The sequence below is a fragment of the Leptodactylus fuscus genome, chromosome 3 (genome assembly GCF_031893055.1).
Source record: "Leptodactylus fuscus isolate aLepFus1 chromosome 3, aLepFus1.hap2, whole genome shotgun sequence".
Classification (NCBI taxonomy): Eukaryota; Metazoa; Chordata; class Amphibia; order Anura; family Leptodactylidae; genus Leptodactylus; species Leptodactylus fuscus.
In genome coordinates this window covers 110,422,341-110,566,519 of record NC_134267.1, presented here as the reverse complement: position 1 = coordinate 110,566,519, position 144,179 = coordinate 110,422,341, and the positions used below count along the sequence as shown (strand labels likewise).

At 43.7% G+C, this 144,179-nt stretch overlaps 1 protein-coding gene across 1 annotated transcript; it reads right to left on the bottom strand.

Annotated features, from left to right (window-relative positions):
- Positions 1 to 31,294: 31,294 nt before the first annotated feature.
- Positions 31,295 to 121,524, bottom strand: PREP (prolyl endopeptidase). The gene is made up of 15 exons (XM_075268145.1): positions 121,349 to 121,524; positions 120,776 to 120,850; positions 119,187 to 119,320; positions 115,894 to 116,024; positions 114,170 to 114,379; positions 112,582 to 112,703; positions 96,551 to 96,656; positions 85,643 to 85,834; positions 72,608 to 72,805; positions 69,873 to 69,976; positions 39,730 to 39,866; positions 38,600 to 38,694; positions 37,131 to 37,262; positions 34,516 to 34,672; positions 31,295 to 32,953 (listed from the first exon to the last, which is right to left on the bottom strand). The coding sequence occupies exons 1-15, from the start codon at positions 121,400 to 121,402 to the stop codon at positions 32,659 to 32,661; spliced, it is 2,142 nt and encodes a 713-aa protein (XP_075124246.1). The 5' UTR covers positions 121,403 to 121,524; the 3' UTR covers positions 31,295 to 32,658.
- Positions 121,525 to 144,179: the final 22,655 nt, after the last annotated feature.

The following is a 144,179-nucleotide window of genomic DNA, read 5'->3' as shown; positions in this document are numbered from 1 at the left end:
AAGAAGGAATATGAATGATAATCTGTTTTCCCTTAGCCCAAACAGCAGCACAACTGGGGTATTCCTGCCCCTAATGAGCTGTTAGGACAGGTGGAATTTTTAATTACCTAACAGCTTTTGACCCCTATAAGAGGCCGGAAGACCTGCTCCTCCCTTGTGTTAGTAACAAGTATGACATAAAAGAACAATTTAAAAAATAGTACACACATCCAAATCTGTACAACAGTACCTCCTAGGGAGGGAGCCTTGTGCTGCTGTTTGGGCTAAGGGAAAACAGATTATCATTCATAATCCTTCTTTCCCCCTACGCCCAACAGCAGCACAACTGGGGATTTAGCAAGTATTGTTTCCCCTAGGGCGGGTTATCCTAGCAGGCTGATGCCAAGACGGAGTGCCCAAATGCTGTAGCATCGGCCGTACGCCAGTCCAGTCTGTAATGTTTGGCAAAAAGTCAATTGCGAGCTCCAAGAAGCTGCTGCACATATCTGCTCCAAGGAGAGGAATCGTGTCTCTGCCCAAGATGTCGCCACGGCCTGGGTGGCATGGGCTCGTAAAAATTCTGGAACAGGAAGCTCTTGGGCCCGTAGGCAACAACTAATGGCCTCTCTGATCCATCTTGACAGGGTTGCCTTGGATGTCTTAGAGCCTCTATTGTGGCCAAACACATTGACTAGAAGATTCTCTGATCTTCGGAATGGTGCTGTACGGTCTAGGTAAATACGTAGTGCTCTTACCAGATCCAGTGTGTGTAGCTTCTCCTCTTGCTCTGAAGCAGGCGAGGGAAAGAAAGCTGGCAAGGCGATTACCTGGTTGGTATTCTGAAGTGTGAGTACCTTTGGCAAGAATCCCGGGACGAACCTCAGCTGGACCCTGTCTGGAAAGAAGCTTATGAAGGGCTCAGAGGCTGCTAGGGCCTGTAGTTCACCAACTCTCTTAGCGGAGGTTATTGCCAGCAGGAAAGTCACTTTAAATGATAGGTACTTCCAGTCCACTTCAGATAATGGTTCGAAGGGGGGCGCACAGAGCCCTTGTAGAACCGCGGCCAGGTCCCACCTTGGGACAGGGGGCCGTACCTGGGGGCGGAGCCTGGCAGCCCCCCTCAGGAACTGTTTGACGAGAGGATCTTGTGATAATCGCGTCTCCAGGAGAGCAGATAGAGCTGACACTTGGACCCTAAGGGTGGCAGGTGCTAGTCCTCTCTCCAGGCCGTTCTGTAAGAACTCTAGGACTGCATCTCTGTCAGGATCGCGCTGGTTGCCTGTACACCAGTTTTGGAATATCCGGGCGATCCTTCGGTAGCTCTGATTGGTTGCCTCTGCTCTTGAGTGGGCTAGGGTACTTAGCACTCCCTGGGACAATCCTCTGTCTGCGCGTATGGCGCGGTTAACCTCCAGGCAGTGAGGTTGAATTTGTCTAGGCCCAGGCAAGGCCGACTGTTCAGTGACACCAGGTTCCTGACTGGTGGAAGCCTCCAGTAGTTCCCCCGACTCATTAGGATGAGGTCGGTGAACCACGCCCTTTTTGGCCAGAATGGCATGATCACTATTGCCGAAGTCTGGTCCTGCCTGAGTTTCGCCAATACCTTTGGGATCATCGGGATGGGAGGGAACACATATGCCAGTTCGAACCTCCATGGTATTGACAGGGCATCCACAGCCAAAGGGTTGTCTTCCCGGTACAGGGAGCAAAACCTTTCTACTTTTGCGTTGTGTTGGGTGGCCATCAGATCCACCTCGGGGAGACCCCACCTCCTGGTCAGGTAGTGGAAGATGTCCTGATCCAAGGACCATTCGCCTGTGGTAGGGCGGCCTCTGCTGAGTTGATCTGCTACGATGTTCAGGCGGCCCTGGATGTGTACCGCGGCCAGCTGGGAGAGGTTCCGTTCTGCCCAAGAGAAGATCCGGTTGGCAACTTGCAGGAGCGAGGGGGACCTGGTTCCTCCCTGCTTGTTGATATAATGGACTGCCGTCAGATTGTCCGACCTTACCTTGACCGCTTTCCTCTGCAGAACCGGTGCAAACGACAGAAGAGCTTGATGAACTGCGGTAAGCTCGCGCTAGTTGGATGAGCGTGTCCTCTCCCGCTGATTCCACGTACCTTGTACCGGGGTCTCCCCCAGATGAGCTCCCCAACCTGTGAGGGAGGCATCTGTAGTCAACAGGGTCCAGGCGGGCTGGACCAAGGACTTCCCATCGCGCAGATGGGTCCACCAGGGCAGTGTTTGCCGGGTGCTGATGGTTAACTGGATAGGCTTCTGTAATCCTGTAGGACTGTGGTTCCAGACTCTCAAGATCTCGTTCTGTAATGGGCGCATATGCCATAGGGCCCAAGGAACTGCTTCTATGGTGGCGGACATCAATCCTAGGACCTTCATAGCCGTCCTGATGGTGACCCTCCGTGTAGTGGCTAAGTGATGAACCGCCCGAGCAATCTTCCTTTTGCGAGAGAAGGGTAGAGAGATCGTCATGCTGAGAGAGTCTAGAATAAGTCCCAGGAACTGAACTTGAGTTGATGGCACCACCACTGACTTCTGCCAGTTTACCAGCCACCCCAGCTTGTCTAGTAGAGCTACAACAGTCTGCACCTGCGTGGTAAGAACCTCCTTTGAATGAGCCTTGAGAAGCCAGTCGTCCAGGTACGGGACTATGAATATGCCTTGAAGGCGCAGGGCGGCAGCGACTGGAGCTATGGGAAGAGGTGGGGGGATTATAAGGAGGCACGCTTACGCCCACGGGGCACGCCCCTACCTCTTCCTCTACCAGACCGCCTCTGGCCCCTGGCTCCTCTTCTGGGGCCTCCACGTCCACGAAAGGAGGAGCCTTGACCCTCCAAGGGCTGAGGCAGATTCTTCCCTTTGGAGTCGGCCAATCCCTCCATGATGCGGTCGAGCTCCTTCCTAAATAGGCGGCCAGGCTCGAAGGGGAGGCCGCACAGGCTGTTTTTGGAGGTTAGATCGGCCCTCCAGGGCTTCAGCCACAAAGGTCGACGAGCGGCTGTGGACAGGGCCATTGACTTGGCGGCTAGCCGGGTCTGGAAATGAGTGGCCTCCGTCAGGTGGTCCACCAACAGGGTGATATCCTTCATTGCCGCCAGAAGGTCGTCCCGGTCCACTCCAGCGTCGATGTCCCTGGAGAGAGAGGAGAGTTCTGCCCGCAAACCTGAGGCTACCTCATTGGCCACAATGCCAAGGGAGGCTTGGGTAGAGGAGGCAGAGTACACTCGCCTCAAAGTACTCTCCACTCTGCGATCCATGGGATCCCTCAGGCTTGAGCCATCTTCAGTAGGGAGGACCGTACACCTAGACAACTTTGCCACAGCCACGTCAACTTTTGGCGGGGGACCCCAAGTTTTCAATTGCCCCTCAGAGATAGGAAATAGGGTCTTGAATCGTCTGGAAGGAGCGAAGAGCTTCTCCGGGCGTCTCCATTCTGCTTTCATCAGACGAAGCATCTCCGATGAGGGTCTGAAGGTACGGTTCTTACGGCTAGAGGACTCCCCGCCGTCCCGGATCCTGAGTGTCTTGAACACCCTTGACATTTTTTCCATAGGAAAAATCTCCTTCTCGTCATCTGAATCCGCCTCAGAGGACTCCACATCTCTGAGGCGCAGGTTTTCCAGGGGTGGGAGAGACATCTCACAGGACTCCAAGCGCGGTCTCTTGGCGAGGTGGGAGACGGACGTCTCCATCCTATTCATAGAATCCTGGAGGAACCCCTTGACCCAGGAAACCATTTCCCGCATAGGAGTGGCCTCAGAGGAGGGTGCTCTGCATCCCGGACAGAATCTGTACTGGGAGTCATCTGGGAGCGGCATCCTACAGGTGGCGCACACAAGATGTTTTCTCTTGGACACCGCCTTTCTCCGAGGTGGATTAACTGAAGATGACGAAGAAGAAAAAGGGAAAAGGGAAACAGCACTAACAAAATTTGTCCCTCCATAACTTGGCCCCCTCCCCTGGCCACCTCCACCAAACCTCAGTAATGCAGAAAGGAACACTTCTTTTCTACAGGCACGAATCACTGCAAGGAGTTACTTCGTGATGCTTGCAACCGGAGCGACAAGCAATGACTGAAAGGTAGGTGAGGAATTTAAAGGCCTACGGGGAGGGGCTTCCCTGGAGGGACCGCCCCCGGCACGAGCAGCCAAAAAACAAGGATATGGAGGGTTCCCCCCCGGCGCCAGAGGAGCTGTAGGCTGCCTAGGGGAGAAACAAACTCCCCTCCAGCCCAGAAAGGGTGCTACTCTACTGCTCGTCCTCTAGGGGAAGGGCCCAGCCGGCGGACCCAGGAACCAGAAGAAAGGTTCCTAGGCCCGAAGTCCCCCCCCCCCCCCCCCTACCAGGGAGCCCCGGCGCGCAGTGGAGAGATGCAAGTGCGCGGCACGAGTACCCACCTGGCGGGGGGAGAGCCGGCCTGAAAGAAAAAGAAAACACGGTCTTCCGCTGCAGGTAACAACAGAAGGGGGGAGAGGGAGAACAGACCCCTATAGGAGGCCAGAACCCCTGCTCCCCCCTGTCCACCTGTCCTGTCCCACAGGACAGAAAAAAACACAAGGGAGGAGCAGGTCTTCCGGCCTCTTATAGGGGTCAAAAGCTTTTAGGTAATTAAAAATTCCACCTGTCCTAACAGCTCATAGGGGCAGGAATACCCCAGTTGTGCTGCTGTTGGGCGTAGGGGGAAATGAAGTTACTGCAGTATTGGCAACAGTTAGTCTTCTATTAGAATTAGCAGTCCGAGTGAAAATTGCAGGATTTAGTACACATAAAGGAAAATAAAAAACAATTCTTTTATGTTTGACATAAAAGCTTGGGTTGAAAAAAATAGTTCGTTTCTGGTGAAACATTTCCTTCAGGTAAGAAATCCTAAACATTTCTTTGTGTTCTACGAGTTGGGGCCATAAATTATTAATAGTAATCTACAGTAGAACCAGTAAAGACACACTAATGAACAGTATAGGAGTTTTTCATGCAGTGTTTGAGGCCAAACCTATAAAGGACAGATGTGATGTGAGAAAATGTGCATATAGTATACTGTGTTATGAGTCTATTTATGGGGTTTTCTTATCATTCTATTTTTGTATTCATTGTGGTAGTTAGAAGATTGGTTCTTTGTTTAATAATTTGTGCTGGATATGAGGGTTTCCTGGGTACATTAAATCTGTATGGTATCTTTCAGCCCCTTCCACAGGATGTAGGTGATCATTTGAACAGGCTGTGAATTCAGTGCAGAAAATCACTATATAGCAAGCCTTTGTCAGTTGCCAGCCCCAGACGTCAGCCCCAACATTTTTCAGTGTGAGCACATGGTAGGCCAAGGCTCGGTAAATTGAACAAAGATAAACATGATGACACAAATACATGTATGTAATAATATATTTTATTTATATAGCGCCAACATATTCCAAAGTACTGTACAATCTGTAGGGTTCAAACAGGGCAAGTGTCAGCACCCAGCAAACCCGGGCAAGTGCCAGGGCACATCCCCCTGAGGAGGCCCACTGGGCTGCCAGGTGCTGAGGGACAGAGAGGCTACGTCCTGCAGTAGATGCTATTGGGCTTAAGGACCTTTGATGACGTCATGTGTGGCCGGAGCTACACTGGATTGTACACAACAGTGTGATGTTACACAGGAAGATGAATCTGCTGGGAACAGTCTGATGGAAGGTAAGAAGGAGAGAAGAGACAGCATTATGTGAGTAAGAGGGGGGACATGGGGGTGCAGGCTGTTTGTGATCAAGAGGGGGGAATGGTATTGCAGGCTGTGAGAGCAAGAGGGAGGAATTGGGGAGCAGGTTGTGTGAGAAAGAGGAGATAATGGAGGTGCAGGCTGTTTGTGAGCAAGAGGGGAATGGGGGTTCAGGCTCTTGGGGGGTTGTGTACTGTGAGCATATAATACTGTGTGAGCGTTACTGGTGAACACATTATACTGTGTGTGGGCCATAGTGGAGTACCTAATACTGTTTGGGGGCCACTGTGGCACATGTATTACTGTTTGGGAGCCACTATGGAGCATGTAATACTGTTTGGGGGCCACTGTGGAGCACGTAATACTGTTTGGGGGCCACTGTGGAGCACGTAATACTATCCCAATATTGATAATTGCAGTTGTGGGTACTAAAGCTGTATCCTTTTCAAGTATCTGAGATATCACTTCAGCGCTCTTAACTGCCACTATCAAGAATTCGCTCTAGGAAGGGGGTAGGAGGCCCTAGACAAAAGTTTGCACCTGGGCCCACAAGACTTTAGTTACGTCAATGGTGGCTGCCCTGGTGTCTGCAGACACCAATATAGTTAAAATTCTTCCTGCAACTTGCCAGTGTTGCAAACCGCAAGCCACATGAGGCTTGTGGTTTACAAGACAATGAGAAGACAGACATCTGGTTCTCAGCACAGGCGCGCAATGGCATCATAGCATCTCACCGCCTGTGCTGATAAACAGACGTCCTGCAATTGGCTGTAAAGGAGGTGGCGGTTCCATTCATCAAGATTCCAGGTAGGTGAATATACCCTATTTTTTGTTTTTAGTTGTGGGTATTTTAATAGTATAAGGGTTTGTTTGGAGGGGGAAATTATAACTATAAGCGAGGGGGCATTATGAAAATAAGGGGGGTCATTTATATTATTAGGGGTTATTAGGGGGCTTTATGAATACAAGGGGGAAGTTATTTATATTAGGAAGTATTATGAACATAAGGGGGTGGTCATTGATATAAGGGGTGCAGTATTTATGTCAGGGGGAATCGGGGGCATACTATGAGGGGTCAATTAATTTAATGAAGGTGGCACTTGGGCTTTATTAAGACTAATGCTATACGTAGCGAGCTGCAAAAAAATAATACTGCAGGAAAAAGCACTTTTCACTTTCTACTTCCATTATACCTACTTCCATTATACCTATATACCGCCGGTGTTTTCGTAGGTATAATTGATATGCTGTGATATCCAAAACCCCAACGGTTTTGGAAATCACACTGTGTCCACTGCACATATTTTTCCACAATGCGTGGATGGGATTTGCTAGAATCCCATTCACTTTGCAGGAATTTTAAAATGTCGGGTTTTCCCATGGTGTTTTCGCCACGTGAGGCCCTATCTCCACTTTGCGGTAAGATAAGATATGCACTTTAATTTCCAAACCAGTCTCTGTTTTGGAAATGGCAGCATATCTACGGTAATGCCGGAAGTTTAAATATAATTGAAGCAGAAAGTCCTCGGTGAAAAAGCTCTGCAAACTTTCTGTGCAAAGGGCTGCAGGAAGAAATGTGATACGTCACGGCTGCAGTTTTTCCTTAAGGAGTTTTCCAGCTCATTTTTATTGATGATCTATCCTCAGAATAAGGGGATATTGTCACTCCTCCACACACCTACATGGTGGTCTCTCCCTAAGGAGTGACAATATCCCCTTAATCTGGTCTAGAAGTCTCTCACCTCTGCCAAGTCAGTTCTCCCTAGACTGTGCTGATGAGATCCAATCAGATCAAAATGGCCGTCCACAGTTGGGATGATACTGACTTGGCAAAATCCCACATCATTGCAATTAAAGGCTTGTTGAAAAGTCGGGCATGATGTTCAAGGGAGCTGCTTCCAATAGAGGTACTGAATGATTTACATTAGAAATTGTGTTAGGCCTGTCTGAAAAGATGTGTCTTTAGTTTGTGCTGGAAGCTGTAGAAATTGGGAGTTAATCTGATTGCCTGGGAAAGAGCATTCCAGAGAAGTGATGCAACTCGGGAAAAGTCTTGTATACGAGCGTGGGAGGTTCTGATAATAGAGGATGTTAGTCTTAGGTCATTGAGTGAATGGAGAGCATGGGTTGGGCGGTAGACAGAGATGAGGGAGGAAATGTAGGGAGGTGCAGCATTATGGAGAGCCTTGTGGGTGAGGGTGATAAGTTTATATTGTATTCTGTAATGAATAGCCAATGTAGCAACTGACAAAGACGGGAGGCGTCGCTGTAGCGTCTAGACTGATAGATGAGCTTGGCTGCTGCATTCAGAGAATAGATTGTAGAGGGGGAGAGTTGATATAATAATTTATGTTATGACCATTTCCACACCAAAAGATGCGTGTGGTACACTAACCAGCTATTTATGTCAACAGTCTGGAGGTTGAACATTAATAAATATCCCAATGTATCTGGGGAAAGGAATATAATTTAAACTTCAGGTTTGGTATGCCAGGACTTGTAAAAGTGTTTGGCATCACTGAGAGTTATGGAACATTCTCAAAATAAGTCAGATCTCTCTGAATTTAACACATGTCATCACCCTGTCCAGTCACTGGTTACAGGAAAGGTGCTGGGTGAAAATGTTCTAAAAAGGGTCATCTCAGGATGCCTAGTTTGTCAGATGTTTTGGAGACACAGCCTAATATGTGATCTGTCCATTTCTTTTGCCACGCTCCCATGACCAAGCTGTAAGAGGTTTATTTTATTCCCTTTTTATTTGATACTGTTTGCACATATGTCTTTTTATTACTTCTTTTCTTGTTAAGAGTTTTGCATATAATAAATCTAAAATTTGAAGTGGATTTTTTGTGTCCTTTAACATTGGCAGTGTTATATATTACTAGAGTGCACCACCAGTGTTAAAGGACATGAAAGGTTCTCTTTATTAAGATTGCCCTTGGCTCTAAATGTCCCCACAAATAGCTGTTATGTTTTTAACCGCTATTTGTGTGTGGTTTGGATATATCGGTATCTCATCTACAATAAAGTGGTGGAGGGTGGCAGCTATTTATGTGGATGTGTTAGGGGGTAGGTCAATTCACTCCTGTGTAGCCTAGTGTAATAATTGAAGGTGTAACTGGAGTCCCCATTTATGGATGCATCCTGGATCATATGTGCTTGTGTAGTGAGTAGGGTGCACAGATTCCTGACAGAGTTGGCTGACATTGAGAGAGATATATTTTGTATGAGAGCAATTTGTAGAAGAACTATTTTTTTTTAAACCAATCCTGTTTTTTTTTGCAAACAAAACATGAATGCATGTCCTTTACACAAGCAATGCGCCTTGTCTATATACAGTATGTACCCTGACCTGGTATTGCGGCTCAGACCTAGCTTTACTATCATGGCCCTTCATTCGGCTGATAGGTCTAAGTCTCAGAATTTGAACCCCTAAAACATATGTGGTATATCCTAATGAAAGACCAACGCAGTTTTATTCCTTGAAAACAATTTTTGAATTTGAAGCCATTATTATCATTTGCAAAGTTTAAAGGGGCTCTACCATTGGGAAAAATAATTTTTAACTAAGCACATACTTGCATAGCCTTTAGAAAGGCTATTCCACACCTACCTCTTGTATGTAAATCCCCTCAGTAAGGTAAGAAACAGTAAGGTAAGAAACATAAAAAACACTGTTACTTACCTCTCCACGATCTGGGCAGGTTTTGGCCTAGTCATCTGACGTCTCATGACCCCGGCCTGCATCCCGGGTCATGTGACGTCTGACGTTATTGAAGGCCGACAGCGTAGGAGACGGGAGATAAGTGAGTAACAGAGTTTTTTAAAATATTTTTCTCACCCTGGGTCTCCGATTATTATACTCTGGGGTCTGAAAAGACCCCAGATTATAATAATTGTTTATGGGTGTCCACAGTGGGACATAATACTGTGTGGAGGGGCCACTATGGGGGATAATACTGTGTGGAGGGGCCACTATGGGGGATAATACTGTGTGGAGGGGCCATTATGAGGCATAATACTGTATGCAGGGGCCACTATGGGGGATAATACTATGTGCAGGGGCCACTATGGGGGATAATGCTGTGTGGAAGGGCCACTATGGGGGATAATACTGCATGCAGGGGCCAGTATGGGGGATAATACTGTGTGGAGGGGCCACTAAGGGACATAATACTGTGTGCAGGGACCACTATGGGGTATAATACTGTGTGCAGGGGCCACTGAGGGACATAATACTGTGTGCAGGGGCCACTATAGGGTATAATACTGTGTGCAGGGGCCACTATGGAGCATAATAGTGTGCACAGGAATGCGTAGGAGGGGGTCAGTCGAGGTATTCGGCGTCGGTCGGGCGCCATGTCAAAAGTTCGCCACGGGGCCCCGCCATTCCTAGTTATGCCACTGCTACACTGAAATATACTAGCAAATAATTTTTTTGCAATTATTATACACTAGCTGGTACCCGCGACTTCGTCTGCGGTGATTGTAGAAGTGGGTATATACAGGCGTGGGTAAGGTTTTCGTAGTGTGTATAAGTTTCTCTGCTCCCAGAGTCATATGAGGTCTTAATTTTTCCTGGGACAAATTTTTCTTCATGATGCCGCCATTATTTATTCTATATAATGTACTGGGAAGCAGGGAAAAAATTCAGAATGGGGTGGATTTGAAGTAAAAATGCAGTTCTGCGACTTTCTTACGGGCTTTGGTTTTACGGCGTTCACTGTGCAACCAAAATGACATGTCCCCTGTATTCTGTGTTTCATTACGATGCTGGGGATACCAAATTTCTATGGTTTTATTTACATTTTGACCCCTGAAAAAAGGCAAAACTGTGTTAAAATTTTTTTTTTTTTTGAAAAGTCGCCATATTCCGACAGCCGTAACTTTTTTATACGTGCACGTACGGGGATGTTTAGGGCGTCTTTTTTTGCGGGACCGTGTGTACTTTGTAGTTCTACCATTTTCGGGAAATGTTATTGCTTTGATCACTTTTTATTCAAATCAGAATCAAAACAGTGAAAAAACGGCAGTTTGGCACTTTTGACCATTTTTCCCGCTACGGCGTTTACCGAACAGGAAAAATATTTGTATAGCTTTGTGGAGCGGGCGATTTCGGACGCGGGGATACCTATTATGTATGTGTTTTACAGTTTTTAACTACTTTTATATGTGTTCTAGGGAAAGAGGGGTGATTTGAATTTTTAATCCTTTTTATTTGTTTTTATATTTTTTTACTTTTTTTTAAACTTTTTTTTTGCATTTATTAGACCGCCTAGGGGTATTGACATGGGTGGGCGGTGTCGCGGATTGTCAGAGCGGTGGGGGTCGGCATACATGGCTGCTCCGGAGCGTTATAGAGCGCCTCCTGGAGTATCGTTAAGGTGAGGGGCAAAGTGGTAAAGTATATGAATATGTGATTGTGTGGGGTTAGGGGCGAAGCTGTAGAGGGCAATATGAATTTTGTGGCTTGCTATGGTCCAAAGTGTGTGAGATTGCAGAGATGGTGGTGTGAATTTGGGTTTTGTGGGGGTCCTGGCACAAACGTATGTGCGCTATTGTGACGAAAAGTAGCCTATTGCGCAATCGGGTGTATTAACTATGTTTGTGGACACTTTCAGCCAAATCGGTCGAGCGGGTTTTGCGTGATTGAGGAACAAACATCCAAACACACAAACATCCAAACTCACAAACTTTCACATTTATAATATTAATAGGATAATAAATCCTGTTTTCTAAGTCATGCAGCCTTTTGCGGTGAAGAATGTGGCAGCTGGATAACGTCATGACAGATCAGTTCACTTGAAGTACACAAACATAAAACTCAGAAATGGAGTCCTTCCATTGTGTAATATTATATCACGTGTAATTGTGTTATTAGGGAAAGCAATTTAATCACACCAAGCTTATTCGCAATTACACTTTTGAACTGTTACCTATTACCTTTTATAAGAAACATGTGCTGCACATTGTCTTTGTTCACTTGCTGTTCCTACATTGTGTACATGTGATATAGCCATAATTAAAGATTGAAATTTGCAATTCTCAAATTAAAGTGTTCACACTTAGGGCAAAGACATGCTGTGGCGCCAGCTACACTTTGGCCTGACCCACTGTTGTTCTCATTTGATGTGATTTTTAACCTGCAGCATGGTTTGGGGGGTTACTGTGCTGCCAATAACCACTGTGAGAAGGTGATAGGCAGAGTGCTGGAGTCCAGATATATCAGCCCCAGGTTTCTGACATGTGTGGTCCAGGGCGGATCTGGAGTAGGCCTCAACACAGATGTAGATCCTTGGCTCATTACTGGGCCAGAAAAGGTTGCAGTTCATGGCAGTTCCATCAGGTAGAAGGAGGTGTATGGTTCTGTCCTGCAACCCTGAGTCTCGTGAGACTACACTCACCGGCCACTTTATTAGGTACACCATGCTAGTAACGGGTTGGACCCCCTTTTGCCTTCAGAACTGCCTCAATTCTTCGTGGCATAGATTCAACAAGGTGCTGGAAGCATTCCTCAGAGATTTTGGTCCATATTGACATGATGGCATCACACAGTTGCCGCAGATTTGTCGGCTGCACATCCATGATGCGAATCTCCCGTTCCACCACATCCCAAAGATGCTGTATTGGATTGAGATCTGGTGACTGTGGAGGCCATTGGAGTACAGTGAACTCATTGTCATGTTCAAGAAACCAGTCTGAGATGATTCCAGCTTTATGACATGGCGCATTATCCTGCTGAAAGTAGCCATCAGATGTTGGGTACATTTTGGTCATAAAGGGATGGACATGGTCAGCAACAATACTCAGGTAGGCTTTGGCGTTGCAACGATGCTCAATTGGTACCAAGGGGCCCAAAGAGTGCCAAGAAAATATTCCCCACACCATGACACCACCACCACCAGCCTGAACCGTTGATACAAGGCAGGATGGATCCATGCTTTCATGTTGTTGACGCCAAATTCTGACCCTACCATCCGAATGTCGCAGCAGAAATCGAGACTCATCAGACCAGGCAACGTTTTTCCAATCTTCAATTGTCCAATTTCGATGAGCTTGTGCAAATTGTAGCCTCAGTTTCCTGTTCTTAGCTGAAAGGAGTGGCACCCGGTGTGGTCTTCTGCTGCTGTAGCCCATCTGCCTCAAAGTTCGACGTACTGTGCGTTCAGAGATGCTCTTCTGGCTACCTTGGTTGTAACGGGTGGCTATTTGAGTCACTGTTGCCTTTCTATCAGCTCGAACCAGTCTGGCCAGTCTCCTCTGACCTCTGGCATCAACAACGCATTTCCGCCCACAGAACTGCCGCTCACTGGATGTTTTTTCTTTTTCGGACCATTCTCTGTAAACCCTAGAGATGGTTGTGCGTGAAAATCCCAGTAGATCAGCAGTTTCTGAAATACTCAGACCAGCCCTTCTGGCACCAACAACCATGCCACGTTCAAAGGCACTCAAATCACCTTTCTTCCCCATACTGATGCTCGGTTTGAACTGCAGGAGATTGTCTTGACCATGTCTACATGCCTAAATGCACTGAGTTGCCGCCATGTGATTGGCTGATTAGAAATTAAGTGTTAACGAGCAGTTGGACAGGTGTACCTAATAAAGTGGCCGGTGAGTGTATATTGCTCGTTTTGTTCGAGTGGCTGTAAGTAAGCCACACATATAGTTAGGTTATCTGTTCTGTTAGCTAGTGGCTCATATGAGCAGGTTTTTATTTTGTTTTTGCCTGAAGTTAAAGGGATTCTACCATTAAAAATCTTTTTTTTCTACTTAAGATGTCGGAATAGCCTTTAGAAAGGCTATTCGTCTCTTACCTTTAGAAGTGGTCTCTGGCCCACCGTTCGGTAGAAATACCGATATGCAAATGAGTTCTCTTGCAGCACTGGGGGCGTCCCCAATGCTGCCAGAGAACTCTCTCCAGTGACGCCTCCATCTTCAACAGCAACCTCCTCTTCTGTTGTCTTCTTCCGGCTGGGGTCACACTCCGCTCTTGCGCGCATGCACAGAACGCACCTGTAGTTCTCCATATTATAATACTGTCAGGGTGGTATCTGATTAGTTCAAGTTTTTCTCGGCCACAGGAGAGTGACCCCAAACATACTGTTAGTGACAGTGTAAAGAGGAATAAGAAGTCCTGGGTGCGATAATATAAGAACCCAGATTTCAAAATCATTGAGTAACTTAAATTGCATGAAGAGACAGAAGGATTTGACAGTCATATAAGAAAAAAAAAAGATCTACTTCCCATTTCATCCTCCTCAAATTCCGCCACGTAAAGATACCGTTAATCCATGGATTAATTTGGGCCAATACACTTTCAATGCTAAGTGTTGCATTAGGTAACCCAAAGATCTATAGATGTCCATTAGAGATGAGCGAACACTAAAATGTTCGAGGTTCGAAATTCGATTCGAACAGCCGCTCAATGTTCGTGTGTTCGAACGGGTTTCGAACCCCATTATAGTCTATGGGGAACAGATACTCGTTAAGGGGGAAACCCAAATCCGTGTCTGGAGGGTCACCAAGTCCACTATGACACCCCAGGAAATGATGCCAACACCTCTGGAATGACACTGGGACAGCAGGGGAAGCATGTCTGGGGGCATCTAACACACCAAAGACCCTCTATTACCCCAACATCACAGCCTAACAACTACACACTTTACACACTCAATACCACCTCTCTGACAGTAGGAAAACACCTTGAAACATGTGTATTTGGCACTTGCAGTGAGGAGAGCTTGTCACCAGCAGTGAATTTGGCCCTTGTAGTAAGTTGAGGTTGGCACCAACATTTGTTTTGAAAATCAGGGTGGATTGAGCCTCTAACCAGCAGAGTTTGGGCAAATTCATGGTGGAGGGAGCCTCTAAAAACCCCAGTTTGGACCAATTCATGGTGGAGGGAGACTCTAAAAACCCCAGTTTGGACCAATTCATGGTGGAGGGAGCCTCTAACCAGCCCAGTTTGGGCAAATTCATGGTGGAGGGAGCCTCTAACCAGCCCAGTTTGGACCAATTAATGGTGGAGGGAGCCTCTAACCAGCCCAGTTTGGACCAATTAATGGTGGAGGGAGCCTCTAACCACCCCAGTTTGGACCAATTCATGGTGGAGGGAGCCTCTAACCAGCCCAGTTTGGACCAATTCATGGTGGAGGGAGCCTCTAAAAAACCCAGTTTGGACCAATTCATGGTGGAGGGAGCCTCTAAACAGCCCAGTTTGGGCAAATTCATGGTGGAGGGAGCCTCTAACCACCCCAGTTTGGACCAATTCATGGTGGAGGGAGCCTCTAAAAAACCCAGTTTGGACCAATTCATGGTGGAGGGAGCCTCTAAACAGCCCAGTTTGGGCAAATTCATGGTGGAGGGAGCCTCTAACCACCCCAGTTTGGACCAATTCATGGTGGAGGGAGCCTCTAAACAGCCAAGTTTGGACCAATTCATGGTGAAGGGAGCCTCTAAAAACCCGTTTGGACCAATTCATGGTGGAGGGAGCCTCTAACCAGCCCAGTTTGGGCAAATTCATGGTGGAGGGAGCCTCTAAACAGCCCAGTTTGGGCAAATTCATGGTGGAGGGAGCCTCTAACCAGCCCAGTTTGGACCAATTCATGGTGGAGGGAGCCTCTAACCAGCCCAGTTTGGGCAAATTCATGGTGGAGGGAGCCTCTAAACAGCCCAGTTTGGGCAAATTCATGGTGGAGGGAGCCTCTAACCAGCCCAGTTTGGACCAATTCATGGTGGAGGGAGCCTCTAACCAGCCCAGTTTGGACCAATTCATGGTGGAGGGAGCCTCTAAAAAACCCAGTTTGGACCAATTCATGGTGGAGGGAGCCTCTAAACAGCCCAGTTTGGGCAAATTCATGGTGGAGGGAGCCTCTAACCACCCCAGTTTGGACCAATTCATGGTGGAGGGAGCCTCTAAACAGCCAAGTTTGGACCAATTCATGGTGAAGGGAGCCTCTAAAAACCCGTTTGGACCAATTCATGGTGGAGGGAGCCTCTAACCAGCCCAGTTTGGGCAAATTCATGGTGGAGGGAGCCTCTAAACAGCCCAGTTTGGGCAAATTCATGGTGGAGGGAGCCTCTAACCAGCCCAGTTTGGACCAATTCATGGTGGAGGGAGCCTCTAACCAGCCCAGTTTGGGCAAATTCATGGTGGAGGGAGCCTCTAAACAGCCCAGTTTGGGCAAATTCATGGTGGAGGGAGCCTCTAACCAGCCCAGTTTGGACCAATTAATGGTGGAGGGAGCCTCTAAACAGCCAAGTTTTGGGAAATTCATGGTGGAGGGAGCCTCTAACCAGCCCAGTTTGGACCAATTAATGGTGGAGGGAGCCTCTAACCACCCCAGTTTGGACCAATTCATGGTGGAGGGAGCCTCTAAACAGCCAAGTTTGGACCAATTCATGGTGGAGGGAGCCTCTAAAAACCCCAGTTTGGACCAATTCATGGTGGAGGGAGCCTCTAACCAGCCCAGTTTGGGCAAATTCATGGTGGAGGGAGCCTCTAAACAGCCCAGTTTGGGCAAATTCATGGTGGAGGGAGCCTCTAACCAGCCCAGTTTGGACCAATTAATGGTGGAGGGAGCCTCTAAACAGCCAAGTTTTGGGAAATTCATGGTGGAGGGAGCCTCTAACCAGCCCAGTTTGGACCAATTCATGGTGGAGGGAGCCTCTAACCAGCCCAGTTTGGACCAATTCATGGTGGAGGGAGCCTCTAAACAGCCCAGTTTGGGCAAATTCATGGTGGAGGGAGCCTCTAACCAGCCCAGTTTGGACCAATTAATGGTGGAGGGAGCCTCTAAACAGCCAAGTTTTGGGAAATTCATGGTGGAGGGAGCCTCTAACCAGCCCAGTTTGGACCAATTCATGGTGGAGGGAGCCTCTAACCAGCCCAGTTTGGACCAATTCATGGTGGAGGGAGCCTCTAAACAGCCCAGTTTGGGCAAATTCATGGTGGAGGGAGCCTCTAAAAAACCCAGTTTGGACCAATTCATGGTGGAGGGAGCCTCTAATTAGCCCAGTTTGGACCAATTAATTGTGGAGGGAGCCTCTAACCAGCCCAGTTTGGACCAATTAATGGTGGAGGGAGCCTCTAATCACCCCAGTTTGGGCAAATTCATGGTGGAGGGAGCCTCTAACCAGCCCAGTTTGGACCAATTAATGGTGGAGGGAGCCTCTAACCAGCCCAGTTTGGACCAATTAATGGTGGAGGGAGCCTCTAACCACCCCAGTTTGGACCAATTCATGGTGGAGGGAGCCTCTAACCAGCCCAGTTTGGACCAATTCATGGTGGAGGGAGCCTCTAAAAAACCCAGTTTGGACCAATTCATGGTGGAGGGAGCCTCTAATTAGCCCAGTTTGGACCAATTAATTGTGGAGGGAGCCTCTAACCAGCCCAGTTTGGACCAATTAATGGTGGAGGGAGCCTCTAAACAGCCAAGTTTTGGGAAATTCATGGTGGAGGGAGCCTCTAACCAGCCCAGTTTGGACCAATTCATGGTGGAGGGAGCCTCTAACCAGCCCAGTTTGGACCAATTCATGGTGGAGGGAGCCTCTAACCAGCCCAGTTTGGACCAATTCATGGTGGAGGGAGCCTCTAAACAGCCCAGTTTGGGCAAATTCATGGTGGAGGGAGCCTCTAAAAAACCCAGTTTGGACCAATTCATGGTGGAGGGAGCCTCTAATTAGCCCAGTTTGGACCAATTAATTGTGGAGGGAGCCTCTAACCAGCCCAGTTTGGACCAATTAATGGTGGAGGGAGCCTCTAACCACCCCAGTTTGGGCAAATTCATGGTGGAGGGAGCCTCTAACCACCCCAGTTTGGGCAAATTCATGGTGGAGGGAGCCTCTAACCAGCCCAGTTTGGACCAATTCATGGTGGAGGGAGCCTCTAAAAAACCCAGTTTGGACCAATTCATGGTGGAGGGAGCCTCTAAACAGCCCAGTTTGGGCAAATTCATGGTGGAGGGAGCCTCTAACCACCCCAGTTTGGACCAATTCATGGTGGAGGGAGCCTCTAAACAGCCAAGTTTGGACCAATTCATGGTGAAGGGAGCCTCTAAAAACCCGTTTGGACCAATTCATGGTGGAGGGAGCCTCTAACCAGCCCAGTTTGGGCAAATTCATGGTGGAGGGAGCCTCTAAACAGCCCAGTTTGGGCAAATTCATGGTGGAGGGAGCCTCTAACCAGCCCAGTTTGGACCAATTCATGGTGGAGGGAGCCTCTAACCAGCCCAGTTTGGGCAAATTCATGGTGGAGGGAGCCTCTAAACAGCCCAGTTTGGGCAAATTCATGGTGGAGGGAGCCTCTAACCAGCCCAGTTTGGACCAATTAATGGTGGAGGGAGCCTCTAAACAGCCAAGTTTTGGGAAATTCATGGTGGAGGGAGCCTCTAACCAGCCCAGTTTGGACCAATTAATGGTGGAGGGAGCCTCTAACCACCCCAGTTTGGACCAATTCATGGTGGAGGGAGCCTCTAAACAGCCAAGTTTGGACCAATTCATGGTGGAGGGAGCCTCTAAAAACCCCAGTTTGGACCAATTCATGGTGGAGGGAGCCTCTAACCAGCCCAGTTTGGGCAAATTCATGGTGGAGGGAGCCTCTAAAAAACCCAGTTTGGACCAATTCATGGTGGAGGGAGCCTCTAATTAGCCCAGTTTGGACCAATTAATTGTGGAGGGAGCCTCTAACCAGCCCAGTTTGGACCAATTAATGGTGGAGGGAGCCTCTAACCACCCCAGTTTGGACCAATTCATGGTGGAGGGAGCCTCTAACCAGCCCAGTTTGGGCAAATTCATGGTGGAGGGAGCCTCTAAACAGCCCAGTTTGGGCAAATTCATGGTGGAGGGAGCCTCTAACCAGCCCAGTTTGGACCAATTAATGGTGGAGGGAGCCTCTAAACAGCCAAGTTTTGGGAAATTCATGGTGGAGGGAGCCTCTAACCAGCCCAGTTTGGACCAATTAATGGTGGAGGGAGCCTCTAACCACCCCAGTTTGGACCAATTCATGGTGGAGGGAGCCTCTAAACAGCCAAGTTTGGACCAATTCATGGTGGAGGGAGCCTCTAAGAACCCCAGTTTGGACCAAGTCATGGTGGAGGGAGCCTCTAACCAGCCCAGTTTGGGCAAATTCATGGTGGAGGGAGCCTCTAAACAGCCCAGTTTGGGCAAATTCATGGTGGAGGGAGCCTCTAACCAGCCCAGTTTGGACCAATTAATGGTGGAGGGAGCCTCTAAACAGCCAAGTTTTGGGAAATTCATGGTGGAGGGAGCCTCTAACCAGCCCAGTTTGGACCAATTCATGGTGGAGGGAGCCTCTAACCAGCCCAGTTTGGACCAATTCATGGTGGAGGGAGCCTCTAAACAGCCCAGTTTGGGCAAATTCATGGTGGAGGGAGCCTCTAACCAGCCCAGTTTGGACCAATTAATGGTGGAGGGAGCCTCTAAACAGCCAAGTTTTGGGAAATTCATGGTGGAGGGAGCCTCTAACCAGCCCAGTTTGGACCAATTCATGGTGGAGGGAGCCTCTAACCAGCCCAGTTTGGACCAATTCATGGTGGAGGGAGCCTCTAAACAGCCCAGTTTGGGCAAATTCATGGTGGAGGGAGCCTCTAACCACCCCAGTTTGGACCAATTCATGGTGGAGGGAGCCTCTAAACAGCCAAGTTTGGACCAATTCATGGTGGAGGGAGCCTCTAAGAACCCCAGTTTGGACCAATTCATGGTGGAGGGAGCCTCTAACCAGCCCAGTTTGGGCAAATTCATGGTGGAGGGAGCCTCTAAACAGCCCAGTTTGGGCAAATTCATGGTGGAGGGAGCCTCTAACCAGCCCAGTTTGGACCAATTAATGGTGGAGGGAGCCTCTAAACAGCCAAGTTTTGGGAAATTCATGGTGGAGGGAGCCTCTAACCAGCCCAGTTTGGACCAATTCATGGTGGAGGGAGCCTCTAACCAGCCCAGTTTGGACCAATTCATGGTGGAGGGAGCCTCTAAACAGCCCAGTTTGGGCAAATTCATGGTGGAGGGAGCCTCTAACCAGCCCAGTTTGGACCAATTAATGGTGGAGGGAGCCTCTAAACAGCCAAGTTTTGGGAAATTCATGGTGGAGGGAGCCTCTAACCAGCCCAGTTTGGACCAATTCATGGTGGAGGGAGCCTCTAACCAGCCCAGTTTGGACCAATTCATGGTGGAGGGAGCCTCTAAACAGCCCAGTTTGGGCAAATTCATGGTGGAGGGAGCCTCTAACCACCCCAGTTTGGACCAATTCATGGTGGAGGGAGCCTCTAAACAGCCAAGTTTGGACCAATTCATGGTGAAGGGAGCCTCTAAAAACCCGTTTGGACCAATTCATGGTGGAGGGAGCCTCTAACCAGCCCAGTTTGGGCAAATTCATGGTGGAGGGAGCCTCTAAACAGCCCAGTTTGGGCAAATTCATGGTGGAGGGAGCCTCTAAACAGCCAAGTTTGGACCAATTCATGGTGAAGGGAGCCTCTAAAAACCCGTTTGGACCAATTCATGGTGGAGGGAGCCTCTAACCAGCCCAGTTTGGGCAAATTCATGGTGGAAGGAGCCTCTAACCAGCAGAGTTGTGGGAAAGCAGGGTGGAGGGAGCCTCTAACCAGCAGAGTTGGTGGAAATCAGGGTGGAGGGAGCCTCTAACCAGCAGAGTTGGGGGAAATCATGTTGGAGGGAGCCTAGTATTAGCAGAATTGTGCAACGCTTATGGTGGATGAGTATGAGGATGCGGAGGAATTGGAGAGGTTGAGTACAGACATGGAGTTTCATGTTGGGGTGCTTTACACAGGTGGGCACAAAAATGAAGGCTCTATCCAGTGGTGGTTCATTTTTATCAAAGTGAGCCGGTCGGCACTCTCAGCTGACAGACGGGTGCGCTTGTCAGTGATGATGCCACCGGCTGCACTGAACACCCTCTCAGATAGGACGCTGGCGGCAGGACAGGACAGCACCTCCAAGGCATATAGGGCAAGTTCAAGCCACAGGTCCAACTTCGACACCCAATACGTGTAGGGCGCAGAGGGGTCGGAGAGGACAGGGCTGTGGTCGGAAAGGTATTCCCGCAACATGCGCCTATACTTCTCACGCCTGGTGACACTAGGACCCTCCGTGGCGGCACTTTGGCGAGGGGGTGCCATCAAGGTGTCCCAGACCTTAGACAGTGTGCCCCTCGTTTGTGTGGACCGGTGAGAACTTGGTTGCCTACTGGAGGAACTGCCCTCCCTGCCGCCAACGTCACATGCTGGAAACATCTCCATCATATTCTGCACCAATTGCCTGTGGCAAGCATTGATGCGATTGGCCCTCCCCTCTACCGGAATAAAAGACGAGATGTTGTTTTTATACCGGGGGTCAAGGATAGCAAAGATCCAGTACTGGTTGTCCTCCATGATTTTGACAATACGCTTGTCGGTTGTAAAGCACCCCAACATGAACTCAGCCATGTCTGCCACAGTGTTAGTTGGCATGACTCCTCTGGCCCCACCGGAAAGTTCAATCTCCATTTCCTCCTCATCCTCCATGTCTACCCATCCGCGCTGCAACAATGGGACGATTCGAAGTTGCCCGGAAGCCTCCTGTATCACCATCACATCATCGGACAACTCTTCTTCCTCCTCCTCCTCCTCCTCCTCCTCCATTAAACGCAGTGAAGCGGACAGATGTGTGGACCTACTCTCCAGCTGTGACGGATCGGATGCTATCCCTAACTCCTCTGTGTGATCTGAGTTATCCCTGATGTCAATCAGGGATTCTCTCAGAACACACAAGAGCGGGATTGTAAGGCTCACCATCGCATCCTCAGAGCTCACCCTCCTTGTGGACTCCTCAAAGACCCGTAGGATGTCACAAAGGTCTCTCATCCATGGCCACTCATGGATGTGAAACTGAGGCAGCTGACTTTGTGGCACCCTAGGGTTTTGTAGCTGGTATTCCATCAAAGGTCTCTGCTGCTCAACCACTCTATTCAACATCTGAAACGTTGAGTTCCAGCGTGTGGGGACGTCGCACAAAAGCCGGTGTTGTGGCACATGCAGGCGTTGCTGGAGAGATTTTAAGCTAGCAGCGGCTACTGTCGACTTGCGAAAGTGGGCGCACATGCGCCGCACTTTCACCAGTAGCTCTGGAACATTGGGGTAGCTCTTTAGGAAACGTTGCACCACTAGGTTGAAGACGTGGGCCAGGCATGGAACATGTTGGAGTCCGGCAAGCTCCAGAGCTGCTACCAGGTTCCGGCCGTTATCACAAACGACCATGCCTGGGCCCAGGTGCAGCGGCTCAAACCATATTGCCGTCTCATCGAGGAGGGCATCCCTCACCTCGGAGGCAGTGTGCTGTCTGTCCCCCAAGCTGATCAGCTTCAGCACAGCCTGCTGACGTCTACCAACGCCAGTGCTGCAACGTTTCCAACTCGTAGCTGGGGTCAATCTAACAGCGGAGGAGGAGGCGGTGGCGGAGGAGGAGGCGGTGGCGGAGGAGGAGGCGGTAGAGGAGGAGGAGGAGGGGGGTGTTCTTCTCGTGTCCCTGCCAGGAATGTTAGGCGGGGAGACGAGGTACACCGGGCCAGTTTGGGAAGCAGTCCCAGCCTCAACTACATTCACCCAGTGTGCCGTCAGTGAAATGTAGCGTCCCTGTCCGCATGCACTTGTCCACGCGTCGGTGGTCAAGTGGACCTTTGTGCAAAGCGCGGAACTAAGGGCCCGCCTGATGTTGAGTGACACGTGCTGGTGCAAGGCGGGGACGGCACACCGGGAGAAGTAGTGACGGCTAGGGACGGCATAGCGAGGTGCCGCAGTTGCCATCAGGTCCAGGAAGGCGGGAGTTTCAACAAGCCGGAACGCCAACATCTCCTGGGCCAGCAGTTTAGCGATGTTGGCGTTCAAGGCTTGCGCGTGTGGGTGGTTAGCAGTGTATTTCTGCCGCCGCTCCAATGTCTGAGAGATGGTGGGTTGTTGTAAAGAAACGCCTGATGGTGCCTTTGATGGTGCAGGAGAAGGAGATAAGACAGGACCAGGGGAGGATGAGGTAGAAGTCAACAAAGTGGCGGAGGCAGATGAAGTGGTGTCCTGGCTCGTCCTCTGGAGTGCATCGCCAGCACAGTCAGCAGTGGCAGTGGCAGAGGCAGAGGCAGAGGCAGAGGCAGTGGCAGTGGCGTGAACGGCAGGTGGCCTTTGTCCTGCCGTTGCTGCCTGCCACTGATTCCAGTGCTTGGATTCCAAATGACGGCGCATTGAAGTGGTGGACAGGTTGCTCTTCTCAGAGCCCCTAATCAATTTCGAGAGGCAAATTGTGCAGACAACACTATATCTGTCCTCGGCGCATTCCTTGAAAAAACTCCACACCTTCGAGAAACGTGCCCTCGAGGTGGGAGTTTTTCGGGGCTGGGTACGAACTGGAACATCTTGGGAGATTCCGGGTGTGGCCTGGCTTCGCCTAAGCTGCTGACCTCTGCCTCTGCCTCTAGCTACCCTTTTTGGAGCTGCACCTGCCTCAACATCCACACTACTTTCCCCGCTTGACATCCCCCCTGTCCAGGTCGGGTCAGTGTCCTCATCATCCACCACTTCCTCTTCCAACTCCTGTCTCATCTCCTCCTCCCGCACAATGCGACGGTCAACTGGATGCCCTGACGGCAACTGCGTCACATCATCGTCGATGAGGGTGGGTTGCTGGTCATCCACCACCAAATCGAACGGAGATGGAGGAGACTCTAGTGTTTGAGCATCTGGACACAGATGCTCCTCTGTTAGGTTCGTGGAATCGTGACGTGGAGAGGCAGGTTGAGGGACAATGAAAGGAGCGGAGAACAGCTCTGGGGAGCAGGGACAGTTTGGGTTATTGTTCTGTAAAGCTTCGGAATTTTGGGAGGAAGGAAGACAAGACTGTTGGGTAATAGGAGGAGAGGAGGCAGAGTCTGACTGGCTGCTGGACAATGTGCTGTAAGCGTTCTCTGACAGCCATTGCAAGACCTGTTCCTGGTTCTCGGGCCTACTAAGGTTTGTACCCTGCAGTTTAGTTAATGTGGCAAGCAACCCTGGCACTGTGGAGTGGCGCAATGCTTGCTGCCCCACAGGAGTAGGCACGGGACGCCCTGTGGCTTCACTGCTACCTTGCTCCCCAGAACCATTCCCCCGACCTCGCCCACGGCCTCGTCCACGTCCCTTTCCGGGAGCCTTGCGCATTTTGAATTCCTAGTTAGAAATTGGCACTGTATACCAGTAGTAAAAATTGTGGGTGCACGTAACCCCAATATATTCTTTGAATTCCCAGTCAGACAATGGCACTGTATACCAGTAGTAAAAATTGTGGGTGCACGTAACCCCAATATATTCTTTGAATTCCCAGTCAGAAACTGGCACTATATGGCAGTAGCAAGAAATGAGGGTATTTGTATTCCCAATATACTCTTTGAATTCCCAGTCAGACAATGGCACTGTATACCAGTAGTAAAAATTGTGGGTGCACGTAACCCCAATATATTCTTTGAATTCCCAGTCAGAAACTGGCACTATATGGCAGTAGCAAGAAATGAGGGTATTTGTATTCCCAATATATTCTTTGAATTCCCAGTCAGACAATGGCACTGTATACCAGTAGTAAAAATTGTGGGTGCACGTAACCCCAATATATTCTTTGAATTCCCAGTCAGAAACTGGCACTATATGGCAGTAGCAAGAAATGAGGGTATTTGTATTCCCAATATACTCTTTGAATTCCCAGTCAGACAATGGCACTGTATACCAGTAGTAAAAATTGTGGGTGCACGTAACCCCAATATATTCTTTGAATTACCAGTCAGAAACTGGCACTATATGGCAGTAGCAAGAAATGAGGGTATTTGTATTCCCAATATACTCTTTGAATTCCCAGTCAGACAATGGCACTGTATACCAGTAGTAAAAATTGTGGGTGCACGTAACCCCAATATATTCTTTGAATTACCAGTCAGAAACTGGCACTATATGGCAGTAGCAAGAAATGAGGGTATTTGTATTCCCAATATATTCTTTGAATTCCCAGTCAGACAATGGCACTGTATACCAGTAGTAAAAATTGTGGGTGCACGTAACCCCAATATATTCTTTGAATTCCCAGTCAGAAACTGGCACTATATGGCAGTAGCAAGAAATGAGGGTATTTGTATTCCCAATATACTCTTTGAATTCCCAGTCAGACAATGGCACTGTATACCAGTAGTAAAAATTGTGGGTGCACGTAACCCCAATATATTCTTTGAATTACCAGTCAGAAACTGGCACTATATGGCAGTAGCAAGAAATGAGGGTATTTGTATTCCCAATATACTCTTTGAATTCCCAGTCAGACAATGGCACTGTATACCAGTAGTAAAAATTGTGGGTGCACGTAACCCCAATATATTCTTTGAATTACCAGTCAGAAACTGGCACTATATGGCAGTAGCAAGAAATGAGGGTATTTATAACCCCAATATATTCTTTGAATTCCCAGTCAGACAATGGCACTGTATACCAGTAGTAAAAATTGTGGGTGCACGTAACCCCAATATATTCTTTGAATTCCCAGTCAGAAACTGGCACTATATGGCAGTAGCAAGAAATGAGGGTATTTGTATTCCCAATATATTCTTTGAATTCCCAGTCAGACAATGGCACTGTATACCAGTAGTAAAAATTGTGGGTGCACGTAACCCCAATATATTCTTTGAATTACCAGTCAGAAACTGGCACTATATGGCAGTAGCAAGAAATGAGGGTATTTATAACCCCAATATATTCTTTGAATTCCCAGTCAGACAATGGCACTGTATACCAGTAGTAAAAATTGTGGGTGCACGTAACCCCAATATATTCTTTGAATTCCCAGTCAGACACTGGCACTATATGGCAGTAGCAAGAAATGAGGGTATTTGTATTCCCAATATATTCTTTGAATTCCCAGTCAGACAATGGCACTGTATACCAGTAGTAAAAATTGTGGGTGCACGTAACCCCAATATATTCTTTGAATTCCCAGTCAGAAACTGGCACTATATGGCAGTAGCAAGAAATGAGGGTATTTGTATTCCCAATATACTCTTTGAATTCCCAGTCAGACAATGGCACTGTATACCAGTAGTAAAAATTGTGGGTGCACGTAACCCCAATATATTCTTTGAATTCCCAGTCAGACACTGGCACTATATGGCAGTAGCAAGAAATGAGGGTATTTGTATTCCCAATATATTCTTTGAATTCCCAGTCAGACAATGGCACTGTATACCAGTAGTAAAAATTGTGGGTGCACGTAACCCCAATATATTCTTTGAATTACCAGTCAGAAACTGGCACTATATGGCAGTAGCAAGAAATGAGGGTATTTATAACCCCAATATATTCTTTGAATTCCCAGTCAGACAATGGCACTGTATACCAGTAGTAAAAATTGTGGGTGCACGTAACCCCAATATATTCTTTGAATTCCCAGTCAGAAACTGGCACTATATGGCAGTAGCAAGAAATGAGGGTATTTGTATTCCCAATATATTCTTTGAATTCCCAGTCAGACAATGGCACTGTATACCAGTAGTAAAAATTGTGGGTGCACGTAACCCCAATATATTCTTTGAATTCCCAGTCAGAAACTGGCACTATATGGCAGTAGCAAGAAATGAGGGTATTTGTATTCCCAATATACTCTTTGAATTCCCAGTCAGACAATGGCACTGTATACCAGTAGTAAAAATTGTGGGTGCACGTAACCCCAATATATTCTTTGAATTACCAGTCAGAAACTGGCACTATATGGCAGTAGCAAGAAATGAGGGTATTTGTATTCCCAATATACTCTTTGAATTCCCAGTCAGACAATGGCACTGTATACCAGTAGTAAAAATTGTGGGTGCACGTAACCCCAATATATTCTTTGAATTACCAGTCAGAAACTGGCACTATATGGCAGTAGCAAGAAATGAGGGTATTTATAACCCCAATATATTCTTTGAATTCCCAGTCAGACAATGGCACTGTATACCAGTAGTAAAAATTGTGGGTGCACGTAACCCCAATATATTCTTTGAATTCCCAGTCAGAAACTGGCACTATATGGCAGTAGCAAGAAATGAGGGTATTTGTATTCCCAATATACTCTTTGAATTCCCAGTCAGACAATGGCACTGTATACCAGTAGTAAAAATTGTGGGTGCACGTAACCCCAATATATTCTTTGAATTACCAGTCAGAAACTGGCACTATATGGCAGTAGCAAGAAATGAGGGTATTTATAACCCCAATATATTCTTTGAATTCCCAGTCAGACAATGGCACTGTATACCAGTAGTAAAAATTGTGGGTGCACGTAACCCCAATATATTCTTTGAATTCCCAGTCAGAAACTGGCACTATATGGCAGTAGCAAGAAATGAGGGTATTTGTATTCCCAATATACTCTTTGAATTCCCAGTCAGACAATGGCACTGTATACCAGTAGTAAAAATTGTGGGTGCACGTAACCCCAATATATTCTTTGAATTCCCAGTCAGACACTGGCACTATATGGCAGTAGCAAGAAATGAGGGTATTTGTATTCCCAATATATTCTTTGAATTCCCAGTCAGACAATGGCACTGTATACCAGTAGTAAAAATTGTGGGTGCACGTAACCCCAATATATTCTTTGAATTACCAGTCAGAAACTGGCACTATATGGCAGTAGCAAGAAATGAGGGTATTTGTATTCCCAATATATTCTTTGAATTCCCAGTCAGACAATGGCACTGTATACCAGTAGTAAAAATTGTGGGTGTATATAGCCCCAATTCTATTGCTAGGGGACTTGCAGGGTATTTCTGGGGTGAAGGTGGGGGGGCACACCGTTGGAACGGGTATCGGGGTATATATCGGGTATACGGGAATACACTGACAGTGTATTCCATTCAGGATCCTGGGAAAGCTGGGTTGCGGCGATTGAGCCCGTCAGTGCCACGTTACACTGACAAGCTTCTCCCTGGAATTTAGCTCTTACAAGAGCTGTTGGTTGTCTTCTCCTTCCTATCCTAGCCTGTCCCTGCCTACCCAGAATCTAAGCCCTAGCTAGCTGGACGGAAACCTCCGTCCTCGGTGAATTGCAAGCTCAGAATGACGCGAAGCTGGGCGGCGCTGTTCTTTTAAATTAGAGGTCACATGTTTTCGGCAGCCAATGGGTTTTGCCTACTTTTTTCAACGTCACCGGTGTCGTAGTTCCTGTCCCACCTACCCTGCGCTGTTATTGGAGCAAAAAAGGCGCCAGGGAAGGTGGGAGGGGAATCGAGTAATGGCGCACTTTACCACGCGGTGTTCGATTCGATTCGAACATGCCGAACAGCCTAATATCCGATCGAACATGAGTTCGATAGAACACTGTTCGCTCATCTCTAATGTCCATCTCTTTCTATCTATCTGCACGCACACCATATATACGCAATATCATACACTTTGAACATGCTGGAATTTATTACCATTTTTGGAGGATGAATGTAACACTGCAGGAAGTAGTAAAACTTCACCCGCACAGTATAGAGTATATATAATGTGAGTGACTACATTAGTGAGTTGGGAAACAAACCACAGAACACTTTTCTCATAAATATTGTAAAAGCAAAGTAAGGTATCATTGAGTGTTCTAGATTGAAGCTGCTGCCATCACACTATAAGAAGATGAGAAGTTGCATGTTTATAAAGTCAGTGGTATGAAAATATACTGATGGTTTCTTCACCATGTTCAGAATGTAAGATGTGATCCAGATGAATTATAGGGAAGCAAAAAGACCCTTGAAAATTATAACCCAGGTAAATGGGTCAGAAATGTACATAATAGACAAATACTATTGCAGTTTATTATTTTAAAAAATAAAATATTTTTTTTTCTTTATCCATATAGAAAGCACATGCCAGTTAATGACATTCATATACCATGATGGAGAACAGCGCCCTCCAGACATTAACAGGGAAGATTCACAGAAATCTGTGTGCATAATGCTGCTAATCTGCTTCAGCTACGTCTTCAGTAATACAGTACAGCTGGTAATGAAAGGGAAGGTGTCATAAAAAAAAATGACAAACATATTTCTAAGAAATTCAGTTTTTGTTTTTTTTTATTTCATTTTCAATATCTATAACCAAAAATAACCTAAAATCCTGCAGTTTTCACTCTGGCCACTGGGCCTAATGATAGGATGATAATTGCTTTTCTGAAGGCTTTTTTTGCAGCAGTCACCTCATTACAAACACAGGCAAGATTACAATGATGGTTATCCTATTAATATTATAAAGGTGAATGTTTGTGAGTTTGTGTGTTTGTATATTTGTTCCTCAATCAGCCAAACGGCTGAATGGATTTTGGGGAAATTTCACACACACCTACATATTTCCCACGAAAGTGCAATAGGCTACTTTAAATATGGGTCACTCACCCCAAATCGCCACCGTCACCCTCCAAACACCCCTCCGGGATCGGCTGTAGAAGCTGGCATTCTGCCAGCGCTGCTCTGTCCACGCTCCTCCTATTGGTGCATGGCAGGCTGTGGGCGGGCTATAGAGCCAGGACTGCGGCACCATAGGTTGGGGGCTCAATGTGGGCGTGCCGATTCACCAGGGACACAGTGAGGAAGATAGCGGCCGCCCACAGGGTCCTGGAGCCGCAGTTATACCACGCTGCCTACACACATTGCGGAGGAGGCTGCTGCACCCCACACTACACATACAGATCAGAGCAGCGGGGGGAGGGGGTGTCCCAGGGGGGAGGAGGTGTCCCCAGGTTGGTGTCCACAGGTCCCCAGCTTCAGTCCCCCCCCCTACATCGGCCCCCGTGTAGTAGCTCTCACCTTTGTCTCTCTCTCCTCTGCTCCTGTGTCTGCTGGCTGCCTGCACACACTTCTCGTGCTGCTGTCTGTGTCCTGTATGAAGCACAGCGAGCTCCGGCGTCAGGTTGCTATGACACAGTCAGCTTCACCTCTGTCGGCTCTGACACTATAAAGCCGACTGCGCATGCGCGGCCATAGTCCCGAGCCCACAATTGCGCGCATGCGCAGTCGGCTCTACTAGTGTCTCAGTGGCAGAGCCAACTGCGCAGGCGTTAGAAGAAAGACGAAGAAAGAAGGGGAGGATCCAGCAGAAGACAGAGGCGGCGCAGGATCCTGTTCTCAGGCAGCGGTGGGGATGCCCTCATCGCATTTTCAGCGCTGGGGCCCGCCCCCATCGCTGCCAGAGAACTAATTTACATACCGGTAAAATCCGGTATTACTAAGGAACGGCGCGGCGGAGAGCCCATCTAAAGGTAAGAGACGAATAGCCTTTCTAAAGGCTATTCCGACATGTTAGCCACAGAAAAAAGATTTTTAATGGTAGAATCCCTTTAAACATAGTTATGCCTATAAACAGCACCTGAAAGTTTGAGTATATAGGAGAACTATCTACATGACTACTTAATTCCAGAATCTTACCATCCATTATATGTGAAAGCTCTCCGCCGTGAATGTATACCAGAATTATTCTCATCAAATTGTTTTGGGTTTTATTTGGTAATTTGGAGCAGATAGCAAATGCAACAGGGATAAAACTAAGAATTATACTAGAACCCTTCTGCCCACTCCATTTAAATTGAAAAGGGTCCTATAAAATAGGAACAGGGAGATGCAAATATTTTTCAATAATAAACACCTAAAAAAAAATAATAGTGATTTACCATTGAATTGCATGATAAAGTAGTCCTTCATTTTACTAATGAATATAATTAAAATAACTAGTAATGACATAGTACATGGAGATAAGTCGGTATTAGCAGCTTTCACTGCATTTTGGCACATCACATCATGTGTGGAAAGAGATGTGAGAAGAGTGTTCTAAAAATACTGTAAAGAAAAATTGTGTGCGTATGTATATGTTTACGTATCTCTAAATGTATATCTATATATGCATGTACAGAACAAACTATATGTTTATATCAAAGGTCCAAATGTCACAAAATGTGCAATAATATAATTACAGCGGTGCTTGAAAGTTTGTGAACCATTCAGAATTTTCTATATTTCTGCATAAATATAACCTAAAATTACATTTCATTTCATGCAAGAATGTATCTGTTATTCCTGACAGATATTTATACATACTTTGACAACAGGGTGTTGCTATTCCCTTTGCCGAAAGAACAGTGTCTCTCCATAGTCTGAAATCATTAGCAGTGACTGGATAGTGCCAGAAAGTGGAGGGGCGCACTTCTGACTGCGAACACCCAGTTATCAATGTATATATTATTTTCTATGAGACAGCATTATGCTAAGTTGTAATAAAAGATGCTTTGGATTTTAACAGGAAAAGAAGAATTTACTAAAACGGACATGTCATAAGAGCCACCAGCTCCTCTTCAGAGAGGTTGTAAAAGATGAAATTGGGAAGATTAGGAAATGGTACCACCTTGCCCACAGACAGTCTCTGGGGTAGCTCAACCCTATTGACTAGTAGTTTTTTTTTTCATTAAGTGGAATTCTATATAATAATTTCAAAATATTAGCAAACACCTTGACCCACAGAATTAGCATTGAACCCATACTACTATATAACCACTACAAATAAAGCTCATACCTTACAATAGTGAATAGAGTGGATTTACAGGGTATTTAACCTATAATGTAACATAAAGCATAAACCGTGGGGACATATTATGTATATAGATACAAGAGAACAACAAAGTGGAGGTAAATATTTATTTGATTTGTACCAAACATTTACAACTTCTCATATGCCGTGGATGAAGTATTCTTAAAGAGTGACCATCGTTTCCATTATTTTCATAACCCAATAGACAAGCAAAAATGTCAGATAAATGCCTCTATCTTCACTTATCAGACTTCTGCCATGTTCCCCAGAACTCAACCTCCCACCCTCAATTCACTCCTCAAATCCATCTTCAATGAATACAGGTCAGGAACTTACTAAAAGATCAGGTTATAGAGACCACCCACAGAAGTCTATTGAAAGGGGAGGAGGAGTAGTGAGCAGGTACAGAAAGCCAAAGTTGAAGAGACAGTTTTAGTTATTGACTTACCATGTTTCTCCGAAAATAAGACGGGGTCTTATATTACTTTTTCTCTAAAAAAGGGGTCAAGGCTTATTTTTGGTTTAGGTCTTATTTTTTAGGCACTGGTGCAAATCAGATTTTTTTCTGGACGAATCTTGTAAAATGGTTAAGGTTAATTTACCTTCACAATTGATGGTGCAGAGTCAGTGAGTCTTAAAGTTACTGGCACTCTCAATACTTTCTGTGGTGGTGGCACCATGTTCGCTCCATCTCTTCTTCTTCACATTAAGGGAAAGGTATTGTAATGGTTTGGCTAGGTCTGCGAGAGTGAGCAGCAGTGGCACCTGATGTTTGGTCACTTAGGTAGACAAATCCACAGCACAGTAACTGGTGGAAGGCGGGACTCAGGAAACAGGACTCGGGAGTGAGTGAGTGGATTTTGCCCTGCTGTGGCAGGAGGTAGCAGGGTACTTGTCCAAGATGGTTGTGAGTGACGGTATGTCTATTCTTTGTCTTCTACTCTTAGTGACATAACCTTGGACTGGAGGCTCTGACTTTAACTAGGGCTTATTTTTGGAATAGGGTTTATATTTGAAGCCTACTCCAAAAACCCTGCAAAATCAAGCTACGGCTTATTTTTTGGAGTAGGGCTTATTTTTGGAGAAACAGGGTGTCTCAGATTCAAGTTAACCTGCTCAGTACTAGTGTGCAATGTCACGTCAGTCACTCTTTAAGGTACTTGAAGGGCGGAACCTTCAAAACATATCACATGAAAAGATACACGTTTCATAGTCTGATCAAGAAAAGGCCATCTCAATTTCTCATACAGTATAACTCAAGTAACAGGGATACATGTAAATTGATGAAAGGAAATTAATCTCAAAAAGGAATACACTGAAGTTTGTCAAGTGACAGAAAAGCCCTTGTGTTAAAAATTAAATCCATTCAGTTTTCCTTATTCAACCCAACTGAGATTTAGGCATTGTGCAATGAAAGCAAACATATCAGAGACTTCCTCAATCACTTTAGCTGTAGGCTTCCCTGCCCCGTGGCCAGCTTTGGTATCCACATGGATAAGGAGAGGGTTGGTTTGCTTTGTACTTTGGCCGACAATATATTGCAGAGTAGCGATAAATTTCAAAGAGTGTAAAGGAACAACTCTGTCGTCATGGTCAGCCGTGAGCAGCAACATTGCTGGATATTGTTTCCCATCTCCTTCTGGAACCTTAATGTTATGAAGTGGTGAGTATCTGTAATGAGAGCACACATGATGAGAATTATGCTACTACATACTAAAATACAAGGTGTGTGCTAGCCGGCCTACATAATACTGGTTTCATCATCACATATGCCTGCCTAAATATATGGCCATTTAACCCCTCCCCAACATCTGCATTAATAGTACAGGAGATATGGGATATTTAACCCTTCCCCGACATCTGCCACATTATAACTGGAGGCAGCAATCTATTAGTAGGACAGGCTCATCATTACATTAGTTCTATTACAGGCTGCGCGCCTTCCACTGAGCTGTGTACCAAAGAGGAGAAATGTATGCTATCACATCACTGGCGTAAATAATGATATGTCTGGTAGCGCTGATGGCTCCACACTCTGCCTTCCATTGCCACACTCACTTTTGGGGATATGGTAAAGGCAACACAGAAGTACAAAAAAAGTTGCAATTTTTTTGTGCAGAACGATGATTTGCACAAACAATTGAGACTTTTTACACCATAAAACTGGCATACCAAGCATAATAAGTCTGCCTCATTGTTCACTTCACCTAATAAGATAATGCATATAATATTAATAAATGGCATTTATGGAACAGTAAAAACCTGTATAACACTGCTACTCAAGATTAACCTTCATGTTCATCTCACATCAACACTTGGGTAATCTCCAAGCTTTGCAAAATGTTCTGTGGAGTCACAAACTCTTTGGACTAATGGACCCTGCGTCTGCAGTTTATGAAAACAAGGCGAGGACATCTTACCAAAAGTCAACCATGGCAGCGACAGGATGTGGATTTTACTCTTACTGTTGCAACAAAAAACTGAAAAACTATATATCTTCTATCAATAAAGAGATGAGAATGTCTGGCCATCTGTAAGCTACATTTGAATACTCCAGATTGAAGATGCTACAAAATACACAAACATGGCTAGTTACGATGGGACCCAAGCCATGTTGTGCCACTCATCCTAGGATATCTGGAGCCAAGAGGTAAGGGAAGGGTGACATCTGTAGTTCAGAAACTTATGTCTTGCTAGGCTTTTTATTTCTCTTGTTACATTATATAACATGGACTATACAAAACACTTACCATAGCTTTCTACTCTGAATCATGAAGGAATGTGAAATAACCAATCTAGTCTACCACAAAAGAATTTATGAGCCTAATAACTTACAATTGAGCTGCTCTCACACAAACTATCCATTTTGCAGGCTACAAAAGGGATGCTATCTATCTTTTTTTATTTTCAGCATTCCCAAGCAACGAATCTGTTAAAAACAGATGAAACATGGAAAGTACAAGGATAACATCTGCGTTTAGTTGTTTTCACAGACCTGCAGGGCTGAAATGAGTAGAGAAAAAGCGAAAAAAAGAAAAAAAAAAATAGTGCATGCCATGTTTTTTTTTTCTCTGTGTCTCACGGTCAGTGAACCCCCCACAAAAAACTGGTACGTGAATTACTCCACTCAATGTGGGTCTATGTGCTGTTTTTTTCAAGTACTGGGACAGTAAAATTGTTAGTGTGAAAGGGCCCTTATTTATGTCAAATACAATGGAATATGTGACCCTTACTTGTATAGCCAGTCAAAGTGTTCTTTATTGTCGGAGCAGCCATAGTCTGTTGTCCAGGCATGACCAATAGTGAACTTGTGGAACTTCAACATGTCCATTACCCCAACCTGCGCAATGGCACATCCGAAGAGCTCCGGTCTCTGGTTAGCACACGCAGCTGTAAAATAATATTATCACCCATTTTATACATTCAGGCGCCTCATAAATCATGCATTAAGACAAATGCTTCAGGTTAGCACTTTCCATCAGATAATCCATAACTCATTATCCGTATGCAACTTTCAGATACATTTGTGAAAAATTGTTAAGTGCAAATGAATTGGGATCATTTCAAACTCACCTTAAACTTCCCCATCAGATCTACTGGGCAAATTTTATAATAGATGGCAAAAACACTTTAATTTCAGTTGCAGTCTAAGAAAGTTAACTACTATCCATAGGACTGATGGGCATCCAACCGCTCAGATCTCCCATAAGGAGAACAGGATCTTTTGTTTGATCTCTAGAGTTGTCCCCTGTCCTATGAATAGCGGATAACTTTCTCAGATGGGAAAGGTTCAATTGGAAGGAGAAATGGGACCCACTGAATCCAAACAATGGCAGGAGCAAGATAAATTTGGGCTAGCCTCTCTAGAGCTGGTTAGGAACCAAATTTTATTTGCTGGTCTTGTGTAACTAATTGTATAAATGGCTTGATAACTATAACATGTATAATCTATTCCTTATAAGCTTTCTTATTGACACTTCGCCATATGTCTAGTATATAGATTAAAAACATGAAAATAAAACATTATCTGTTTAGAACCCCCCCCCCCCCAAAAAAAAAAAAAAACATACATTCTGCCCATTTTAGGTACTGAAGCAGATTACAGAGGTGAGACTTGCATTTGTGAGAAACTTACAGCGTATCCTAATGGCAGACTATATACCCACAATGTAAGCAATTGTAATATCCCTTTAATGCCCACTTTACTGTTGCAAAGTTTAGCCCCTTCTGTGTCATGGGTATGGATTTAGGAGATTTTGTGACTAGTGAAACAAATGAGCTCAAAATCATTACTAGGGATGTAATGTTGGGATCATTTTACACTGTATTAACACCACAGATTTTATGGTGATAGCTTTAATAGTCCTTTATATTCTTATTAAAAGAAAAACAAGAAGAATGAATCTGTGCTTATGAGAAAAACTTCCACAGATCGCCAACATGTACGGCTTTCTTTTAAGGAGTAGAAGAAAAACCAGGTATTCGCAGAGCTTATTTGCTTTTGTGTATTAGGAATGTGAGTATCCAGGCCATATTTGACATGAAATGAAAAGGCCAATCTATACCCTTGTATATTACTGATAAAGGACAGAACAATGGAAAGGAAACCTAGAGGGAGTACAAGGATCCTTGAGCTTGTCTCCTAAAGATAGAAAAATCTGTGCGTTGAATGTCAGATCTGGAAACATGTGTAGGTCAGCTGCTATGATGGCAAGTAATTCTGTCCTACAGAAAAATATAGGTCTTTTCTCTACAGAATTAGCCCATTTTTAAGTATGAACTATCTGCAATACATACATGGGTATATATATGTATATACACACACAGTATTTCTGTATATCATATCTATCTATCTATCTATCTATCTATCTATCTATCTATCTATCTATCTATCTATCTATCTATATCCTATCTATCTATCGCATCATTGTGAATTGTTTTATTCAGAATAAACATCATAGTACATTATTACTGCAAGGGTTTGTTCATACTACGAAAATTGGAGAAGAATTTGAGGCGGACATCTTCCTCATATGCCTCTTCATTTTCCTTTCCCTGTGGCAGATAAACAGGCCGGATCAGTGGGAAGTCTCGAGCCCTGAACTATTCAGCAAGATCAAGAAGGAGATTTTTTCTGTGTCCAGCAGAGACAGAATACAATATATATATATATATATATATATATATATATATATATATATATATAACACACAGTATTTCTGTATATCCTATCTATCTATCTCTCTCTACACACACACAGATATAGAATATGTAACGTTCATCGGATAGCTTGCTGCAGACTTATATCTTTACCCACAAACCATTGCTACTTTTTAATGTTATGACTCAAAGTTAAGTAAAAGTAATGGTGTTTTCTAGGACTAGGGTCCTGATCACCTATCCTTACGATAGACCATCAGTATTAGATTGGTATATCCTGACATACAACTACTTTGTCAATCAGCTGTTTAATGACCTTGCAGCACTTGGGTGAGCTCCTCTACTCCTTCTCAGGTCATTGATGTCATGTCCTTTAGTCACAGGGCCATGTAGCACCTCAGTCCAATTCAAATGAGCACAGCCAATATAATGTACATATCATATGCGTTATCTAATGTAATGTATTACTGACAACAAATATCAACCACAGACTTCAAAGGATCATCTGATATGATCTGCTTATTTGGATTTTGAAATGACAACAAAGTATCAAATGAAACCCAAGGTAACAGTACTACCAACAATCATGCAGACTTCACATTACATGAAGAGAGATTTATAGATAATGTAGATATGGTATAAAATAACAATAATAAGGGGAAGGCAAAGAGAACATATAACTACATACCAACTAAAAGGCCACCATTTGATCCTCCGTTGATGGTGATTTTCTCTGGAGAAGAGTACCCTTTCTTCACTAAATATTCAGCTGCACATTGGAAGTCATCAAAGCAATTTTGCTTCTTACCCATGATACCAGCTTTAAAAGGAAAAAATGTTGTAAGTGGAGAAACACTTTAATTACATACTTATGTCAAAGGTCTAAGATCATCCTGTACTTCATTTAGAAATGTTAGGGATGGGCAATGCACTGTAAACTTTACAAGTCAGACACATCATTCTAGAAATAAAGTCAAGAAGCTTTTTTTGAGGCTAGTCAAGAAGAATGTCAATAAAGATCAATGGAGAAAAATAAATAAATGCAGTTGTCCAATGAATTAAGAACTGAAAGGTTAATCCATGCAAATCGGTTGTTTCTCTGATGCTCCAGAAAACAAATATAATATACACCAGTGAATTCATGTTAAATAAGAAAGCACAATCAAAATGGAGGAGAATATGCATGAATAAATGTGGAAAAGGTTAATTGTACCATCTGGGTGAAAATAAGGAGATCTGAGAGTCATACAGTATATGGCACAAATAAAAAAAACAATCTTTAAAAAAAAAACCAATATCAACATTTCTTGTTCTAAACAGCTCACTGAATTCCAGCATGGTATTGAAATAGGATTTCATCCCTTTTAGCTACTCCAGTAGTATTACTAAAAAAATGGGAACAACTCAGACATAAAATGGAAGACGACGTAACACTACACAGTGGGGTCCACAAGTACTGAGTTGACAAGTCGGCAAGACTCTGCTGATTCCATAACTATAGAGTTAAAAATCTCCTCTCTCATTACAATCAGCACAAAAACTGTGCCAGGAGATTCGTAGTATGGGTTTCCATGGCTGAACAGCTGCCTGCCACCAATGGACTCTAAAGCAGTGGAAATGTTCTCTATGGAGTGAAGAATAACACTAGTGGGCAGCATGAAGGATGAGTCTGGGCCCGGCAAATGACAAAAGAATGTTACTTGCATGAATGTATTGTGTCAACTGTAAAATGTGAAGGAGGAGGCATAATGCTATGGATGGTTTTACAAGGGTTGGTCTAGGTTCCTTAGGTCCAGTGATCTTAATGTTTCAGTATACCAAGACATTTTGGACAATTGCATGTTAGTCAGATTCTGTTCAAACATGATTGTTCACTAGGGTACAAGACAAGGTCCATAAAAAGTCATCTTTTCATACAGGTTTTATACAATAATTCGTATATATTGGCTAACTAGCGGTTGAACTACATGAAACACACAGAAAACAATATATACTAAAATTGGAGAGCAACTGAAAAAATCTATTTTTATTGCAGTTTGGCTGTTACAGGATTCCTCACCAGGAAAATCTTCTTTGTGAAATCTGTCTCCTCCAATAGGCTATATGGAAAGAGATTAATCCAATTAAGCAAGTGACAGACAACAAAGTAATACTAACCTTTATGCCAGGTTTCGCCATACTCTCCTCCACCTCTGATATTTGCAATAGCTAGAATGCCACCTAAATGCCTTACGAAGATCAACCTGGAAACACTGCAAGTAGACGGACAAAAATAATACATATGTATGCAAATTAAGAACTTGTCTTTTTCCTAAATTAGTCCTGCTGGCTTCATGCAGGGCAGGAGCGTAGCGATGTCGCAGGCACCTGTGCCGGCGTCTAACCCGGCAAAGGGGCCGCCAATACAGACCCAGCATCCGCTGTAATAGAAAGGCGGATGCCGGGTCTGTATTGGCATTGTGAAGGCTGGGGAACTGACTGGTCTCACCATCTATGAGCGCGCACGCAGGGCCAGCGGCATAGAAGCGACGTCATCTCGCCGCTGGCTTTGCATATGTAACCCCGCCCACCAATGACGCAACAAAGCAGGAAGAAAGAAGATTTTATAGCAGCGAAGACTGGTGAGTATGCGACGTGGGAATACCCCTTTAATGAAGAGGAAATTAACAAATGCTAACAAACTGCTCAATAGATAATAGGCATTTCCCTGGATTTGTTTATGCAAATAACTATGTAACTATATATTGCATTAAGGGTACATGACTTAGTATGTGCTACTCAATGATCCAATAGAGATCAGGATAGTAGTCTCAACAGTGTAGCTAGACAACCCAAATATATTCTTTAAACCTGAAAACTGGCCATACACATTAGATTCCGGCCCACTGTCAGGCGACTTGCCAATCAATAATGGGATCAACATTAACGATCAGGTGGAAGTTTCGTTTACAAAACAATAGGCAGTGAGTTTTCACAAATTGGTACATGAATTGCCAAATGCAGCTGATGATATCAAACATTGATATTTTCAGCTGGCAGAAAAATAGGCAGTATGACCAATCAGCTATTGATAAACTAAAGCCTGCTGTTGGTATGGCATTGAAATACTGTACCCATCTACCTGCCAGAACTGGCCATTTTAGTCGGCACAAATCTAATGTGCATAGCCAGCTAGTGTCTTCTTGGTTCACTTTAAAGTGAAGTGGAATAAAGCATACATTAGCATCTGGGCACCACACCAATTTTTTCTGTATTCTCAGCATTCACACATCAATGCAAACTCTTACCTGTAACTTGGGGAGATCGATATGTTGAAACCACCATAGCCATAAAGAAAGGCAGGGTGACAACCATCCAATGCAATACCCCTTTTATGGACAATAAACATTGGTATGAGAGTCCCATCTTTGCTAGTGTAAAATTCCTGTGATAAAAATTAAAGAATAAAATTGAATTGTATAAATGTAAAAATGTACTTGTGTAACATTACAAAAATTCACATTGCTATATACAGTGGGGCAAAAAAGTATTTAGTCAGTCACCAATAGTGCAAGTTCCACCACTTAAAAAGATGAGAGGCGTCTGTAATTTACATCATAGGTAGACCTCAACTATGAGAGACAAAATGAGAAAACAAATCCAGAAAATCACATTGTCTGATTTTGTAAGAATTTATTTGCAAATTATGGTGGAAAATAAGTATTTGGTCAGTAACAAAATTTCATCTCAATACTTTGTTATATATCCTTTGTTGGCAATGACAGAGGTCAAACGTTTTCTGTAAGTCTTCACAAGGTTGGCACACACTGTTGTTGGTATGTTGGCCCATTCCTCCATGCAGATCTCCTCTAGAGCAGTGACGTTTTGGGGCTGTCGCTTGGCAACACGGACTTTCAACTCCCTCCAAAGGTTTTCTATAGGGTTGAGATCTAGAGACTGGCTAGGCCACTCCAGGATCTTGAAATGCTTCTTACAAAGCCACTCCTTCGTTGCCCTGGCGGTGTGCTTTGGATCATTGTCATGTTGAAAGACCCAGCCACGTTTCATCTTCAATGCCCTTGCTGATGGAAGGAGGTTTGCACTCAAAATCTCACGATACATGGCCCCATTCATTCTTTCATGTACCCGGATCAGTCGTCCTGGCCCCTTTGCAGAGAAACAGCCCCAAAGCATGATGTTTCCACCCCCATGCTTTACAGTAGGTATGGTGTTTGATGGATGCAACTCAGTATTCTTTTTCCTCCAAACACGAAACGTTGTTTCTACCAAACAGTTCCAGTTTGGTTTCATCAGACCATAGGACATTCTCCCAATACTCTTCTGGATCATCCAAATGCTCTCTAGCAAACTTCAGATGGGCCTGGACATGTACTGGCTTAAGCAGTAGGACACGTCTGGCACTGCAGGATCTGAGTCCCTGGCGGCGTAGTGTGTTACTGATGGTAGGCTTTGTTACATTGGTCCCAGCTCTCTGCAGTTCATTCACTAGGTCCCCCCGCGTGGTTCTGGGATTTTTGCTCACCATTCTTGTGATCATTTTGACCCCACGGGGTGAGATTTTGCGTGGAGCCCCAGATCGAGGGAGATTATCAGTGGTCTTGTATGTCTTCCATTTTCTAATTATTGCTCCCACAGTTGATTTCTTCAATCCAAGCTGGTTGCCTATTGCAGATTCTGTCTTCCCAGCCTGGTGCAGGGCTACAATTTTTTTTCTGGTGTCCTTTGACAGCTCTTTGGTCTTCACCATAGTGGAGTTTGGAGTCTGACTGTTTGAGGGTGTGCACAGGTGTCTTTTTATACTGATAAGTTTAAACAGGTGCCATTACTACAGGTAATGAGTGGAGGAAAGAGGACTCTTAAAGAAGAAGTTACAGGTCTGTGAGAGCCAGAAATCTTGATTGTTTGTAGGTGACCAAATACTTATTTTCCACCATAATTTGCAAATAAATTCTTACAAAATCAGACAATGTGATTTTCTGGATTTGTTTTCTCATTTTGTCTCTCATAGTTGAGGTCTACCTATGATGTAAATTACAGACGCCTCTCATCTTTTTAAGTGGTGGAACTTGCACTATTGGTGACTGACTAAATACTTTTTTGCCCCACTGTATAAGATCTATATTCATAATGGAAGCATATCTAGTCAAATTAGTGGTTTGAGCATCTCAATGAAATAGTCACTGAATAGAATGATAGATTTGAACATGCTCAGTAAAACTGATCTATTAAATCAGACTCAGGCCAAAGGGTTATTTCTCATCTTATAAAAGTGATGGAATATCGCTAGGATATGCCACCATTTAGGATTGGTGGCAGGTGAATGGGCTGAAGGGCTGGTTTAGTGCTGCATCTCCTTCACTGGGGAGCATTTATTACGACTGGCATTTTATAACCAGATGCCGACCGTTCATGGACTACAATACAAAATCTACAGATGTGGAAAAAAAAAAAAAAAAAAAAAAGTAAAAGGGTATCAAAACACTGTGGGCTGATGTATCATAGCTACAAGAGTTGCAATTTTTTGTGCACCCCAGGGAATGAAAATGTTACAACTCTGTGCCACACTCACTACTTCTGTAAGAAGGGGATCAAGTCAGAAAAACTTGTGATTTACAGAATTCAATTATAGCCCGAGCACACGGTCACAGAGGGGGCAGATTATGGCGCAGAATCCACATCATAATCCGTCCCCTCACAATGGTGGTCTATGGAGACTGCTAGTGTATTTTTTCCGCTAGCGGAAAAAAGAAGCAAGCTGCCCTTTCTTCAGGTGGAATCCACGGCTGATTCAGTGCGACGTCTGCCTCGTGACAGCACGCTCCAGACTAGGCCCATTCATTTGGGCCTACGCCGGACCAGAGTGCCGCGACTGTTGGAAGTTGCGGCAGGCGGATTTTGGCCATATTCTGACGCGGCTTCCCACGTCAGAATATGGCCAAAATTCGCCCGTACGCCTCCCCGTGTGAACTAAGCTTTATGGTGCACCAGACGCACCAGCACATCTCTAGCCAGTGTAAAAAAGGGTTAAAGACAAGAGTACAAAGTGCCGGCTTTAGTAAATCGGTCTGTTTTTCCCAAATAGCAGGAGCACATTTAGTGTCTATGTTGCCTACCAATTTACCAATGTATAATACTTTTTTGTCACCAGTCTACTACCTTATTAATACTGCAGCAGTGAACCTATATCTGAATATAGCTGAACATTGCAGATAACAAAGGTCACTAAAGGGTTACTATTTCTTTACTATTCTACACAACCAGAAAAAGCTCAATAAGTTCCATATTTGGAAGGACTGTCTTGGGAAAGTAATGACTAAATTATTACAGATACACATTCCCAATTGTCTGAGTATAACTGAAATCCCCTAGAAAAAACCTTTAGTGCTCTTCATCACAGCAATCCATTTAGACACTGGATGTTTCCTCAGCCGACTTTGGCTACCCTAAATACCATATAAGCTTTCCTGAGATCCAGCCACAAGATAAGCTCCAGTGATTATTGTACTGTACAAAGATTCAGAAGCAGATCAATTACTGCTTAGCAATGAGATATGATGCTTTTAAGAAGACTTCAATGCACATATCTCTTGACAACAAATTCAATCGTGTCTAGTCCAGGTACACTTGGGCAAGCAGTTTGTTAAATTGATAATAAGCAATAATGGGAAATGTTTCTATTTCAATACAACACTGTGAAAAAGCAAATCCTGAACTTAAAGGGGTTGTCCAGGATAAAAGCTAATTCCTACACTACTCTAACCACCCTCGTCACTACCATGCCCCCCCCCCCCCCATTATACTTACCTCTCTTTGTTCCAGACTTCCTCCTGTGCGACAGCTCCTCCCTCTTTTCTGCCTGCCGGCGTGCAATGGTCCCAGCGCTGCTCTGTGCTCTGCAACCGAAAAGCCACCTCTACTGCGCAGGCTTGCGAGCAGCTCCCATACTTGCGCAGCAGAGGTGGATTATTGGCTGCAGAGCACAGAGCAGCGCTGGGACTATTGCACCTGCAGAATCAGAAAAGAGGGAGGGGAGGGCCGGCCCCACAGGAGGAAGTCTGGAAGCAAGAGGGGTAAGTATAATGGGGTGAAGGGGTGGGATGAGTTAGCTGGGAAAGGCTAGTAGTAGGTGGGATAGCTAGAGAGACAGGGAGGGAGATAAGTGAGGTGAGTGGGAGCTAGCGTGGAAGTTACATAGCAGGAAGCTGCACCACATAAACAAATGAAGAAGATAACAGGAGCTCCTAGAGACACCCAAAAATCCCTCAAAACACTGCTAAAGGTATTTGGGTGAATTTATTAACCCATTAATAACACTAACAGACCATTTTGAGGGAAAAAAAACTTTTTTTTTTTTTTACCAGAAAACCCATTGAGGGGCACATTCGGAACTGATAATTTTAAAGTACTGGAAAACAGAATAAAAAGAGGCATATGAAAGGGCTACAGTCTGTTTGACAGATGGTACTAGAAAGTCCCTCAAAAATAAGTAGTTCAACTGCCTATCCACCCCTCTATGTAAAACAGGTCCCCCTTAAAGCAATCCTATCACTCAGACATGATTTTTTTCTAAGTACCACATCGGAATAGCCTGAAGAAAGGCTATTCGTCTCCTACCTTTCGTCGTCTTCTCCACGCCGTCGTTCGCCTACAATCCCGGTTCTTGTTGGTATGCTAATGAGCTCTCTTGCAGCACTGGGGGCGGGACCCATTGCTCAGACAGCACTGGGGGCGTCCCCAATGCTGCGAGAGAACTCTCTCCAGCAACGTCAACTTCAGCCTCCTCTTCCAGCGGTGGCTTGTAACTTCTAAGGCCTCGGGCAGAGCAGACTGCGCATGCCCACAGGCCACGAGAAAATGGCCGCTTCCAATACTGTGCGATCGGCAGCACGGAGAAGACGACGAAAGGTAGGAGTCGAATAGCCTCTCTTAAGGCTATTCCGATGTGGTACTTAGAAAAAAATCATGTCTGAGTGATAGGATCCCTTTAAATTTAATTGTACTGTTGCATACAGGCTATATCATGAAAGCAATCAAATACAATAGGGTCTATATATTTGTTATATATATATATATATATATATATATATATATATATATATATATTTATTTATTTAAAAAATGTAATAAATCTCAGCAGGAAGTGACGTGCTGTAATGTAAGATGAGGTGTCTACTTCTGAAGGGTGTAGGCTGTCTTGATCTAGAACAATCATCATGTCAGAGCTAAGAATATAACAAAAAACTGTACATATTTCAGAATCTATGCACATGTTCAGTTCCCTGAAGAAATTACTGAACCACAATGCAAGAAACAAAAAACGGTAAGTGCTGCCAAACAATGTGAACAAGAAATGCTGGTGCATGTTGATGTGGCTGCAGAACAAATGCGAACACAATAAGATACAACAACACTCAGCTAGCACCAAAAGCGTTACTGCAAATACCTACTGTAAAAGTACAGGAAAGTTCTTGGTTTTTACATTTTGATCAAACTGTATTTCAGCCCTTCTGCCAACGACAAGGAGAACTCTATTAGGTATTTCCCTCTACATACATTGACTTGCCTGTTTTCGGTCCCTAGCCCCCCATAAATTAAGGTCAAGTGTATTTCAGCCATATTATGCCTAGCATACACCCCTGTCTGTACTTTATATACAGCAGGTATTTGCAGTAATGCTCTTGGGTAGAGTTCTGTTTCAACTTTTTGTGTTCGCATTACTGAATAACCATAGAGGCACTAGGTGTTCAGGCTACGTTCTTGATAGGCAACAGTACTTATACTTAATTATCAACATTATTATACATTATGTATAAAATTATATTTGTAGCTCAAAGAGAGTCTGTTATACCAATATACTCTAGTTCAGTCCTCAACCATAATTACAGAATATTCTTCTAGTGAAATTGTTATTAGGTGACTGATGTCACATTGTCAACTGGAAGGATGGTTGTCTTGCTTGAAACTTATGTCAGATGGAAGGGCTTTCTTTGAAACGTTCACAGAAGGATCATTCATCCTTTTCCCGCTGTCACTGGATAGGTGTGGTCAATTTGAATGGCCACCTATATAGGCTATAATGTGTATAACTGTGTCTGCAAATCAAATGGTAACAGATGATTGTACATTCAATGATTGTTCTACAATCGACCTTTCAACTCTTGACATTAGCTTCAAAAACTGAACAAAATGCTGCACCGAAATGGAACATGTGAAAGCAATTTCTACCATCATCACCAAACTTCTGAAATGTCAGGAAGCTATTCTGGATAGAGATGAGCGAACACTAAAATGTTCGAGGTTCGAAATTCGATTCGAACAGCCGCTCAATGTTCGTGTGTTCGAACGGGTTTCGAACCCCATTATAGTCTATGGGGAACAGATACTCGTTAAGGGGGAAACCCAAATCCGTGTCTGGAGGGTCACCAAGTCCACTATGACACCCCAGGAAATGATGCCAACACCTCTGGAATGACACTGGGACAGCAGGGGAAGCATGTCTGGGGGCATCTAACACACCAAAGACCCTCTATTACCCCAACATCACAGCCTAACAACTACACACTTTACACACTCAATACCACCTCTCTGACAGTAGGAAAACACCTTGAAACATGTGTATTTGGCACTTGCAGTGAGGAGAGCTTGTCACCAGCAGTGAATTTGGCCCTTGTAGTAAGTTGAGGTTGGCACCAACATTTGTTTTGAAAATCAGGGTGGATTGAGCCTCTAACCAGCAGAGTTTGGGCAAATTCATGGTGGAGGGAGCCTCTAAACACCCCAGTTTGGGCAAATTCATGGTGGAGGGAGCCTCTAAAAACCCCAGTTTGGACCAATTCATGGTGGAGGGAGCCTCTAACCAGCCCAGTGTGGGCAAATTCATGGTGGAGGGAGCCTCTAAAAAACCCAGTTTGGACCAATTCATGGTGGAGGGAGCCTCTAACCAGCCCAGTTTGGGCAAATTCATGGTGGAGGGAGCCTCTAAAAAACCCAGTTTGGACCAATTCATGGTGGAGGGAGCCTCTAACCAGCCCAGTTTGGGCAAATTCATGGTGGAGGGAGCCTCTAAAAAACCCAGTTTGGACCAATTCATGGTGGAGGGAGCCTCTAACCAGCCCAGTTTGGGCAAATTCATGGTGGAGGGAGCCTCTAAACAGCCCAGTTTGGGCAAATTCATGGTGGAGGGAGCCTCTAAACAGCCCAGTTTGGGCAAATTCATGGTGGAGGGAGCCTCTAACCAGCCCAGTTTGGACCAATTAATGGTGGAGGGAGCCTCTAACCAGCCCAGTTTGGGCAAATTCATGGTGGAGGGAGCCTCTAAACAGCCCAGTTTGGACCAATTCATGGTGGAGGGAGCCTCTAAAAACCCCAGTTTGGACCAATTCATGGTGGAGGGAGCCTCTAACCAGCCCAGTTTGGGCAAATTCATGGTGGAGGGAGCCTCTAACCAGCCCAGTTTGGACCAATTAATGGTGGAGGGAGCCTCTAACCAGCCCAGTTTGGGCAAATTCATGGTGGAGGGAGCCTCTAAACAGCCCAGTTTGGACCAATTCATGGTGGAGGGAGCCTCTAAAAACCCCAGTTTGGACCAATTCATGGTGGAGGGAGCCTCTAACCAGCCCAGTTTGGGCAAATTCATGGTGGAGGGAGCCTCTAAACAGCCCAGTTTGGACCAATTCATGGTGGAGGGAGCCTCTAAAAAACCCAGTTTGGACCAATTCATGGTGGAGGGAGCCTCTAAACAGCCCAGTTTGGGCAAATTCATGGTGGAGGGAGCCTCTAACCAGCCCAGTTTGGACCAATTCATGGTGGAGGGAGCCTCTAAACAGCCAAGTTTTGGGAAATTCATGGTGGAGGGAGCCTCTAACCAGCCCAGTTTGGACCAATTCATGGTGGAGGGAGCCTCTAAACAGCCCAGTTTGGGCAAATTCATGGTGGAGGGAGCCTCTAAAAAACCCAGTTTGGACCAATTCATGGTGGAGGGAGCCTCTAACCAGCCCAGTTTGGACCAATTAATGGTGGAGGGAGCCTCTAAACAGCCAAGTTTGGACCAATTCATGGTGGAGGGAGCCTCTAAAAACCCCAGTTTGGACCAATTCATGGTGGAGGGAGCCTCTAACCAGCCCAGTTTGGGCAAATTCATGGTGGAGGGAGCCTCTAACCAGCCCAGTTTGGACCAATTAATGGTGGAGGGAGCCTCTAAACAGCCAAGTTTGGACCAATTCATGGTGGAGGGAGCCTCTAAAAACCCCAGTTTGGACCAATTCATGGTGGAGGGAGCCTCTAACCAGCCCAGTTTGGGCAAATTCATGGTGGAGGGAGCCTCTAAACAGCCCAGTTTGGGCACATTCATGGTGGAGGGAGCCTCTAACCAGCCCAGTTTGGACCAATTAATGGTGGAGGGAGCCGCTAAACAGCCCAGTTTGGACCAATTCATGGTGGAGGGAGCCTCTAAAAACCCCAGTTTGGACCAATTCATGGTGGAGGGAGCCTCTAAAAAACCCAGTTTGGACCGATTCATGGTGGAGGGAGCCTCTAACCAGCCCAGTTTGGACCAATTAATGGTGGAGGGAGCCTCTAAACAGCCAAGTTTGGACCAATTCATGGTGGAGGGAGCCTCTAAAAACCCCAGTTTGGACCAATTCATGGTGGAGGGAGCCTCTAACCAGCCCAGTTTGGGCAAATTCATGGTGGAGGGAGCCTCTAAACAGCCCAGTTTGGACCAATTCATGGTGGAGGGAGCCTCTAACCAGCCCAGTTTGGGCAAATTCATGGTGGAGGGAGCCTCTAACCAGCCCAGTTTGGACCAATTAATGGTGGAGGGAGCCTCTAAACAGCCCAGTTTGGGCAAATTCATGGTGGAGGGAGCCTCTAACCAGCCCAGTTTGGACCAATTCATGGTGGAGGGAGCCTCTAACCAGCCCAGTTTGGGCAAATTCATGGTGGAGGGAGCCTCTAAACAGCCCAGTTTGGACCAATTCATGGTGGAGGGAGCCTCTAAAAAACCCAGTTTGGACCAATTCATGGTGGAGGGAGCCTCTAAACAGCCCAGTTTGGGCAAATTCATGGTGGAGGGAGCCTCTAACCAGCCCAGTTTGGACCAATTCATGGTGGAGGGAGCCTCTAAACAGCCAAGTTTTGGGAAATTCATGGTGGAGGGAGCCTCTAACCAGCCCAGTTTGGACCAATTCATGGTGGAGGGAGCCTCTAAACAGCCCAGTTTGGGCAAATTCATGGTGGAGGGAGCCTCTAAAAAACCCAGTTTGGACCAATTCATGGTGGAGGGAGCCTCTAACCAGCCCAGTTTGGACCAATTAATGGTGGAGGGAGCCTCTAAACAGCCAAATTTGGACCAATTCATGGTGGAGGGAGCCTCTAAAAACCCCAGTTTGGACCAATTCATGGTGGAGGGAGCCTCTAACCAGCCCAGTTTGGGCAAATTCATGGTAAAGGGAGACTAACCAGCCCAGTTTGGACCAATTAATGGTGGAGGGAGCCTCTAAACAGCCAAGTTTGGACCAATTCATGGTGGAGGGAGCCTCTAAAAACCCCAGTTTGGACCAATTCATGGTGGAGGGAGCCTCTAACCAGCCCAGTTTGGACCAATTCATGGTGGAGGGAGCCTCTAAACAGCCCAGTTTGGGCAAATTCATGGTGGAGGGAGCCTCTAACCAGCCCAGTTTGGACCAATTCATGGTGGAGGGAGCCTCTAAACAGCCAAGTTTTGGGAAATTCATGGTGGAGGGAGCCTCTAACCAGCCCAGTTTGGACCAATTCATGGTGGAGGGAGCCTCTAAACAGCCCAGTTTGGGCAAATTCATGGTGGAGGGAGCCTCTAAAAAACCCAGTTTGGACCAATTCATGGTGGAGGGAGCCTCTAACCAGCCCAGTTTGGACCAATTAATGGTGGAGGGAGCCTCTAAACAGCCAAGTTTGGACCAATTCATGGTGGAGGGAGCCTCTAAAAACCCCAGTTTGGACCAATTCATGGTGGAGGGAGCCTCTAACCAGCCCAGTTTGGGCAAATTCATGGTGGAGGGAGCCTCTAACCAGCCCAGTTTGGACCAATTAATGGTGGAGGGAGCCTCTAAAAACCCCAGTTTGGACCAATTCATGGTGGAGGGAGCCTCCAACCAGCCCAGTTTGGGCAAATTCATGGTGGAGGGAGCCTCTAAACAGCCCAGTTTGGGCACATTCATGGTGGAGGGAGCCTCTAACCAGCCCAGTTTGGACCAATTAATGGTGGAGGGAGCCGCTAAACAGCCCAGTTTGGACCAATTCATGGTGGAGGGAGCCTCTAAAAACCCCAGTTTGGACCAATTCATGGTGGAGGGAGCCTCTAAAAAACCCAGTTTGGACCGATTCATGGAGGAGGGAGCCTCTAACCAGCCCAGTTTGGACCAATTAATGGTGGAGGGAGCCTCTAAACAGCCAAGTTTGGACCAATTCATGGTGGAGGGAGCCTCTAAAAACCCCAGTTTGGACCAATTCATGGTGGAGGGAGCCTCTAACCAGCCCAGTTTGGGCAAATTCATGGTGGAGGGAGCCTCTAAACAGCCCAGTTTGGACCAATTCATGGTGGAGGGAGCCTCTAACCAGCCCACTTTGGGCAAATTCATGGTGGAGGGAGCCTCTAAAAAACCCAGTTTGGGCACATTCATGGTGGAGGGAGCCTCTAACCAGCCCAGTTTGGACCAATTAATGGTGGAGGGAGCCGCTAAACAGCCCAGTTTGGACCAATTCATGGTGGAGGGAGCCTCTAAAAACCCCTGTTTGGACCAATTCATGGTGGAGGGAGCCTCTAAAAAACCCAGTTTGGACCAATTCATGGTGGAGGGAGCCTCTAACCAGCCCAGTTTGGACCAATTAATGGTGGAGGGAGCCTCTAAACAGCCAAGTTTGGACCAATTCATGGTGGAGGGAGCCTCTAAAAACCCCAGTTTGGACCAATTCATGGTGGAGGGAGCCTCTAACCAGCCCAGTTTGGGCAAATTCATGGTGGAGGGAGCCTCTAAACAGCCCAGTTTGGGCAAATTCATGGTGGAGGGAGCCTCTAACCAGCCCAGTTTGGACCAATTAATGGTGGAGGGAGCCGCTAACCAGCCCAGTTTGGACCAATTAATGGTGGAGGGAGCCTCTAAACAGCCAAGTTTGGACCAATTAATGGTGGAGGGAGCCGCTAAACAGCCCAGTTTGGACCAATTCATGGTGGAGGGAGCCTCTAAAAACCCCAGTTTGGACCAATTCATGGTGGAGGGAGCCTCTAAAAAACCCAGTTTGGACCAATTCATGGTGGAGGGAGCCTCTAACCAGCCCAGTTTGGACCAATTAATGGTGGAGGGAGCCTCTAAACAGCCAAGTTTGGACCAATTAATGGTGGAGGGAGCCGCTAAACAGCCCAGTTTGGACCAATTCATGGTGGAGGGAGCCTCTAACCAGCCCAGTTTGGACCAATTAATGGTGGAGGGAGCCTCTAAACAGCCAAGTTTGGACCAATTAATGGTGGAGGGAGCCGCTAAACAGCCCAGTTTGGACCAATTCATGGTGGAGGGAGCCTCTAAAAACCCCAGTTTGGACCAATTCATGGTGGAGGGAGCCTCTAACCAGCCCAGTTTGGGCAAATTCATGGTGGAGGGAGCCTCTAACCAGCAGAGTTGGTGGAAATCAGGGTGGAGGGAGCCTCTAACCAGCAGAGTTGGGGGAAATCAGGGTGGAGGGAGCCTAGTATTAGCAGAATTGTGCAACGCTTATGGTGGATGAGTATGAGGATGCGGAGGAATTGGAGAGGTTGAGTACAGACATGGAGTTTCATGTTGGGGTGCTTTACACAGGTGGGCACAAAAATGACGGCTCTACCCAGTGGTGGTTCATTTTTATCAAAGTGAGCCGGTCGGCACTCTCAGCTGACAGACGGGTGCGCTTGTCAGTGATGATGCCACCGGCTGCACTGAACACCCTCTCAGATAGGACGCTGGCGGCAGGACAGGACAGCACCTCCAAGGCATATAGGGCAAGTTCAAGCCACAGGTCCAACTTCGACACCCAATACGTGTAGGGCGCAGAGGGGTCGGAGAGGACAGGGCTGTGGTCGGAAAGGTATTCCCGCAACATGCGCCTATACTTCTCACGCCTGGTGACACTAGGACCCTCCGTGGCGGCACTTTGGCGAGGGGGTGCCATCAAGGTGTCCCAGACCTTAGACAGTGTGCCCCTCGTTTGTGTGGACCGGTGAGAACTTGGTTGCCTACTGGAGGAACTGCCCTCCCTGCCGCCAACGTCACATGCTGGAAACATCTCCATCATATTCTGCACCAATTGCCTGTGGCAAGCATTGATGCGATTGGCCCTCCCCTCTACCGGAATAAAAGACGAGATGTTGTTTTTATACCGGGGGTCAAGGATAGCAAAGATCCAGTACTGGTTGTCCTCCATGATTTTGACAATACGCTTGTCGGTTGTAAAGCACCCCAACATGAACTCAGCCATGTCTGCCACAGTGTTAGTTGGCATGACTCCTCTGGCCCCACCGGAAAGTTCAATCTCCATTTCCTCCTCATCCTCCATGTCTACCCATCCGCGCTGCAACAATGGGACGATTCGAAGTTGCCCGGAAGCCTCCTGTATCACCATCACATCATCGGACAACTCTTCTTCCTCCTCCTCCTCCTCCTCCTCCTCCTCCTCCATTAAACGCAGTGAAGCGGACAGATGTGTGGACCTACTCTCCAGCTGTGATGGATCGGATGCTATCCCTAACTCCTCTGTGTGATCTGAGTTATCCCTGATGTCAATCAGGGATTCTCTCAGAACACACAAGAGCGGGATTGTAAGGCTCACCATCGCATCCTCAGAGCTCACCCTCCTTGTGGACTCCTCAAAGACCCGTAGGATGTCACAAAGGTCTCTCATCCATGGCCACTCATGGATGTGAAACTGAGGCAGCTGACTTTGTGGCACCCTAGGGTTTTGTAGCTGGTATTCCATCAAAGGTCTCTGCTGCTCAACCACTCTATTCAACATCTGAAACGTTGAGTTCCAGCGTGTGGGGACGTCGCACAAAAGCCGGTGTTGTGGCACATGCAGGCGTTGCTGGAGAGATTTTAAGCTAGCAGCGGCTACTGTCGACTTGCGAAAGTGGGCGCACATGCGCCGCACTTTCACCAGTAGCTCTGGAACATTGGGGTAGCTCTTTAGGAAACGTTGCACCACTAGGTTGAAGACGTGGGCCAGGCATGGAACATGTTGGAGTCCGGCAAGCTCCAGAGCTGCTACCAGGTTCCGGCCGTTATCACAAACGACCATGCCTGGGCCCAGGTGCAGCGGCTCAAACCATATTGCCGTCTCATCGAGGAGGGCATCCCTCACCTCGGAGGCAGTGTGCTGTCTGTCCCCCAAGCTGATCAGCTTCAGCACAGCCTGCTGACGTCTACCAACGCCAGTGCTGCAACGTTTCCAACTCGTAGCTGGGGTCAATCTAACAGCGGAGGAGGAGGCGGTGGCGGAGGAGGAGGCGGTGGCGGAGGAGGAGGCGGTAGAGGAGGAGGAGGAGGGGGGTGTTCTTCTCGTGTCCCTGCCAGGAATGTTAGGCGGGGAGACGAGGTACACCGGGCCAGTTTGGGAAGCAGTCCCAGCCTCAACTACATTCACCCAGTGTGCCGTCAGTGAAATGTAGCGTCCCTGTCCGCATGCACTTGTCCACGCGTCGGTGGTCAAGTGGACCTTTGTGCAAAGCGCGGAACTAAGGGCCCGCCTGATGTTGAGTGACACGTGCTGGTGCAAGGCGGGGACGGCACACCGGGAGAAGTAGTGACGGCTAGGGACGGCATAGCGAGGTGCCGCAGTTGCCATCAGGTCCAGGAAGGCGGGAGTTTCAACAAGCCGGAACGCCAACATCTCCTGGGCCAGCAGTTTAGCGATGTTGGCGTTCAAGGCTTGCGCGTGTGGGTGGTTAGCAGTGTATTTCTGCCGCCGCTCCAATGTCTGAGAGATGGTGGGTTGTTGTAAAGAAACGCCTGATGGTGCCTTTGATGGTGCAGGAGAAGGAGATAAGACAGGACCAGGGGAGGATGAGGTAGAAGTCAACAAAGTGGCGGAGGCAGATGAAGTGGTGTCCTGGCTCGTCCTCTGGAGTGCATCGCCAGCACAGTCAGCAGTGGCAGTGGCAGAGGCAGAGGCAGTGGCAGTGGCAGTGGCGTGAACGGCAGGCGGCCTTTGTCCTGCCGTTGCTGCCTGCCACTGATTCCAGTGCTTGGATTCCAAATGACGGCGCATTGAAGTGGTGGACAGGTTGCTCTTCTCAGAGCCCCTAATCAATTTCGAGAGGCAAATTGTGCAGACAACACTATATCTGTCCTCGGCGCATTCCTTGAAAAAACTCCACACCTTCGAGAAACGTGCCCTCGAGGTGGGAGTTTTTCGGGGCTGGGTACGAACTGGAACATCTTGGGAGATTCCGGGTGTGGCCTGGCTTCGCCTAAGCTGCTGACCTCTGCCTCTGCCTCTAGCTACCCTTTTTGGTGCTGCACCTGCCTCAACATCCACACTACTTTCCCCGCTTGACATCCCCCCTGTCCAGGTCGGGTCAGTGTCCTCATCATCCACCACTTCCTCTTCCAACTCCTGTCTCATCTCCTCCTCCCGCACAATGCGCCGGTCAACTGGATGCCCTGACGGCAACTGCGTCACATCATCGTCGATGAGGGTGGGTTGCTGGTCATCCACCACCAAATCGAACGGAGATGGAGGAGACTCTAGTGTTTGAGCATCTGGACACAGATGCTCCTCTGTTAGGTTCGTGGAATCGTGACGTGGAGAGGCAGGTTGAGGGACAATGAAAGGAGCGGAGAACAGCTCTGGGGAGCAGGGACAGTTTGGGTTATTGTTCTGTAAAGCTTCGGAATTTTGGGAGGAAGGAAGACAAGACTGTTGGGTAATAGGAGGAGAGGAGGCAGAGTCTGACTGGCTGCTGGACAATGTGCTGTAAGCGTTCTCTGACAGCCATTGCAAGACCTGTTCCTGGTTCTCGGGCCTACTAAGGTTTGTACCCTGCAGTTTAGTTAATGTGGCAAGCAACCCTGGCACTGTGGAGTGGCGCAATGCTTGCTGCCCCACAGGAGTAGGCACGGGACGCCCTGTGGCTTCACTGCTACCTTGCTCCCCAGAACCATTCCCCCGACCTCGCCCACGGCCTCGTCCACGTCCCTTTCCGGGAGCCTTGCGCATTTTGAATTCCTAGTTAGAAATTGGCACTGTATACCAGTAGTAAAAATTGTGGGTGCACGTAACCCCAATATATTCTTTGAATTCCCAGTCAGACACTGGCACTATATGGCAGTAGCAAGAAATGAGGGTATTTGTATTCCCAATATATTCTTTGAATTCCCAGTCAGACAATGGCACTGTATACCAGTAGTAAAAATTGTGGGTGCACGTAACCCCAATATATTCTTTGAATTCCCAGTCAGAAACTGGCACTATATGGCAGTAGCAAGAAATGAGGGTATTTGTATTCCCAATATATTCTTTGAATTCCCAGTCAGACAATGGCACTGTATACCAGTAGTAAAAATTGTGGGTGCACGTAACCACAATATATTCTTTGAATTACCAGTCAGAAACTGGCACTATATGGCAGTAGCAAGAAATGAGGGTATTTGTATTCCCAATATATTCTTTGAATTCCCAGTCAGACAATGGCACTGTATACCAGTAGTAAAAATTGTGGGTGCACGTAACCACAATATATTCTTTGAATTACCAGTCAGAAACTGGCACTATATGGCAGTAGCAAGAAATGAGGGTATTTGTATTCCCAATATATTCTTTGAATTCCCAGTCAGACAATGGCACTGTATACCAGTAGTAAAAATTGTGGGTGCACGTAACCACAATATATTCTTTGAATTACCAGTCAGAAACTGGCACTATATGGCAGTAGCAAGAAATGAGGGTATTTGTATTCCCAATATATTCTTTGAATTCCCAGTCAGACAATGGCACTGTATACCAGTAGTAAAAATTGTGGGTGCACGTAACCACAATATATTCTTTGAATTACCAGTCAGAAACTGGCACTATATGGCAGTAGCAAGAAATGAGGGTATTTGTATTCCCAATATATTCTTTGAATTCCCAGTCAGACAATGGCACTGTATACCAGTAGTAAAAATTGTGGGTGCACGTAATCCCAATATATTCTTTGAATTCCCAGTCAGACACTGGCACTATATGGCAGTAGCAAGAAATGAGGGTATTTGTATTCCCAATATATTCTTTGAATTCCCAGTCAGACAATGGCACTGTATACCAGTAGTAAAAATTGTGGGTGCACGTAACCCCAATATATTCTTTGAATTACCAGTCAGAAACTGGCACTATATGGCAGTAGCAAGAAATGAGGGTATTTATAACCCCAATATATTCTTTGAATTCCCAGTCAGACAATGGCACTGTATACCAGTAGTAAAAATTGTGGGTGCACGTAACCCCAATATATTCTTTGAATTACCAGTCAGAAACTGGCACTATATGGCAGTAGCAAGAAATGAGGGTATTTGTATTCCCAATATATTCTTTGAATTCCCAGTCAGACAATGGCACTGTATACCAGTAGTAAAAATTGTGGGTGCACGTAACCCCAATATATTCTTTGAATTACCAGTCAGAAACTGGCACTATATGGCAGTAGCAAGAAATGAGGGTATTTATAACCTCAATATATTCTTTGAATTCCCAGTCAGACAATGGCACTGTATACCAGTAGTAAAAATTGTGGGTGTATATAGCCCCAATTCTATTGCTAGGGGACTTGCAGGGTATTTCTGGGGTGAAGGTGGGGGGGCACACCGTTGGAACGGGTATCGGGGTATATATCGGGTATACGGGAATACACTGACAGTGTATTCCATTCAGGATCCTGGGAAAGCTGGGTTGCGGCGATTGAGCCCGTCAGTGCCACGTTACACTGACAAGCTTCTCCCTGGAATTTAGCTCTTATAAGAGCTGTTGGTTGTCTTCTCCTTCCTATCCTAGCCTGTCCCTGCCTACCCAGAATCTAAGCCCTAGCTAGCTGGACGGAAACCTCCGTCCTCGGTGAATTGCAAGCTCAGAATGACGCGAACCTGGGCGGCGCTGTTCTTTTAAATTAGAGGTCACATGTTTTCGGCAGCCAATGGGTTTTGCCTACTTTTCTCAACGTCACCGGTGTCGTAGTTCCTGTCCCACCTACCCTGCGCTGTTATTGGAGCAAAAAAGGCGCCAGGGAAGGTGGGAGGGGAATCGAGTAATGGCGCACTTTACCACGCGGTGTTCGATTCGATTCGAACATGCCGAACAGCCTAATATCCGATCGAACATGAGTTCGATAGAACACTGTTCGCTCATCTCTAATTCTGGATTGAATAGATCCAGAATGGAGATACATTTAATGTAACCTTATCTGGCTATAAATTAATTTTCCTAGCACACTCATTAATTGATTTCAAGATAATATCAAACAAATAGACCTGCGTCCCCCTGTTTGAAGCATAAAAACTAACAGCACAAAAAAAAACATATCTAGACTATAAAAATTCTTCATATCACAACATCTTAGAACAAACTCAATTATGGACAGCACAAAAGAACAGATAATAAAAGACAATAATGTGGCATATCATTTTTATCTGATATTTAACAAGGCCAATATCATCTTGAAGGAGTTCCTGTAAAATACACACACTGTGAATGCCTTGGTGTAAAAAAAAATCCTGCAAGTCACAAGGAGCTAATTATACTGAAAGAAAACCTCAAGAGAGTCTAAAAAAAACTACATGCCCGCGTTCTGCTCTTGTTCAAGATCACTTGCTACACACTGAGGAAAACCTGTACTTGCTTTGTCCTTGCACGTAACAGAAGTCCTAAGCAAAGCGAAGAGAGAATATGTTATCAAAAAGCACGTACACTTATTTCAACGTTATACTGTCAGCTACGCAACACATCTTCTCAAGCCTCTAGAATGAAGTAGCAATATATTCTTTTCCTTTTTCCATAATATACAAGTTGAGGCTTGGTTGTCCATCACGTGGCTCATACATTAAAAATGCCTTTTACAATATATCCGTCTTCATTATCCCAGATGCTGGTATCAGTGAGAAACAGAAATCTTATCGGGAAAGAAAAGTATAGGACATATCTGTTGTACACTTATTTATTGGAGCATATTACTGGCAATGGATTAAAGAGGACCTTTCACCACTTTTGGCACAGACAGTTCTATATACTGCCGGAAAGCTGACAGTGCGCTGAATTCAGCGCACTGTCGGCTTTCCTGATCTGTGCCCGGTGTAAAGAGCTTACGGTGCCGGTACCGTAGTGCTCTATGGTCAGAAGGGCGTTTCTGACAGTCAGTCAGAGACGTCCTTCTGCCCAGCGGCGCCTATCGCGCTGTGCTGTGGAGTAGGGAGGAACTCCCCCTCCCTCTGCTCACACAGCTCGTCCATAGACGAGCATTATCAGGGAGGGAGGGGGGCGTTCCTCCCCGCTCCACAGCACAGCGCGATAGGCGCCGCTGGGCAGAAGGACGTCTCTGACTGACTGTCAGAAACGCCCTTCTGACCATAGAGCACTACGGTACCGGCACCGTAAGCTCTTTACACCGGGCACAGATCGGGAAAGCCGACAGTGCGCTAAATTCAGCGCACTGTCAGCTTTCCGGCAGTATGTAGAACTGCCTGTGCCCAAAAGTGGTGAAAGGTCCTCTTTAAACAACATATCTTTCAGAGGATTTGTAACAGTTTTATTGATTCTCAAGCCTCGGTCAGGGCCGCTTTAACCATAGGGCAAATGGTGCACCCAAACTGGGCCCTAAGGCAGCAGGGGCTCCTCTCAGTCATCCCAGATCCAGACCATTTCAGGTGCTGCTATCCCAGGTAATGAAAGCCTGTTTGTTAAGGGATATTTCCTATATCATTTATATCTATCTGTAGTGACATGGATTGTGATCCCCATGTGTGTCTGTCCACAGACACATATGGAAAGGAGAGGTAATCAACAATATAGAGCAAAGGCCGGAAAAAAATGGGAAACTCCCCAAATACCCTTTCCATCTAATCTGCATATGGATGAAATTGAGACTTTCTTAATAACTGAGCTTCAATGCTGAATAACAGGCATATTTAGAAAGTCCATACGAGCACTACAAGGTAGTGGAATTACTTTCATTATACTTTACTTGCTGATAGGCTCCTTTTACATCTTCATATTTTGGTTTCATAAAATCTATGTTCATTCTCCCTGACTTTTCCATTAGGAATTTCCTTCTTACTATTCTCCCCATGTTTGCATGGGTTTCCTCCCACATGCCAAAAACATGCTGATAAATAAATAGGCTTCCTGTAAAACAGTTGACCCTTGTGAGTTATGGGGGATGAGCACCTGTATGGCAGCCCCTAAATCCCCTACACCACAATACTCAATGCAGTCCCTTGGAGAGAAAAGAGCATTATAAATGTTTGTGACTGTCATACATTATAAAACTGCCCAGTGTTATATGAATGGAGGAAAGGACTGAAGACTCCTGTACAGGGCTGCACCTCTAATGAGGTGAGGGCCTCAGACGACACTCTGGAGGGCAAGAGATTGCCCCTCTGAAAACAACCTGAGTGGCCCTCTCCTGCACTTTATAAATACTAGGTTTCTCCAGAATGATGGGCTCACATTATAATAAAACCTTAGCAAAGAGAAGGTAATTTTACATTCACAAGGGCTGTAGGCTCCAGCCATTGTTACTATATATTTCTGTACAAAATATGGCTCAAAAGACTTATGTACACTGCAAGCCGATGGCTGGTCAGATAATGGAGGGGGTGTACATCTCACCCAGACTACTAAAGGTGGGTGAGATGAGAAAACTCCAGTAAGAATGTTTCTCAGCAGATAACTATTGTCTGCTGAGGGTTATTTCCAAGTTCTGGTTACTGGGCTGGATTTTTAGGAATGGCAGGTAGGTTGGTAGTGGGACCTGTCATTCCACCCCCCTCCAGTCCACACTTTGGGGATGTTCCGGCAACGACTCAGCTGCAGAGTCTCCTCATCAAGAGAGTTTAAGAAGCCAGCTCCAGCAGCAGACTTTGGGACAGAGCTTGGCTAGAGAGCCAGAAGGAAGGTCAGACTATTGGAGCTGTCTTGGTTGATGCAACCTACTGTTGAGTTTGCTATTATAGGAGAGGTAACCTATTCTATGTTTAGTTAGAGCAGGGGTCTCAAACTCAACTCAGCATGTGGGCCGCAGAGCAAGATCCCAGCCAGTCGGCGGGCCGCACCGCGGCAAATTTAGCTCCACCCACTTTATGTTGACTCCGCCCATTCATTTTTCATGTGCCCCCACACTGTATTATCCTCCTACAGTCACCCGTAAACTATATGTCCCCCCTCCACCTTTCCCCCAGTTACATATACACCCTTCATCTGCCCCCAGATTCATGTCCCCCCATCTCTGCCCCCAGATTCATGTCCCTCCATTTCTGCCCCCAGTTTCATGTCCCCCCCATCTCTGCCCCCAGATTCATGTCCCTCCATTTCTGCCCCAGTGTCATGCCGTTCTCCCCCCTCCCTTCGTCTGCCCCCAGTGTCATGAGCCCCTTCATTCCACCTCAATGTTTAAAGAGGACCTTCCACCATTTTGCCCACAGGCAGTTCTATATACTGCCGGAAAGCTGACAGTGCGCTGGGTTCAGCACACTGTCGGCTTTCCCGATGTGGGCCCAGTGTGAAGAGCTTACGGTCCGATACCGTAGCTCTTCTATGGTCAGAAGAGCGTCTCTGACACTCAGTCAGAGACGTCCTTCTTCACAGCACAGCCAATCGCGCTGTGCTGTGAGAGCCGGGAGGAACGCCCCCTCCCTCCCTGATAATGCTCGTCTATGGACGAGTACTGCGAGCAGAGGGAGGGGGCGTTCCTCCCGGCTCTCACAGCACAGCGCGATAGGCGCTTCTGGGCAGAAGGACATCTCTGGCTAACTGTCAGAAACGCCCTTCTGACCATAGAAGAGCTACGGTACCGGACCGTAAGCTCTTCACACCGGGCACAGATCGGGAAAGCCGACATTGTGCTGAACTCAGCGCACTGACAGCTTTCCGGCAGTATATAGAACTGCCTGTGGGCAAAATGGTGAAACGTCCGGATTCAACTTGGATCCGGCGTCCCTAGGCTTGTGCGGGCCGCACAAAATTGTTCGGGGGGCCGCATGCTGCCCGCGGGCCGCGAGTTTGAGACCCCTGAGTTAGAGCTTAGCCGGGCAGGTATTTATTTTTGTATTGTTTCCTTTTGTTGCTGCACTACCTTTTTGAGTGGAAATAAATAGAGATGAGCGAGTAGTATTCGATCGAATACTGGTATCTGTCGAATACCACGCAGGAAAAATCCATTGAATTCAATGCAAAAACTTCCTCATGCTCCTCGTCCTGCTACTTCCGGAACTTGGAGGATCCAAGGTATCGAACTTTGGTTTCCATGGAAACTGGAACAACATTCCCGTTTTTTCCCCATAGACTATAATAGGATTCGATATTCGAACAAATACTACTCGCTCATCTCTAGAAATAAACTCTACCTTTGTCTTGGACTAAAGAATCTGGACTTTTGTGTCTATGCCACCCCACCTAGCAACCCCAGACCTTGACAACATGTACGTGGAAACAAAATGAACTATGAACATGAATAGAGGCTGCAATGAGATCAGCTCTAGTGAAAGCAAGCTTTGTAGTATATCATTGAGGTCAACATTATTATTGTAACTCTTGAATGTTTAGTATAAAAAGGGCAACATATCTTCAGAAATAAACAGAAGTGGACCAGTGTCCCATTACATAACTTTAACCTTAACCAATAGTTCTCCTCATATGGAGCAGCTTTCTCTAGTGTCTGTACCCCCAGAACATCTTCCATTGTGAGCGTGCCGTAGATCTTGTTGTCTTTATTATGCACTCATTGTCATGAGGTTTGCATATCCGGAATCTTACAAAGCTAGCTATGTTTTTCATCTGACTGCTGTTGAAGGAGAGTAGCTCCCCTCCCTACTGCTCCACTAAGTGTATTCCATCCTTCTACACACATATTTAAGTTTGCTATCTATAAAGATAATGCTAGGATGCATTCTCGAAGAACTATAGGACTGATTTTTATTCACTGGAGCTAAGCAGAATGAAAGACCGAAAGCAGAGAGCTAGAAAACTGAAAAATTGATATCTAAAGTTTAATGGAATATTGTATAACACTTCACTATACTATAACATTTGCCTTTCAATATTTGTCTGAAAATGGACAACCCGTTTAACCATGAAAGCCACCTTAAAGTAATGTGCCCATAAGATAGTGTGATTGAATGTGAGAAAGTTTCTCTTCTATTCACCTGCGCTGATCACAAAGGGCGATTTGCTTCCAATAACTGGCATCCATTATTCTGCATAAAGAATGCAAGTAGTTGACCAGGGTGGGGTCACGCGATAGTCAACAGATCGCCAATACTTTTAAACATGGCTATTATCAAGAATGAGCATTCCTACCAGCTCTTGTTGTCCATACCAGCCCTGAATACCAGGGATGTTTAATAGAGCCCTTAGTCTGACTCTGCCCTTTAGTTCAGACTGAACAGTAGGTGCCATTAATCATGTCCTGACATTGTTTTTAATTTAGTATTTTTTTTTCCTGCCAAGTTTGTATTTTGTTATTTTGTGTCTGGTACTTTTCTGTATCAAACATACGAGTTTATACGGAATACATGCAAGCATTTTGACAAAACACCTTTTTAGCAGATTATTTAAATGGTGTATTTAATACCTACAAGCAGTACTTTTCTCTCCAGATTTTCTATTCGGAAACCACACGGTCCTCATTATAGTCTATGGGATCCGCTGGATTGTAAAGGTAACCACTTTTCTATGCAGATTAAGTTTGCGTTTGGGGTGTTAAATAAATATAATATATATATATATATATATATATATATATATATATATATATATATTTTAAAATGAACATTAATAAATTAATAAACATAGAAGAAACTGCTTTGAGCAGCAAAATAACAGTGAAGGTGAATCTGCACTTTAGATATAATTAAAAAATTACAAGGAAATACAAAGGATGCTGCAAATTAATTGACTGCAATAAATAACAGCTGGTTATTGCTTAAATACAATGCCTCCAAACACTAGTCCCAGCGGATCTGACAAGCAGATTGCTGAATACTGCACAATGCTTAGCTCTCGGTAATTAGACTACAGTGGGAGACCCGGCAAATGATCTGCAGAAGTTGTTTATGTTTCTTTACTGTTCTACTTCACTGGTTACATTAGCTTTACATAGACAGTCACCCAATGATAATACACTATAGTGTGGGCAACAGATGCATGAAACAAAAAGACAAAATGGAGAAACAATAGAGATATGCAATAAATGGATATCAGATATGGCAACTGAAGAAATTTCATACTATCTACCTTTGGTTATAAATGGAGTTACACAATGGTATTCAAATGGAATCACTGAGGACAAAAAGATGTGTCTTGTCCCACTGCTAGCCGTAGCATGAAAGAATTTGTTGCCTCAAGGAATATATGTGGTACACAACAAACCCAGTATATGCTAGGTTTACACTTGCATTCGGGTTTTGTTCATGGGGTCTGCTTGGGGATCCCACAAATGGAAACCTAATCCGCTTAAAAAGTGGTTACCCACAGAAACCCATGGATCCCATAGACTATTATAAGGTCTGACAGGTTTCTACCCCACGGCTTTAAGGGCCTGACGGGTATAGGCATAATGTTGGACGGAATGCCTGAACGGGCAACCTGTGCAGGTGTGAATTCAGCCTTTATAGAAACACTAAACAGAGAAAATTGAAAACAATTACTAACAATTGCGTTCTTAGGGCTAGTTCACACGGGAGCAAGGAGGCGGGGGCCTCAAAATCCGCCTCCATACAATGGTGGCCTATGAAGACCACTAGCGAGCTGCCCTTTCTTCAGGCGGGTTCCGCGGCCCGCCAAGCCGGGGCTTCCGCCTGGCAGAAGCAACCTCCGCAGTTAGCCCATTAATTTGAGCCGACTCCGGAAGGGGAAGTCGCGACCGTGACAGTCGTTGCAGGCTGGTTTTGACCCGAAAGTGACACAGCTCCCTGCGTCACTCTCGGTGCCAAAATCCGCCCCACTGTCCCCCGTGTGAACGAGCCCTTACAGAGGATCTGTACTATCCTTTGACTTCTTCAGTTCTATGTGGTTGTATATGGCAATATACTTGTGCCACTCCATTGAATCCACAAGATTATTCTTTCTCATGCTTTTTCTGTTCCAAATTTCATTAGTTTTGGTCACAGATACAAGTGTACTGTCAGGTACATGGTCCTGACAACAAGTTCTCTATACAGGCTTATTTTTGTCTTTCAGTCTCATATTTTCTTCCTTTTGTCTCCCACTTTATACTAACATACATCCAGTAGGTTTTAGGAGTGTACGTTTACAGAGGGACGGTACATAACTTTGTCAAGTACATCAGTAAAAAAACACCAAAATATTTGTCATGAAGATTTCTTAGAAGAAACTTCTGCTATGAAACAAAGTCTTCTCTCACTTTATAAGGGAAGTTTTTTCAGTCAACATGAGTATACGCTCCATTGTCTGTCTGATGATCCTCAACACTTAATTCCTCTAACAACAAAGCACAAACACCCCAAAATATTTATACTTGCTGTGTAAAAGGAAAACGGAGCATTGATGGAAGCCCCGGAGAATGCCAGATACAGAAACGTCAACAGCTATTTTAGGATGACAAATCCACAAAGTGGATTTTAATGCTTATAAAACTCCTACAGAATATTTCAGCTTTAGCTTAGAGGATGGCTATTTCTTACTGAACATTTGCTTTTAGGAAGAAGGTTTGTTTAGGATGGAAACATTTCCTAAAACAGAGAGATCCAAAACATAACCCGGAGATAGACTGATCTACAGTATCAGTATATAATGAAAGGACACCAGGTTACTGGCTGGAGAACTAGTGGTCTGGCAAGTAAGGTGTGAGAGCGGATACCTGGTAACAGATCATACTAGCATACTGGCAACATTACAATGCTCAGCCCATGAAAGCAATTGCATATGGACAGAGCATAACTAAAATGAATTCAAGAGTGGCTATACTGACGCAAATCGTAATAAATAAATAAAAAAACAGAACAAAAAAAAACCTGATTCCCTCAGCTGCAGCCTAAAATTAGTAGGAAATACTGTAGCATATGCAAACACCACCACTGAAATTTTGAGTTATACTGTGTTTGTTTAGTATATGCACCACATAAATCAGATTATTTTTCCATTAAGGTTCCTGTAAATGTATAGTATACAATTTAGCAAAAATAGTACTTGCACAGAGGGTTTCTCAGGCTGAATCTTTCACTCTTTATTGACCTTACAGGAAACATTAAAGTGCATGCCATTGAGCTCAATGCTTGTTTATTTTCATCTATTTGGCTGCCTTGCCATACAGCCTGTCCTGCTGCTAGGTGCTACAGAAAATGTGAAGGTTTGGGGCCACACGGTGGCTCAGTGGTTAGCACTGCAGCCTTGCAGCGCTGGAGTCCTGGTGTTCAAAATCCCGCCAAGGGCATAAAACTATCTGCAAGGAGTTTGTATGTTCTCCCCGTGTTGAATGGATTTCCATCCCATATTCCAAAAAAGACATGATGATAGGGAAAAATGTACATTGTGAGCTCTATGTGGGGCTCACAATCTACATAAAAAAAAAAAAAAGAAAAAAAGAAAATGTGAAGGTTCAAACTGCCCCCAACAGATTTTACACTCCTGATTATGCTATCAAAATAGCAGAAACGCGTAGGGTGAACTGTAAGACAGTTACTGTCATGAGTGAAGGCTACAGTGAAGGACCGGAAACGTATAGTGCCCCCTGCTGGTGTTTACAGCTTCTTAGAGAATAAGCGGAGCTTTACTCCTTCTGTCTGATCATGGCTGTCATTATACCACAGCCATCCATGAAGGAGTCAGGCTGTGGTAAAGTATTAGTAGCAGTCGTTCTTTAGACTAAAAACTCCACAACTCTATGTTGGTACTAACGGTTTAGATAACAAACACAATGTAGATGAAAGCCACATAACCTGTACAGTTTTTAGGAGTTTGCTCTGGTGATAATTTTGACCACATTTCTTAAAGGGATTCTACCATTAAAAAAACCATTTTTTCTAGGTAACATGTCGGAATAGCCTTTAGAAAGGCTATTCGTCTCCTACCTTTGGAAGTGATCTCCGCCACACCATTCGTTCTAAACACCGGTTTGTACCGGTATGCTAATTAGTTCTCTCGCAGCGATGGGGGCGTCCCCCAGCGCAGGAGATGTGATGGGGGCATCCCCATTGCTGCTCGAAAACCGACTGCAGCGCCGCCTCTATGTTCTTCTGTATCCTCCCTTTCCTTCTTCAACTTGATGTCGGACGCCTGCGCAGTACGCTCTGTTCGGCGAACTTTGCCGAACGTACTTCGCATGCCGGTGGCCATAGTGCCAACACCACAATTTCGCGCATGCGTAGTACGTTCCTCGAAGTCTTCGCCGAACAGAGCGTACTGCGCAGGCGTCCGACATCAAGCCAAAGAAGGAAGGGGAGGATACCGAAGAACATAGAGGCGGCGTTGCAGTCGGTTTCCGAGCAGCAATGGGGACACCCCATCGCATCTCCTGCGCTGGGGGACGCCCCCATCGCTGCGATAGAACTAATTAGCATACCGGTACAAACCGGTATTTCGAACGAACGGCGGAGAGCACTTCCAAAGGTAGGAGATGAATAGCCTTTCTAAAGGCTATTCCGACGTGTTACCTAGAAAAAAATAGTTTTTTAATGGTAGAATCCCTTTAAATCTGCCGCGTCACTTTATGCAGTAATAACTTTGGAATGCTTAAAATTATCCATGTGATACTGTGATTATCTTTGTTACATGCTATACTTTAGGTAAGTGGTAAATTTTAGTTCATATGTTTTGGATTTATTTATAAGAAATAAATCCCAAATTTCAGGTAAATATGACAAATTTCAAAACCCGCACCATTTAAAATATTAGTTAACCCCCTAGTGTTAACATGACTCTTAAGACTACTTGCCGGCAGTAAACTACTTTGGAGTGTGTTTTTTTTTACCACTTATTTGTCTTTATGACAGACAGCTGCTTTTTTCCCTCCCTGTGAGAATGATGTGACAGAGGAGGAGAAAGAATGTTACAAGAAGTGTGAAACTTTCTTACTGCAACAAACTTTTATGTGAACACAGAGACTGGCTTATCATGGCGATCACATGAATTGGCACCAATCCACTCCTGTTGCCTTCCCTCAGTACTAAGGGCACTAGTTTCAGTCTGTACTGAAAGATACAGGGTAACAACATCGATATGTACACTATTAGGAGTACACGTAATGGGCTGCAAGCACAAGGACCAGCTCTGTAGCCCATTAATGTAAGTGGGGTTAAATATTGATATGTCTACAATGTACAAACATGAAAACACTGCATGTATTTATCACATCAAATGCAGGGTTTTCTCTCAGTTTCAGGAGAATAAACTGGTAAAATTGACAAAGGCAGACTCAGAACCTGAGAGTGGTTGAGATGTTCATATTAAGAGAAAGTTAATTCTCTTAGAATAATAAAACTTTTCAACTGTACATGTGAAGGGCTTATCTGAGCTGCAACATGACAACAATTGCAAGAATTTCCATTTTAACTGGCTTCCCGAGACCAAGCAAGAAAACACTGTCCGCATGTTTGCGTTTAAACAAAGCCGCTCGTACATTTTCATCTTTTCAGGAAACACATTCAGCTTTAGACTGGGCCTAAATTCACTAGCCCCACATTGTACTGTTCAAAGTAACCATTTTTATTCAGAATGGTAAAATGAATGGATGAATAGCTGCATTCACACATAAGCAGTATTCACCTTCTGGAGCTGGCGATAAACTTACCGGTGGTGTCAATTATATGCAATGTTTACTCTAAAGAAATGCCATTTTTATATTATGAACATAGAATATGAAAGGGAGATTAAAATGACATAGTTCCCAAAGTAAATAAATATATGGGGCTAGTTAGATTCAACACACTTGGGCGGATTTACTTATGCTGGCTGACATTTAGACAGCATAAACAGGGATAAGCAGTCAGAAAATACACAAAATCTATCAGTGTGGTGCACACAGCTTACCTGCCATGTCTTTTTACTGAATAATTGTAATTCCCATAATATTCTAGAAAATGTTTTCATTAAAGGGGCTCTATCAGCAAAATGCTGATAGAGCCCCACATATGCGTGAATAGCCTTTAAAAAGGCTGAATGCCCGCCCAGCGTGCACGATCCGTAAGTAGATAACAATCTTTTTTAGGTTATTATTTTAAAATGGGGGGGGGGGGGTAGTTTAATATAACATTTACGGTGCCTGAATAGCCTTGTTAAAGGCTATTCACGCATATGTGGGGCTCTATCAGCATGATTTTGCTGATAGAGCCCCTTTAAACACTGTGTTGTGCTGTTCCTGTGTTAGAATCCTCCACCGGTGGGTAGGGACACGTCCCTAACTTTGTAACACCGACCTATCAATCTATTTCTAAATACCGTCTGTAACTTTGCCCTATTGTGAAAATCAAGACATATCTCAAATATTTTAAAAGGTTTTTTTTTTTGTTTTCTCATTACATTAAAGGACATTAAAAGGAGTTTTCCAGCTTCAAATGGATTTCTCACACTGATAACCTATGCAAAGCGCTGCAACCCTGTTTACTGTATTGCGGTGGTGCCATGAGTAAGAGGCTGCCACCTCAAAAACGTGTGGGCCAAACTATCCATGCTGTCGATCATCATGTGAACTATGTTGTGAGTTGTTTTTTTTTGTCTCCAATGGAGTCTTGTGAATTTATGGACTTTAATATTTAATTCAACTTTTTATTAAAAGTTAAGTTTTATTATCAAATATTCATTTCTGGTGCTGGATTTACCTTCTTTGTGCATTTTGTTACCTGCCTGGGCCGGGAGGCTTTAGTTCTGTGCACCGAATGATTTCCCTTGGATCCATTTTCATGCTCCTGGGCTGTGGACTGTTTGTTTTTGTTTGAATTAGCTACTTTAAGGAGCTATATCAAGGAATGCTCCAGGGCTCTTTCTTTTAGATCCAAAGGTGCAGTTAATCATTAGAACATGAAATTATTACGGTACTGCATTCTGTACTTGATGCAAATAAGGTAAAGTAATTTTATTAGCATATAGCACCACAGAAATCTAGTGAAGAATATGTATGAACAAGATATTCAGTCATAGACGTTTTGATGTAATCCACCATCATCAGCAAATATCATAATGGACGGAAGAAGCTGGAGGCTCCTGCTGTGGCATCCATAGGCCATCAGCTTCTTATGATATTTACTGAAGAAGGTGGATTACACCGAAACGTCCCTGACTGAATATCTTGTTCTTACATATTCTTCACTGGATTACTGTGGTACTATATGTTAATAAAACTACTATACTCAATTTGCATCAAATACGGAGTGCTGTGATCATCTACTTGAGGGAGCAGCCTGCACGCTGAACCCAACCTGTACGCTGCGTCAGCTTGGAGGTTTCAAAAACGGATGATTTGTATGGGGTCCTGTCAATAGGTCATCAGTATAATGAATCCATTTGGATCCTTAAAAATCCTTTTAACCTCTGTTGCCAAAAACTCCTTATAAGGCTAGGTCGAAGGAAAAATAAAAAGTTATGGCTCTTAGAATATGGGGAGGAAAAATATACTATTAAAATTCTGATAACAGAAGTATAACATTATGGGTTATAGTCTTGGAATTTTATTGCTGAGGAAATTTGCGCTGTCTTTTCTGTATTATAATTTACTTATTGTTACAAAGACAATATTCATCTGAAGCCACATATATTCAACAAACATAACCAGCGCTCAAGAAAGGAAGGATTGATCTATATACACATAAAATATACAGTATATTAACATGATTCACGGAGAGAAAGCACTTGCAGAACTATTTCTGACTTTCATCTTACTGCAGACTCTTGCTAGCATGGGTTACAAGGCACAGCGGAAGTCATTCTCTTCTGACATTAATTCATTGATCTATTAACTCTCAGACGACTTCTAAGCTGACAGGTGTCGTTATATAACCATCATCACATTGTGTTCCTCGGGAATGACAGGACTTGAGAGAGTGGCGTGTCCAAGTAAAATGAAGTAGCGGTGCAGGTTATGCAGTCAGCTGTCTGCCTACTCCAAGACAGATTATGCCCTTCTTACCATGCCACACATTAATCATAGCTGAGCTGCTGAAGCTTCAATCCTCAGAAAATAAGAGAGTAGACATAATATTGGGTGCAAATATACAAAGCTTGTTTCTCTTTTAATCACCTGCACTGTCTGGTAGTCCGCCGGATTAAAGCCTTTGACAGTCACTTCCCGGAAAACCTTTGGTTCCTGTGTGCTTTTGGTCAGGTCATAGTGATAAATAATGCCTAAAACAAGAGTTCCGGAATGTCAACTGAGCACACATAGATCATGAGAGGAACAATACATCTGAAAGCACTATGGACCGTAATGAATGACAAAAGCTATGCACTGCTACAAAACAGCCTAAGGTACATTTATGCAGTGAATAATTTATAAGCACTTACTCCGAAGAAAATGAAGCCCTTTATAAAGATTGTTCAATTATTCCTTATAAAGAGTTCAAGCTGCAGACAGTAATTGAACAATGTAAATAATCAATGGAAACCATATAAAAACGAGACTTCCAATAATGACATTTTTCATAATACAAGGCTTAACAATCTGTTACCAATCACACAAGAGAGAGACAATGACTGAACTCCCATAAATACAGCTGATCTGGGTATTAATAATAGAGCGTGAGTAAAGCACAATCTTACATATTCAGAATTTAGTATAGGAATATCTGACTTTCATTTTCTGCTTGTTTCACTGTGTAATCTACTTTTGAAGTTGTTGAAACCAATCTTTAGCTAAAGAAATTATCATAACATTGTGCAGTTACGTATCGCTGAGCTCTAACAGCCGTGGCTGTGGAGCCTGGATCAATTTTGTGTAGAATTGGGAAAAAAGCTACCCATTCCAGCTTCAAAATAAACACTATATAATTATTGACAATGTATAATTTAAATGGGCTTTTTCAGGCAAAAACTCTTTAATAAAAAAAAAAAAAAAAAGAAAAAGAGAAGGTATTTTAGTGCGATTAATGGGTTAATAATTGCACCAGAATACCTTTAGCAGCAGTGTTTTCAATGATTTCTGGATTTCTCTGGGAGCTCCTGGCTCCTAGCCTACACTTCCCATGATCTTCCTCTCTGTTTCCCTAGTTAACCCATCTATCTATCTATCTATCTATCTATCTATCTATCTATCTATCTATCTATCTATTCCAAGTATGCAATGGAATAAATACTCACCCATTTCATTCACATTCTTGGAGTGTTTTCAATTTTTTTGCATTACTTACCTACCTAGCTAACTCACACAGCCCCAATCAACCCCCCCTCCCAATCATACTTACCTGTCTTCTGTATCCTAGAGATCAGTTTCTTCGGTCTTGCTGACATTTTCTTCTGCAGACTTCTTGCACATGCATAGTATGCACTGTTCACTTCTGCCAGCGACTGTACAATAAAACTCTTTTGCGCAGGCAGAAGCAGAGGTAGTGATGCTTCATGCCAGAAGACCAAAGATAGGCACGTATGATGGGGAAAGTGGAGCAGGGGAGGGGACCGCCCCAGGTATATGGGAAAATATTGTTTTTTTTTTAAATAAAGTCAATTAGCATTTAGCCAGAGTGAGGGGGTTTAGTTTAGGGATTCATTTTCTATTTATCCTGTACAACCCCTTTATATACATACTTTATATTTACTTTCATGGGAATTCAATCACTAGATTTATCGTTTATGATAGATAGATAGATTTATTATTTATGATACGTGTATCACATTGAAAGGAATAGGGAAAAAAGCAGCCCATTCATTTCAATGGGGAGCGCACGTATGCCGCCTCTCATAGAAATGAATGGGATCTGCTTTGTACGCACTCAGTCTGAACGTGTTTTACGTTCAGAAAGAGCTTAGCGTATACTCAGTGTGAATGCACATTTAGAGGAGTTTTACTGCTTGTGCCATCTTAAGCATGGTATATCACTGGCACAGGATATGCCATACATGCCGAATAGGTACATTGTTCTCTGTATCTTCATTCTCCAATAGGGAATGTTTCCAGAGGTAAAAAGTAATTTATGGTACATTGTTCATGTTTGAGAATGGCATAGTTGCACTAGTATAGTTACATATTTTGCTGCTGTGCACAACCTCAACTCTAATTATTGGTATGGTGACTGCCATACTTCATAACTGTAATATCCTGTGCTGTCTTGAATAATCTGATGAGTGAAAGATGGTTGTAAAGTTCCTTGAACTTCAGCTTATTGGCTTGAATATATCAGATTTAAAGAGTGCCTGTCAGCTTTCTGTGGGCTGCATAAAGCAGTTACTGAAAAGCTTTCAGTAGTGTATCAGTTATTATGCAGAAAAAGGGGGAGGATTACCATACATTGTATGCCTGGCTTAGGGTCAGTTCGCACAGTTTTTTGGCAAGGATTTTGACGCTGAATCTCAAAATCTGCCTCCAAAAAAGACTCCCAATATAGTTCTATGTATTCCACTGGCGGAATTTTTCAGGACCAAAATCCACGCCAAAAAACTCTGTGCACTGACCCTTATAAGGCATTAAAAAGTCACAAACTAAATTTTTTCCTTTTTAATAAATTTGCAAAAAATTCTAACATTGTTTTCACATTTTACTCACCAGGTATTGGGTTCAGATTGATGGGAAAAACAAACTTTTAAAACTTTAGTACAAAGCCTCAACATAAAAAAATGTAAAAAAAAAAAAAAAAAAAAAAAAAAAGTGAAAGGTGAAAGAATGAAGACCATGACAGGTGCCACAAAATAATCAATGTTATTCAATGAACCCTTTAATATTATGGCCGATCAGTGTACACATAACCAAGCCAGTAAAATTAGGAAATATAGCAAAGCAATCAAATAGTTCCACATATAATGTTAAAATAGAGATCAGCTACTTACCAGGTGACAAAAATGAAGTGAACTGGTAGAAGATTTCTGAATTTTTCTTCTGCCCGCTGTAGCCTACAATACTGCCAACATCCAGTGGGAAAGTTTTAAGGTGGTTGCCCGAGGCAAGGTCGTGTAGTTGTAACACATTCTTTACATCATGGAGGTAGCACAGAACCAAGAATTTGGAATGGACACAGGCGACCCATTCTAAAGAAAGAAAATAGGCAAAAAGACAAACAAAAAAACATTGTTTTAATGAGTCAGAAAACTGGACCATTTCATTATTTAATAAAGATAAAAATATCAATTTCATTATTTAATAAAGATAAAGAGCATGGTAATTACATGCTTATATTTAAGGCACAAAATTAACTAAAAGATTAAAACGGTCTTTCCGCTTAAAAAAATACTGATAGTTGCTTTAGAGCTGAAATTAGAAATATTCACACACATCTTTTAAAGGCAGTCTACCACCTGCCTTAGCATATGCAACAGCCTCCACCATGTTACAGAACACATTACAGTGATAAACGACAAAACTTTTTATTTATGTAACTTTTGGAAAAAGACAAGTATAAAATCTTATACAAATGAGGCGCACAGAGGGTGGGCCTTCAGCTCCAGGAGCGCTCCTCTAGCCATTCAGACCTCTACTAACTCCTGCCTGCGTCATTCTGTACTGTGAGAGTTGATCGTTCCACTATGACATCAACTATCCTACTTTAGCAGCAGGAGCAGTGCACCCAGGGCTGAAGACCGCCCCCCAGTGCACCAACTGCCTTATCTGAATAAGACTTCACACTTGTTTTTACCCAAATATATTCTCTCTCTCCTCTCTCTATATTTAGATATATAGATATTTAGATATAATCACTATAATGATAAATGTATATGCATGGAGGAGGTGGTAAACTTTTAATACTGTACTGCTAAAATGCCAACACAGTGATCACACCCACCAGTCTCTCTGTTAACAGTCTTAGACCGCATCAGATACAGTACAGACCAAAAGTTTGGACACACCTTCTCATTCAAAGAGTTTTCTGTATTTTCATGACTATGAGAATTGTAGATTCACACTGAAGGCATCAAAAATATGAAATAACACATGTGGAATTATATACTTATAATAATAATAATTATATGGAATTATATACACAAAAAAGTGTGAAACAACTGAAAACATGTCTTATATTCTAGGTTCTTCAAAGTAGCCACCTTTTGCTTTGATTACTGCATAAGCGGTGCCTGAATAGACTTTTTAAAGGCTATTCACGCATATGTGGGGCTCATACAGCAAAATTTTGCTGATAGAGACCCTTTAAGCGATACAAGATACTGTAGGAAAGACAAAAAAAATTGTATTTCAATATTAATCAGAAAAAACAGAAGACTTATAAGTTCTTATTTTAACCCCTCAAACTGGATTTCAGGGCTCGTTCACATCTGCGCCCGGCACTCTGTTATGCAGATTTCCGTTTCCTGCATAAAACAGAGCAGGATACGGAAACCTGCAGGATATGGAAACCTGCAGGATTCTTTCTCACCCATTCATTCACGGTCGGACCCGGTCTGTGGTTTCCGTCTTCTTGCATGCAGAAGACGGAAATCACAGAACGGAGTGTCGAACGCAGGTGTGAACCTAGCGTTAGTGATATTTCATACCCTTAGCGCTTGGGTCATGTTTTAGAGCTATATAGTTACATGCACAAACACATGCCCCATTACAGATTAGGGTTTTATTATGCCTACTACAACGCTCACTGTCTGGAATGGTAGATATTTATTAGCTGCTCCTCTGAAGTCTTCAATATTAAAGATGGCACCTATGATTCAGAGTGACATGGTCTAAACTCTGTTCAGTTGATCCACAGCTGAAATAAACTACCCTGACAACTCAAATTTGATTTTACCAGTATATATATATATATATATATATATATAAATATACCGTATATATATACAGTCCTATGAAAAAGTTTGGGCACCCCTATTAATCTTAATCATTTTTAGTTCTAAATATTTTGGTATTTGCAACAGTCATTTCAGTTTGATATATCTAATAACTGATGGACACAGTAATATTTCAGGATTGAAATGAGGTTTATTGTACTAACAGAAAATGCGCAATATGCGTTAAACCAAAATTTGACCGGTGCAAAAGTATGGGCACCTCAACAGAAAAGTGACATTAATATTTAGTACATCCTCCTTTTGCAAAGATAACAGCCTCTAGTCGCTTCCTGTAGCTTTTAATCAGTTCCTGGATCCTGGATAAAGGTATTTTGGACAAACAATTCAAGTTCAGTTAAGTTATATGGTCGCCGAGCATGGACAGCCCGCTTCAAATCATCCCACAGATGTTCAATGATATTCAGGTCTGGGGACTGGGATGGCCATTCCAGAACATTGTAATTGTTCCTCTGCATGAATGCCTGAGGATTTGGAGCGGTGTTTTGGATCATTGTCTTGCTGAAATATCCATCCCCGGCGTAACTTCAACTTCGTCACTGATTCTTGAACATTATTCTCAAGAATCTGCTGATACTGAGTGGAATCCATGCGACCCTCAACTTTAACAAGATTCCCGATGCCGGCATTGGCCACACAGCCCCAAAGCATGATGGAACCTCCACCAAATTTTACAGTGGGTAGCAAGTGTTTTTCTTGGAATGCTGTTTCTTTTTGGACGCCATGCATAACGCCTTTTTTTATAACCAAACAACTCAATTTTTGTTTCCAAAATGAAGCTGCCTTGTCCAAATGTGCTTTTTCATACCTCAGGCAACTCTATTTGTGGCGTACGTGCAGAAACGGCTTCTTTCTCATCACTCTCCCATACAGCTTCTATTTGTGCAAAGTGCGCTGTATAGTTGACCGATGCACAGTGACACCATCTGCAGCAAGATGATGCTGCAGCTCTTTGGAGGTGGTCTGTGGATTGTCCTTGACTGTTCTCACCATTCTTCTTCTCTGCCTTTCTGATATTTTTCTTGGCCTGCCACTTCTGGGCTTAACAAGAACTGTCCCTGTGGTCTTCCATTTCCTTACTATGTTCCTCACAGTGGAAACTGACAGGTTAAATCTCTGAGACAGCTTTTTGTATCCTTCCGCTGAACAACTATGTTGAACAATCTTTGTTTTCAGATCATTTGAGAGTTGTTTTGAGTAGCCCATGATGCCACTCTTCAGAGGAGATTCAAATAGTAGAACAACTTGCAATTGGCCACCTTAAATACCTTTTCTCATGATTGGATACACCTGGCTATGAAGTTCAAAGCTCACTGAGGTTACAAAACCAATTTTGTGCTTCAGTAAGTCAGTAAAAAGTAGTTAGGAGTATTCAAATCAATAAAATGATAAGGGCGCCCATACTTTTGCACCGGTCAAATTTTGGTTTAATGCATATTGCGCATTTTCTGTTAGTACAATAAACCTCATTTCAATCCTGAAATATTACTGTGTCCATCAGTTATTAGATATATCAAACTGAAATGGCTGTTGCAAACACCAAAATATTTAGAACTAAAAATGATTAAGATTAATAGGGGTGCCCAAACTTTTTCATAGGACTGTATGTAAAAAAAACCTCAAAAGGAACTTAAAGAGGTTGTCCAGGATAATTTGAAATCCCTACACTAATCTAAACACCCTCCTACTTTCTAAAAAAAAACCTATTAGTAATATGTAAAAAATAAAATTTATATTTACCCATATCCCTGGGGTAGTCAAGCGACCACCCCAGGGACATTTTTTTGATTATCCAGCGAGGATCCTTTTCCCCATTTCTGGAAACGGATTGTCAGTACTACTCCATTATACTTAACATCCATGGCTTCTTCCGGCGAGAGGGCTTCTTCCTCTGTACTGACATGGTGCGCATTCTTCTCCTCTTCTCCTAGCAGTGTACGCGCACTGCAGGGCGGTAAATCACCTCTACTGCACATCCACGCATGTACAGTAAAGGTGGTTCATCGCTGGAGAAGAAGAGCTCGAAGAGAAACAGTATGGGAGGAGGTGCCGTCTCACAGGAAGAAGTGTAGAGAGTAAGTATGAAATATGGGTTGGGGGTTGGGCTGAGTAGGTAGGGAAGGGTGGGATAGCTAGAGACACAGGGAGGGGGTGTATACTTCCAATCGGTGCCTCCATTGCCAAGATATAAGCTTTTCCTGATATGCTAATGAGTAGTTTGGTGCAACAAGGTCCATCGCCATTACTCTCGTTGCACCAAATTATTTATTAGCATATTATATGGCACTGTAGTAATATTAAAATAAGCAACAATAAACATGAAATTCAGAGGTGACATATACCAAGTTGCTTTATGAAAATTAAAAACACATTTTATTCAAATGCTCTTCAGAGTTGTGTATTCTTTATTTGGTAGCCAGGTTGCCGCCAAGAAGTTGATGACAGCTTGTCTAGCTGTTGTATCTATGTTTACAGATGGTGCGCACAATGGGCCATCTGTACAGCGCACAGGAGAGCCGATTCCTCCATAGGAGGTGACCTGTTCAGCCTCTCTCTTCTCCAGCTTAACTGATTCAACAAGGTTGCAAATATTTCTTTCAACTAAATTCTCAGGGTGAATTTATTTGCACATGGTGGGACTTTGGTAAAACGGATGTTTTAATGTCAGTGCTGAAGTGATACGTTGCAAATTTATTAAGAGGCAGGTCTCTTAACGGATTTTGGTGCATCTTTCAACGGTTAATGTATGAAATTATGTGAATTTGCAATATCTATTCTATTTTTTGGTGTCAATTAGTGAATAGTTAAAAAAGTCATTTTTGACAATAAAATGGTTTTATTAACTTCCCCCATAATCTTTTTTGGGAAAACAAATTGTGTTTTGTTTTTCTTTTATTTCTTTGTACGTCAATCTAGATCCCCTTGCACTGGAGTAATTTGCACTTTATTCGTTAAAGGGGTTTTCTGGGGGGATTAGATTGACTTACTTGATCTGGTAGATGTTGGCCCCCCAGGCCATATGATCAGAATCACCCCTATGGTCTCTACACCCCCCAATTTCACAGGTAATCATTAGCTAAGAGATCAAGTAAGGAAGGGGTGTAGCGACCCAGGGGAAGTGGAGCACAGTCTCTGATCATGTGACGTGTCCAAATTGCTGCCTCACATTCCTCATCACTTTCCTGTCCTCCAACTCCCTGCGGGAGAAAGTTGAAGCAGACCTTCAGCCTCCCGTCGCTCATCAGTCCCAGATGAATGGCGCGGATTGTCTTGCACCATGGGTTCTGCAGCTGATTAACCACAGAATTGGTGTCAAGATTAAGCACCACACTTAATTTTTTCATCATCTGGCTCCGATCTCTGCCCCCCATTAAATCAGTGACAAATTTCGTCATGTTATTCCTTAACACTTCCTAACAATGGAAATGGGAGCCATTGAGACATGCTGGGGCCCAGAACAAGAAACATGCAGAGGACCATTATTTAACAAGATACAAGGCAGGGGCCTAAGAATGACGGGAACTATACTGAGGACCACAATTTAAATGGACCAAGAATCAAAGGTGGAGCAGCTAGGAACGAGAGCAAAGTCATGCTTAGATCCAAAAATTATGGGGCCATCTTGAACTAGGTAATGTCTAGATCACCAGGGGATTTAAAATATTAAATATATTTGTGTGTTGGAGTGACTTGTGATTAGTACTGATGAGGTAGTGACCTCCGCCAGAATACGGGTCACTTCCAGTGGTCAGTCACCTGCTCCAAATCAATCATGCATGTGCGCGCTTGCTAAGAGAGACTCTGACACAAGGTGGTTCAGTTTAAATCTCAGGCCATGCTGGACGCTCTGGCTGCTCACACAGTACTGAGGTTTATTGAGGAAGTTACAGTTTTTATACAGGAATGCAAGAAAGATAAGATAACGGCAGGCTGTAAGCATATACGTCTTGTATCCGAATACACTGGCGATCAGTCATTGGCTCTCAAATTTCAACATCTCTTAGCTTTCGATTTCCCGAGAAATGATACTGTCTTTCTTGTAAACCACATGACGATCGTGTGCGTCAGCATCTGGGTGCGGTACTGGATACAGGCGCCATCTTAATGTGTAAACGTTGCACAAAGAAAAATATAATTTCTTAAGCAGTATAAAGCATGTATAAAATTAAGAATGGACATGGTCTACCTTCACAGTACCATAATTTTTTAGGCCTAGTCTCAGCTTGATTTTGTGAAATAAATTAACATGGTACCGAGCATAAAATACATGATTTTAGGTTCTGTCATTATTAGAGATGAGTGAGTAGTATTCGATCGAGTAGGTATACGATCGAATACTACGGTATTCGAAATACTTGTACTTGATTGAGTACCACTCGCTATTCGAATGAAAAAGTTTGATGCAGAACCAGCATTGATTGGCCGAATGCTATACAGTCGGCCAATCAGCGCTGGTTCTTCTCCTACCTTTAGAAGTCTTCTTCGTGCAGCTTCCCCGCGGCATCTTCCGGCTCTGAATTCACTCTGCCAGGCATCGGGCCTGAGCAGAGCCGACTTTGCATGTCCGCTTGTAGTGCGGGCATACGCAGTCGGCTCTGCCCAGACCCGATGCCTGACAGAGTGAATTCAGAGTCGAAAGATGCCGCGGGGACGCTGCACGGAGAAGACTTCTCGGAGGATCCAGCCCGATCCTCACTCATGGACTTGGTAAGTATAATTTGATTGAATGTTGCCTACCCCTGAAACAAGCATTTTTCCCCCATAGAGTATAATAGGGTTCGATATTCGATTCGAGTACTCGAATATTGAGGGGCTACTCGAAACGAATATCGAATCTCGAACATTTTACTGTTCGCTCATCTCTAGTCATTATTATTTGAACACTCCTCCTATAAAAGACCATTGTTCTCTGCAAACCTGGGCCATAGATGCATAGAGGCTTTACTGTATTTCAAGAAAATCACTGACAAGGTGTCATTGCACAATGTATTCATTAAGTTGAATTGAAAGCTGGAGCTCACACAGTACAACGCATATTGGTGCAAAAGAGAAGTTCAGATATTGTTTCATAAAGGGCAATCTCCTTGTCAGGTATAATCAAATCTATGTATCTAGGCTGGGATTTATGAAAGAGCAAGAATGAAAAGTTTATAATCGCATCTGTGCAAGCAGAATGAATACAACACAAAAGGCCAAATGTGTGGAGCAGTCATTAATATAAGGCACAATTCTTATCTGTCATCATTGTCCTTTCTCTGAAATTTTACTTTGACTTGAATGCAGCAAGATTTTTATTTCGATGAATATGGAGCTGATAAGGAGACTGTACAGTAAAAATAGGCCATTCATGTAAAATGAAAGATCTTAAAATATACAGGTCCTGTAGTCGCCCTCTCACGACCATCATTGACAACAACCTTGATATGGTAGGTGATAATTGCCATGGAACCAGCACCAGAGACCACCAATCCCCGCAGGATACAATACAGTATTCTTCACGGTGACCATTCAGATGCATGATCATCCATGAAAAATACATGGGTAGTTAAAGTCTACCAGTCCGAGACCCTCATGGAGAGCGATGGGAAAAACTGCAAACTAGTTTTGCAAATATAGCATGTAATTTGTATAGCCGTAATTTGTGACTTTCCTAACACATTAAACATGGCATAAAATCTCTCTTAAATGCTCCCCTTTGTGTGTTTTTAAAAACATATCTGTGCCAACACAGATGCCAAATTTTTTCCAGGTTGTTGTATTTGGTAATTAGGCACCTAACAAAAATTTCTTTGCAAACCAACCCATAAGTGAAGCCAAATGGACTGGCACTGGAGAGGCTGAGAACCACATATAGATGTGTTTGATGGTTAAAAGGGTTGTCCCATCACAAGGATCCTATCTATACAGCTTGTTAATGTGGATTTAAGACTTTTCCTAAATACACTGCTTCAGCAAAACTGCTCTGTTTGTCCACTATCTTAATTTATTCACTTCATTGTTGACACTTCGTTTCTATGGCCCTTGGGATTATCTGCTCAAATGTCAAGTGATGTAGCTGCCTGCTCTCAGGGGGGAGGGAGGAGGTCTAAATCCTAGTGTGGTCCCTCTGCTCACTAGGATTTAGCCGACTCTATATAGAACAAGCTAAATCCAAGTGTTATAGGACCTTTGATGACATCACAGGCCCTTCAGTCGTCCCATAGGATTACACTATGTGGTGGGCGGAGCTACACGCTAATTTGGGGGCAGAGCAAAACTGGAGGTAGTCGGACAGTATGGCTTTGCATATGAAACCCCGCCCACCAATTGACGTTGAAAACCAGGAAGAGAGAAGTCTTTGCAGCAGCGAAGACTGGTGAGAAGGGACATGGGAATACCCCTTTAAACAGCTTCATGACTTGCTGGAAAACAGCTGTTACACGAGATCAGGGACTCCCATCCAGTCTCCCATGCTGGTACTTGCCAGCCCTGAAGCACACTCAGACTAGAATAGCCGTTGAAGGAAAACAGCTATTGCACCAACAAAACCACATGGCCCTATAGTTAGAATGATAATGGCTAGACAGTTCTCTGGATGAAACAGTTATTTTCCAGCTATCATGAAGTCATCAGTGCTATGCAATGTGCCAAACGCATCCAAGTGCAACAGCCTGTCCGTGTGGCCTGTAACCTCCACCAGTTGTATGTTTAATATATACCAAAGGGTCTTTTAAAAACTTTTTCAGATACTTTACAATTAAAACATAGCTGCTAAAACACATTAGGGATTCTGGAGGCACATCTACATACACACAGATATTAAACATCTTAAAACTTTACATTACCATGGTGTTTCCTCTGAACTCAATTTCTGAAGAACACTAAATTTAGCCCAAGTCTCCGCTGAATTAATTAACCCCAACTGTTTCTGATTGCTGTGGAAAGGCTGATTCACCATAGTAAGAATACAAATGATTAGTCCCTTGATTAACCTTGAAACGAAGCTGGTAATGAGGTGAAATTGTTGTATCCTGAGGTAAACAGCAGAAAATTAGAAAAAAAGATCATTTTTACATTTCTGCCCAATGTCCATGCAAAGTGTCACACTATTCTCCATGGTAATTAAAATGTCTATTTATAGAGCAGATCACCACCAGAGTTCCCTGTGGACCACTTTTATGCTGTTCTAGGGGTAGTTAGTGACAGTGAATACAATCTTTTTGTCTGAAAGAGCAATCTTGCTACAAAGAAAATTAACTTTTAATTAATTCATTATTAGACACCTAGGACGTGGATACTCAGAGCAAAGCACTCGTTTTTAGTGGTGCCCTGTAACAAAGCTTGACTCAAGTGCGGCTACCATAGACAAAAACTTGCAGTCAGACACGGCCAGAACTCAGGTTGCTTGTGGATTTAATATTGAATTTTTCTCGCCTGCAAAGTTTGATGCAAAAATATAAAGAAAACATGTATATTCACTATGCCAATGATGGAACCTACAGCAGCATATAACCGGTTAGCGGTAGAACTCATTAACCAATAAACCAGAACCATGTAGGCATACTAAAGACAGATGTACCTATACCATGACTGTAGTCACAGATCACCGTCCAAAGACACTGGACACAAAATTAATGGGAAAAGTGAGTGAACTACACTCTTCACCACGCAGTAAGCCAAATTCCAACTGAGAAGAGGCATAGCAAAGCAAGAAATCAGGTCATGTGCTTGAATTTGGGCTGATCAAAGACATGCCTAGTTATTGCGAACATGCTGTACATGAGTTTTATATACGAGTAAGATGCTTCATAGAGAAAAGATGATATATATATATGTACAAAATAGGGCTTTAAAACAGATTCAGTTATGTCCACTTGGTATATGTATTGTATAAGGATCCCAACAGACTGAAGATAAAAACACCCACTGTTTTATTTAGCAACATGTTTCTGACCAACAGGTATTGTCCTAGTGCTATACCTTTCACAAAGACTGACTCTCGCTTAGGGGGCGTTCACACTACCGTCGGTGTCCGACAGGTAGTGTCCGCTCAAAATCTGTCACGGACATTAGGAGCGGACACTAGCTGTGTCCGTGACACCTGTCATTTATTTAAATGGCGATCAGGTGCGTTCTTTTGCACTCCGTGCCCTTCCTTCACTGTCCACATGTAAAGATGTCTGACTTCTCAAGCGGACAGAAGAACCCTACATGTCGGGTTTTTCTGTCCGCTTGAGAAGTCTGACATCTTTACATGCGGACAGGGAAGGAAGGGCACGGAGTGCAAAAGAACGCACCTGATGCCCATTTAAATAAATGACAGGTGTCACGGACACAGCTAGTGTCCGCTCCTAATGTCCGTGAGAGATTTTGAGCAGACACTAGGAGCGGACACTACCTGTCGGACACCGACGGTAGTGTGAACGCTCCCTTAGGTTTTAGACAGGGCAATGCGTCTACGTCTTCATTCTCAGTGACAACCCTTCATTTTTTATTTTTGATTCTTTTAAAAATATTTTAGTAATTTGTAGAAAAATAGTTTTGAAGAGACACTTGAGGAACTGACATTTAGGAGAAAATTGGTAGCTATTTGGACCAACACTAAACACAATTTGCAAGGGAAGAGTCAAAAAGAACATCGTAAATAATAAAAATAAAGAAAAAGACAATGAAAAATTTGTTGGAAACCTTGTCATCTTGTGAAATGCATATTCATGAGACACATAGTACATCAGTATGCTTCCTGCATGAGTCTCATGCATAAATCTAAAAAGTTGGCTTATCATTACGCATCTGAATTCAGAAAGCAATTAGTAAGATTATTCTTTGCAAATTGTAACATCTACTGGACCGCCTGAATTATACATGCAGAAAAAAAAAATACCTTTCCACATTCATTTATATATTGTACCTGAAGTATAGTATACAGTCTGTAACACCACAAGTAAAATACATACTAAATACACTGTATTTATGTATAAAAAACATTCACTTTATAGGTTTATGCTTGCAACATTGCAAAGGATAAGTCATCAATATCAGATAGATCAGGGTCTGACACCCAAACCCCCGAACTGATCAGCTGATGCTGCCACCAAAAGCAGCCCAACTCTTATTCAAGTGAATGGGAGCAGGGCTATAGTACCAGGTGCCACCACCAGACTGTACAGACTGGATGCTCCGTACAGTCTAAGAAGCTCTGTACACTGTAGCAGTGGGGCTGGAACTGGTGCCCTGTAACATAAAGCTTGACTCACGTGCAGCTACCATAGACAAAAACTTGCAGTCAGACATGGCCACAACTCAGGTGTGAAACTGCTAATTTGCTTACGGATTTAATATTGAATTTTTCTCGAATAGGAGCAGGGTTGCTTCCAGCCGTATATTTAGTTTATGGCTTCTGTCGGTTGCATTAGAAGCATATAGGTTATCAGTATCAAAAATCTTCAGAACCTGGACAACCCCTTTTATTTTTTTCTAAGGTTTTCTTCCATAAACCCTTCCCTTCATGCCGATTTTTCACCTTTTGCAATTCACTGTTCATTATAATTATAATATATATATATTTTTATTACTAGGAGGAGGACCCGGCTTCGCACGGGTATATTACATTTCATGTTTGTGTAGTGGCCCCATAAGAATTGTCCAATTTTGCACTGGTGTATTTTGTATGTTGTTTGTATGTCCATAAGCGTCGTGTGATTATGTGTATCTCATTTTGGATATCAGTGAAAAACCTGTGATCAGTTGTTATGGATACCTGGAGTAAAGCTGTATCTAATCCTTCCCTGTGTAGTACTGTGTTTAGACGCAAGTATCTAATCCTTGTTGGTGTGGTACTGTGTGCAGATGTGTGTATCTAATCCTCCCCCGTGTGGTATTGTGTGAAGAAGCGCGTATCTAATCCTCTGGCGAGTGAAACTGTGTGTAGACGTGCGTATCTAATCTTACGGCATGTGGTACTGTGTGTAGACGTGCGTATCTAATCCTCTGGCGTGTGGTACTGTGTGCTGAGATGCGTATGTAATTCTCTGGCGTGTGGTATTGTGTGCAGAGGCATGTATCTAATCCTGCCCCATGTGGTACTGTGTGCAGACGCAGGTATGTAATCCTCACCTATGTGGTATTGTGTGCAGTGGCGCGTATCTAATCTTCCCCCATGTGGTATTGTGTGCAGTGACATGTATCTAATCCTCTGGTGTGTAGAACTGTGTGCAGATGCACGTATCTAATCCTCCCCTGTGTGGTACTGTGTGCTGAGACGCGTATCTAATTCTCTGGAGTGTGGTACTGTGTGCAGAGGCATGTATCTAATCCTCCAAAGTGTGGTACCGTGTGCAGACACACGTATCTAATTCTCCACTGTGTGGTATTGTGTGAAGAGGCGCGTATCTAATCCTACAGCATGTGGTACTGTGTGCAGACACATGTATCTAATCCTATGGCGTGTACAACTGTGTGCAGACACACGTATCTAATCCTCTGGCATGTGGAACTGTAAGCAGATGCGCATATCTAATCCTACGGCATGTGGTGTGTGGAACTGTGTGCAGAAGTGCGTATTTAATCCTCTGGTGTGTGGGACTGTGTGCAGACACGTGTATCTAATCCTCTGGCGTGTGATACTGTGTGCTGATCTGTGTATCTAATCCTCTGATGTATGTATCTCAGTTTGGATATCGGTGTTGTATTGTGCATGTGGAGTGACCGTGTGTATTGCAGTTGGAATATGAGTGAAAGGTTTGCAGGATTGTATTGGCTAAAGGGAAGGGGGGGCAACCAACATGCTCTCATGAGCTTGCAGCACAGAGATGACTGGTCCCTGAACCAAAAGTTACAAAAAATTGACACGCGTGGCGGCTTTGGGGTCAGGGATTAAGGTGGACAGTGTTTTGGGGTGGGGGTGGGGCGTAGGGCACGCAAGACAAAAGAGGGGTTTGGGGGTCAGCAGGGGTTGCATTGTCCACCAACAACGACCTGAGGACGGAGTCGCGGGTAAATGCTAGTACATTGATAAGACTCTTCCTACAGGCAATGCCATGTATATAGTGTCGCCACAACGTGACACAGCCACGCTGATATACATACACTTACCCAGAACATCCTTTTCATGCTCTGCCACAAGTTCTTTCCAGTTGGATTCAGCAGGATCACTGAAGTCTATGTTGATCAGCTTATAGTTTGGGGCATTGCGGTTAGTTTTAAATGTGAAGACAGTCCCTTCATTTGTGATGTATTCATATTCTGCGTCAAAATTATCTATTAGCTTTACCCATGGAAGAATTCCTGTAAGAAAAAGAATTATGATAGTTATTCCGGATCTGCAGAAGAGAAATGGAGAAACAAATATACTAAATATATATAGCAAGTGTACAATTTGTTATTTAGTTCGCATATTAAGGGCCCCTTCACAAGGCGTAAGCGCCGCTCCTTTAGACCCGTACACGCGAGCGCTTCAAAACACATCCCATACACTTCAATGGAAGCGTGCGTAAAGCCGGCTTTACGCGTGCTCCCATTGAAGTGAATGGGATGTGTTTTGAAGCGCTTGCGTGTACGGGTCTAAAGGAGTGGCGCACTTACGCCGTGTGAAGGGCCCTAACAAAGCAAACTTCCATGTTTTTCATCTCTGAAAATCTAAGAAGTTCACCCTCTAATTTGATATACAAAGCTGCGATATTGTGTAAAAAACAGCACTGACTGCATGTAAATGCACAATAGCCCACCAGGCTAGGAACCGTCCACTGTATGATATAGATATTAAATTTGGTCAGTCCAAAAAATGAAATACAACACTGTATGTCAGTTACAAGGAAATCTGATAGCAAGTAATGGAAACAGAATCTATTAATACACTGCAGGTTTACCATGAAATTACCATTTCAATCAATTCAAATACCGGAAGATGGAAATTATGATCAAATTGAGAAATATCTGGACAGAGATCAAAAGTTTCTTTTTTCCTGCCAATTAAGTGGTCACGGTTGGCATTTTAGATCCAATTAAAGCTGTACAAATTTGCTTTCATAAGAAAGTAAATGTTGGATGCACTTTCTGGCGACTGCACCGTTTCATTTTGAAAACAGACAAGAAAACAAGTCATGAGCCTAAAGATACTATGCATTTACATATATTGCCCTGATAAGAGACAGGGCACCTGACTGCACACCTTTACCTTCCCTTAAAAAAAATAAAAAACATGATGGATGAAAGATTCCATTAGGGAGAATGCAGATAGACACCCAACAGAGGGCGCTCCATCTGCATCTGTCATTTAATGTCCATTGCTCTTATTTCATGATGGATGAGAGCAACGGACATTAAATAACAGTAGTAATAAAGAGACCATTTTAGGCTACGTGCTCACTGACACCTCGTGACTGAGAAGCCAACTTAAAAGTGACTACCACTTCATACTGTCAAGTTTACAAAGATGTCTTCTATGATAGTACCTTAAAAAAACAAAATGACCCAACAAAATTGCTGCCTTATTACCTTCTCAAATTATTAATAAAAACATTTTTGCATACTAATGAAAACCTGCTTGTCTCAGATCTGCTTTTAGAATTCATACTTAAGATAAGAAAAGAAGGAGTATTATTGGATCATATAGAAATAAAAGCAAAAAAGTGATGGTGAGTGACAGAAAAATTGTTAAATTTGAGCGCATGATGCCACAATGCCACGTCTTTAAAGAGGTCATTTGATGTTGACAGAACATTCTTACTGTTCCTGACACTCGGTTGGGAAAATGTCAAATCATTTCAGCAGTGCTCTGACACATAAGTCTTGTTGACCTCCAGGTGCCCATTTCAATGGCTCATAAAAAAGCAAACTGAAAACACTGAATTCATACAGGAAAGATAAAACCATTCTACAATTCCAGCACGGGTGATATTTTATTGATATAATCTGGAGGCCTTGTATTAAAATATAAAATATTGTGTCATAAGCTCTATTTTCAAGGCATTCAACATGCGCCTATCATTTAAACCCTTGAAAACACAAAAATCTTCTCTTTTCCATGTTTGTTTTTTCTTCCATGTCTTCCAAAAGCCATAAACATTTTTCCCAGTCAGATCCACAAGTAGGCTTGTTTTTCTGCATAACAAGGTATTTACCTAATGCTACCAATGAAATTTTCCATACAATGTATTGTGAAACAGTGAAAAAAAAATGTGATTGGTGACAAATCATGGCGGTTAGTGGTGTGTGTCTGCTGTATAACAGACAATATGACATATATTGTCTGTACTAATCTTGCCACAGTGCACACCTGTTGTATAGGTACGGTAGATTTTGCCATGGTGTTGAAATTTTTTTAAAAAAATGCCTACACAACAAATTAGTGTAATTTTTCCTTTTGAAAATGTCCGTTTATCTTTCTTTCATCCTGCTTGTTCAGAGTGTATAATCCTTCTAATGCGATTTTGGTGCTTGGAGTCATTCAGATGTCTCCCACAATGTAATGTCTGGTTCGGAGTCTTAAGTTGCTACTACTTGGGGGCTGACTTACTTGCAAGGCAAATACCGTAGTCAGGAGCAAGCCATTGGTTGATACACAAGATGAGCGTCAGTATTGGAGGAGAAGGCAAATACCATAGACAGGAGGAAGCCAGTGGTCAATGCACAAGATGAGCGTCAGTGTTTACAGCAGAGTCTAGCTATATTACAGGGCAAGGCAGGAACTGCAAGGCTGGGTTTAAATAGGAAGTTCAATCAGAGAACAGGATGGAGCAAACCAGAGAGGCAGGAACTGAAACTAGAGGCACCGGGGACCAGGCTTCAGATCAGCACAGGAGATGTCCAGCAAGCTGAATAGCTCAGCTGGAAGAGCTGCAATCTGGGACACTGAAGACTCTGGGATCAAGTCCTGACACACAAACTGCCCTGCCACATATTCATGCATACTTGCCTACAGTTCAGAATCTGCCTCAAAAAGGGGGTGTTCAAAAATATGCATTTTTCTACTCACCATAAAATTATTTTCTCATTGTATACATTAGGGGACACAGAACCATGGGTATAGACCTATCCATTCAGAGGCTGACCCTAGGAATAATACCCTCCCAGACACTATGCTAACTAGTTTGTACCGCAGCAGTAGGAGAGAGACACAAAGAAACAAAAAAACAAAACAAAAAAACAAAACAAAACAAAAACAGAGCCAAAAGCACCAACATGCCCTGAACCCAAAAAAACGAAACAAAACAGCCCAGGAAGGAACAACTAAAAACAAGGATGGGATCTGTTCCCCAATGAATACAACAAGAAGAGGATTATACAGCGAGTTTTCTCACTTATTTCACGGGGGTGGGGACAGCATCATGGGATGTCCTAGCAGTCCCAGAGGGTGGAAATTACACAGTCATGTAGAGCTTTGCAGCCATAGGTGGCATCAGCAGAGGTAGAACCTGGTGAAAGTGTGGAGAGAGGCTCAGGTGGCAGCTTTGCAGACCTGGGCAGCGGAGTTCTGATGCCAAACAGCCCAGGAGGCCCAACAGCACTCACGGAATGATCAGTCACATGGAGAGGCAGCAGCCTATACTTAAGCCATTAGGCCTCCCTGATAGCAGACCAAATCCATCTAGGGATGGAAGCAGCCAGGTCCTTGCGAGGGCCTTCAGGAAGAACAAAGCGTCCGAACGACGGAAGTAATCAGTGAGAGACAAATAGACCTGAATTGCCCCGGACCACATCCAGGCAGTTAAGAGAGTGTTCACACGGGTGCTTGGAATCCAGGAAGAAAGACGGTAAGACAATGTCCTCATTGATGTAGAAATAAATAAAAACACCTTAGGCAAAAAAGAAGGTGGTGGACAAAGGGCAACCTTGTCCTTGTAGAGAACAAAAAAAAAGGAGGCTTTTGGGACAGAGCAGCCAGTTCAGAGACCCTGTGGAAGTAATGGCCACTAGGGAGGCAACCTTCAAGGACATAAGGCTAAGAGAGATCTCACGCAAAGGCTCGAAAGGGGGAGCCTGTAGTAACTCAAGGACAAAATTATGGTCCCACGGTTCCAAGGGAGGATGACAGGGAAAAGCACAGTGTGCCACTCCCTGCAGGAAGGTGTTCACCTGAGGCCAGACGGCCAGGGTCTTCTGAAAAAGAATAGAAAGAGCAGAAACCTGCCTCTTAAGAGAAAAAAAAGACTAAGTCTTTGGAGAAAAGCCAGGATCCTGGGAAGAGAAAAAGAGAGTGAACAGAAGCCATGACTCACACCACCGTACACAGGCCTTGCACCTGCATTGATAGATCTCTGCCGACTGGGATTTCCAGGCTTGAGCATGGTCTAAATAACAGGCTCTGAAAAAACACAATGCCTCAGAAACTCGGTTTTAACAGACGGCATTAAATGTGGCTGAGGAGGAACAGCGGTCCTTGAGACATAAGGCCGATTTGCATGGGAAGAGACCAAAGAACGTCCACCAGCAGGAACATGAGAGCCACATACCAGGTCCAGTAAAGTCAATCTGGAGCTACCAGGATGGTTGGAACCACTTTGGTCTTGAGAACCCAAGATAGAAGAGGAATAGGAAGGAATAAGTACAGAAGGCAGACGTCAAACCAGAGAATCACAAGAGTGGCAGTGATGATGGCTCAAGTGTCCTGGCACCTGGACACACAGCAGAGGAGTTTGTGGTCCAGGTGGGAGGCAAAGAGGTCGACTTCGGTTGTGCCCCACCAGGAGCACAACTAGAGAAAAATCTTCTGATGAAGCGACCACTCGCCCGGGTTGAGCTTTTCTCAGTTGTCCAAGCTTTGAATGTGGACTGCCGACAGAGTGGGAACATGAAACTCTACCCAACGAAGAGAGTGGGAGGCTTCTTCTAAGACCGCACAGTTCCTGGTGCCCCCTGATAGTTGAAGTAAGCGACCGCATTAGAGTGGCTGGTCTGGACTCTGACCAGATGCCTTTGGAGAAGTGAGATCTAATAAGACATGGCCCTCAGTTCCAGTAGGTTGATCTGGAGGAAGGTTTCAGCTTTAGACCACAGGCCATAATAATAATAAACCTTCGGGGGGCATTTTAGAATTATTTTATTTTTGCTTTTTCTACTGATTTTCCCTGTAACTGGGGCTGACACAAGAACCGCAGTTACAGGACGAATACAGCTTCCACAATGCAAACCTAATCTGGGTCCGCTGGGACCCAGTAGCTCAGACAGTTTCCAGACCCTGGTAGGTCACATGACTACTGGGCCATAAGGATATGCTGTTTATACAGCGATCGGGAAGGCAGGAACAGTAAAAAAAACCCTCCCTGCCTTCTCTATGGGAGGCCCGGCTGTTGTGACAGCTGGCTCCGTTTCTGGATGATGTTGTGCAGCTGCTTAACATTGCAAGAATGTACAGATATGTTGTTGCAGGGTTAAGAGTTGACCAGCCAGATGTATAGAGCCAATGGGTGGCGTGAAAGTGGTTAAAGAAGCAGAACACAAAACTGACAGAAAAACAAACACTGTATATTTATATGTATGCATATATGCAGGTAAATTCCAGGCTGAAAATACTAATGATCTATCTAAAGGTCACCAATATCAAATTGGTAAGGGTCTAGTACCCAGCACCCAACAATCAACTGTTCTTAGCATCTGGTACACGGAAAATGGAGCAGGAAGCAGATGTGTAGTCACCAGATACGGCAGATCAGCCCCCGTTGACTTGACTGAGAGGTTAGCTGCAGCTACTCATTTCAGTTACCATATACTGTAGATAACAATGCTGTGTGCTTATTGCTCTATTCTCTGTATTGAGAATAGCTGATTGGTGGGGGTGCGAGGTCTGATATTAATGTTAATTTTAGCCCAGAAAATCCCTTTAAAGATCGAAGTAATTATAATCTAAAAATGAGGAGTGCTACAGACTTCTGATCCCTCACATTTGTTTAGAGTGATTTCGGTGTGACTGCTTTTTAGGTTGCAATTCATTTGGAGGGTCTGCTTTCTCTACATTTTTCATTTTGAAAAAGGCAATAAACAATAAGAAAAGATAACTTCTCAACACATAAGCAGTGTATATGTAAAACATGTCATAATGCTGTAAAGGTAAAAATAATATAACCATTTGGAAAGCAACCACGTAACAATCAATGTATGGGATTAACATTATTGGTATATTAAAGCAATGTAAAGGTCAAAATTACAATAGCATTAGCAAACTGTATGTGAAGTCTAATGTCTTTCTTCTCTCTTTTTCTGCCCTGCTGACAAAGCAGAATCAAATACCAGCCAATAATAGTGTTCCAGTAGCTGAAAGAGGCCATTAAAAATGAAGTTATCCAGCAACTGCTGCTACTAATAAATCCGTATTATAGCCAAGAAGAAAATGAAAACTAGAACTCCATATCGATAAAGAAAAGACCATAAAGCGTAAACTGGAGCTAACCCTGCATTTCAGATCAAGAAAACACAACTTAATTCAAGTTGTCCAAGTGCAGAACACTGGTGGAATGTCAGATAAGAACATAGATTACATTGCCGTAGTGTGGCAATGACATAAAACTGGTAACAGATTCTAAAATAGAAATGTGACACACTAAAATGACTCTACATTCAGTTTGTGTACTCTCCCTGTGCTTTTCTGGGTCTTCTACCAAATACATACTAGTCTTTATGTATAACTAAAACGTATTCTGCAGAGCTCAAATTTTTCAGAACTGGTCAGAGAAAAGTGCACTAGTTTTCATACAAGAGACCTAGAACTTTGGTTTGATTGAACTGATAACAAATATTTAGGATAATGAACAAAAGAGAAAGAAGTGGTATTTGCCAAAACCATTATAGTGAGAAAATCTCTACCGCACGTCCGAGCGCCATTTTGGTGTAGCTCGCTATAGAACAGCATACTGAGCAGTATACAGAGTTCTATAGCGAGCTACAACAAAACGGTGCTTGGGCATGAACGGAGCGGAAATGCGCATGCCCGAGAATTCAAATGCAGCAGCGTGATCTGGGAGAGGACAGATGCAGAACAAGCAATGGAGGGGTGTGAATAAAAGTATGATGAGGGGGGTGCTCGCAGGCTCTGGGGAACGTCCAGGGTGCTCAGTGGGCTAATTTACATAAAGTAATTAACCAGGATTACAAAGGAACGGCGGGGAGAATCGAAAAAAAAGAAAGTAGTAGAATAGCCTTTTTAAAGGCTACCCAGGAATGTCTTTATCTCAAAACCACTGACACCATTTATAGAATCCCTTTAAAAATATCTGAAGTACAAAATAGATCTTTTCTTTGCAAAGAACATGGACACCAATGTTTTTGTCTACAAACGGTATGTCTACTTTTTGGATTTCAGATGTCAATGGTTTGGGTCAGACACTTCTTCCTATATGGGGATAGAAGCGTAACAAGAAGCTCCTGGGCCCTAATGCAAAAACTGTACCACGCGCTCAATTATAATGTATCGTTTATAGGACTGGCGTCCTCAGACTGATATAGAACACCTTAAGAGCTCCCTAAGCCTATGTTCTGTAGGAGACTCTGTCGCAGATTCCGTCTAAAATCAGCAGAGAGAAGTCCTGAAGGAAGGACCCTATTATCTACGGGATCTGCGGGAAACTGCCTTTTTAGTGGATGGGCTCTCCGTCTTTTGAGTCCCCATGTGAACTGAACAATGGAGAGACGTGCGCTTGTGTCAACTGTAAGCCGATGGCTGGTCAGGAAATGGAGGGGGTATACATCTCACGCAGACTACTAAGGTGGGTGAGATGAGAAAACTCCAGAAAGAACGTTTCTCAGCAGATAACTATTGTCTGCTGAGGGTTATTTCAGAGTTCCGGTTACTGGGCTGGATTTTTAGGAATGGCAGGTAGTGGGACCTGTCATTCCATCCCCCTCCAGTCCACACTTTGGGGATGTTCCGGCAGCAACTCAGGGCTCGTTCACATCTGCGCCCAGTCTCCATTCATGCAGGTTTCCGTTTCCTGCACAAAACTGAGCAGGAGACGGAAACCTGCAGGACTCTTTCATACCCATTCATTTGAATGGGTTTGAAAGATGTCTGGCCGTGAGCGCCGGTGAGCGTTTTATGCTCTCCACCATAAAACCGTTTTTTTTAAATCGGAAACAGAGTCGGACATGCAGTACTCTGTGTCTGGTTTAAAAAAAAAAACGATTTCACGGCGGAGAGAATAAAACGCTCACTGGCGCACACGGCCGGACCCGGTCTGACAGCTTACTGTCTTCTGCATGCAGAAGGCGGAAAGCTCAGGACGGACTCCGGGCGCTAGTGTGAACCTAGCGTCAGCTGGAGAGAATCTGCTTATCAAGGGAGCTCCAGCAGCAAACTTTGGGACAGAGCTTGGCTGGAGAGCCAACTGAGAGGTCATATTTTTGGAGCTGTGTCCTGAATGATTCTACTGGCTTTTGGATTTCTGTTATTCTAGGTGAGGTAACCTATTCTATGTATAGTTAGAGCCTAGCCGGGCAGGTATTTAAATTGTATTATTTTCTTTTGTTGCTGCACTACCTTTTTGAGTGAAAATAAACTCTACCTTTGTTTTGGACTAAAGAAACTGGACTTTTGTGTCTATACCAGCCCACCTAGCAACCCCAGACCTTGACAAAACCTAGAGTAAGGCTCCTGGGATTGAGTGCAACTGCAACCTCTGCATCCCCACAAAACACACTCATGATGGGGACCCCTCTTGGAGCCCTGCACCTCTACATGTCTATTCTAAGCTGACCAACATTGGTTACTACCATAAAATATGAAGAGTGCATTAAAATGCTTATGTTATACTGTATATTGCACAGAACATCTAAGTAAAAAAAATTTATTTTAATTTGCTACAAAAAAAAATAATACATGTGCTACTTGCATAAATATATGTGTGTATTAAACTACAAATGACGCAGCAAGATCTGCATAAACATTACCATTTAACTCTGCAAATCCACATTATGTTCTACATTTTTTTATATATAATATTAATGAATGTTACTTTGTAATGGATTCTGAGTAAATAATTCATTGCATTTTCTCATGGTTTCAGTTGGTTTTCAGTGGGTAAAACAAACTAACTGCAACCCAAAAATCTCTTCCCAACAGGCACCAGGAAGTGAAAAATTCATAATGTAAAGTATCAGAAGGGCTGGGATCCAATTTTCTCATTTAATGGATTTCAATTACCATATTGGCATGAAATGAGAGCACCAAAGGAAAGTATTTAATGGTAAATGCAAATCATCTAAACAAGTACATGTTCTGTAAGTGTTGTACTCACCTGCAAAATGCCAATTAAATTCAGACACAAGATATCTTAGAAACTGCGTATGTCATATTCTAGAAAAGTGTATGTTTAAAGGGGCTCTACCATTGGGAAAAGTCATTTATAGCTAAGCACATACTTGCATAGCTTTTAGAAAGTCTATTCCACACATATCTTTTGTATTTTAATCCCTTCAGTAGTTTTTGAATGAGACAGTTTTTATTCAAATTAGCCTCCAGCATGCACCCCGGAAGTTCTCAGCGAGCACTCCAGGGTGCATGCTGGAGGCTAGTAGTATTCGATCGAGTACAAATATTTTGAATACTGTAGTATTTTGATCGAATACCTACTCGATCGAATACTACTCGCTCATCTCTAATCTCAATATCCTGCTTCTATCTCTTCTCCCATTGAACACAATTGGAGGTAAATTAAGGATGGAATTTGGAGCTGACTTTGAGGCAGAATCACCCTGTCCAGGCTGTCTAATCACACAGACCAATGGTAACAGAATAGGGGAGGAACAATCTCTACTGCAGTTCTTTCTCCTCCATTCTGCTGTATGGATTATCGCCAGCACTGCCCCGATCACACAGGACTAAATACAGCCAATAATCTTCATGTTTTATCCTGAATAAATGATGCAATCAGCAGAACAGAACAATTTAACACATCAGATTCACAGATGAAAAAAAATGAATACAAAAAAAAGCAGATGAAAACAGATGCAATTTTTGCATCAGTATATTTTATGGATACTTTAACAGATGGCTATCAGTTTTTCATCTGTTTTTTTTTTTTCATTAGTAAAAATAGATAAATTGTTTTAAACATTTATTTTTACTTTTATTTTTAAAGCCCCTAGGAGACACCCATATAATATACTTCTATGGAGGCCTGTGAAAGAAGCACATTATCTCTTCAGATTCCTCTTTCACATTTGACTGAGGCACCTGAAGTACCTACCATTAGAGAAGACTCTGATCGTGGGCACTGTCACCAGGTCTTCCCGTGAAAGGTTACAAACTGGAAATAAGGGTTGCTAAATGCATGCTCAATGAATGCTCAACTTAGTAAGGTATGAGTTTATCCATATTTTATGCACAATAAGTGTCTATTCTCTTTAACCATACAGCTGGTGATCTTGTACATTCATATTCCGGTTCTTCAGAATCAGGGAAAAATGTTGCGGTTTTGTGAAATCCGCCTAAAAAATCTGTGCCAGATTCTGTAGTGTGAACATATCCTAACACTGCACTGGTGAGACTGCTCTGTGCTTATGGAGGCGGATGAACAAAGCAATATATAAACATATAGCAAGTATATAAAGACACGACATGAAACTCTCTATATATTTTCTGTGTGGTCACCAATAGACCCTTGTGTTCTTATTTGTTCTCATTATCATAAATTATGGGACTGATTCACTAAGAATCTGCAAAACCTTTTGGCATAAAAAAAGTTGCATAAAAGTCATAAACTTTCACTCGCAACTCGGATATTTCCAAGTGGCATTTCTATGGAACCCTTGACACTTTTTTTTTTTTTTTTTTTTAAAGAAGGATAGGGGGGCTGTAGTCCAAGCCACATTCATGATCAATTATGCAACATAAGCGGTCATACATGTCTTTTTGACCAGTCTTGATGAATCCATCCCTATTTGTTCAAAGGTAAAACATAGAAACATGAAATGTTTGCACGCTTACGTCATTTGTTCTTGCAATTAATAAATAAAATGAAACAAAAAAAAACACAAAACCTCTCAATATATTTCCAAAAGAACCGTACTCACCAGTAATACCATTTGGCAGCTTGTGCAAATCATAATACCACAGACGGTTGACTGGATCACAGCCTTCTCGGATAGATAGTATTACATAACGGCCATCATCTGAAACCTATAGGAATTGAATACTGAGCATTATAAAAAGACTCTACCAGTTTTATTGTTAAAATTATTCATGACAATGTGAAGAAAATCAAAGAATGTATTTCTTCTGTTTTACAGTGTTCACCAGGGAACCTCACAGCTGCCAATCTGATATGCACCTATATGTATGATGCTTTGGCAGACTGCATTCTCACCAGTGACATTTATCATAGATTGAAGAGGTCATGTTGCCTTATGCTGAAGAGGAAATGCCCTTGAAATTGGCATTTCAACAAGACAATGACCCTAAACATATTGATAAACGAGCAAACTCTTGGTTCCAGTCCAACAAAATTGAGGTGATGGAGTGGCCAGTCCAATCCCGGAACTTTATCTAATAGAACACTTGTGTGTGTGGGGGGGGGGACATAAAAAAACCAACTGGTTATACAACTAAGTATTAGATTAGTGATTCACGGAAAATGCTAAATCCTTAAAAAAAAAAACAAAAAAAACCAAACCCACATATTTTGCGTTTTTAAAGACAAATGCATACACTTATTTTTTTGGAAGAGCCCAATGTTCATTTTTTGTTATTTTCTGTAAAGTAGTTAAAAATTCTATACATTTCTCTTCATGTTTTGATTTAGAAAACAGTGCACAATGTTCCCAATGGATGGAAATAAAAACTATTATAACGATTTTGTGCTTAACTCATGCTTTTGAACACACGGCTATTATTTTGAACACTCCTGTACTTAAAGTACTTCCTTAAGAGGCTCCTTCAAAAGGAACTGTATCACCTATATGTTCTTTTCCTAATTGAAAACAATCAACATCACCTTCTTTTTTTCTCTAATCTGTTTTTCCTTTCTGATTGTAGATTTATTTATTTATTTTTTGTTCTGTACAAGAGAATGCGTTTGGTTCTCTTGACTTTGAATCTGTCTCAAGCTTAAGAAAAACATCAGAGGACAAGATGTTCCTTTTGTAAGTCTTATATTTGAATAAAGACACAGGAGCTTTTTTCTCAATTTTCAGACTGGTGACCTATCTTTTGGAAAGGTCATGTCTATGATCAGTGGGGGTTCACCAAACAGCAACCCTGACAATCAGCTGCAGCCATGGTGATCCTGTGAGTGCAACTTCCATATGACAGACCTGTGATGTCGTGTTCATGTTTCACAAGGACAGCTCAGTTCTATTCAAGCGAATAGTAATAGTAGGTAGAGCCACTGTACGATGCTTTGCCTGCTTTTGACTCTCGATCCCATTCATTTGAAGAAAAAAAAAATGCAATCAGACCATATGACACAAACACATCACAAGCCTGTGAAGTGGAAGTGGTCTCTGCATATAGCTCGTCGGTGGGAGTGCCACATGTCAGGATAGACCATCAATATCAGACTGGTGAATGGGTCTAAGGATAAGTCATCAACAGAAAATATCCTGAGCCCCAGGTGACATCGACAATGATCAGTATAAGAGAGCAATAAAATCAGATGAAAACCAGTGAAATATATAACTTTTTTTTAAACTTGATCCTATCCTTCCGACTTCTAGGCCTCGGGCAAAGCCGACTGCGCATGCCTGCTGGCCACAAGAAAATGGCTGCTTACAATACTGTGTAGTCGTCTTTGTCCTAGGCCTAGAAGTCGGAAGCCAGCGCCGGAGGAAGACGTGTGAAGAAGACGTTTCTGAAGAAGATAGAGGCGGCGCTGGAGAGTTCTCTCGCAGCATTGGTGATGCCCCAAGTGCTGCGAGATAACTCATTTGCATACCAACGAAAACCGGGATTTATACCGAACAGCGGCGCAGAGAAGACATCTAAAGGTAGGAGAAGAATTCCGATGTGTTAATGAGAAAAAAATGAGTTTTCGTAATAGGATCCCTTTAAGACTTTTTTTTCTGTTCAGGATTATGTGGGCTGACATCTTACCTGAGCTTCTTCTTTTCCGTGTTAAAAACATCTAGTGATATGTTTTACAATCAAAAGCAGCAGTAGCCTGAACCCAACTCATTGAGGTCTCTGGGAGACTTTTCTAGACATGCTCAGTGCATGGAGGAGAAGCAGATAAGCTGTGATATCATCTATTTTCAGACAAAGATGCAATGATTGGGTATAGAGGTTTCTTAAGGAGTGTAATCTTCTACTGTGATCCTGTCTGTATGAGAACTCATCTTGAGATAAGTATAAAGGTGTTTTAAAGTTTTTTTTTTTAAATGCCGGCACTGATAGATTTAAAATGGCAATTTGAGACACTAATCCCTGGTCTAATAGGACCTGTGGGTGGTTTAGTGACTCAATTAACCAGAATGATTCAGTATCAATAAAACACACATATTCCACCCATCTGAAAATGGCCTTGTTATCACATTCCTTAGGTTTATCCATTTACATTTATGAATTAGGGTTACAGCTTTTAAAGAGGAATGGAAAATAATATACCTATATCATCCCCAATTTACATGCAAAAACGAGTTGGTGCATTCCTGCAGTTTTGGCGTTTCGTGAGCACATGCACCTTTTGCAGTGCGGCATTTATGAATTCCTCACATCCAAGGCAACACTCAGATCTGCACACTCTTCCATTGTATTGTTTCATTATAAGACTTTCAAAGATCACAAAATATCCGACTGAGTAAAGTAGGGTCCACTGGCCTTCCCTTCTGGTATCCATCTGCATGTCTGACTTTTTCATCCTCAATTATATGAACGGATTCAGCAACAAAAACTAAGAGTCTCCAATTCAGATGTGAACTTATATAGCCTTATATTTTTTGAAAAGAACATTTTGTTTGCATATGAGATCTGTTTAATTACCGTAGATTTTTTAGTTTTGTAATTTCTACTTATAACCATTGTTTGACTGTTTGTTGTACGTATTAATAATTAAACAGACACTTTTGTTTCAACAAACTTTGCATAAATAATTAGGTGATTGTAACAAATCCTATCAGAGAGAAGCCTCTTCCTGCTCTTATCACACCGTTTCTCCTCCCTCTCCTAAACCGACTTTACTATGAAATCCCCTACTGAGTAAGAGAAGAGACCACAATCCGCTACGGTCAGTACTTTACTATAATGGAGCAGATACTCCTCTCCATTCTGTGTATAGTCTATGGCAGACAATATAGCAGTTAGTCTCCAACCACAAGTGAAAATTAGAGATGGAGCATACAGGGGGGAGAATAGAAGTCATATAGTTTCCAGAAATACTGTTATTCCTCACTCAGCTCTTGAGTACGGAAAATTAGTGGTAAGCTTAGGTATGCTTTAAGAATTTATAGCTAATGATATGATAAGGAACTCTTATCCCCGGAAACAGGATAGCTCATTTTGCTATGTGGTTTCTTCAGTCCCTTTTCACTTCTATGGAAGATAAAGAATATGGGTAGAACAGCTTGCTCAGCTCTTTCCATAACTCTTGGCCATTGCATCCTGAGTGGATGGAGCTGGGGAACCAACTTTTGTGGGTCATGGAATTTGTAATATTTGGCATCATTTAAATCAGCTGCAATAATAAATACTGACAAATTCAGCAGCTAATACTGAAGACAAATGTGCAGTAATAGTGTAACAAGCAGCACACTCACTGTCTATGGTGAAGGCTGCATAATATTAAAGCAGCTCTATCATTGGCAAGTCATTGTTAACTAATCACATCCTTGCATAGTCTTCAGAAAATTTATTTCACACCTACCTTTGTATGTAAATTGCCTCAGTAGTGGGGCAACACGGTGGCTCAGTGGTTAGCACTGCAGCCTTGCAGCGCTGGAGTCCTGGGTTCGAATCCCGCAAGGAACAACATCTGCAAGGAGTGTGTATGTTCTCCCCGTGTTTGTGTGGATTTCCTCCTATTCTACAAAGACATACTGATAGGGAAAAAAAAAGTACATTGTGATCCCTATATGGGGCTCACAATCTACATTTAAAAATAAAAATAAATGATATGCCTCAGTAGTATTTGAATAAGTTTGTTTATATTTTTTTTATTCATATGCTAATTAGCTTCTCCCAATACACAGGAAGTTGACTGTCAGCTCTCCTCTCCCTAATGTGTACTATGTGTGCAGTAGCAGCCTGTGCTGTATACACTCACCGGCCACTTTATTAGGTACACCTGTCCAACTGCTCGTTAACACTTAATTTCTAATCAGCCAATCACATGGCGGCAACTCAGTGCATTTAGGCATGTAGACATGGTCAAGACAATCTCCTGCAGTTCAAACCGAGCATCAGTATGGGGAAGAAAGGTGATTTGAGTGCCTTTGAACGTGGCATGGTTGTTGGTGCCAGAAGGGCTGGTCTGAGTATTTCAGAAACTGCTGATCTACTGGGATTTTCACGCACAACCATCTCTAGGGTTTACAGAGAATGGTCCGAAAAAGAAAAAACATCCAGTGAGCGGCAGTTCTGTGGGCGGAAATGCGTTGTTGATGCCAGAGGTCAGAGGAGAATGGCCAGACTGGTTCGAGCTGATAGAAAGGCAACAGTGACTCAAATAGCCACCCGTTACAACCAAGGTAGCCAGAAGAGCATCTCTGAACGCACAGTACGTCGAACTTTGAGGCAGATGGGCTACAGCAGCAGAAGACCACACCGGGTGCCACTCCTTTCAGCTAAGAACAGGAAACTGAGGCTACAATTTGCACAAGCTCATCGAAATTGGACAATTGAAGATTGGAAAAACGTTGCCTGGTCTGATGAGTCTCGATTTCTGCTGCGACATTCGGATGGTAGGGTCAGAATTTGGCGTCAACAACATGAAAGCATGGATCCATCCTGCCTTGTATCAACGGTTCAGGCTGGTGGTGGTGGTGTCATGGTGTGGGGAATATTTTCTTGGCACTCTTTGGGCCCCTTGGTACCAATTGAGCATCGTTGCAACGCCAAAGCCTACCTGAGTATTGTTGCTGACCATGTCCATCCCTTTATGACCACAATGTACCCAACATCTGATGGCTACTTTCAGCAGGATAATGCGCCATGTCATAAAGCTGGAATCATCTCAGACTGGTTTCTTGAACATGACAATGAGTTCACTGTACTCCAATGGCCTCCACAGTCACCAGATCTCAATCCAATAGAGCATCTTTGGGATGTGGTGGAACGGGAGATTCGCATCATGGATGTGCAGCCGACAAATCTGCGGCAACTGTGTGATGCCATCATGTCAATATGGACCAAAATCTCTGAGGAATGCTTCCAGCACCTTGTTGAATCTATGCCACGAAGAATTGAGGCAGTTCTGAAGGCAAAAGGGGGTCCAACCCGTTACTAGCATGGTGTACCTAATAAAGTGGCCGGTGAGTGTATACAGAAGACAGCGCACGAGACTAGACAAGAGACTTCCGGGGTGCATGGAGAAGCTGTGAAGGTAGACCATGTCTATTCTTATTTTTATACATGCGTTATACTGCTTAAGAAATTATATTTTTCTTTGTGCAACGTTTATACATTAAGATGGCGCCTGTATCCAGTACCGCACCCAGATGCTGACGCACATGATCGTCATGTGGTTTACAAGAAAGACAGTATCATTTTCTGGGAACTCGAAAGCTAAAAGATGTTGAAGTTTAAGAGCCAATGACTGATCGCCAGTGTATTCGGATACAAGACGTATATGCTTACAGCCTGCCTTTTTCTTATCTTTCTTGCATTCCTGTATAAAAACTGTAACTTCCTCAATAAACCTCAGTTCTGTGTGAACAGGCATCACGCTCGTTGCATGGACTGGGATTAACCCTGACATATGTGTCAGAATTCATTCTAGTCAGCGCGCACATGCATGATTGATTTGGAGCAGGTGACTGACCACTGTAAGTGACCCGTACTTTGGCGGGGGTTCTCCCTCAACAAGTGGTGCCGAAACCCGGGACTACGGCCATAGGACCACCGCGGATGACCGACCCGCGCCGGACCCTGGACGTCGGACGGCGTCTCACCGACCCGAGGCCTGATCACCCTCATTAGAGTCACGGTAAGTGTATGCATATTCATATGAATATGTGTCATTTGCTTGTGACTGTCGGTGTGTCGTTGTCTGGCTGACAGGTGATCCAGTTGGATCAATTGTCCAGTCCGAGTGATACGGATGGGTGGGTCCTAGGGCCGTAGTCTGAACTTGTTTTTCATCACGGTATATATATATCACCGAGTGTTCAGTCACCTGTGGTGCTGCAGATTCCAGGAAGTGAATTTCTTGCCCTCCTTGATATAGAGTAGTATATGTGATCTTTTTGGACGGTCGCAACTAGTGGTCCCTGGCACTAAGCCTTGCTGTGGTGTGATTTGACTGTTGATCCACTGCATGAGGCCGTCAGGGAGGAGGACGGGTGTGGTGGTGGGTGTGATTTGACTGTTGATCCACTGCATGAGGCCGTCAGGGAGAAGGACGGGTGCTGTTGGATTGTTTTAGGCTTTTGATATTGCCCAGTGACTGCAACCTGTGGTCAGGGACCTGACAACAAGAGTCAGAAACCGGTAAAGGTGACTTTGTTGGTGGTGAGGTTGTGGGGTCACATATCCGTCAGTGCACAGGCGGATAAGCAATATCGGGACTTTGACAATGTTGCGGCTGTTCAAGAAGAAACATGTCTTGCCTAATGGGGCACAGACTGCCGTTGATTTAGTTCGAATCAGGGAAGGCAAGAAATATGTGAAGGAAGCTTTGAGAATGTATAAACTGGCTGAGGTGCCTCCTACGGGCCGATTGCAACCTAGTATGTGGAGAAAAATGTTAGAAGAGTCACGGGGAGTGTTAGAAGATAAAGGTTTGCTGGAAGCCGCCCAAGCTCATTACAGGGTCGCAAGGACTCTAGAACGTGAGGGATATGCAGAACTGTTTCTTCATTTGGTTATCTGAAACTTGATGATAAAAAGAATATGCCGAGTATAATTGCTTGTGCGCCACTGCCCTAAAATGGCGCCGAGAGTAGTGGAGATGGGTGGATCTGTGACGTCTGTAGGCAGCTGAATCCTGATTTGCAAGATGTCTGTGTAGCCTGTGGATCTCCCCGCCCATGCCCCTGTTGTCTCATCTTCCGGACCAACGCCCAGGGATGGCGGAAGTGAGGTTATGGCTGTTCCCACTGGCAGCCATGTTAGTACACCCAGACCAACATCTCCGGCCCCCACCGTCCCTCAGATCACGCCCCCTTTATCCGGTGATTCCAGTGATAGCCACATCCAGTTCCTATCACAAACCCTCAAGCCCGGAAGAGGTCAAACCCCCGGGAGCCCCCTTTCCGAGTGTCCGAGTGTCTATGCCCAGTTCAGCTATAAAAGACCTCACTGTATACCACTATTATGATGTTTAGAGGATTATACGTTCAAAACTTTGGTTGGGATCTAGTAAAGAAAAGGAAAATTGGGAAGGTCTGGTAAATTTCTCTTAACTTCAAGTATAGTTTAAGAGATTCTGAACACTTGTGGTAATTACTAGAGTGAGGTTTGCTATGAAAATAAAAAATTGCGCAAAGATATTAGTGTGTAACTTTGGTGTCAGTATACTAACTGCTGTTTGAGTTTTATTCCTATTTTATTTCTGTAGAGGGCAATCAAAGCATTTCAATTGACTGCCAAGAGCTTCAAGGTCGTTTTATCTCATAGACTGCCAGATGCTGGAGGACGCGCAGAGAAGACGAAACTTGGCTTTGTGCCAGCACCACAGTCCACAGTCTATGTATTATATCCAAAGAAGTGATTTAGTACAAAAGGGTTAACCTGAGTAACGTATAATGACAATGTGTATATAGGGATATTCAAGCATATGATGTAATGGTTATGTTTTGAATTATTGTTTGTCTGTTATTGTCTTTTAAACTGTTGTATCCACAAAAGAGCAAAAAGGTGATAGTGAAAAGTTTTGAATCTTCACAGCGTGGGTATGGGAGGTCACGGATGGGGAGACGGCCACTCACCCTCTGTCGCCTCGCCAACCTACAAGTTGGGGTTTTACCCCAAGTTAAAATCTTTGTGCAAAGGTTCACGGCACACAGAGCTTGGATTACTGGTATCATCTATGTATTACAGAGAATATTCTGATTTTTACTTGTTTGTTTATATTTCTATGTGTTTATGTTTTATTTATGGGAATGGGAAATAATGAGATGAAACTTCTTCTTTGTGTCTTATCCCATAGTTATGTGTTGAAACCTATGTTGGAACTTTATATCCCGTTATGTTATGCTAATTATTCTAACGTGTCTTCTTCTTGTCTAAAAATTTACCATAAGAGACCAGAATCCTTTTCCTGAGCTGACTCAGATCACGGTTATGAGGGAAGGTAACTCATCTGGTCTGTGCCGTATTTTCATCTTTGTATATTGTTCTTTATAATTTGTATCATACAGAAGTGTGCACAATATCACACTAGCTTCCGTTCTCTTCTTATGTAGTCACTGATCCGACATAGAATTGTCTTAGTAAAGCATTTGGTGTTGCCTTCTTTAAAGCCGTACCCGACCCCTTAAGATAGTTGGAAAAACATATAGTGCTATAAGAGGGGTACGGTAGAAGGTTTTCCTTGTTAGGACTGTGTTGTTAGCAACATTTTGATTTTAAAAGTAAAATTTTAGGAAAATTCTGATAATCTGGAATTTTGAGACGTCCATCCGATAATCCGGAATATAGTGTGAAATTGTGTTAAACATGTATTTTGGTCAATGAGCGGTCACAATGTGTTAGATTATGTGAATCATGAAATGCATAATTGGAAGATGTTGATGTAATGAAGAGGTGCCAGAAAGTGGTATGAAACAGGAGGTTTAAGTATGTTGCCTAAGTTTAGGATGTCAAAGAGATGGAACTTGGAATGTTGAAACATAAAGTGATGTGATAATATGCACATAATAGGATGGGTATCAGATTTTAGGGTGAAGCAAGTGATAGTTTGCTCCAGCAAGTGAAAGGATTGTGCAAGAAAGTGAACATAGATTGAGATAAGCTGATTGAAACCAGGATTGTCCCCATTGTAGGAAAACCGTTATTAAAACGTAGAAACTTAGTAAGATGTCCGAATTTGAAAACGTGTATGTGTATGTTGATTGATAAAAAACGTAGAACAGATTATCTTTGTCATGATGTTTGGTTTTAAGAAAAAGAAAAAGAGTGAGAAAAATTCCTGTGTCTATACTAAGAGAATTAGAAGTCACTCCCATATCTGCTGTGTAATGTCCTTTGTGTATGATTTTGTTGTGTGACCAGGAGATTGATTTGATCCCTCAGGTAATGTCTCTGCTTTCTCTGCTGATATATATATATGTTCTGAATATGTACCTAACCTTATTGTATTGATATTATGAGATTGTACAAATGTGTTTCTGTTTCTTTAAGAGAGATTGCTGAGGTCTGTAGTCTTACACAAGACACAGCTATGAGATACAGGGGGGGGGGGGGGGGGATATTCAGCCGCAGCTATGAGTGGGATAGGCAGCTATGTAAGCTGCAGCATGATAAGATAATACTGGCTCTTCTTGTATTGTCTAGCTTTGACCTTGCGCACACATATACTGTATCTCTCTCACAGAACATGAAGTACTTTGGAAAAAAAAAAAAAAGAGGTCCAGTCCACGTACGATTGTGTTAAAGTTCATTTCTCTGACAAGTCACATTTGCTTGCTGCATTAGAAGGTTTTTGTTTTTGTTTTGTTTTTTTTTGTTTTGTTTTTTTCCAGGGGGGAAAGACAGCACAGCCATTGTTGTTTGTTCTCCAGCAAGCCCCATCCTATTTGTTACCGTTGGCAGCTGCACCTATTCTTTCATTAGGGGTGACCATCTTTAGTATCCCAGTCCCTAGCCTCTTTCAGCTCTCACCCCACCTGTCTGTTAGGTCTTCGTGTTTAGAGAGCCAGAAGTTGTCGGGGCCAAGTTTAGCTTGGGAACAGCTGACCAACACCCGCAGGCAGGGCCTAGTCAGCCAGTAGCGCCAGGGAGAGTTTTCCTACCCCATTCTCATAGAGGTGCATGCAGCATATGGTTGTTTGGGCATTGAGACAACCGAACCGTGATGTTATCAGTATCTTCAAAGGGGGAGGGGGTGAAGAAGCCTAGGAAGAAGCCTAGGAAGAAGCCTAAGATAACTTAAGAAAATTTTGCTGATATGAATCTATTGATAACTTTTTGATTGAGCTCTATTATAGATGGTCTTATATTTGGGAAAGATGGTGGATCCTGCATCAGATATGCCACAGTCACCGTATATGAGGTAAACCAAGTGTAAGGAGACCTATTATGGGACTCCACGGGTCTCAGCTGAACTTGAAGCCATCGCTTGAACATGGTACAATGTCTGAGGGTAGGTGGTTGAGATAGTAGAATTATGGTCCGATCTGGAGGGCAAGAACTTTTGTGTGATGGAGACCCTGCGGCTGCTCATAGGTTGGTATAGTCAGAAGTCATGGCACACACCAAGGCTGATACGAAAGAAAGTAGAGGTAGCATGTGGACAGACACTGCCACTAGCCCAGCTGCATAGGCCTAGGGGACATGTTTTACTGGTAAGACCCAAACCTTTTAGCTCTCTTTTCAGGTTTTATGACACTGATCTGATGCACCGAAGATGGTCCAGGAGGAAAGGAGACTTGGAAAGAGGATGTACAAGTCCTGGTGTCTGGTGGTAAGAGAGTATGTACTGAGAACATTGTTCCCACTTATGGCATAAGCAGCTTCTTACTAAGTGCACTGTTTAGGAGTAGCCATGTGTGACCTGGTGAGCGGAGGATGGGCAGCTGCAGGATTTAGCATCACTATAGTCAGATATATATGTGAGCCCGCATGGCATGTGCTAGGCCAAAGAGCCAGGCCTGAAGCCCTTGTACCTGTTCCAGAGATTGCAGGTTGAGTATATACAGTGAGACGGTATGAGTACGTGCTTGGGTGTAGTTGTCTCCCTTCAGGATGGCTTGGGGCATATCTGGTGAGGAAAAACCATCACAAACAGTCCGTGTACAAAGTCCACTAGTTCTGGGGCAGACGTGTCTACGCGTGTCATTGGTTACCTGAATCTATTGTCCATTTGAAAAGAGGAAAATTGATATTTAGCCCTGTTTTTGGATTGTATTTTTTATAAACGTTCCAGATGTAATATGTTGTGCTGACTGACTATGTGACGAATCATCCAAGACATATGATTAATGTATATTCTCGAGTTTTTCCCTTTTTCCCTCCAGATCCTAAGTCAGTGGAAGGAACTTATAAACTAAAACCCAAAGATTGGATGTGATAAAGAGATATATTAGATTCGATGGTCACTTCCGGTTCCTCTTGATAACCAGTACAGCTGTGAGATTATAAGGAAAACCTTAAACCTTTGCCCACTTGATGATGTTCTTAAAAATAAATGGGACAATAAACTGTTAGAGGATATGGGCCTTGAGAAGAGAAAATTTGAAGACTGTTGGATCCATCTGAACTTATATTCCTGTTATGTTTCTATAGTTATTATATTCATATTGTTTATAGGTCTGACAATAGTCAATGTATATGCTTTTTATAAGATCTGAAGGGTATTTCCTTACAGTCCGGTAGTGAGAGATAGGGACAGACATCCCACCCTGCATTCCCTTTGTCTGGAGCTGTTTCAAGGGGGGACTATTAAGGTCATGTGTATATACATGCTGGTAACTATACCTGTTTTACTGCCAATGAAACATCTGGAGTCAAACTAGGCATATTTGGCTCTGACTCCTGCATGAAAAACTCTACCACACCCTCCTCCTCTCTCCAAAACCGACTAGCTATAGAGATGATCACAGCAGAAAGAGGTGGAGTCTGCTCCATGATTGGTGAAGAATGTTGTACTCACATTCCAGATAACACTGTGTAGAAATTTCAGGGAAAGAAAAATATAATTTAGGGGGGAATGTGAAGGTAGACCATGTCTATTCTTATTTTTATACATGCGTTATACTGCTTAAGAAATTATATTTTTCTTTGTGCAACGTTTATACATCAAGATGGCGCCTGTATCCAGTACCGCACCCAGATGCTGACGCACATGATCGTCATGTGGTTTACAAGAAAGACAGTATCATTTTCTGGGAACTCGAAAGCTAAAAGATGTTGAAGTTTAAGAGCCAATGACTGATCGCCAGTGTATTCGGATACAAGACGTATATGCTTACAGCCTGCCTTTTTCTTATCTTTCTTGCATTCCTGTATAAAAACTGTAACTTCCTCAATAAACCTCAGTTCTGTGTGAACAGGCATCACGCTCGTTGCATGGACTGGGATTAACCCTGACATATGTGTCAGAATTCATTCTAGTCAGCGCGCACATGCATGATTGATTTGGAGCAGTTGACTGACCACTGTAAGTGACCCTTACTTTGGCGGGGGTTCTCCCTCAACAAAGCTAATTAGCATATGAATAAAAACGGACTTATTCAAAATCTACTGAGGAAAATTACATACAAAAGGTATGTGTGGAATAGCCTTTCTAAAGAATATGCAAGGATATGATTAGTTACAAATTAGTTTTTCCAATGTTAAAGTCTGACATCAACTGAAAAGTTCTGGAAAACCCCTTTAAATATTTCAATGTACTTAAGTACATTGCACAAACAAACAAGTGCTCAATTCAAAACTTAAATGGATCGATCAGCATTTTTAAAAAATGGACAGAACGTAGGAAATATCATAAACTAATAATAATCACATTTATTAAAGAGGACCTTTCACCACTTTTGGGCACATGCAGTGTTATATACTGCCAGAAAGCCGACAGTGCGCTGAATTCAGCGCACTGTCGGCTTTCCCGATCTGTGCCCGCTGTAAAGAGCTTACGGTGCCGGTACCGTAGTGCTCTATGGTCAGAAGGGCGTTTCTGACCATTAGCCAGAGACGTCCTTCTGCCTCGCGGCGCCTATCCCGCTGTGCTGTGGAGCGGGGAGGAACGCCCCCTCCCTCTGCTCACACAGCTCGTCCATAGACGAGTATTATCAGGAGAGGGAGGGGGGCGTTCCTCCCCGCTCCACAGTACAGCGCGGATCCTAGAAACTGGAGCCCTTGTAGTCTGATACCAAGTGCCATTTCAGGCAGGGCCACTTTACAATTTGCAGCACCTTGCAGATCATACATAACCCACAATGAGGCATTCTACTATTGCTTTCTTGACAGCTTCATAAAGTTAAAACAAAGTCCCATGTGTCAGTGGATATTATTCCTCCAACTTGTAAATGTATTGATGAGATATATGCAGAAAACCTGCCAACAAAAGTTTTTCAGCTAAAAAAAACCCCAAAACAACAAGAAAAACCAAAGAGAATGATATATACAGAAGTCATTAAGCTGAAGCTCAGGCAAACCTACAGAACCTGGGGCTGGTGCAGGAAGCAAGCAACAAATACTGAATATCATAGAAACACAGAAGCATTTTTATTAGGATTTCACAAGCCTTGCCTGAACATGAATGATAATTCCAATTTCCCGAGAGAGAGAGAGAGGTCTTTTTATCTATCTGATGCCAGATAGGTAGCAAACATCTGAAGATTTCATAAGCTGCGATGAACACCATATACATCTCAAACTGGAAAAGTGGAGTAGATGGGAGGATTATTCTATTTTACCTGCTATAATTTGTTCCAATGTCTCTGGACTTCTAATCAGAATAAAGAAATACTAGGGATATACTAGGTCAAACTGATGTAGATAATCCCCATAGACATAAAATGCTAAAAATGTATAAAAGGCCAATTAAACATACACCGTATGCCAACATAAATGCCTTAGCCATTGGGGATGTTGTACAGTTGTGAAAATTGGGACAGAAACCAGACATTACTTTACTAAATCACTTAATAGGATTTTTAACCACTTATCCATTAATGAGGATAGCCAGTATTGATGGCCTAACAGAGGACTCCACTTTTCACGAGCAGTACAAATTGTAACAGCAAGTTCATACAGAGAGCGATGAGCGTGGCTTGCAGTATGTAAACTTTACTGATAGCTGTAGTCATCCGCAGCGGTCCCGGGTGGCAGACCTAAGGATAGGCTATCAATACTACAAACCAGATAACCCCTTTAAACAAATATCATGCAGGCAGCAAAGAATTGTACAATACTTTGCATGTTTAAAACTGGTACAATGGCACAGCTATTGGTTCTGTGTGAGCAAGGTGGAATGCAGTTTGCCAGTTCAAACTGGCACAACTTCTACGCATATGGGTACACTTGTGACTGGAAAAGGGTTACGGTGTTAACCAACTTTCACCTATAACAGCTGGTAACAACACATACCTCTTGGCCTGTTCAATGGATATTTATCATTATCTCTTGGACAGGCCATCAGTATTAGATCAGTGGGACTCTTACTACTGGCACCCCCGCTGATCAACTCATTATATACCAGACACATCATTATACATTACATAGTTGTGCTTGGTATGACAAGTCAGTACAATTCACTTGAAAGTTGCCAGCACTGGTCAGTAAATCAAAAATTAAACACACTGAAATTATAGGCATAGGATAAATGTATAGGCATTGTGAATGTTGCATATCTTTGCAGCCCAATGTACAGAAAATATAGATTAAGAAGTAAACAGATTAAGGGGCCATTCACATCACGTTTTCTACATCAAATTTAATGGATGCAAAAAATGGATTATAAAAACAGACACAAAAAAAAGACGGAAAGAGATGGCCATAGACATGAATGTAATAAAAAAAATTAAAAAAAAAGATACAAATTAGATGCCGTCATCTTTTTTTTTTTTTTTGAAGAACACAAAAACGTAGTATACCAAACTTAGGAGTCAGTCTAACAAAACAGATAGCAAGGGATCCTTTTTTTTTTTTCTTTCTTTTTTAACATTGATCTCTATGGAAGACCACCTGTTTGCATCCATTTTTGCAATATTTAATTAGTTTTTTTTTTTTTTTTTACTTTACATCCGTTAAACTGAAGTAAAAAATGTTATCTGAATGATTCCTAAATTGAAGAGAAAATAAATCAGTATACACAAACCACCAAATTAAATTTTCAAGCTCCCTCTGCTGGACACCCAAACATATTGCAATCTGTTCTAGACGTGAAAAGATAGAAACCCAAGTATAGCAAAAGTATACACCCAAATATATGGAGGAAAGGATGACAGAAATATTAAAACTATCGCAGAGAGAACAATTGGATCCCAGCTCTGTTTCACTGGACAAAAATTAAACTACACCACTTTCCTTCAAATAGTTTTTTAGTAGATAACTTAAATGCAAAAACTATTGATAGAACAAAAAGAAAAAAAGAAAATCAACCTTTATTTGTAGTCATTTGTGCATTACAGAAGAGTGGCTATGCACGAACCACCTCTTCATTTTGGTCTAAGGCCCGGTTCACATCTGCTTTTGGGCAATTCTTTTCCTGCAAGCAGCACTTTTCTATCTGCATTTTTGTGCAGAAACCACACAGACCCCATTATAGTCTATGGGGTCCATGGGTTTCCTAAGGTAGCCATTTTTTATGTGGATTAAGTTTCCATTCTGGGGCCCCAAGCGGACCCCCAAACTGAAACCTATGCACAGATGTAAACCGGGCCTAAAAACTCTTTGTTCCATTGCAATAAACCAGGTGACAGTAGCACACAATGTGCAAGTAAACGCTATCTTTAGGCATGTGGGGAAGCTGACAACAGCTAGTAGTCAAGTGGCAGCTTCCTAGTGGCAGCTTCCTATACAGTCTGCTGCCTGTAGCCTGCATGCAGATGAGAGATAATATCTATAAGGGTATGTTCACACAGAGCAAATCAGCTCCAAATTCCACCTGAAATCAGCCTCCATTTATTTTCAAAAGGAGACAGCAGCTGATTTTTTTCAGCTAACGGAAAAAATAAGAATTACAGTCGACCTTCAGATGGATTCCGCGTGTGCTCTCCCATTGAAATGAATGGTAGGTGGTCAGAACGAAATTTGCAAATTCTGATTTGGAAAAACGAAAAAGAACACTTCTTACCTCAGCACCACCCATCCATTTAGGTTCATCCAAAAATTCAGCACATAATATATCCTTTGTTTGGTCAGTTCCAATGACATGATAAAAAAGTTTCTGATGAAGATTTGTGGATGTTTCTGTACCTGTATATAAAAAAATATACATATTAAACAAAAAAACGTTCACACTCTTTTTGGACAACTTAGGCATCTAAGTAATTTGCAATTCGCCATCCATGTGTCATCATTATATCTTCAGCTTCAGTTTTGTAGGTCTGCAAAAACAGTCAGCATTGTGTCAGTGTGTCATCCATATTTGCGAATCCGCAAAAAAACCCATGGGTAGGTAGGTAACTGTTCCACAGATAGAGATGTTTTGTTTTCTGTGTTGATTAGGTTTCTATGAGCTAGTCTGTCCCATAAACACTGAGCAGAATAGGACATGCTCTAAGTTTTGTGGCATGGACTTGTAGCCCACACACGGACCAGGGAAAACATACTAGTGTGCATGGCCTCATTGAAATGAATGGGTCAGTGTGCTATCCAGGAAAAAACAGGATAGAACACTGAAATAGCAAATGGTCGTATATATGAGGCCTTAATGAAAATAAAAATCTGGTTGTTGAGGAAAGTAAAGTTTTGGAGGAACAATAGGGCACTATACTTCTTTACTATTTTCCCATGCTTACTATGCAAAAGGAATAAGAGTCTTGCTGATACATGTTGCCCACATCCAAAGGAATAGCCCCTCTAAAGTGAAGCATTTTTAAAGTCGATTTACTTCTTATCAAGGAAAGAATATGTTGAAGCAACTTAAAAAACAAGCAAAAGGGAAATTTATCAAAACTAGTGTTCTCTAGGACAGTCTTATTTCACTGAGTGCTGGAGATCGGATGCCCTTAAGTAATTAAGATGGACATACCTTTTATTAATTAGGCGCATCTCTTCCCCTCTGTGTGCCAAAAACTCAAATATCTGATAGTTGAGATGCTTCAAAGTTCTATACTTTAAGCAAGTGTTTCTCAACCTTTTCAAGCAAAGTACCCCCAAGTGAGAAAACCCCAAAGTAGTGATCACTTATAAATGTTGACAAAATAAGGCTCCAACAACAATTATGTAATGGTCCCTTCAGTGCCTTTTGCTGCGGTCTCTACCCCGAGGGATAGTGATGCGTAACCCCCAGGAGTATACACACCGCAGGTTGAGGACCACAAGTTTAAGCCATATTCAGACACGGTCTATTTGTTGTTCAAAATTTGCAGCAAAGTATTGTACAATACATGAGAATGAGGTTTTCAAAATAGCAATGACACATAGCAGAACCATCTACCGTGAATGTTAGGGCATATAGGAATTTCCTAATCTGCCATTGTGATCAGTCTGAACTCACAAATCAACAAAATTCTGATCTATGTAACAAGAGGTCAGTAGTAGGAGGCGGTTCTGATCTCAATGGTCAAGGTGTTGTGTGTGAGGCCATCAACTATACAGAAATTCCAGAATTTACAGAAGCAAACCATTCAAGCAAGGTAAGGAGCAAGCACCAGCAGCTTCAGGATGGATAATGATGATACTGTGCAATAGCAAGAAAGCTAATGAAAACAACTCACCATCACTTTTGCCTTCTTGTTGAGGATAAGAATTGTAGAAAATACCAACACCATCGTGGGTCCAAGACATGCAGCTGAATTTCACCCTCTCCAGAACATCTGGGAGCTGTTCCTGGTTGCTGACTTTCATGAACTTGATTGTAACCCAGTCAGAGCCGCTGTTACTTAACCCATAGGCAAAATATTCGCCATCTTCAGTGAATGCATAACCTGGGCAAAGGTAATGTTTAATTATTCCTTCAGCGAAGAAAGGAATTCTAAGACAAAACTACTGCAGACTGATATAAAATTCAGCTGTGCTAAGGACAATATATACCTGCCCTGAAAAGTGATAATACAGAATGCTTTTACATCAATTTGCTATGACTGAAATGAGACATTTCTTGAAATAAACCTAATTAAGTTTTTTTCCTAGTCTCATAAAAACGATTTTTAAAGCATGCCTCCAGTTACAAACAAATTTCATAAATGAATAGTAAAGATGAAAAGAAGAAACTTTATAATATACAGTATCTTATTACTTTTCAGGCGGTTACTTTCTCTATGAAGAGGAGGAGAGGTAGAAAAGATACTCAAATAATTGCTGCTGTTACGCTCTGCTGTTCCTTGATTTTTTGACACTGCTAAATTGCAGATAATAAGCTGTTAATACAGAGAATGAGGCAAAATATGAATTAACCAGAAGCATAATTCTGTTCAGTCCCTCTCTGCTTCATAGAGTTGTATGTGTGAGGCTGAATATGGAGACAAATTATGATTTATATGATATTAGTTCTGTTTTCTGATAACTATGATTTTATAATGAGTTTACCACCACCAAAATATCTTCTCAACCATTTGAATATGGCTGTAGGAGCTGACAGTGCCAAAGTAAGCACACAGTTTTGTGTTGAAGTGAAATCTTGCTGCTGAGAAAGTCAACTTTAAACCACAAGCAAATGAGCTGTTTGATGCACCTAGGTCATGGCTGTACCCATTTTTTGCCTGTTGTTGAAGCATGTTGTGGGACATCAATATTCATGTTAGTGGGAGGTGTTCTGTGGTGACACCAAGTTAGTTATGGCTGACAGGCACTCCAGTGCCCTCAACAGCTTAAGCAGATTTTGTCAGCAGAAAGATAAAAAAGTATGATCACTATGTCACTAACAACCCCTACAACTGCATATAGGTGTAGAATATATTTTCGCGGTTGTAGACTCCGTTGAAGGAGAATGATAAATGTTTCATCACTGTGTGAGCCAAGTATCTAAGATCTCCATAGAACACTAGAATAGAACCCTGTTCCACCTCAATCACATGCCTGTTAGACGCTTGTATGGAGTGTCAGTATGCTTATTCTCATCATCACCATGCTGGTGAAGACCTGGCGGGCTCAGTACTGATGGACTAGTAATAAATGTTTAGTCAAAACAACCCCTTAAGGCTAAGGCCACACACTTGCAACAGGTTAGTTTTGGCAGAATAGTTGGCCGTTATCTCTCTGCAAAGTACAGTACAAGTGTATGGGATATGACTTTACCCAGTCCCATCTAAGCAGCTCAAAGTGTCTTACATTGCGGCTTTTGAACATACAGTGTGACAATTACTGCTGCATGTTCAGCTGTAAGTTCATAGAGGGGTCACATTCAGAGTCAGTGGTTTGGCCTATCAATTCTACAGCACTACTTTCTCTGATACAAATTTGTTTTAGAATAACTTTTCAATTCTAAAGTAAGTTTTCTAACCTCGTAATGCGACTGTGCCATCTTCAGAAAAAGTATTAGGATCCAGAAAAATTCGAGGTTCTGCACTTAGGGAATCTTGAACATACATCACTCTTTGATTCTGAAGGCCGGAATTGTAGAAATAGAAATATCTTATATGCGAAAGGAAAACATTTTAGTGTTACTTGTTACAGTAGACAAAAGTACAAAAAATGCATAAGTTACTTTCATAAAGTTGTTTAGTTAGTGGGCAGCCTCTTTAACTATTACGGTACATTTCACTATTTAGGAAAAGTAAAACATTTTATTTAGAATAATTAAAAAATAGATTTATTATGGCACCACTGAGGTTTTTTTGCTACCTTCACCGAATATACACATAATGTGTTACACAACAGCAACACACACACAGGAGCATTATGTGACATGGTGTCAAATGAAAAAAATGGTTACATTTTGTGGTATAAATAAAGGTGTATTCACACAGAGTTTCTTCTAGGGGAAAAATCAGTTCAATAGCAAGGTTTTAGACTGAGGTTTTTTTTTTTTTAATGGCCACAAGTTTCAGCTTCCAATTGACTTCTATTGAAACAGTGGTGTGGATTGTTTTTAACTCTCCATGGTTCTGAAGAACCCCAAAGGGAAAAAAAAAAAGTGAAGTGAACGGAAGACTGGTTGTAAGAGTATTCCATGTGAGGTTTGATGTTGAAAGTTTCAATGAAAAAACCTCTGTGTGAACATATCACAAATGTTGTATTTAACTGTAGGAACAGACCCCAGAGTATAAAAGTAGATCTTGGGTGACAAATCCCCATAACCTCAGGTTCGGTCGAACCCGACAGTTATAAAATCCCCATCTATGTGAGATTTTTTTAAAATTTTATTTATGTAGGGACCACTATGGGATATTATACCATATAGAGGGCTGCTATGGGATATTATAGTGTCACAGGAATGTTTGGCATTCGAGGCTCATGGTATCCTTAATCCACTCCCAGTGGTATGAAATGAAGTCAGCTTACCACTTGCTCCTTAAAGACGACCATTCATGTTCTTGCAGATTGGCGGTATTATATACTGCTAAAAAGATAACAACGCCAGCCTTCGGAAGTGTACCGTCAGGGTGGAGGGGGGGGGTTGTTCCTCAGCCCATCGATGACACTGAGCATTTCTGATAGTGGAGGGATATTGGTGCTGAAATTAACGGCACCGCTATCTCTGGCAACCAGGAGCATACTGGCAAAGCTGACTGCAGAATTCAGTCAGCTTTCTAGAGGTATATAAGACTGCCGATCTGCGAGGACATTGTTCTCTTCAAACATCACTGTGCATAGGGGCCATTTCATTATATGTGGGGGGCACTGTGGAAGTCATTAATTTACATGTGGGAGCACCTTGGGGTCAGTTATACTACCTGAGGGGCATTGAAGTCTGAGGGCGATTCTACAACATGTGAGGGCACTAACAGGGCCATTATACTGAGTATGAGGACACTGACGTGGACAATCTAGTGAGTGTGGGGGCATTGAGAGGTCCTTTGTGCTACATTATATAATGGTTAACAAAGGCTCCAAATGAAGCCCTATTTTATTAAGGCCCCTTGCAGACAACTGTGGGCTTGGTTAGTGTGGCCTTGTCCCCGATAGCACTAACCCATTCAGGTCACATGCATGAGCATGTATTACACAATACCGTGTGCAGGCCAAGAGCCCGGCTGCAAAACTCAGGACAGATCCTATTCTTGTTTAGCGACCAGGCTTCCGCAGCTCCTATTCATTGAAGTACGGCTGGTGCACAGGCAGCACAGATGACATTGGTCATCTACAAGGGGCCTAACTTTTATAAGTGATCGCTACTTTGGGAGTACTTGGTTGGAATGTTTTCTCACTAACAAATCGGTCAACTTTAAATTCTATTTAAACAATCCAAACAGGTAACATACCCCAATAATAAAGTGGTTATTATTATTATAGAGGCAATCATGTCCCTTCTTGAGCTTACAGTCTAATCTCCCTATCTTAGACATGCATGAACAGAGATAAAACATTATTGCAGCAGGGAACATTGTATGTGAAAATGTACAAGATTTTGGTACATATCTGGGTCAATGAAAATATCACATCGCTACATCAGTTAAACCAAGCTCATGTACATTTTTGGTAAACAGTCCCTCAGCAGTAGCGGATTATAATATGGACTTTTTAAGGGGACACCTGGGGCTTAAGGCTTCTGGGGGCTCTAGTAACCCAAATCTCATAGCAAATTTAAAAAGTGTGTTCCCACTTAGAAGTCTGTGGCGGCAGTAAAATTTTACGAGTACTTTTAAATACATGCATAGCTGCAGGTAGTCTTTCCATAAGCAAGGAGACAGCATCATAATGTGGGTGGTGCGTGCCTAGTCCCAGGATAGCAAGAGAGCCTGCTGCTGTTTCACACTGAATTCCCTCTTCCTTTACATGAGACCATTAGAAATAAAATTGCCTTTAGGTACAATGCCTTCATTTGATCCGGGTATGGCAGCATCCCGGGTGCTGCATGCACAATGCATAAACCCAATCTAACAACGGAAATTGATCCTAAGAATGCTCATTCAACTGATATGCAGTCCATTTAAAAGACCCTGAAAACTTTAGACTGGTGGCAGTCCACACTCTTCATGCAGCCCAGGGATGTAGTCTTAGGCCGGGACTCCAGGGGCCAGAAACGCCGCAGGAAAAATTGTGGCGTTTTACAGTACTAGTAAAGTAGATGGGATTCATGCAAATCCCATGCCCACTTTGCGGGAAAAAAAAGAAATCACAGCACGGACACGCTGTACTTTCCAAAACCGTTGCGGTTTTGAAAATCGCAGTATGTCAATTATATCTACGGAAACACTGGTGGCTTTCCCATATATACAGGGTGTCCCAAAAAAATGTATACACATTTTAGCAGCTGATAACTCAATTATTTATTCTTTCTTTACAGACTGAACCCATTAAACCGAGTGATGGCATACAGACTTGACTTCAAAGTCAAGTCTGTATGTCATCACTCGGTTTAATGGGTATGTATATTGGTAAGAGAAAGTCCGGAGGAAAATTCTGTGAACTTTCTCTTCAGAGCGCTGCGGGAAGACCCGCAATGCGTTCACACTGCGGTCGTTCCTGCAGCACTTTAGTGCTGCGTTTCCGGCCGTGGAACCTTAGCCTCAATCTGCCCCTGTTCTTCAGTAATTAGTACCTCAATCAAAATAAGTGTAATATAAGCTTAAAAATGTAAAACAAGCAGCGTCAATAACATGGTTGCAAATAAAAATACAGACGCAGCATTACCTGTCCCCCTTCTTAAAATGGCAGCTATATTTGGGATAGTCGTACAGCTCTGTCATCCGTTCTTTAAACAACCGTCTAACGGGGCATTGTTCAAGAAATGGCATTGTAAGTTTGTTCTGAGCCTCCACAAAAGCCTAAGAAAAAAGATACACTGAGTCACACAATTGCAGTTTAAGCATATAGTTTGGCATTGTAACATCATTAAAGAGGACCTTTCACCACTTTTGGGCACATGCAGTGTTATATACTGCCAGAAAGCCGACAGTGCGCTGATTTCGATCTGTGCCCAGTGTAAAGAGCTTACGGTGCCGGTACCGTAGTGCTCTATGGTCAGAAGGGCGTTTCTGACCATTAGCCAGAGACGTCCTTCTGCCTCGCGGCGCCAATCACGCTGTACTGTGGAGCGGGGAGGAACGCCCCCTCCCTCTGCTCACACTGCTCGTCCATAGACGAGTATTATCAGGAGAGGGAGGGGGAGTTCCTCCCCGCTCCACAGCACAGCGCGATTGGCGCCGCGAGGCAGAAGGACGTCTCTGGCTAATGGTCAGTATATGAACTTCCTATATATTTCCAATTCCTCTTGTAGCCATTTTTGATTAAAAAAAAAAAAAAAGCAAAATCTGCAACAAAAAAACCTTCGTTTTTCTGCAATGTGGGGCTTGATAAGGATACAACTGTGCTTTGCGGAAACGCAGCTGTTTTTCTCCACACTGTTGGTTCTGTACCCAGCCTGCTGCTTTTTAAAGTTGATGGTGTAAGGGCTTCTCCCAGTATAATGTTCATGCCCTTAAATTGTGAGAACCAACAGAGGTACAAAACATGTAACTTTCACAGGTGTCTTGCACCTGTTTTCCTGGATCCCCCATACATTTAAATACATGGAAGGGTCTGTGAAAACAGACAGAAATAGGACATGACCTATACTTTGATGATCCGTTACAAATAACGGTAATGTGAATAGTCCCTACTTACAAACATTGAATTAAATTCTGCCATGCAAAAAAGAAAGGGAACATAACACAGTCGTTATTCACTGTTGTGTGAATACAGCTTGAGGCCCGGTTCACATCAGTGTTCGGGCAGACCACTTGGGGACCCCTCGAATGGAAACCTATAGGCATTAAAAAGCGGTTACCCAAGAAACCACACAGGCCCCATAGACTATAATGAGGTCCATTTGGTTTCCGAACGAAACATGCAGAGAGAAAAATACTGCAAGCAAACCTGAATGTTAGGCCCCGTTCACACCGGGCGGATTATGGCGCTGAATCCATGTCATAATCCGCCCCCTCACAACAGAGACATGCCGCTAACGGAAAAAAGAAACGAGCTGCCCTTTCTTCAGGTGCACTTCGCGGCTGATTCAGCCCTGGCGTCTGCCTCGCAGCAGCACCCTCCAGACTAGGCCCATTCATTTGAGCCTACTTCGGTGGGGGAAGCCGCGACTGTCATGGCAGGCGCATTTTAACCCTATTGTGACGCGGGACTCTCGGGACCAAAACCTGCCAATTCGCTCCCCGTGTGAACGGGGCCTAAATGTGAACCGGGCCTAAGACTCCCTGGAAAACCCCTCTAAGTAAAAGAAATACCTTTGTCTGCTCACTGTCTGGATCTTCCAGCCATCTGTAGGGATCCGGTACTTTAACTCCATGGTAGTCGTCTATCTGCAAAACACACAAAGACAATATAATACAATTATGTCTAGTTGTAACATTGGGAAATTCATAGAGACGCCTCAACACACTGCAATAGAAAATAAAAAATAGGAAAAATTCAAGTGTTATAAAGATCAGGGTCACCAGGAGACTTCCCTTCGTTCATATTAGGAAGAAAAGTGGCAACAACCATTGCAAGAAATTGTATGTGTCAGAAAAATGTACAATAGCTGCATGGAAATAACAAGTGTGGCTCAGTGTGTCTCCCATATAACTCCAGTCTATCCATATACTAATCTATATATCTAGGCAGAGCTGTATAACTATGTCCCATCCACATGGAGTACTGGAAGTCAATCCAGCGACATGTCACACTCAGGGTCTAAGACCTTATTCACATAAGCATCAGGGCCTCCGGTTTAAAGAGCCCATGACACCCGGGGTGTGAGGAAACCGGCTGGTGACAAAGCGCTTTGTGTGAAGCATGTCCAGTCCAGCAGCACTCACTGCACTCTCATCTCGGGCGACTTGCGGGTAACTGAAGGTCTGGGCCTGCGGCATCTTCTCCAGGGGACTGAGGACCGGACAAAAGACCGAGCTGCCACACACCAGGCTGGGAGGAAGATCAGTCAGGACCCGGCGCCTCCTCTCGGCCTGGCTGGGAAGAGCTGTAGTCGCATCGTAATGACGAAATACACAGAAGCAAAGTCATTCAGATAGACAGCGGAGGGACGGCTCAGTCATCAGAGACAGCCCGGGAGAGAAGAGGGAAAGCGGGCCCGGCACTCAGGAGGGGAACGGGGTGACCAAGAACTACAGGCAGTACATACAGGATACATGCAGACAGTATATGTGTACAGACATTACATATATAATATACATATAGACATTACATACATCGGCAGTATATACACGATATATAAACATAACATACATAATACACGCATGGACAGTATATACAGTACAGATCAAAAGTTTGGACAAACCTTCTCATTCAAAGCGTTTTCTGTATTTTCTTGACTATGAAAATTGTAGATTCACACTGAAGGCATCAAAACTATGAATTAACACATGTGGAATTATATACTTAACAAAAAAGTGTGAAACAACTGAAAATATGTCTTATATTCTAATCTAGGTTCTTCAAAGTAGCCACCTTTTCCTTTGATTACTGCTTTTGGTCTGTACTGTATATACCAGGCATGTCAAACATGCGGACCGCGGGCCGCATGCGGCCCTTTACAGGCATATCTGCGGCCCGCACAAAAGTCTCAAACTTTGTCTGTAAGAGACAAAGTTTGAGACTTTTGTGCGGGCCGCAGAGGTGCAATACTCACGCGGCTATTCGCCGCTGTGTAGACGTGATGTGATGTGATGACGTCACATCGCGTCTAAATCTTCAGACGGAAGCCGCGCGGGTTGAGCCGGGCGGCTTCCGCCCCCGGCAGCTCCCTCCTATGTCGGCTCGTTCATTTGAGCCGACAGCGGAGGGGAAAACCGTGATCGCGATGGTCGCGGCAGGCGGGAGAGAGAGAGAGTGCGGCGGGGGAGCGAGGACTCGGAGTCGTCGGAGAAGGTAAGTTTAATGTGTGTATGTATGCATAGAGGTGGAACGTGAAACAGGGCAGATGAAGGAGGGGACGGCATGACACTGGGGGCAGAGATGGGGGACATAAATCTGGCGACAGAGATGGGGGACATGAATCTGAGGGCAGAGATAGGGGACATGAATCTGGGGGCAGAGATGGGGGACATGAATCTGGGGGCAGAGATGGGGGACATGAATCTGGAGGCAGAGATGGAGGGACATGAATCTGGGGCAGAGATGGGGGACATGACACTGGGGGCAGAGATGGAGGGGGGACATGAATCTGGGGACAGAGATGGGGGACATGAATCTGGGGGCAGAGATGGGAGACATGAATCTGGGGACAGAGATGGGGGACATGAATCTGGGGACAGAGATGGGGGACATGAATCTGGGGACAGAGATGGGGGACATGAATCTGGGGACAGAGATGGGGGACATGAATCTGGGGACAGAGATGGGGGACATGACACTGGGGACATGAATCTGGCGACAGAGATGGGGGACATGACACTGGGGGCAGAGATGGAGGGGACATGACACTGGGGGCAGAGATGTGAAGACATGAATTGGGGCAGAGATGGGGGACATGAATCTGGGGGCAGAGATGGGGGGGACATGAATCTGGAGGCAGAGATGGAGAGGACATGAATCTGGGGGCAGATATGGGGGGACATGAATCTGGGGGCAGATATGGGGGGACATGAATCTGGGAGCAGATATGGGGGGACATGAATCTGGGGGCAGATATGGGGGACATGAATCTGGGGGAAGAGATGTGGGGACATGAATCTGGGGGCAGAGATGGAGGGACATGAATCTGGGGGCAGAGATGGAGGGGACATGAATCTGGGGGCAGAGATGGAGGGGACATGAATCTGGGGCAGAGATGGGGGGACATGAATCTGGGGCAGAGATGGGGGACATGAATCTGGGGCAGAGATGGGGGGACATGAATCTGGGGGCAGAGATGGAGGGAACATGAATCTGGGGCAGAGATGGGGGGACGAATCTGGGGGCAGAGATGGAGAGGACATGAATCTGGGGCAGAGATGGGTGACATGAATCTGGGGGCAGATATGGGGGGACATGAATCTGGGGGCAGATATGGGGGGACATGAATCTGGGAGCAGATATGGGGGGACATGAATCTGGGGGCAGATATGGGGGACATGAATCTGGGGGAAGAGATGTGGGGACATGAATCTGGGGGCAGAGATGGAGGGACATGAATCTGGGGGCAGAGATGGAGGGGACATGAATCTGGGGGCAGAGATGGAGGGGACATGAATCTGGGGCAGAGATGGGGGGACATGAATCTGGGGCAGAGATGGGGGACATGAATCTGGGGCAGAGATGGGGGGACATGAATCTGGGGGCAGAGATGGAGGGAACATGAATCTGGGGCAGAGATGGGGGGACATGAATCTGGGGGCAGAGATGGAGAGGACATGAATCTGGGGGCAGAGATGGAGAGGACATGAATCTGGGGCAGAGATGGGGGGACATGAATCTGGGGGCAGAGATGGAGGGAACATGAATCTGGGGGCAGATATGGGGGGACATGAATCTGGGGGCAGATATGGGGGGACATGAATCTGGGGGCAGATGAAGGGTGTATATGTAAATAGATAATTTTCTTTTATGAAACTAACAAAATCTTCTCAGAGAACAAGGCTGACTGATCACGTATAATCTAAAAAAAGATTGAAAAAAAATGATAGCAAATAAATGTTTAGTTTTTAATTGCTGTATTTTTGTTAAATATATGTTGCTGTTACATATTACTACTTCATATCTTGTTTTCATGACTGCTGTTAAAATACGTGCATGACATTAGCTGCTGTGTGTGGCCCTCGCAACAAACTCTTGTTACTCATGTGGCCCTCGGGGTACCCTGAGTTTGACATGCCTGGTATATACTGTCCATGTATGTATTATGTATGCAATGTATATACTGTCCATGTGTTATGTAATATATATGTGTAATGTCTACACATGTACTGTCTGCATGTATCCTGTGTGTACTGCCTGTAGTTACTGGTAACCCCGTTCCCATTCTGAGTGCCGGGCCCGCTTTCCCTCTTCTCTCCCGTCTGTACTGTACACAGTGGTGAACCTAGCCTCTCTGCTGCCTGAGGTGGACGATTGAAAGACGCTGTTCATCTAATGGTCGACCGCCTCAGACAGTGGGGGGGGGGGGTTAATTATAAAATATAATGCATTAATACTCACAGGAGACATCTCCCCACATTTCCTGTCTCTTCCCTTTGGATGGCCATGATCACTTCTTTCAGCTGTGACTTGACTCTGTAAAGTTTGAAACACAGACATTTTTGACTCCTCACTTCTCCATGCATCCAACCGCTATATATATATATATATATATATATATATATATATATACCCCCGAGTATAATAATCGGAGCTCCAGGGGAGATGAGAGAACATAATAAACACTGTTACTCACCTCTCCGGGATCCGATGTTAAAGAGGACCTTTCACGGGTTTGGGCAAAGGCAGTTCTATATACTGCTGGAAAGCCGACAGTGCGCTGAATTCAGCGCACTGTCAGCTTTCCTGATCTGTGCCCCGGTTGAAGAGCTATCGGTACCGGTACCGTAGCTCTTCACAGTCTTCACCCAGGGCACAGATCGGAAAAGCCGATAGTGTGCTGAATTAAAACTGCCTTTGCCCAAACCCATGAATGATCCTCTTTAATCCTAGCAGGCTTTGGGCCTATATGGTACTGCTAGCACAGGCTTTGGGCCTATATGGTAATATACCAGACCACGTGGGCATTACCATATAGGCCTGAAGCCTGCTAGGAGTAACATCGGATCCCGGAGAGGTGAGTAACATTGTTTATTATGTTCCCTCACCTCCCCTGGGGCTCCGATTATTATACTCGGGGGTCTGAAAAGAGCGGCAGTGGGATCGCGGCTTGGCCTGGGCCTATTCACTGCCGGCCTCCGCGGTCTATAGTACAAGGGGAAGCAGGGGTGGCAGTGATGGTAAATAGGCAGCTATGCTGGAGACACTACAGCAGGTAGCGGCCTATTATAAAACAAAAAAAATGCTATTATACTTACCGATCGCGCTGCTGCTGCTCTTTTTGCATATTACTTTACCTCGTACAACAGTCCGGTGGTACGTGCAGCCTATTTCTGCTCTATGTGCTCTAAAGTTTTTTTATTCATTGGAGGACATTCTACTATGGTAGTAGCAACACTTGTGTATTTTTTTCTATACTGTCATAGGTATCAGCAACCCCTGACACGTGTGCCAAGAGTGACATGCGAGCCTTATTTCCCTGGCACGGCAGCCTGAGTCATCTCTGGGCTGTTTCGATCGGACCAAACACGTCTGAAACGAAGCAGCTATTATTATACTCTAGGGCAGGGGTCGGCAACCCCTGGCACGCGTGCCAAGACTGGCACGTGAGGCATATTTTGCTGGCACGGCAGCCAGCCTGAGACTTCACACTAAAATTGAGAGAGAGAGCGTCCTTTCAGTGCTCTGGTAGAGCTGCGGTATAGGACACGCCCCCTTCTCTCCCTGCCACCAATCAGAGGTGAGCCTCTTACTGTACAGGATAAGGGCTCCCTGGACCTGCTGCTACATGTGAGGAGGAGCTCCTGCCTTCTGCAGCCCTGAGGAGGAGAGACAGCTCCGGGGAGCAAAGTGAAAGCACACACAACACCAGGTACGTGTGTGTTACTAACTATTCTTATTACTGTCAGGCATTTGGGGTTATTAATTTAGTGTTAGTAACTCCATGTGCCTCACATTAATAACAGTTAACCCCATCATGTCCCTCACATTAACCCTGTGTGGCTCACATAAGTGTTACTGATGTGTGAGACATATGGGGGTACTAATGAAGGACCTATATAATGAAGATATTCACTTATTACCTCCATATGTCTCACATATCAGTGCCCCTTATGTAAAGCACACAGGGGGTTAATGTCAGGGACATGATGGGGTTAACTGCTATTAATATGAGGTACATGGAGTTGTAACCTGCAATGCACATGACCAGACTCTTTATCTACAACTTTGGATAAAAGTACAGACCTATATATTTCAATTGACCCATATATACAGCCATTCTTTCTGTGGCTGTGTATCTGGGCCAAATTGAAGAGCTGAAAACTATGGAGCAGGTCCTATATCTGTCCTATACATACCCTATATCTGTCCTATACATACCCTATATCTGTCTGCATTTGCAGCCCTGTCAATTCATTTTTAACATATAGGTCAGTGAAAACCACATGCGTGCCACTTGTATGCAGGAGGCGTAAGGCTGAGGCCCTACGTTGCAGAAACGCAGCGTTTTTGATGCGGTTTATTTCAACCAAAGCTAAAAATGGCTACAGAAGGAATGGGAAATATATAGGAAGCTTCTTATATGTCTCCCTTCTGCTCAATCCACTCGTGGCTTAAACTCAGAAAAACACAGCAAAATATGTAACAAAAAAAGCTGTGTTCCCTGTGCCTCAGCCTTAGGCTAAAGCCCCACGTTGCAGAAACAGCTTTTTTTTTTGTTGCAGATTTTGCTGTTTTTTTTTTAGCCGAAGCCAGGAGTAGATTGAGCAGGAGGGAGACATATAAGAAGCTTCCTATATATTTCCCATTCGTTTTCTAGCCAGTCTTGGCTTTGACGGGATTAAAACGCAGCTAAATCTGCAATAAAAAAAAGCTGCATTTTTGTAATGTGGGGCCTCAGCCTTAGTGTGATTCTATTGGGTGGTGACACTGTAACTAGATGCAATTATAGCCAAATCCAGTTCCTGGGCACCAGTGTGGCCACTTTGTTGAAAGTGTAACCCCGATTAATTCCTGGCTGGGGTTTTGCTGTTACTGCACCGCCAGGAACTAAAAGTGACTGAAATTAATCTGCGTTTCACTTAGGGAGCGTTCACACTATCGTCTGTGTCCAACAGCTAGTGTCCGCTGCTAATGTCTGCTCAAAATCTTGTGCGGACATTAGCAGCGGACACCGACGGTAGTGTGAACGCTCCCTTACAGAATACTGAAGTTACTAACAGCCGAGGACTGGATGGAGCATACAGGTACATTGTGTGTCAGATTTACAGGTATGAACTTACTCTGCTCCCAGCCATATACATTACCACAAATTGTGGGTTACGCATGTACTTACATTGCTTCTAATGGAAAAGAACATGTGTATCGAGGCAAATAGTGGTAAGCGCATGTGGCTTGGATCACAGTATGACAGCACCCCTGTGCTATATGACTTTAGTGTAGGTGTCGTCGGCTTTACAATTATTGCCCGGCACTCCGAGGACCTCATCTTTGATTTTTTAATTTCAATCGGCACGCCGAACAAAAAAGGTTGCCTACCCCTGCTCTAGGGTCTCTTCAGGCCACAGAGTATAATAAGTGGAGCCCCAGGGGAGGTGATGAAAAATAAAAAGCCAATGTTATTCGCATTTCCTGCGCTCCGAGTGGCTCTGTGTCCTGCAGGCGCTTCTGCCTGAAGTAAGAGACTGCTGATAGGAGTTAAAGGGGTTGTCCGGTCACAAGGATCCTATCTATACTGCTAGTTATTGTCAATGTAAGACTTTTCCTAAATACACTGCTTCAGCAAAATTGCTTTGTTTGGCCACTATCTTACTTTATTCATTTTTTTGTGGCCACAGCCTTGACCTAGCTGCTCCTGAGTCAAGTGATGTGTCTGCCTGCTCTCAGGAGGAGGGGCTAAGTGCACGGGAGCGGGCTTGGTGGGAGGGAGTTTACCCTTTGGGGAAAGGGGCCGCCAATACAGGGTTAGACGCCGGCACAAGTGAAGTCAGCAACATCTCTATGCTTCTGCCCTGCATGAAGCAAGTAGCGGCAGAAGCGATGCTACTATTCCGGGGCGGGGGGCGGAATAACAGCATCGCTTCTGCCGCTGCTGGCTTCATGCAGGGCAGAAGCATAGCGATGTTGCTGGCTTCACCTGTGCCGGCGTCTAACACTCCCCAGCATCCGCTGTAATAGAGAGGCGGATGCTGGGGACTGACGCTGAATTCAGCGCACTGTCAGCTTTCCAGCAGTATATAGAACTGCCTTTGTCCAAACTTGTGAAAGGTCCTCTTTAACATCGGGTCCCGGAGAGGTGAGTAACAGTGTTTATTATGTTCTCTCATCTCCCCTGGAGCTCCGATTATTATACTCGGGGGTTTATATATATATATATATATATATATATATATATATATATATATATATATATATATATATTGTAACAGCGGGTGCTTGGGGCTGGTTGTCAGGCAAGTAAAACACACGTGAAGCTTGGTCTTCAGGTTCAACGGATGTTCGGTTTATTAGGAGCAAATTCACAAAGTTCAACATAAACAGCTTTCTTCAGCAAAAAGGAAAAGAAAAGGCTTACTTCAGCCACAAGGCAATGCAGTCCACAAACTTAGCAGGCTGGCCCTTCTGGTTCTCCCCAGCTACACTGGGTTTGGGTCCTCAGCTTTCAGTAGCAGCAGCAATGAAAATCAGACACACCCCCCTGTCTTCACAGGGTTAAGGCTCCAAATGGGTTCTAAGAAAACTCAGGGCCAGAGCTTGGAACCTGGGTCTATGACTACACCCAACACCCGGAACTGGATTCATCATTTACCTAGTGGCGAGGAGCCATCTCAATGGGATATACCTTCCCTCCACCACCTTTCCCTCCACTTGCCTACATATCCTCCCCCTCTGCCCAAAGCCGTAGGGCTGGGCACCTTTAGAAAAAAAACAATGGGTTCTAGACAAGGCGTCTGCATTTGTATGAGCCTTTCCGGGTCTATGCTCGACTGTAAAGTCAAAATCCTGCAACAGCAAAAACCTGCGTGTCACTCTCGCATTATTCCCCTTATTTTTACTCATTCATTATAGTGGAGCATGATCAGAGATTAGCCTGAATTTTCTGCCTAAGAGGTAATATCGCAATGAGTCCAGGGCCCACTTAACTGCTAGGCACTCTTTTTCCACAATGGAATAGTTCCTCTCTGCAGAACTTAATTTCCGGCTTAGATACATCACCGGGTGTTCCTCCCCATTGAGTTCTTGTGACAATACAGCTCCTAAGCCGACCTCGGAGGCATCAGTTTGCACTATAAAATCTTTTGAGAAGTCTGGTGCTATTAAGACTGGTTGTCTACACAGGGCTGTTTTAAGACTCTGAAAAGCCCTCTCTGCCTCAGGTGACCACTGTACCATCACTGATTTTCTTCCCTTAGTGAGGTGCTGCCATACTAGCAAAATTAGGTACAAACCGCCGATAATACCCCACGATTCCTAAAAATGCTCTTACCTGTCTTTTTGTGAGGGGGCGAGGCCAGCTTTGTATGGCATCTACTTTATTATTTTGGGGTTTAATCAAGCCCCTCCCTACCACATAGCCTAAATACCTCGCCTGCTCCATGCCTATGGCACATTTTTCTGGGTTGGCCGTAAACCCTGTTTTTTTTAAGAGCATCCAAAACAGCCTGAACCTTGTTCAAATGGCTGTTCCAATCCAGACTAAAAATAACTATATCGTCCAGATAGGCTGCCGCATATTCTGTGTGTGGGGCAAGGATGGTATCCATTGCCCTTTGGAAGGTGGCAGGAGCTCCCTTCAAACCAAATGGCATCCTGACATATTGGAAACAACCGTCAGGGGTGGAAAACGCAGTTTTCTCCCTGGCATCTTTAGCCAGTGATATCTGCCAATACCCCTTTGTCAGATCTAGGGTGGTTATGTACCTGGCTGGGCCCAACCTTTCAATGAGCTCATCTACCCGCGGCATAGGGTAAGCATCCATTTTTGAAACCTCATTAAGCTTTCTAAAATCATTACAAAAACGCCAAGTCCCATTAGGTTTGAGAACCAGTACAATGGGACTAGACCAGTCACTCTTGGACACTTCAATCACACCCAGAGATAACATCCTCTTCACCTCTTCTGAAACAATCTTCCTACGGGCCTCAGGTATCCTATAGGGTTTTACTTTTACGTGTGGTTCTGTAATGATCTCATGCTCAATCACAGTGGTACACCCTGGTAAACCAGAAAACATTTCCTTGTTGTGTTGCAAGAATTCTCTTGTTTCGTGTTTCTGGAAAGTGGACAGAGTCTCTGCTATTCCAACTTTGTGGTGTTCTGACTCTACAACTGTGGAAGGGGAGGTTACCGTGGCCAAGGACTCCCTTTCTCTCCAGGGTTTGATCAGATTTACATGGTAAATCTGTATGGGTTTCCTTTTTCCTGGTTGGTGCACCTTGTAATTTACCTCTCCAACCCTTTCCAATATCTCAAAAGGGCCCTGCCACTTAGCCAGGAACTTGCTTTCTACAGTTGGAACAAGTATTAGGACCCGGTCCCCAGGACTGAACACTCTCACTCTAGCAGAGCGATTATATACACATTTTTGCACTTCCTGTGCTTTCTGTAAATGCTCTTTTACTATGGGCATTACCTTGGAGATTCTCTCCTGCATGTTTGCCACATGTTCTATAACACTGCGGTATGGCATGGACTCAGATTCCCATGTTTCCTTGGCAAGGTCTAAAATACCACGGGGATGTCTACCGTATAATAGCTCAAATGGGGAGAACCCTGTAGAGGCCTGAGGAACTTCCCTAATAGAAAATAGCAAATACGGTAATAGGCAATCCCAATCTTTTCCATCTTTTTCAACCGCCTTTTTTAACATTGCCTTTAGGGTTTTGTTGAATCTTTCTACCAGGCCGTCGGTTTGGGGATGGTACACAGAGGTTCTTAACTGTCTGATTTTAAAAACCTTACACAGTTCCTTCATGACCTTAGACATAAAAGGCGTACCCTGGTCTGTCAAGATTTCCTTGGGAATCCCCACCCTAGTGCACATATGAAACAGCTCCCTGGCTATGCACTTGGCTGTAGGTTTTCTCAACGGGACCGCCTCTGGATACCTGGTGGCATAGTCCAGTATAACCAAAATATATTGATGCCCTCTGCCTGACTTCACCAAGGGCCCTACAATATCCAAAGCAATCCGTTCAAACGGAACCTCAATGACAGGCAAGGGTATCAAGGGACTCCTGAAATGTGCAACAGGAGCATTTACCTGGCAGGTTGGACAAGACCTACAGTAGTTTTCTATTTCTTTATAGCACCCTGGCCAATAGAACCTTTGAAAAATTCGTTCTCTGGTCTTGTCTGCCGCTAAGTGACCCCCTAATACATGTGAGTGGGCCATATCCAACACCATTTTCCTGTATGGTTTAGGAACCAGTAGCTGTTCTAGAGTTTCATCATTAACCCTTGTCACACGGTATAACAAGTTGTCTTGCACCTCAAAATACAGATACCGCCGTTCAGCCCCTGGTTCCTGGGGTACACCATTTAGAACTGTCACACTTTCAAATGCGGTTTTTAGGGTGGGATCTTGTAGTTGTGCAGTCCCAAAGTTAACCCTCGATACTTCAAGGTCTGGGAGTACTGACTCCGTATCTGTGGGCTCATCCTCATCCCCTAATAACACCGCCATAGGAAAATTATCTGTCCCTTGAGCGTTTTCTTCACGCCCTGAAGACCCCCTATCTGCAACCGACATTTTTACATCAGAAGGTGACAGCGTATCCCATAATTCCCAAAATAAAGGAAAATCCTGCCCCAATATCATCTCATACAGCAGGTTTTTAACCACGCCCACTTTATGGGTGACACTCCCACACACAGTCTCAATATGTACTTGAGCCACCGGATAGTTCTTTGTGTCCCCATGTATGCACATGACTCCCATAACTTGCCCCGGGTCACACAAAACAGGTAATAGTTCATCTCTGACCAGAGTTACCAGACTCCCTGAGTCCAGTAGTGCCATGACTTTGGTGCCATTAATAGTAAGCTGACACCTTTGGGGTCTGTCCAGGTCAACGGTTATGGCGCTGCATACTGGGTGGGCAAACATAGAGCAGTGTTGTGCCAAGCTGCAGTCTATGGGCTCCTGCTCTACAAGACAGTGTGCAGCAATATGTCCCTTGGTCGGCTGACACCACCTTTTACCAACCCTGGGGACAGTCCTGGGTGTCTGCAGGGGAGTTTTCTCCCTAGTTGGATGTAAGGCACAATTTTCAGCGGTAATGTACCTCTCCACCAACTCAGCAAGTCTGTCTGTGTTGTCTGGACTTCCCTGGATAACCCAGCGCTGTAATGGAGCAGGGAGAGCATTAACATAGTGATCCACTGCAACTCTCTCCACCATCTGTTCTGGGGTAAGCGTCTCAGGCCGTAACCATTTTCGGACTAGATGGATCAGGTCATACATCTGGGACCGTGGCGGTTTTTCCAGAGAAAAGGACCACTGCTGCACCCGCTGCGCCTGGACTGCCACACTGACTCCTAAACGGGCAAGTATCTCGGCTTTCAACTTGCTGTAGTCCTTAGAGTCTTGTACAGTCAAATCAAAATATGCCTTTTGCGGCTCGCCAGTCAGGTAGGGAGCCAGTACCTACGCCCACTGCTCCTTAGGCAGCTTTTCTCTGTCTGCAGTGCGTTCAAATATAGTCAGGTATGCTTCCACATTGCCCTCAGCAGACATTTTTTGTAATGAGGCATGTACCTTTTCCCGGACATCATGGACAGGAGCGGCTACAGGTACACCTGTCTTTGCTGCAACCATTTTCAGGAGATAAAATCCAAAAAACAAATACTTCAGCTCACCATATATAGGCATCAAACACCATCCTCTGGAGAGACTCGGCTGTAGGTGAACTTCTACCCAACGTGTTACGTAGCTGGCATTTTCTTCTTTGTTGCATACGACGTAGCTGGCATTTTCTTCTTTGTTGCATTTTCAGGAGAGCTGCCATTTGCTCCATCAGCAAGTGATTCATCTCTTGCTGTTGCACAGTAGAGCGCACCAACTGCTGGACCAACTCCTCCATAGCTCTAGTATTGTCCTTTGGCGCTGTGGTGGCCTCCACCCACGACATACAAAGCTGAAACTGCCAACTTCAATGGTTTGTTGCGCCAAACAACGACACTTGCCTGCCCGCATCCTCCACCATATGTAAAAGCAGGTGCTTGGGGCTGGTTGTCAGGCAAGTAAAACACACGTGAAGCTTGGTCTTCAGGTTCAACGGATGTTCGGTTTATTAGGAGCAAATTCACAAAGTTCAACATAAACAGCTTTCTTCAGCAAAAAGGAAAAGAAAAGGCTTACTTCAGCCACAAGGCAATGCAGTCCACAAACTTAGCAGGCTGGCCCTTCTGGTTCTCCCCAGCTACACTGGGTTTGGGTCCTCAGCTTTCAGTAGCAGCAGCAATGAAAATCAGACACACCCTCCTGTCTTCACAGGGTTAAGGCTCCAAATGGGTTCTAAGAAAACTCAGGGCCAGAGCTTGGAACCTGGGTCTATGACTACACCCAACACCCGGAACTGGATTCATCATTTACCTAGTGGCGAGGAGCCATCTCAATGGGATATACCTTCCCTCCACCACCTTTCCCTCCACTTGCCTACAATATATATATATATATATATATATATATATATATATATATATAGATATATATATATATATATATATATATATATATATATATACTAGCTGTGACCCGCGACTTCGTCTGCGGTGATTGTAGAAGTGGGTATATACAGGCATGGGTTAGGTTTTCGTACTGTGTATAAGGTATGGGATATGAAATGTAAGTTTCTATCTTGTTTTTTTCTGTAATTCAGAGAATACGTGAGACTTTTGTGTTGGATGTAATTTGTATTTGAGCTGCTATATATACGGTGTTGTGAGAAACTTTACATAGTGACTTTGGGACAGAAGTATTTGAAGTTAACCCTTTCCTGCCGATGGCATTTTTTGATTTTCGGTTTTGACTCCCCTCCTTCTAAACCCCATAACTTTTTTATTTCTCCGCTCCCAGAGTCATATGAGGTCTTAATTTTTCCTGGGACAAATTTTTCTTCATGATGCCACCATTATTTATTCTATATAATGTACTGGGAAGCAGGGAAAAAATTCAGAATGGGGTGGATTTGAAGAAAAAATGCATTTCTGCGACTTTCTTACGGGCTTTGGTTTTACGGCGTTCACTGTGCAACCAAAATGACATGTCCCCTGTATTCTTTGTTTCGTTACGATTCCGGGGATACCAAATTTATATGGTTTTATTTACATTTTGACCCCTTAAAAAAATCCAAAACTGTGTTAAAAAATTATTTTTTGAAAAGTCGCCATATTCCGACAGCCGTAACTTTTTTTATACGTGCGTGTACGGGGATGTATAGGGCGTCTTTTTTTGCAGGACCGGTTGCACTTTGTAGTTCTACCATTTTCGGGAAATGTCATTGCTTTGATCACTTTTTATTCAAATTTTTATCAGAATCAAAACAGTGAAAAAATGGCAGTTTGGCACTTTTGACCATTTTTCCCGCTACGGCGTTTACCGAACAGGAAAAATATTTGTATAGCTTTGTAGAGCGGGCGATTTTGGACACAGGGATACCTAACATGTATGTGTTTCACAGTTTTTAACTACTTTTATATGTGTTCTAGGGAAAGGGGGGTGATTTGAATTTTTAATCCTTTTTATTTTTTTTATATTTTTTTTTACTTTTTTTTAAACTTTTTTTTTTGCATTTATTAGACCGCCTAGGGGTATTGACATGGGTGGGCGGTGTCACGGATTGTCAGAGTAGTGGTGGTCGGCAAACATGGCTGCTCCGGAGCGTTAAAGAGAGCCTCCTGGAGTATCGGTAAGGTGATAAAGTAAAGTGATAAAGTGGTAAAGTATATGTATATGTGATTGTGTGGGGTTAGGGGCGAGGCTGTAGAGGGCAATATGAATTTTGGGGCTTGCTATGGTCCAAAATGTGTGAGATTGCAGAGATGGTGGTGCGAGTTTGGGTTTTGTGGGGGTCCTGGCACAAACGTATGTGCGCTATTGTGACAAAAAGTAGCCTATTGTTTAATCGGGTGTATTAACTATGTTTGTGGAAAATTTCAGCCAAATCGGTGGAGCGGTTTTTCCGTGATTGAGGAACAAACATCCGAACATGCAAACATCCAAACACACAAACCCACAAACTCACAAACTTTCACATTTATAATATTAATAGGATATATATAGCGGTTGGATGCGTGGAGAAGTGAGGAGTCAAAAATGTCTGTGTTTCAAACTTTACAGAGGCAGAAGCGATGCTGTTATTCCGCTCCGGGGTCACATATGCAAAGCCAAGCAGCGAGATGCCACCGGCCCTGCGTGCATGCTCATAGACCAGTCTAGCCTTCACAATGCGAATACAGACCCGACACCCTGCCGGGTCTGTATTTGCACTGTTAAGGCTAGACTGATCTATGAGCGCGCACGCAGGGCCGGCGGCATCTCGCCGCTTGGCTTTGCATATGTGACCCCGCCCACCAATGACGAGACAAAGCCGGAAGACAGAAGAATTCACAGAAACGAAGACTGGTAAGTATGCGACGTGGGACAACCCCTTTAACGTCCTGCGTCATTACGCATAATGACGCCGGACATGATCCCTATGAACTCACAGATGCTGCGGAGCACAGGGAAGGTAAATAACATTGTTTTTTTTATGTTTGTCACCTCTTTTGGCCCTCCACTTATTATATACAGTTATAATAATGGCTAGTGAGTGGTAAAAATTGGAATATTATAATAGTTGGAATATTACACTCTTTGGATGGGCCGCTATTTCCATAGTCAGGGGCTATTATCAGACATAATACAGTGTGCAGGGGCCACTGTGGGACATTCTACCGTATACAGGAGCCACTATGAGAAATAATACTCTGTGCAGGGGCTGCTATGAGACTGTGTGCAGGGGCCGCTATGGGACATTATTCTGTCTAACTGTGTGTTGTTGTTTTTTTTTACATAAAACTGCATCATGTGAACACATCTTTACATCAAAGTAAAAGTTCCAGTGGCCTAAGCACATAGCTGCATTCAGATACACATGTGGAAAAAATTGTTGATACCTCTCATTTAATGAAAGAAAAACCCAGAATGGTCACAGAAATAACTTGAATCTGACAAAAGTAATACTAACCAAACTACATGCTGACAAGCCACAAAGCTTCTAGGATAATGTCCTATGGACAGATGAGGCAAAAATCAAACTTTTTTTGGCAAGGCACATCAGCTCTATGTTCACAGACGGAAAAATGAAGCATATCTTGAAAAGAACACTGTCCCTATTGTGAAACATGGTCTGTGGCTGCTTTGCTGCATCTGGCACAGGGCGTCTTGGATCTGTGCAGAGTACAAGGAAATCTCAAGACTATCAAAGGGATTCTAGAGAGAAATGTGCTGCCCAGTGTCAGAAAGCTTGGTCTCAGTCGCAGGTCATGGGTCTTGCAAAAGGATAATGACCCAAAACACACAGCTAATAACACCCAAGAATGGCTAAGAGGAAAACATTGGACTATTCTGAAGTGGCCTTCAATGAGCCCTGACCTAAATCCTGTTGAGCATCTTTGGAAAAGCTGAAACATGGCGTCTGGAAAAGGCCCCCTTCAAACCTGAGACAACTGGAGCAGTTTGCTAATGAGGAGTGGGCCAAAATACCTGCTGAGAAATGCAGAAGTCTCATTGACAGTTACAGGAATCGTGTGATTGTAGCAATTGCCTTAACCCCTTAGCGACCCTTGACGTAACTGTACGTCATGGGTCGCATGGGGATGTATGGAGTGAGCTCACACGCTGAGCTCGCTCCATACACGGCAGATGCCGGCTGTATAATACAGCCAGGACCTGCCACTAACAGCAGCGGTCGGTGCCCGAGCCGATCGCTGCTGTTAACACTTTACACACTGCGGTCAAACGTGACCGCAGTGTGTAAACGGCGGCACGGGCGCCGCCATGTTTCCCCGATCGCCGCCCTCCTGAACGTCACATGAGGGCGGTGATCGGTTGCTATGACAGCCGGAAGCCTATTGAAGGCTTCCAGGCTTGTCTCTGCACGAGATCTATTAGACGATGCCAGAGGTACCGAAGGGGTCTGATCATAAATGTAACAGAAGAAAAAAAAAAGTTTTTAAAAGTATTAAAAAAATAAAAAAAATATAAAAGTTCAAATCACCCCCCTTTCCCTAGATTAGCTATAAAAGTAATTAAAGAACATTAAACATAAACATATTAGGTATTCCCGCGCTCCAAAATGCCCGAACTATTAGAATATTAAAACATTTATCCCGTACTGCGAACGGCGTAGCGGCAAAAAAAAATAAAAACATCCAAAAAGCGTTTTTTTCAACACTTTGCCTCCTATAAAAAATTGAATAAAAAGTGATCAAACCATCAGATCTTTCCCCAAATGGTATCAATAGAAACGTCATCTTGTCCCGCATAAAAAGACACCACAACCAGCTCCATACATGGAAATATGAAAAAGTTACAGGTGTTAGAACATGATGACACAATTTTTTTTTTCTATTTTGCAAAGTTTATCATTTTTTTAAAAGTATCAAAACATTTCAAATACTATATAAATTTGGTATCACCGCGTTCGTACTGACACGTAGAACACAGGTAACATGTCATTTGTACCAAACAGTGAACGCTGTAAAAATTAAACCCATAAGAAAATGGCACAAATGCATTTTTTCTCCAATTGCACCTCATTCTGAATTTTTTTCCAGCTTCCCAATACATTGCACAGCATATTGAATGATGCCATTACAAAGTACAATTTGTCCTGCAAACAATAAGGCTGTATTCACACAGAGTAACGCCAGGCGTTTTTTGTGTGTTTTTTGCACATAGCGCCGCGTTTACGTCGCGTTAACGCCGCGTATACGCCGTGTTAACGCCGGGCAACGCCAACGCTAAATAGCGCGGCGTTAACGCGGCGTATACGCGGCGTTAACGCGGCGCTATGTGGCGTAAACGCGGCGCTATGTGCAAAAAACACACAAAAAATGCCTGGCGTTACTCTGTGTGAATACAGCCTAAGCCATCATGTGACTCTGTGAACTGAAAAATGAAAAAGTTATGACTCTTGAAATGTGAGGAGGGAAAAACGAAAATGCGAAACCAAAAAATGGCCTGGTCCTTAAGGGGTTAAAAGGTTGTGGAACAAAATATTAAGTTATGAGAACCATCATGTATGTCCAGGCCTGTTTCATGAGTTTTAGTATTAAAATAATTCTGTTGAAACGAAAAGCAATGTCTGACTTTCATTTGTTCATTTTCATAGAATTTTTATTTATTATTACTGTTGTCAGATTTAAGTTATGTCTGTGACCATTGTGGGTTTTTCTTTCATTAAACCAGGGGTTCCAACAATTTTGTCCACGTGTGTTGTAGCCATTTTGTTGTAGCTCACTATAGAACTCAGCATACTGCTCTGAACGGAGCGTAACTGCCCGAGAATTCAAATGCAGCTGCGCGATCTGGCTGGAAGATCATCCAAGGAGGAGGAGGGTCAGACGGAGCACAAGCAATGGAGGAGCGTGAATAAAGGTATGACGGGGGGCGGGTGCTTGCAGGGTGCTCGGTGGGCTCATTTACATAAAGTAATTACCCAGGATTACAACGGAACGGCAGGAGAATCGGAAAGAAAAGAATGTAGTAGTAGAATAGCCTTTTTAAAGGCTATCCAAGCATGTCTTTATCTCAAAACCACTGACACCAATGATAGAATCCCTTTTCATGGTCAGCTGATCCTATGTTGCTCATGTAAAGTGTATGGCTGTCTTTATACGTTTCTTCTTTTTGGATCCAATACAGGTTTTGAATGAATAAAGAAGGCTCCAGAATGGTCTCACATTGTTCACACTAGTGGTCAGAGCCTCTCATGCAGTTTCTTGTACTTCTCATGATGCAGCATTTATCTTGTAGTCAAAATACTGGGTCCGGACCCCTTTATGAGTCAGGGGCGTTTATTGGTGACATTTCAGTCCATCAGATGATAACCCCATTTCAGCATTATGACTTTTGTGGCAAATGATGCTAGTGTGAACAGAGCCAAATTCTTTCACCATTGATAGCAGTCCATACACAAGTCCAAGGAGGAAAAATAGTGAAGGAAAATGGTAATATATATGGATGAAAACATGAACAGAATATGTGAGACAGTTGAACTAGTTATTCCTGACTTCGCCCTTTGTAGGAGAATAACAATACAACTTCGCCCTCTAGTGGTGACTTTGAAGAATGCAGCATTTTAATATCCATTTGTATATCGGTATGTTTTTACTGGTTTTGTCTCCATTTAGTTTTCTCCTGCTAGGAAAAAGTTATATATTAGATACCATTAATATACTTTTAAGGAGGACCTTTCACACCCTAATAGATGTGCAGTATCATATACTGCTAGAAAGCTGACAGTGCGCTTATTTCAGTACTCTTTCGGCTTTCCCGGTATGTGCCCTGAAGCTGGAGATATCAGTGCCGCTGCTTTTGCAACTGATATCCTTCCACTGTCAGGCGGGAGGGCTTTATAGCTCTGTATCATTGCTGGATTGCGAAGAACACCCCTTCTGACAGTATTCTTCCATAGACTTGTACAGTCAATGGGGGGAGGGGCATTCTCACAGCCCAGTGATGACGCTAGGCTGTAAGGCCTGCCTTTATGACTGTGCAGATAGACTGTTATAATATTTTTAGGGGGCTCTGTTAATTTCCCCATAACTAGCTCTTCCATAAGGCCCCTGTTCTCTAAATGACCACAAACACACACAAAAAATCCAAAGAATACTCATCTAACCGCGTTCCCACGGACCTGCAGGCTGTAATGATGTCTGTGACTCAGCGCTCATTGCGATTTACAGCCACAGAAAAAATCAGCCTAAGGACACAGAGTTGAAATCACTGCCTTCTGTCCAGAACAGAGGTAAAGCACCCAAAATTTGGGATTGTCCCGCTTGATCTGGGGCAGCTTCGGGGGCCCTGCATTCATAGGCACCTGCACCATTGGCAATGGGGAGATATTGGTGCCTAAACTAGCATCAGGGCACATACTTGGGAAGCTGCTGGCTTTCTAACAGTATATAATACTGCAGATTTATGAGAATATAAAAGGTCCTCTTTAAGTCACTCATTAAAAAAGTGTTTATCAGTGGAGTGCATCTTCAAGCATGTAGTTAATATAATAGTACAGTGCTGTAATGCCCCAGGAGCTGTGCCCAGTGCTTTACCTCTGGCACTTGTCTGTGTTACACAGCTAAGGCCCAAAATTAGTCACCAGAGTCACCACAAGATATTCCAAATCCGTCAGATTAACAGCCCCTGACACCCCTCAGACCCCCCGCAATAAGATCCGATAAGAAGGGTTGCCATGCCAGCCAGGAGGTCGAGCAACTGGCACGTCAGTCATGATTGACAGGTGTTATGATCAGAATGAAAATGCCCCCAAAAGTGACATAACGGTGGGGGCGCATGGTGTCACTGTCCCCAGGAAGCAATTTTGGTTAAATAATATTAATTGGTGGTAATATGTGCTGTTTTTGATAAATTTATAATTTGGTTTGTTCTAATTATGTCCTCCCCTATTTTCTGAGGTAAATTCTACGAATGGTGCTTACCATGGGGTTAAGCAAGGTCAGCTGTGCCCAGCACGAGCAGGTTCTAGAAGTTTCCAGTTATTCTGCCCAGTAACGGGTCACCAGTTGATTGGATTACAGATGTTCTGCCTAGCAACCAGGTCAACAGCTGATTGGGCAGATGTTTCCAGTGGCGGCAGATTTGTACATAAAAGACAGCTCAGCTGTAATTGTGTGCCAGTTCCTGAGGAGAATCATCTGAGGAAGAAAGGCAGCGCCCACCCGCCCACCCTATTGGTTCGGGTCATCAGAATTGTCGTGACGTTTTATTAGAGGGGGTGTTAGTCGCCCAGCTACTGCTGGGTGGACTTGATGGTCAAGTCAAATTATTGTTGTTATGGTTGTGTATTTATTTGATTATTTATTCATCTGTTTATTTATCTATCAATTAATTTTATTGGTTCATTAAAATATTTTAATAATTTATGTAACCCCTTAATAAAACATCACGGCCAAGTTTTTATACCACTAAAAAGTTGTTGTGTCTTTATTTATTTATTTATATTTGATTTATTATTGATGTTTATTTTATGGGATTATTGATAATATTTCCTGTGGGTCATGTGACACCATGTGTAATACAGCAGAGACATGGTGATTGCTATATTTAAATACCCAACATTTGCCATAATAGTACAGTGGATGTCATGCCCATGACTTCCCCATTGGTACAGGTTTACGTTTGTCAAGCAATGAATGTGCTTTTATAATACAATTCACTGAATGACACTAGGTTCATACTAGTCTCTCTGCTGCTCAGGTTCGTGAACAATGGAGAGGAAGACCACTAAAACAGCAGTTATGACTAAAATGGGGTCTGTCGGGTGTCCTTTATTTACAAACTGTAACCTATGGCCTCTGCTAAGGAGTCTCCAATGGAGATTCTGGCACAGATGTGACTGTAGCATGATTCTGACCCTGATTTTCCCTCAACCAAGAGAAAAAACCCTGGCAGCATCCTGCAGAAAATGAGTTAATAACTGTGGGGTATGCCAAATATATTTCAACATCAGTCCAACATCAGGTAAATATAGCCCTTCTTTCAGTGATATGTTTATGCAATATGTTTGTGCCCAATCTGGCATTCTCCACTCCACCAATAATCAGAGAATTTTCTGTGAAAACTAAAGATGAAACTCACAGTAAAATTCTATGGGAGTCAGATTGAGGTGCTCCTGGGGGACCATGAGGATGGGCAGATAAAGGTGTATGTAATAAAAACTTTCATTACACGACAAATCTACAATTTTCCAATGGGGGAAGACCCCCAAAAGTAATGAAGTGCTTCTTTAACTTTTTTATGACCTAGACCACCAGGAATGAAAGGAAAGTATTAAAGGGGCTCTATCAGCAAAATCATGCTGATAGAGCCCCACATATGCGTGAATAGCCTTTATAAAGGCTATTCAGGCACTGTAAATGTTATATTAAACGACCCCCCCCCCCGTTTTAAAATAAAACCTTAAAAAAGAATATCTACTTACGCATTGTGCACTGTGGGCGGGCAGTCAGGGTGTGTCTTCATCTTCATCCACGCCTCTTCTTCCTCCGATGTCCTCCGGTCCCGTCCTCCTTCGGCGCTCGCGACACTGATATAAAAAATGGCCTGGGCGCATGCGCAGTAGCATGCGGCTGCTACTACGGCTACTGCGCAGGCGCCCAGGCCATTTTTTTTTATATCCGTGTCCGCTCGCGAGCGCCAGAGGAGGACGGGACCGGAGGACATCGCAGGAAGAGGAGGCGTGGATGAAGAAGACGGCGCACCCTGAATGCCCGCCCAGCGTGCACGATCCGTAAGTAGAGCACATTCTTTTTTAGGGTTTTATTTTAAAACGGGGGGTGGTAGTTTAATATAAGATTTACGGTGCCTGAATAGCCTTTTTAAAGGCTATTCACGCATATGTGGGGCTCTATCAGCATGATTTTGCTGATAGAGCCCCTTTAACCACTTTACCACCCTAGACCACTCCACAAACCACAACAAGATTAATCTAAATCTTTTCTTTTTATTTTGTGTTGATTAAAATTAAAAGTGTCTAATAGTCTCACATATAGAGTGTGTGCCTCTATATATTGTAGGGAAGGTAGCTCGATAGCAGCAATGGTGCGGACCCAACCAGTCAGATATGGGACACAATGGCTGGTGCAAAGAGGTTTATGAAAATGTTTAGGTTTGGAAAAACAGCAAAAATAAATAAACCTACATGTCAGATATAGAATAAGCAAAATAAAATACAGCCTTAGGCCCCGTTCACACGGGGCACGGGATGATGTATTTTGGTCCTGATTTTGTTTCAGGAAGCCGCATCAGAATAAGACCAAAATGAACCTGCCGCGACTGTCATGGCTTCCCACTCCGGAGTAGGTCCAAATGAACAGGCTGAATCCGGAGGGTGCTGCTGCGAGGCAGACACCATGGCTAAACCAGCTGCCGAATCCGCCTGAAGAAATGGCAGCTCGCATCTTTTTTCCGTGAGCGGGAATATGCCGCTTATGGAAAAAAGGAAGCTAGCGGTCTGCATAGACCTCTATTGTGAGGGGGCGGATTCTGACGTGGATTTAGCGCCAAAATCTTGCCCCGTGTGAACTAGCCCTAAGGGTATGTTCACACGGAGGAAAAGATCACAGAAACCTTTTCCGCCATGTGAACATTCTGTGTAGGCCTGAATGATTGGGCCAACACTGTGGCAAGAATGGTCATCTCACTTCTTTTTTCTGCTACTAGCTAGCGGAAAAAGAAGCGAGTGGCTCCCATTAAAGTCAATGGGAGCTGTTTTTGACAGCAGATTTTGAGGTGGATTCAAAATCCGCTGCCAAAAATCTCAGTGTGAATGAGCCCTTAAAGGGGTATTCCCATGAACATAATTATTTTCAAATTTTTAGATAATTAAAAGTTAAATATTTTTGCAAATATAAGCAATTAAACATTTTGCAGAGTTATCTAAATATCTTGTGGTCACAGTCTTGTTGTCTTGATCGGTTGCCAGTGGATCATGAGTGCAAGAACTTTCTAAGGTCAGAAAATACGCCATGATTTCCTTATTGTGACCGGGATATCTTCTCATACATGTAGCGTCCATGTCTGATGACCCTGCTACAATAAGAAAATCATAGCTGTGTTCCTAAAAAGTCCCAGACCATAGAAAGTTTCTGCATTTGTGGTCATAGTCATTGGCAACCGATCAAGA

Bases quoted from the DNA above. Each gene is read 5' to 3' on its own strand.
- PREP (XM_075268145.1), bottom strand. From the start codon at position 121,402: ATGCCGCAGGCCCAGACCTTCAGTTACCCGCAAGTCGCCCGAGATGAG. The intron at 112,704-114,169 runs GTGAGTTGTTTT...TTTTATATACAG, and splicing joins ACAAGAAGGCAAAAGTGATG to GTACAGAAACATCCACAAAT. The intron at 85,835-96,550 runs GTGAGTACGGTT...TTTTTCTTACAG, and splicing joins GCTGCCAAATGGTATTACTG to GAATTCTTCCATGGGTAAAG.